The sequence below is a fragment of the Acanthopagrus latus genome, chromosome 19 (assembly GCF_904848185.1).
Source record: "Acanthopagrus latus isolate v.2019 chromosome 19, fAcaLat1.1, whole genome shotgun sequence".
In the NCBI taxonomy this organism is placed as follows: domain Eukaryota; kingdom Metazoa; phylum Chordata; class Actinopteri; order Spariformes; family Sparidae; genus Acanthopagrus; species Acanthopagrus latus.
The window spans coordinates 12,852,630-12,995,777 of NC_051057.1; the positions used below are offsets into that span (position 1 = coordinate 12,852,630).

Here is a 143,148-nt window from a genome sequence, read left to right on the forward strand (position 1 = left end):
ATACGGGTGTGGAGGGTTTTGCTCTGGGACCTGAAACTCAGGCTGAGCAGGTACCTGTCATCTGAGCTGTCTCTGACCAGGAAGGAGCCGTCGGCCAAGTTGACCAGTTTTTCCTCTGCCTCCCAACGTGTGATTGGCCCCCAGTACCAGCCCTGCCTCGCAAGCTTCTTCAGCTCCTCTGTCAGACTGGTGACGACCATGGGCCCACTGGTCTGGACCGAGTCGTACACCCGACTAACCCCAGGAGCTGTATTTGGGTCAAAGTTGAGGTGGTGTCTTACCCTCTCAGCAACCTGGCTATCTGAAGAGCTGAACCCTGAAAAAGTCCTGGGAAGATGTCCGTTAGTTGTTATGGGCGGCAGAAGCGGAGAGAGGGGAGGTGGGACCTCTACTCTAGAACTTTGGAGCATCACACCAGCAGATCCGATGAGAAGACTGTTAACTGAGGTTTCCATGAAGAGATCAGGAGGCATCCCACAAACTAGTTCATGTTCCTCCTGTCCCTGGTCTGTGTGGAGGGACCTACTGTCCGCTTCAGTCACCACCTCCATAGGAGAGGAGCTGTCCAAGCAGAAGGAGTGGGACCCTTCTGGGTACATTCCCTCATCTAAAGGCATTGTGTACTGGATGTAGTCCTGGGGAGTCAACCCCAGCACCACAGGCACGTCATTTTCATCAATGTTTAGATGCAGCTCACCATTTTGTGGCTGCTGAAGATTCTTTAAGGATTCTGCTTGGTCCTGAAAGAGCCCTTCCATCTGGAAATCGTGAAATTCTTTCCGGACACCATTCAAGTTGGGACTCGGGCTGGGAGAGTGAACCATGGCTTTAACTTTTACCTCCATCTTGATGCACGCATCATCAGAGTTGACTGAACGCAGAGGCCACGGTGAGGGGCTATAATGATGACTCCGTAGGGATGAAGATCTAAGTGGTCTCTGGGCTTTCACCTCATTGAAGCTTATGGGCACAGACGAGGACGAGAAAGTGTCATCGTCATCCACTGAGCCGATGGCAGAAGAGCTTCCTTTCACTTTCGCCTTCTGCTTGGCAGACAGCCTCCTTTTTAGTGATCCCATCAGGCCTTCACTCTTTGAGCGGCCCTTATTCTGGCCCCCTTTGTCCTCCTCACCACCAAGGTCACAGCCAGAAAGCTCTTTGGTGTAGCAGCCCCCAAAAAGTGACTCTTCCTTCGAAAACTCTGTAGTCACCGAGGGCTGCTGGAGCATGACAAAGTCACCCTCCTCTTTGCCCTTTATGCTGAGGGACTTGCGGATGGTCTTAAGGCTTATCTTCTTCATTCTGACAGGCCCTCCAAAGTGGGGGCATGGGATGGCTCTCCTGGTATCCTGATGAAAGTACTATCCACAGCGTCCTCCCATCAGGCCACACGAAACAAGTCATGCATACAGTGGAGCTATCAAACCCTGCAGGAAGAAAAACAAAAAACGACAAAAGACGAAAGACAAGATTATAGACATCCTATGTTTCGTCTTCCAGTACTTCAGAAAGTAACACACACATAACAGTAAAACGACTTAATTTAATAAAGCTGTTCATCTATATTGGGGGAGTAGCGTGGCAGCTGTGGACATTTTTAAACATGGTTCATGGTCATCCTAAACTCAGAACCACCAAAACCATAAGACAAAAAAGCATCTTTTGGAATAACTGTAAAGGACTTGCAAACAAACACTATAAAAGAATGATTTTATTTGTATTAGTATAATTGGTCAGATAAAAATGATCTTAACAACAGCACAGAATATCACAGCCATTTAGTGCAGTCCCCTGGTATTAAAACAGTGAATATTTGTTGATGTATTAATCCCATTAACGATACAACTTAAGGCCAGGCAATATATTCACATTTTATCATTATCGTGATTTGAGAGTATATATTTTCTTCAATTTTATCTGCCTATGGTTATATCGTAACACAGCACAAGTGCTGTCGTTTCCTGTTTTAAAGGGGACAATAAGTCAAATGGTGTAATTTCTCAGTAAATCATGTGAACTATAAAATGCAAGAAACGTTAAAGCCAATTATAATTTCCTAAGGCTCACTGCCATGTTATTAAATGTCTCGGCTTCTGACACAGCCCAACAGTGAAAGACATTCAGTTTATGATCACAGAAGATGAATAAAAACAGCAAATCCTAACAGCAGACAGAAACTAGAACTTCAAAATGTTTGGCAAGTTTGCTTGAAAACACTATTAAGTAGATTAATCAATTATTAAAATAAATGACTTAATGCAGACTGAGTTATAGCTTCGGCTCTAAACTGTGTACCGCCAGCACAAATGGTTTGAAATGAAACAACAATTATGGAGGTCAGGGTCACTGTAATTGGCTCTTACATCCATGCTGTGTACAAATTGTGGTCCTTCTAGAAACGTTGTCCCCTGTGAAGCAGGGAATTGTAGTCTGACAACATACATATAACAAAAATCACTGTGTTTAATATCTAACTGCAAGTCCGTTCAACGGTTACACTAACTGCATGAAGTCTATGATCCGCAGACATCAACAGATGCTGTGTATTTCCCCTCAGCTGCTGCTGTTCTCCATGATTCTCTTTAAACTCCTCGGTCGTTCTGGCTGTGTGTTCAGTATCACTTCCCTGCTGCACTGGTTTACTACAGACCACATATGAAACGGCCCACAGTACTCACACTGCTTCCCCAATTTAGATGTGAACATCATCAAAAACAGCCTCATGATTGAGATCTAGCACAGCCATGATTTCACTGGAAATGCAAAGTGAACAATTGGAAAATGTGTCACTCTACAAACATTCACTGACCACACCATGTTAAGGCCATTTAATTAAATGAATAACAATCACTGCCTGACCATCTGTTTAAAAATACATGTAAATACTGCCATGACAGCTCTGGCAACCCAAGAATCAAACAGTATCTAGAGACATGTACCACCTACAGCTCCTAAATGAAGCTGCTTTCTAATCAAGACAGCTGCAATGTGATTACTCACCATTATGTGCAGGAAAATGGTGACTCAGTTGGATGGGTCAAGTTCCACTTCCACCACCTTTCATTTGATGCTGTGAAAAACAATAGCCAGCTCAAAATTAAAAGTTTGACATTGACCTTTTTACATATTTATTTTATAACGACACATTACATGCAGCTATACGGTACACCAAGCACTGTGTATGAATTAAGACCACGGTAGCATGGTATGTCCTGACCTGGCAGGGCCTACGGACACAGCAGCATGCCTTTAGCTTAGCTACTTTGAGCTTGTTTGTGTCTTTAATGGCAGTATTCTTAAACTGTGTATTCAAACTACGATTCGGTGGGTGGCACTTTAAATAGTGCGAGCACAAGAAAGAAGCATGACTTTGTGCGACATAAACTGCCAATTAACTCAACAGAGGCTGGTTTGCTTGTATGCTAACATCAACTAGCTAGCAGCCAGTTAGTTTGTACTTTCAAAGTAAGCCTAGTAGAATACACACAAAAAATAAAATAAATAAAATATACACATTATATTGTCTCTTACCCGGTCACTTCTGCTTGTCTTACCAGGCGAAATAACCCAGAGTTGCTGGCACTTGTCGTTCATGAAAGATTCGCCCCTTTAACGACAGATGGCTAATGCTAGCCTGGCTAACGTTAGCTCACCACCTAAGCCAATCAGCTAGCTTTGTTAGCGTTTGCTGCCGAAAACATTACCATTAGCTTCCCTTCGGTCGCCTCCTGCGCCCGGGACGTAAAAGTACAAAGTTGTTTTTAAATGGCCGGATTTAGTTCCTCTCTAAATGTGCGGGTTGGCGTTGCCGACTGGCGTGACACAATAAGGTGACATCTCTGTGGCTGGGTTAGCTAACACTTTGTAGCTTCACGGCCCTCTTCCTTTCTTCCTTTGTGTTGCCTGTTGAATTGTGGGAGCAGATCGAGATGCAGCGAATCAGACGCACACAGCGGCCACGGCAAGTTTTCACATCCCGGAGGCAAAAACACAAACACTGAGGAGGGATGTGCATCATGACACAAATGAAAACTGTAATGATATTTATATATATAAAAAAAGAAAAAATCTAGTACATATATGTATAATTTGGAGACATGATTCATAAGAAATATTTCAATATTTGTTTTTTTAATCGACAAATTAGGGTTACAAAAAGAGGTTTTGATCATCTAAACGCCTAAAACACAAGATAAGGGCAGTGAAATATGTGTCAATAACCCAGTATTTCACTATTGCCACCCAACAGAAGCTGCCCACTTGCCAAAAGGAGAAGGATGTGGTTGAGCTGGGCAGCACCCACTTATGGAGCAAGGCATTGTGAAAAAAAACAAACTAACATGCATTCTGTGTGAACTTCTGCTAAAAACTGTGTGAACTAAATAGGGCGGCGCAATGTGGCAAAAGAAAAAAAAAAGCAGATATTGCCATTTTATTTAAAGGGGCTCTGTGTAGTTTTAAAGGGGAAATTCAGACTCGGAATATTAATATTTATATTAATGAGGTGCTAATACAAACACAGACATATGTATTTTTTCCATAACTGAATAAACAAGTTGTTCTCAGAGGAAAATAAGGTCTCCTGAACACTGTTTGAAGCTAGAAAGGTGGCAGGGTCCGCCACATATCCTTTAAGGTCAGTTTGTTTATTCAGTCATGAAAACAAAGAGTGTTTGTTTGTATACTTTGTTTAGGCATAATAAGAAGAATCAGTCAAAGTAGATCTTTCTCTTCAGGGTCTATGATTTCTTCCCCAAAAACTAGACAGTGTACCTTTAATTAACTTTGTTCATCTTCTCTGAGAAAAAAAAGTTTATTAATCTTGATGATGTGACATTTGATGACAACTAAATGAGGAAGTGTTGAAAAAATATGTTCTCTCACATCTGCAGAGCGAGATGTGTACGGCAAGGTGTCGCTACACTTCACGTTCTTCCATTATAACGCTGCTTTTGTCAGTTTATCATTATCAAATAAAAACTGCAGCTTCGTGTGGTTTGGACATTGCACTCCTCGGGCATGATGCGATTTGATTATATTGCGATTAATCATGCAGCCCTAGAACTCAAGAAATCGATATGAAGGCAACTTGTGTAAGTCACTGGCCGACATGGGTGTAAAAAAAAAAAATGTCTCTCTGAATGCCGTGACATGAAAATTCAACATGCTGGACTGAGACTGAGCAAGAAAAACAGAGAAAACTTGCTAAAGGGAGCTGTTGCCTGTTGAATTCACTCACCGCAGAGGCATTAATCATCTTCCCTGTGCCACATGAAACTGTTAGATATGCAGTCCCTGAAATAATATTAATAACCACAGAGTGTTTTGTTTTGTTTTTTTTTTTAAATGTGAGAGCCAAGTTATTTGGACTTTTTTTTTTTTGCCAAAAGGAGTGATTTTGTTTTCTTAATTGCCTGAATCACTGAGATGTAATACTCTCTTCTTCTTTGTGCGGAAACGTGACGGCGAAATCCCAGATATCAGATATTCTGTTTGTTAGTTCTGTGTAGCAGTCTTTGATTGAATACAGCAGCTGCTTATGAAGATAAACATTTCAAACTAATTAATGACTGAAACTTTTTAAAAAAAATAAATAAATAAAAATATTTATGGCTCTGGGTTATAGCAAAGAACAAATTTTTCTAAAAACAGTTTTCTGGCTGTTTTCATGCCGTGCCGTTTAAGACACAGTGTACAACTTCCCCTCAGTGGAATAATCAGGAGTCCATTTTTCACCACAGCTATCAGATAACTGTAGAAATATTAACCAGTGCACTTTTTCTTCCCACCCTGAAGCCTACAGCGCATAGCCTTTCCGCGGGGAGGGTCTTTTCTAATTTGTATTCCCGGGAAACATCAAGTCGGCTTCTCCGAGTATTCTCGTGTATCTGATGCAGCAGGTCTGAAACTCTGAACTCTGAAATGATACATTGGTTGCCTAATTAGTGTCAGTATTGTTTTAAAGTAGATTGTGTTTACCACTGCCAGGCTAATTTGGTCCATATACCGAACATTACGTTGTTTTGTTTTTTTCCACACTGTCAAGTGTATGGCAGTCCTTCGCCGACCTGCTTAGGGGGCAGCTGTGTGCAGACAGGCTCTATGCAAAGACTCTAATTACCGGGCCCTATTAGGGTTGATCAGGCTGCCTTTCGCTTGATGTGTTGGCACAGGAGAGGGGGGGTGGGAGGCTGGTTGGAGGGGGGAAGGAGGATGAAGAGGAGGAGGAGGGGTGGCAGCTCTTAGACATAGCACCAAGGACACTGGGAAGCAAGGATGCAATGTTTTTTTTGTTTTTTGTTTTTTTTTACAAGCAAAATTAGACCTGACAAACAAACTTTAGTCTTGTTGATATCGCCCGACAGTACAAACAAGTGAGCGTTCAAGTTTGTCATGTAGCCTGTTTTGTCACGCCGGGGTAAACAGCTCAAATAGTTACTAATGGCAGGCTGCGTGGATTTTAAATAAAGTCATGCCCTGATGGTTTCATAGGAATGGATTGTGTGCATGGTGTTGCCGAAACACCACAGAGCAAGACGTATTTGTGGGGGGGCGTCTGGCGCATCCTCTTAAGATCAATATCCCCCCCACACAACTCAAAAAGCGCTGAACCTCGAGTCAGGGTGGAATGTTGTACGCGGGGAGAGGGCCAAAGTGCTTAACGAGACGCCCCGGCTCCATCTTAATTTCAACCCGCAGCGGCTGTAAATTATTTGCACAATATGTCTCGCTTCAGTTTGACTCAGTCCTCCGACTTGACTCCTTCACCGATGGGGGGGGGGGGGGGAGGATTGTCGGGGGGGGAGGATTGTCGGGGGGCCCCCTCTGTGCCCACCCTCATATCCTCAACACTTGCAGCGGAGCGGAAGACGGGTACAGCAGGCATGTCAAGCAGTGACAGGGCCGATGGGACCACTTGGGTTTTTTTCTTTTTTGTTTTCAGGGATGACTGTGGAATAACACAGCCTCAAAATACAGTCTGAGCATCTATTGTATTGAGAATGATGGCCACACCTCTGCCTCATTGTTCTTGTGTCTCACTGTGATTTTTTTTTTTTCTCGTTTTTATGGGGGTTTTTTGGTTGCATTATTTAAAGGGGCACTAAGTAGTTTTGGAGAAGAAAATTTAATATCTAAAACATTAATGAGGTAATAATACAAACAGAAATATATTTTTTGTTTCCATAATTGAATAAACAAGCCGCTCTCAGAGGAAAATAAGTTCACAGCACTATGACCAAAACACGCGGAATCACAACACCCAAATGCGGGAGAAAAGGTGGCAGGGTCCGCCACATATCAACAAAGTCAAACAATATGAAATCATGTTTGTCCTTTAAGGTCAGTTATGTTTATTCAGTTTTAACAGTCATGAAAACAAAAAGAGTTTGTTCATTTAGTCTGTTTATACATACAAAAATCCAGTCAATGACTTTTTTTTTCCCTCTCATCTGATTAAAATATATAAATATGGCACTTTTAAAAAATCCATTTAATGCCCCACGGCTGAATCGGTCCGTCATATCCCCTTTTTCCCTCTTCGAAGATGGTGCATTAATTACTGTTACACCAGCTGCATCCACATACAATGTAATGACTCAGCTATAGGAACCTGAGCTCGGTCCAAACAGCCGCCTGCTTCAAAACAATGAATTAATCGTCTAATCCTGCTTATGTTCTCTGGCTCCGTCACAGCCCTTGATATCAGTTTATTAATTCTTCAAGCCACTTCTTAAATTTCGTTACCATATGGGGTGCTGATTTCTGGACAATTACGGTAACGATATGATTAATTAGCTGATTTGACCTTGTTTTATGGGTTAAGGGCAACAACAGATCCCTTTTTGCCCAGCGGCCATTCTGAAACACTTGGCGATAGACATGACTCAGCCTTTACACTTTTTCTATTTAAAGTCACTTTTTTTAAGGCTTTAAATGTCAGTACATTCTTTTAAAGACTTTGAAAAGGACTATGAGGGGAAGATGAGGTCGGGAAAAGAAGAGGGTAATAGTGTTTTTTTATTTTTTGCCCAAGGTAAGTCTTTCGGAGTGCACATGCAGGAGGGTCTTTTAATTTTTCACTCAGTCCAAACATATATTTTGGCCTTGCTCGTGAGAAGACACAAGGTGATTACATTTTTTCCCTCCACAGTCATCTAAAAAATAGGGCAAACATATCCGTCTTTAGAAACATGCTTCTTCAAGCAAATAATAGTGATAAAATATTATAAGTGTGATTCTCCTGGAGATTAAATGTGAGTCCTCTTCTCTCCACATTGATCTGCTGTTTTTTGTTGAACAGTGTAATTTATTTCTATATTGTTCAACCCTGTGTAGGATATTGACTGCAACTTGTATAACAAGAAACAGTTAGGAACATAGTTGCAATATGTAAGAGTTGAATTCATACCCCAAACCAATAGGGGGCAGCATATCAACATGAGTAACCATTCATTTCTAAGTGTTCTTGCCACTGCCTAGTTGGCTCAGTTAGCCGTGCAGCTAGTCACCTGGACAAGGAGGAGCAGTGGGGGAATGTTGCGGTTTACACAGCTAGCTCAGGAGCTTTGGGCCGTTTAGCATGCTAACCTCGGCAGAAATCTTTCCAGCAAAAAATAACAAGTTCAAACCACTAGCTGCACGGCTACCTAAGCTAACTAGCAAACAGAAGCTTCAGGTACTAACTGTAAGCAGCTACTATGCTGCCCCCTTAGAAAATAGAAATAATTCTGCACAGGGACTTGTGAAGTGATATATAAGGTTACCTTCACCCTAATAACTTTCAGACAGTGCCTAATTTGTAATGATTTTAACCCAGAAAGCAGGTACTCACCGCTTGTTTAGAGTGTGATTTTGACATATGGCCATTTTTTACATATTGCACCTTTAATAATCAGACACATTTTACCACTTGTGATGATATATGCATATAATATATGCATGTACACTTATGCTGTAGCTACATATAGTATGTCTCAACCAGTTATCTGCTAAATGAAATGTATCAGCTGTGTAGCGCTCCCCTTGCCTGCGGCCCAGGTTTGGCCAATATGGTCGGGGGCATGCTGACTCATGATCAGCTTATGTCGAGCATCCAGATACCGGGATGCTTCAAGAGTAAATCTGGCTTCAAAGTATTTACAATTGGCATGATTTCCACTCAGAAATCAGGCTTACGTTCATTACCAGCCTGGGGCCGTTTCTGGCATATGAGTAATTTAGTCTGTTGTAAAAATGACTGCATTTGAGACACACAGGCAATTAGAGGTTGAAAGTACAAAACACAAAATATATCCTCCAACTAAATATGTAGCCTACTTCTGTGAGTAAGGAGGGTGTTTATAATGTATATATGAATGAAGGGATAACTGTAGTTTTTGAGGGGGAAATTGACAGAAACAGCTGATTTGCCATCTGGGAGGGAAGCAAACCTTATGTCTGACGGTCAGAAATACTGGGCTGAATGACATACACCTCGACACATTATTTCATTTATTTAAAGTGGAGTTTTGCTTCCTGTCTGTCGCCGATGGAACACATGATCCAAGACACACAGCGATTGTCAAACAGATGTGATGTGTTGTACTCTTTGGAGTCGACTCAACAGCTATTGAGAGCTCCTGGTCTGACCTAGGGCGATGTGTTTTTCCACTCACAGACTTCCTCAGCTGTTTGGATGTCTCTCACTCTGTATTCTCATTGTATATCTGCAGGATGTCAAAGTCAGTCCTATATATTGTAACCGGGGCAAGGGGGAGAACTGGAATACATTTTTTCATCCTCCTCTGGTCAATGGACCCCGTGGCAGGTCCATCAATATGACTCATGTTGAACTTGTCTGCTGTCTGCTCGGCCCCCGCCGACAAAATATAATTTTGAATTCTGGTCAAGATGCAAACGCACAGGTGTTCGAACGTAACAAACATGTTGCACAAAATGACAGTTAAAATGTGTGTAAAGCAATCATGTTTCCAACAAGTGAGAATGAAAGCAGCATCACTGATTTGAATATTTGGCTCAGTGTGCAGTAAATTTGATATGAAGCCCTGGAAGAAGCTATGTTTGATGTTTGCCTGACGTGACTTGTAAAGAAATGTACCTGAAATATAACAGTAATGGATGATGAAAGCACACATTGTCATTTTTTCCTTTCACCCCCTCTCTTCGAAGGTGACAGTAGACTATAAGCAGCCAAATTAATTATGGGCTTAAATCCCTCTGGAATTCTCAAAAGCTGTGCGATTATATTATTATCATATCAAATTATCATTCCCTAAGTTTGTTAATTATCACCCTGTCTGCTGATCACATCCAGCTCACATCTCAAGTGTGAGATCTCATGCAGGCAGATTAACTTACACGCAGAGAAAAAAAAAAAAAGGAACGTATGTCTGCGCTCGTGTTAAGAGGCGATTCTCGTCGGTGTTTGAGGAGATTAATTTAATGACAGGATAATGTGGCTGCTGTCAAAACTTCATTCAATATTTAAACAATGCATAAAGCCGTCAGTGGTTTTGAAACATGCCTCGGAACAACTGGTGAGGAATATCACTTCAGTGTGTTTGATCAGACGAGAGAGACGTCCCGTGAATGGGAACATTGCACCTGTGATGTCACAAACCCACAGAGAGCCTCATCCACAGACGTTATCTGATCTCAGTTCTGATCTTACTCTGAAGTGCTCGCCATGAAAAGGTTAAGGGCTGCCAGTGTCACCACTGGTGGCATAAAGGAATAAAAATAACAAACTAATACAAATAATACACCTCCAGTTCTGCTCTGTGGCAGGAGGTACACAAGTATGAAATGCAGGACCTCCGGACTGAGCAACAGTTTTTATCCCTGAGCCATCAGACAGATCAACAGATCGAACCAACTGCCCCTGCCTCAACATGCAGGACACCTTTCTTTCTGTACTTTTTGATATTCTTAATTTTTATAGCGATAAGTGATTCATTGTAAATCTGCACTCCGAGTACAAAGGCAAAGCATTCTAGTGGTTCATTGTAAAGGGAAATGTGTGCCTTTGACAATAAATGCTTTGAATATTGGCTCTTGATGCTGTATACGTGGTGTTTCTTCTGACTTTTAGTACTGCATGTTGATTTTTTAAAGTTCTTATTAGCAGATTTTCTGTAAAATAAATGCTTCACTTTTATTAATATGATGAATTATTAGTTTTTTCCTTTAGGTGCTCACATTATTGTATTTGCACTGTGTGAATGTTTTGTGGAAGTGCATCATTAAAGGGGCACTAGTTTTGGAGAAGAAATTCAAACAGAATTTTAATGTTCAACAATATCATAGAAGTAATAATACAAACTCAGAAATATTTAGTTTTCTTTAGCTGAATAAACAAGCAGTTCTCAGATGAAGAAAAGGTCTGTCTGAAGCTAGAAAGATGAACAAAGTAAGTAAATTGTGTTTGTTTATTCAGTCATGAAAATGAAGACGGCTGGTTTCTTTAGGTTGTTTAAGCATAAAAACATAGGGATCAATGGGGAACAATAGGGATCGTTGTAATTCGTCCCAAAAATACATAATGCACCTTTAACCTTCTAGAGTCTAAGTTTATCCGACGCACTTGCACCCCGTGAACGCACCCTGGTCCTCCGCAGGAAGTGGAGTGACGCTGGCGCGGTCGTTGAAAACAAACCCGGGGCAGACGCTGTTGACATGACACTGACAGCCGCTCACTCAACTGACAAGCCTCGACCGTTGATGAAGCCTTTTAGCCTGTTTTTTATGACGAGCGACGCAACACATTGAACATGGAGTTATCTCCGCTCATAAAGAAAATAGGTAAGCTAACTTTTTAGCTCAGCAGATGTGGTGCGGGAAGCTGACTTCACCTGAACCAAACAAAACTCTGCAACTTGCCTTGTATTAGCCGCTTGGATGCTAACATTAGCTAACAATAGAAACCATCTCTAGTCGGACTTCAGCAGGTGTAACGGTACTCTGCCTTTGTGACGCAGAGGTGGAATTAATGTCAGCGCTAATGTTAGCTAGGTTAACTCAGCAAAACTTGTGCAAACTTCCATCTGACGTTAGCTAACTAAGCTAGCTGCTGACTGGCTAAAAACAAACAAAACATCTCTAACTTTGCTGTATCTTTCCTCAGCTTAACACTGTCTTTTTTTGTGAACACAAACCCTCAGGCCACTCTTTGGTGGAGATAAGAGTTCGTGCTTTGAAGAGCATCATATGCAAGCTGGACCATTCCCTGATTTCCGTCTCTGACATTGTTCAAGAAAAGATGCTGTTTGTGCATCTCCTGGAGTGGTTCAATTTCCCCGAGGTGCCGATGCAGGAAGAGGTCCTCGGGTTGCTCTCAACTTTGTCAAAGGTAGATACTTAACGAGATTGTAGGTGCATTGCTTGGCAAGTCCTCTGGATTACAGTGGCTGAAGAGAACATGTCAGAAGTATAATCTTGGAATGTTTTTCACCTCCAGTCTTTAATAAGGTTTACCACAATTTAACCAGTAAATTGAAGTAGGATTAATATTTGCCTTCGCCAGTATATGGTGTATTAAAGTTTGATGAGGCAGTCTTCAGTTTCTTTCACCTCACATTAACTTTGTTTGGATTTACTTTTACAGTGCTACACCCAACATCACACACTGAACTTGAGATTATTCATTTCGTGACGATTTATCTTGTCATCCAAGCACCCGAGTGCAGCCCAGATGCTAAGAGACGTTGGGGCGGTGGACTTCCTCACCCAACTGTCTCCTAATGTGGAACCCAGACTGCGAGCTGTCATCGATGGAACCCTGGACCAGCTGTTCCAGCTACCTGAGCTACTCCCTAGTCATGCGCTGGTCTACCCGCATGTTCAGCGCACTACAGCTCCAACAGGTGTTGCAAGCTAAAGCCAAATAATTGTTTGTTTGGAGTCTGTCTTGTGCAAACTGCTGAATGTTCGTAACGTTGTGCAGGAGGGAGGCTGGAGAGGGTTATGCTTTGTTTGATTGAATTCTTACTGTATGCAAAGTTACATTTTAACAAATGTGCTGTTTGTGCCGTAGCACCTGCAGTTGTTCCACCTGAAGAGCATTTTCCCAATGTGGGCTATTTCCACAAAAGCATGCCAAGCCATAGAGACACACCTCCTCAGAAGATAGCAGGTAGCAGTATTTATGAATACCTGATGTTCATATTTTTTTCTGCAAATGACTTGTTTCACATCTTTATCCCTTTTGTGTTGTGCAGTGCATGAGTCTGTGAGATGTCTGAAGTTTTCCGTGTTTCCATGGCTGACTTTGACAAACACAGACAGACACATACTTTCTTCCAATGAGAGGTGAGAGACAACATCTGACAGCTAATAAATGCCTAATTGAAGTGCTGCGTAAAATAAACAATAGATATTTAATATACAAGTTAACCTGGAATACAGTGATTACTTGGTAACAAATACATCTGCTTTAATTCTAACCAGTTCTCTCAGAAGCAGCAACCCCAACTTGGTGCGGACCACGTGTGAACTTCTGTGTGATGTCATTATGCAAGACTTTCCTGCTGAGATCTTCCTGCAAAGGCCCAGTATTGTAAAGGTATCATTATATAATCAAACCATAATCCTATTTCAGAAATAATAACTGTCATTTCTAAGCATATTCAGGAAAGCCATGATTTCATTCTAAAGGGTTTAGCTTCAACCACAAAGGCCCTGACACACCAGGGTGATGGTCAGCTGTCGGGATTGTTAGTGAGCAGCTGTGGTCCTAGGAATGTAAAAAGGAAGGAAGGAAAACCATTGAGCCTGTCACTGTTGCATCTGTGATTATATCCATTTCTTCTCATTTTCACCTCTGCCTCTTCGCTAGTGCCATTTGCAACTTTTTATCAGACATATAGCAATTTTAGTGTCTGAAAAGTGGTCTGGATAATCAAACACTGCTTTATCACAACAACAGTTTTTATATCCGCAGTCCTGAGTCCTTTGGTTTGCTGTTCTGAGTGACGATTACAGAATCCTGAATCATCTTGTAGTATGTGTTTGTTTTCTCTCATGCATGTGCAGAATGTACGAGCTAGCCGGTGGTCGACTGTAGTTTTTGTGGTGTGTTCAAGGTTTTCCCATCTCTAATTCTTAGATGACGGTTTGGTACTTCTGGGCCCTGAGAGTAAACTGATCACCCATATGTCAGTAACAACAAGAGCCTATAGTACGCTTTATACGTTATTTCCACACCATTGAAAATGACTGTCAATGACATGATATTTACATTTCAGACTCAATGTTCAATACAAGAGCCTGCATTCGATGAAACATTTTCACATTCTTGACTTAAAAATGGCGACTTGACCCTAAAATATCTCTTGATTCAGTATGTGTGTCCTAAGAGACTGAATAAAAGATGTCATTGAAGAGCTTCGGGGCTTGTTTCTTTTCTGCTGGTTCTCTGCCAACTGCCGTTCATAATATTTAGTATTCTTGTTTGTTCACGTCAGTTAGATGACATGAATTGTTTTGAGAGGCTAGTGTGACCAACTCATAATGGAATTTATGTGATGGTCACTCCAGCTACTGTCAAAATAATAACCTGTCAAATAGTGTCCTTGAACAAAACAGCAATTTATAAATCAGTGTCCCTGATCTTGGAGGAGGCCTCTGGAGGCTTACTTTGCTTGAGCAGGCACTAGATTGCTGTGAGGATGTAGTTCGGTCGTGTTGTACAGCTTGCAGGGATCGAAAGTCTTCTGTGGAGTGTTTTTTCACTTTTCCTCTGTGATTCTCAGAGATTCTGTAAAATTGGTCCAAGTTTTGCAAAAGTGGACTGCACCTTCTGACGCATCTCCACCCGTATCATGTCTGCAATAAAATGCATCTGTTATCTGAGCTTTATTTCATCGGCATAAACAGACAGTGTTGGAAGAGACATTATTCTGCCCTGATGAGCCCCTGTGACTGAACATTGCTATGTTGTTAATAAAGTGCTGCGTTACATTGCATTGGTCTCAGGGCAGTATTAGCATTCTGTCACCCAGCATCTGTCTCATCATCCAAAAGGAATCATAATGGCAAAGTACTTTTGTTCTTGTGGCTTTGCTCGGCCCTCATTTGAGTCACTAAAGCTATTAAGCTTAATTAAAAGACTTGGTTTTAAAGACATGACATCATTAGCTGCAGAGGGCAGGGAATCTGAACTTGGAACGAATTGCTGCTTCAATAATTCGATTCCACTTGCCATTTTTATTTAGTATTACAACTTTTTCAGTCACTGCGTGTAGGTCCTGTTTTTACACAGTCTTTCTGCTCCGTTTTGTCTGTTTCCAAACAGAGCAGCGATCAATATATTTGCCCAATTACAATAATATCCTAATTGGATATTGCTGGTTGTTGCTTATGTCTTTTAGAAAACAGCTCCATATCTCAGCTTCACAGAAACAACACTGCTCTCACATCCCCTCATGTTTTCAGAGCCTCCTGTCCCTGTTGAGGCTGGGTTCGGGTAAAGGTGAAGGGAGCTACCTCCACTTGCAGGCTCTCTCCTGCCTGCGGCAGCTTTGCGTGGGGCTGAGAAGGAGACTGCGCTTTCATCAAGATCCAAGCTTCTACTCTACAAAGCAAGGTAGCACACCTTATGGGTTATGCTGATGTGCAGATCTTTTTACAGGTGTTGTTGAGTGCCTATAGAAGGGATTTCAGTTGATGATTAATAGCTTCTGCATGCTTATTCTATTTGTATAGATGTGTTGCTTCATTCTGAAGTACATTTTGAAATAAATGTGGTTATTATTTGATGGAAATTAGGTAATTTGAAGTAAATACCTCACAGGACCTTTCCTTAAGCATACCACATACATATAATCTTGTTCTGCATGTTGTATGAAGACCTTATGGCTGGACAACATGGACCAAAAATTTATATCTTGGTCATAAAGGATGCATTTGTCACATTGTTTTACAAAATGGGCTAAATGTCATGTTGCAAGTCAAAGCCAGATTTTAGATGTCACAAGCATTTTTATTTAAACAGACAAAAGCCAAAAATCTTAGTTTTGTAGTTTGTATGTAGTAGGAACACAGGGAAAGAGAGAGCGACTTTGTCACTGTGCGGAAATTTTATCAACACATCTGTTGCCTGCATCCAGGCACTGTCTCACTTTCACACTATAGACTACCAAGAAGTCTAGCAATGCACTATTGATTCAGCTCACGCACAAACAAGCTCACAAACCCTCACCTCACACAAACAGATGGCTCAAAGGTCTCTACTGCGGTAATTTCATTCATTGAACAGACCAATTCTGGCATAGCACTTGCAACATACAGGCCTATGTCACTCTGTAGGCTAATAAACAGTCTGATTACAATAGAATAGTGCCTGTGATCTCCCTCAGTATTGCAGGAGAACTTGTGAATGAGCGAGTGAGGGGTAGAAGAAACATCTTACATTGTGCAGCAGCAAACTGTATCAATATAAGCAGTATTGTCTCAACCTGTATCTCTTTTAAATGTTTACCAAAACCAAATATTAGTAAAGACCTTATACCGCCCAGTTTGAATGGACCTAAAAACAATCTCAGCTATTTTAAAGTGTAGTTTTAAAGGAAACCTACACGTTTAAAATGTTTTCAAATTCTAATCATCGTGATTAATATCTTACCACCAACTTAATGTACTCTTTGCTGTATCATAAAGGCTCTGTGTGCAACTAATGTGCAAGTGTGGTTTTTTTTTTTTCTTTTTTTTTTGTGGTTGTGCAGATCCAGTTTCCCAGAACTCGTCCTTCTCTCACTCTCAGGAGGTGCGGACCCAGCGCTCCCAGGCCTCATCCCCGGGTGGAGAGTGCTCTCCTCGGCCCTCTGTGATTGGGCGCACGGGCCAGAGAGCCCAGGGAGACGGCCAAGACGGAGACGCAGCTTCCAACAGGTGTGTGCATTCTTGTGTAACTGTGCATTTTAAACAAAGGCTGAATGAGATCATAGATAAAAGAAACTGCGTCTTTTTATCACTTCTGGCTGTCTGTGGTCTTCTTTTGCATATGAGAGCAGATCTTCACTCAGTTCGGCTTCTGTTACACTTCTGAGACTTAAATGCTGCTGTGTTAGTGTTGATGGTCTATATTGGTTGAGGTTGAGCATTATTGTCAATTCTGTTCATCAGACCTCACGTGTAGCAAGAGAGTCTTACTCTTTTTAAGAAGTGTATGCACAGTAAGATTTTTTTGTGGCTTTGCTGATAACAAAATTGCAAGTGACGCCGGCAACCCGAACATGAGGATAGAACGATGTGAGAAAGACTGGAGGATTTTTCTACTTATGAATTGCAGCAGGAGCCCTCTAGCGGCTGGTCTGCAATCAGTTTGTGATTCCCGTGATATTTTTGGGATGCTTCCCTATACAGCTCACACGTCACTCCCCATATTTGAGAGGTCCATGCACAGATCATGAATTTACAGTTGCCTTCCTCTCTTTGTCTGATCCGTGCAGTGGCAGCTCGCGCAGTGGTGGAGCAGCAGTCCATGCCCCAAGGCAGACGCCCCAATCGCCCGCGGATGTGACCCATTTGGCACTTCCTGACGTGGGTTTAGAAGATGTCCTGGAGCTGCAGTTACAACAGCTCACTTTGGCTCAGTTCACTGTTGCCACCATGGACCATGCCATACCACTGCTTAAGACAGGTAGGAGTGACTGTAGTCTCGTTTAGGGAAGGGAAGTGGGAGAAAAGATATTTTAAAATTATGTTAATTGAGTGCCACCATCTGTTTTTTGCTCGAGTGAAGATCAGAGATTTCAAACATCTCCTCACCTGTTTCGCTACTTTGACTGTATTCTATCATTTGATCTCGTCAAAAATAATCTCCCCTCGCGCTCGTGCTGCTCTCCTCTTCCTCTCCTCTTTCTCAGAGAGTTCGCACGTGTTCCATCGCGTTCTGGAGCTGCTGTGCGATGCCGTCCTCCTGCTCGGGGACAGCATTTGTGAGCTGGTCTGGGACGATCGCAGCCTGGTGGGGATGGAGCTGGCAAGTCAGAACACAACTCATGACAGCCTCTTATGTAGATGAATGGATACACTTCACTGAGAAACGGGGGGAACTGAGTTGGCCACCAGACAATTTGCCACAGACACACAGGCATACGGTACTCAACTGTCAAGGAGAACTGTAGGCTTGTGATTGAGCTGAATGAAATGTGTAAGGTTACAGAGGCTTTCTGCTGCTTACAAAGAGCCTCTCACACATACGTGCACACCGCTCGTCTGCACCCCTGGGTTTACCCAAGCACAGAATTGTTGTGTGAGTGAATGTCTTAATTTATTATGTGTACTGAGTTAAGCCAGTGTGTTTTTTACCACGCAGAATCATTTGTTATCCTCCTGACTGTTTAAAGGGTATGTTGCTATGTAGGGGGACTTATACACTTGTCAAGCCGAGGCCCCAGTGGCCCTCTGCTGTTTAATACATGCCCAGAGCCTTGCAGCCTGAGAACTGTTTTGTCATCTTTATGTGGAGAGCAGCTTTTGTGTGCCAGACCTCTAGGTTTTTCCTTTGGGAACGGGCCGAACTGTTCATGCCAGCCACGGCAATGCACAGGGCATCTACTGCCCCCTGCTGGTGTACGTCTCCTATTGTTCAATTTCCACTCCCAGAACAAAGTGGCTGAGAATAGATTGTTCCAATTTATTCATACTGAGATAGGGTGGATCTGTATCTCGTCCCAAAATAACCCTGAAATCTGATTACATTCAATTCCTAACCCCTGGAACGAACAATTTTTCTCTTGGCTCCCAGCCAGTAGCTGTGCATCTGTGTGCGTGTGTGTGTGTGCATGCACTTGCCTTACTGTGTTTGTGTGGCATGTGTGCTTTTGTCTATATTTGTGTCTGTGTGTATTTTAGAAGGAGAAGCTGCAAGGCTGCATGGAACAACTGGGGGATATCCTGAGCTACCATGAGAGCTGTTCAGCAGACATTCCCCGCAGCTCTCATGTTCATCACAGAATGGCTTACACAGGCTCTGCCATATTCACTATTAAACTCCTACAGGCCATCCTCCCTCCTGAGAAGGTGTGTGTGTACTTTCTTAACAGTGTTCTGCGATTGTTTCAAATAAAAAAATAGTTGAAAGTGAAGCCTTCCTTACCTCACACAGGCCAGTGACAATCTCCCAGAAAGTACAGCAACAGCTATTTTCCACCTGTGCTTGGACACGTCATTTGGAGGTTTATTACCCAGCATGCAAGAGACAGCAGTGGCCTACTTGGAGCAAGTGAACTCAGACAGCCATGATCTCTACAGGAGGGTGACTCGCGCTGTCCTCTGGACGGAATCCACTTGCAACTTCCTCAAGGAAGCACATGCTGAGGTATAAGCTGCATGTCACATAAATACAGGGAATGGTAACTCTGCTGTCTATACTGAGAGGGCAGTATTTTTACAAACATATACAGATATATGTCTATCTTCAGTTAGTGATTTTAATGACTGAAAAAATGAATAAACAGACTGTCTTTACAGGACAACACTGATTTGCTGTTTATATGTGGCAGACCCTGCCACCTTTCTAGCTTCAAACAGTGTGCTGGGGACCGTATTGTCCTCTGAGAACGGCTTGTTTGTTCACTTATGGAAAAGTGATGTAATTTCTGATAAATATTTCTGAGTATGTATTAATACCTCATTATTAACTCATCTGAATTTGAATTAATTCTTCCAAAATGCATAGTGCGCCTTTAACTGAATTGTTATAAAGTCATTCAACCATGTGTTACACTCATCATCATTGAATAAGTACAGATCACACAAACACAAACTTAAATGCGACCTTCTTTCACATGGAACATACTCCTTTTTGAAAACTGCTTTGAAACCTTTTAAATCTGCTTTACAGCTACCTACTCTATGATAATATTATTTCAGCGCCTGTGTAATCTGGCAGACTAATGGAAAAATAATGTGTCACGCCAGATAAACATGTTAAATGTTATCTAATTTGTTGATAAGCCAATAGCAGTCAGCAAAGTGAATATATGCTGATACTGATGTTTTCTGATATATCCATGTCTCTCTACATCATTTCTTTAGTTTATTCATTGATGTATTTCTTCATCAAGGGAGAAAAGAACTGGTTGGATCTACTGGAGTTGGCGGACCAAGCAATAGACGGCCTCCCATTTCACCATCACTTACCCATTGTCAAGGAATGTGTTAACATGTCTTCCTACCTGTAAGCTGAATTCACAGTTTATCTCAATGCATTTAAAAATGTAAGTATTTTGATGCTAGTTTAAGTCCCTTTTCGGTTTACCAGGTGGAAGTTTGATCAGCCCAGCCCCCTCCTCCAAACAGAGAGCCAGAAACTCCTCCTTAAGCTGCTGTCCCATCCCTTGCTGCCTGTCAGGATGGAAACATATGAACACTCTTTAAACCTGGTCAAGGTCAGAGCGAGCTACCTTCTAGATGCTCTGTGTTTAAATTAGAATGTGTGGGTAAAATTATGGCTGCTGAAGCCATAACGTGGCTGTGTTTGGTGGGGCACTCATATGTAAATAAGTAGGTTGAAGATGGATGAATCAAGGATCTTTGACAGGTTGCTGTTAAAAACCCACTTGACATTTGAAATCAGTCTCCCTCTTCATTTTTTACTAACCACCATCTAGAGTACATGGCTACATTTAAAGTGAATTGGAGCTCTTGTATGCGAGCACAAGTGAGAGGATAGCGATAATTTATGATGTGCTTCGGTGTGATTACATACACCCCTAGGACTGCCTTGGCATCCAGAATGTGTCACGACTGGAACCAGGAGCCTGCAGTGGAGTCAACTTCCTTCTCCACCGCAGGGTGCTCTATGAAATCAGCGCTTTTGGACTCCAGGATTCTGCAGAAAAGGTAGGCCAACATGCCTCTGGTATTCATATTAGAATAGAGCTGCAACGATTACATGATTAATCAGTCTATCAATGGAAATAAACTGGCTAATATTTAAATGATAAATAATTTTTGTCATTGTTTTTAAGCAAAAACATGTCAATGTCAAGATTTTCTGCCTTTCTTTGTCAGTTATGAGGATAAATGAAAAGTCTTTTGGCCTTGGGCTTCTGGTTGGACAAAAGAGCAATGTGAAGACATTTTTTATAAACTTTAAAGTATTGTGGAAAACCCCCCAGCATATTAACTGCTAATGAATGTAACTGTTCCAGTGCTCTATAAGAATCAATTTAAAGATTTGGAGTAGGGCTGCACCTATGATAATTGTGATTGTCGATTTATCTGTGCATTGTTTTCTAGATAGATCAATTAGTTATTTGATCTATAAAATGTCAGTAAATAGTGAAAAATGACAATTAGTGTTAACTAAAGCTCAAGCTGACATCCTCAAATATTTTTTTTGTCAGCAATTCTTTTCATAGTTGACAACAAATCAGTTAATTGATTTGTTGATTTTGTTGATTTGTTGATTTGTTGATTTAGTTGACAACAAATCAGTTAATTGATTTGTTGTCAACTATGAAATACGAATTGATGAATTGAATCGATTAATCGTTGGCGCTCTACTCTGCTGCAAGGTCACTCTGGCCACTTTTTTATTTAGTTAGTTTAAGTCTGGATTGGAAGAAATAATTCTAATTAATACACAAAGTAAAGGATTCTTGTTTATTTTGTGTGTTTGTAACACTGTTGTACATTACTTTAAGCTAGGGCTGCAATGGTTAGAAAAAGGATAATCATTTAATCCAGCTTTTAAAGGCACAATATGTAAGAACTGACCACTGACCACTTCAAATTCATACTAAAAGCAAATTGGGACAGTATATCACTAGATTAACCGCTAACTGTTGCTAACTGTAGTTATTTAGTAATAAGTAAAATCTTACGTATTGCACCTTTCATTTTAAGGACTTGCTACTTTTTTTTTGTCATTTATGATATCAAAGGAACAGTCTGGATTTTTGGACTGTTGACTGGCTTGAAAAATTACAAATTGACGTCACTTTGGGTTCTGGGAAAATGTGATGACCCTTTTTCACAATTTTTGGACTGTTGTAGGCTAAACATTTAATTGTGAAAATAATCTGCAGATTAACTGATAATTAATATAGTCGTCAGTTGCAGCCGTCATGCTGAAATGCCAGTGTTCTCACGTGTCATGTGATTTATACGTTAAAAAGTCTGTCACTCACGGTACTTGCTTGTAAATGTTTTATCAGCGGTGCCTTTGTGAACTCAGCAGTTTACCTGTGATCTATAGGTGAACGTCGCTGCCAAGGATATTCTGCTGTTTCTGCTCAAGGGACGATTGATGATGACAGCATCAACCTGGGACAGATTCAATGAGGCACTTTACCCGGTCATGCCCATATTACAGGTGGTGTGCTCTCTGTGTGGAAAAGCTGAGTTGTATTTGTACTGCAGAGCTCATGAAGCCACATCACGTTTCGAACTTATTACATTATATTTATGGAGCGGAGGGAAGTGGTCTATGTTCTCCGCAATCAAAACAACTATGATCAAAAGTGCAATTTTAGCAGCTTTGGACCACAAAAGACTGCATATTGAGCTGCCAGAGAGAAAAATTTAGTTATTCTCTCATTTACATATTCTGTGCTATATTGTTTCCTTTTTGTGGAGGAAAAAAAACCCACAAGCTTTATTAATTGTTCAGTTTCAGGCAACAGAAAGCCTCGAAATTCTTCATGAATATACATGAGATTTTGACTAGGCTGTCAAGTGTGATTTAATTCAAGGAGGCCATTCAGAGATGGGCCCGCCGTGTCAACAAGAGATGAAATGAAACCACCCGTAATCAAAGCGATGCATATTTTATTTACTGTTGTTGTTGCTTAGCTGGAATTCCCCATTGTTCGCTCCATTGTCTGCCAAGGCAGTCTGAGAATTGTGTGTGTGTTTATGCCTCTGTGTGTGTGGCAGGGTTACACCAGCACTGAGGAGTCACTGGGAAACTGCGTCCTGCTGATAAGTGATGTGTCGGACGTGGCAAGAGACGATGTTTTTCCAAGCACCGCCAAGCTCAAAGCAGCGCTCCGACTCCTTTTCACCAAACAGCCCACGTGAGTCTCTTTGTCTTTCTTTTGTCAGTGTTTGTATTCGTGCCTCGTTTGGTTGTTTTCTGCTTGCCCAGATGTGTGCGTGTAACAGAGATGTGCGTTTGTGTGTTTGTCAGCGATGCTATGTGTCTTCTGTGTGAAGCTGTTTGACGTCAGGTCTCAGAGTTTTTTTGTCAACTCCTGAGAGTTTTGAACATATCCTGCTCTTCAACACTTGATGTGACAGACATATTACCACTGTCGGTTACTTTTAGCTGAAGTGCTCATCAAGTCATCTAAATGCTCTGTGAGGCCTGTGTAAAACAGCCTTGAAGTCCCAGTCTATGAATATTAATAGAGATGGAAATTAACACCAGACACTGGCCAGGAAGCAAGCCCTGGTCAATTTTGGCAACAGCTAATTGATTTGTCTGCCATGCCAGCCTTTTTTTTCCACTGACCAGTCACCAATTGGATGTCATGTTTGAAAAAAAAAAAGAAGTAGACAAAAAGGCTTGCTTTAGCATCTGAATAGATCTTTTGCATATAGTTTTTAATCTGTGATTAAAACTGTGATTATGAATTAAATATCGAAACTTCAGTTTGTATAATTCCTGCTTATTAACAGTGTGAGAATAGCAGCAGTGCAACAAATCCTGCCCCACCTAACCAGCAATGATGATGCCGCCACAGCCAGATCAACCCTGGATCAACAAGTGATCTCCTCCCTCCCTAATCTCTACTGTGTCAGAAACCCTTTAGACATCATGCTGGACACCAGCAACAAGTCTGTCCTTAAGGTATATATCCACATATTCTTTAACAAACACTTAAATCCACTTACTGGATGAATTAGCACTTATTTAATGTGTGTTTAATGATGGCTAGGTGGAGTCTGTGGAGAAGCTGTTTTGCATCCTGTCTTCGGACAATGTTGACATCTCCCTGAGGAGGTCGGCAGCAGAGCAGCTTTCAGTAGTGCTGCAAGGTGAGCTATCTGTTAAAGATGCTAACATTGATATACAGACTTTTCTGAAGAAAAAAAAAATCAACTGTATTGTTTTAATCCACTTTCATGCTGAATCTCGGCATGCACATTCTACTACTTTAAAACCAACCTTTAAGCCTGCTTCTATGTTCTATGGGCTATTAGATAAGGAATAATCCATGATGTGGTGTCTGTTTTCATGAATTAATGGATGATGTGGAGGCCAGTGGGCATTTATTACCTGGTCATCATGCCAAAGAAAGAAAAATGAAGATAATTAATTTCTTCTCGTTAATTAACAATTCAAACTTTGATTACTATTCCAGTAAACAGGAAGAACATTAAATGCACCTCAGCCATGGGGGATAAACTACTCCTGTCAGCTCATTGAACACTTTGGATCATTTATTAGCCTGAAAGCTAACACAATGCGAGCAAGATTCAAAGTCAATAAAACTGCTTACGATTGATGAACAGTAAACATAATTGAAAAGGATGTTGTACAAGAAGACTGTCTAGCTATCTAGCCATGTCATCGTCTAAGGAAGTTAACTGTTGGCTGTCGACCTGAATAGCGAATGAGACGTGAGATGATGGGACAGTGCCATCCTGTTATGTTTGAAGGATGACACACTGAAGGACACTATATTCTTTTTTTTTTTTTCCATAAAATGTATGTCTAACCCCAATGTATCTGCAGCCAGCTGATGCCACTACCACTCTTAAGACTTTAGTATATTAATATACATAGAACAGTGACCAGACAGTTTGACTGCTTCTGTAGTTTCATGATGTCAGTAAATTAGGAGTTAATTGACAAATTGCAGCCAATCAGAGGTGTGTGTTCACCCAGGCTATGGTATAATCACCTTTCAGATCAAAATGCACATTTTGAGGCATGTTTTGATAGAATAGAGTTGAAAGTTTGTATTGTCTTTGTACAAGTACAACAAAATTAAGTTTGCAGCCTCCACACTCTCTAATGCTATAAAAAAAACAGTCAAACTCTAATTTTCATTGTTCCCGGCAAGAAATTGCGTATCAGCAGAATGCACTCGCTAACAGTTCACATCCCTCATATATTTGTTTTGAGAATGACATTGAGTTTAATCTTCCACAACAAAGTGCCTGAATAATAAACCGCATAAAAAGCAGGTTGAAAGTCCAAAACGGAGTTTGAGATGAACATTTCTGCAGTTAATAAAAAATGAAAAAAAAAGAAGAGCTTAAAAACTTTGTGTGATAAGTGAGCGCTCTCCCCTTGTGCAAACTACAATTTGAATTGAGTGCAGCAGAGTTGGTGCCTTCCCACCACCATATGTTTTAGGCAAGCACAGAAAAGCAAATATTTGAGGATTATGCAAATGTTTATTGTAAGTATATTGAATTGTTCTCCCACTTCCCTGCAGACACAACAATGCACCCAGTGCTGAAGAATCTCGGAATAACTGACAAAGTCATTTCTTTCATTATGGAGAGTGTAAACGGCAACAAGGTAAAAACAAACCTGCTTTGGCAGAGTGATGAATAAATGTGTGCTCAAGGAATTGCTGTTGAAAGCCAAATAAAGCAAACTCTGCATCTCATAAATGCGGCTCCATGTGCTCCCATTTGTCTAACTGTCCTCGTTTAAATGTGCTCATGTGAGTGCATGTGTTGCCAGCGGATGTGGAGGGAACCCGCTGAGGCGTGCGTGATGGAAGGATGAAATGGCCTGTATTAATAGTGTCGGACAGGCCCTGGTCAGCAGTGAATTTTGCCCTCTGGTTATTGCAGTCTGCTGATCATTTCCAGGCCTTGAATCAGAGGCTGCTAACAGGGGTAATCGTCCAGCATGTCTGGCTACTTGGCGGTGGAGGAACACGGCCACAGAGAACAACTTGTCTCAGTTAACAAGTGTGTTTAAAGGGAAAGCCTTCAGGTAGCGTTTGTTCTATGACTTCTATGCAGTCATAGCATTTGGGTTTACTTCATGTGACGAGACAGTTAAGAGACAGTGTGCATTTGTGTATGAGAGATGTCTTGGCAGGAGGAGAAAGAAAGCGAATATGTGTGTTTGTTTGTGTTTTCCCTGCAATTAAACACTGACTGCGTATGTTGCTGTTCTCCCCAGAGATTAGATTGCCTGCTGGAGCCTTGTGTATGTATCCTGAGGAAGCTGGTGTATGCAGATCCGTCTCTGAGGCACAGCCTGGCACAGCGCAACCTCCTGCTCCTCATACTGCTCAGGGGTACGTTCACAAGACAACTCATTAAGTAACAGCTATACGCGTTGTGTTGTGTGGCCTGGGGGCGCGTTCTCAAAAAAGAGATGACAAGTCATCCGTCGTTGCATAGCTTTCAACCATGTTGTCACACTGCAGTAAGTGGCACATTAGTATGATGCAACTTGTTGCTTTGGAGCTCAGCTCAACATCAGTGCATTGTTCAGGGCTTTGTATGCAGTGGTTTTACATTTTTGTTGCATAATTTGTAGCTTAATTGTCTGTCACCCATTGTAAATTAGCAGGAAGTTGATTTAGGTTTTAACATCATGATTGTGATTACTGTATGTTCATAAATTTAATTGACTTTAAGTAGTATAGTTTAGTAGTTTAGTTTATAGTTTGGGGCATTATCAAGTGGTTTTATAGACTACAAATGTGATGTTTGTCCAGCTCAGTTTTAATCAAATTGCAGAGTTATTATAATATCATAATGTAATCAAAGTCTGATGTGGGCTGGCAGGCTCGTTGGAGGTTTCCAAACTTTGATTTTGAAATGAGCCTTTAAGTGTTTGTCGCTCTAATGGAATTTAAAATGCTTATGAATGTATTCATGAGGTTGAGTGCAGGGTGTGGTTCTTATGCAATTTGCTCATGTCGTGTCTTCATTATAGCATCCTTGATACTGTGGGAGAGCAAAAGCAGTGGAAGTGAGATTGCCATCCTGATGAGTTTACTGCTCTTCGATGAGATTGCCAGCATTGAAATATGGTGAGCTTATTTGTCCTCTCTCTGAGCTCTCCATGCATCTTGAATAAATATTCAGTATGTTTTTGTACTACCTGTTTGTTTGTGTCACATCAGGTCGGACAAAACCAGTGCAGATGTGACCCTCGCACCGTTCTCGCTGCCTCTGTCGGTAATACGCAGGTAAACTGATCTGTAACCAGTAAACATTTGTATTTCTTTTCTCTGATCAACAGCACTTCACAAACAATTTTCCACCAATTTTCCCTCTAGCGTTGCAGTGATATATCAGTTTTAAGGTATACGCGGTATGAAGAATAGCATTTATCATACCTTGTGCATTTGTTTATCTATGGTATTGAATTCTACTGTATTAGTGTAATTAAAAACATATATATTTTGTATACATTATATTTTGTTTGACCCAAAGAAACAATGTTTTCATTCCTTTACCTGTCACTATAACTCATAATATTAATGATAATGTTAATAATTATCTAATACCCTAAACCATGATCCCATGACATTGTGATATTATTGGAGACGGTTATTTTACTGTGATAATGTCATACCGTTGCAACCCTAGGTACAACATCCCATTCCAGGCAGCGACCCATCACGCTGTCAGCCCATACTGCTGTGTCCTGCCGTCGTCCTCCGACCTCCTGACCCTGGCACCTGCTCGCCGAGCCCTGCAGGTGGCCTGGAACACTGCGTGGCATTCTGGGATAGACAACCTCCTGGAAGAGCTGCATGGCGCCTGTACCGAAGATACTGAGTAAGAAAGCAGCGGGGTTTAAGCGTCTTCTTAGATCATTACTAGAGTCTCATTTTTATCATTTAATGTAAGATTTGAGAACAAGGTTTCTTTCTTTCGACGCTTCACTGTAGAAGAACAGACTAACAATTTGTAGTTATTTGTTCATATATAATATGTTAGAGGTCTGAATACTCAATTTTGTGGCTGCAATATCGATATGAGGGAGTTAAAACTTTGAGAGTGCAATTGGCTGATATTCTTTGATGTTACAGAATATAACTAGATCAGCACAATATGGTGTTAAGGAATGAAATGCGAGAGAAACTGTCCAGAAAAGATTTTTTCCAAAGTTTAAAGAAGCATCCTGCTACATATCACTCCCATTCAGTGTTCTCTCAAGTGGAGAATTGCAGTAAAGAATTAGTTTCTGAGGCTTGCCATCTTGTGTTTCATCCGTCTTCATTTACCTCTAATGTGACCTAATTCAAACAGATGAGATTGTCTCTCACACAGCTTAAACCAGCTTGATTACAGCAAAGAAGTTTAAAGCACACCATAGATGGATCAATCCACCTTGAAACTACATTTCATACAGCGCTATGATTGGGAGAAGGGTGCTTGTTCAAGATGGATTAGTCAGTGACGTTTGAGTGGTATCATAATCAAACTTTGCAACTTCTGATCTGATGATATTGTTGTTGTTTTTTTTTTTATATAAGTTTAAAATCTTTTTTCGCTGCACTGTTATGACATAATTTTGACAACTTTCTCGAATATTGCTGGTACGTTGCTTTCCTGCTGCTTGAGTCAGTCCCGAGCAGATCTCAGAAAATATCTCTTCAGATGACTCATAAATGTCTCGTCCCTCCAGATTGGTGATCAAATATGTTTGTTAATGCAGTCATTAGTATGCCTCTGAAGATGCTACTTATGCAACACTCTTGTCAGCACATCAATAGTCATGCAATCTGATTTCGAATACATTTCTCTTAACCATTTGCATTTTTGCTCCCCGCAGATTTCATCCCGACTTAAAGCTGTCAGAAGCACAGGTTCTGATGCTGCGGGCGGCGCATCTTCCCACCGCACTGCCGGACTGCATCCGGGCAATTGCCACGGCGGCAGGACACAGCTCGGTGACCTCTGCCCTCTCCGGGCTCGGCCTCTATTTACTGATTGACAGACTGGCCTTCCCTCACATCCCCACACACAGCTGCAGAGACACCCTCTCCTCCCTCAGTTGGCAGGCAGCATTGACCAGGTACAGATTCACGCACACATGGTAATAACCGAGTGAGTAGATATGTCTCGCTAAGTTTTATGAATTAAGCAAATTACAGAAGGATTTAATGACATTAGTATGACTGCTGCTGTTGAACAAAACAGTACTCACTGTGAACCAAAAAGCTCAGCGAGCACAATATGGCTTTTTTCTTTTGGTCATAGTAGGAAGAATTTACGTGAATTGAACAGTGTTGGAAGCCTTTTCTGCCTTCCCTCAGAAAGTATGATGCCCTTTTGATATCTTTGACAAAAAGTTTGAGTGAGTTACTTTTGTTTTTCTGCTTGGCATCAATTGTCCTTATGTAAGTTTTTATTTGCTTGAAGGACAATTTTTTTTTTTTAATCTCTGTTATTATCCTTAAAAATGTCTTTGTTTGGCTTTGCTTGCTAATCTTATCCTAAGCTTGGCCTTTAAACATTTAAATGATTCAAATGTGATGTTTCAGTCGTGATGGAAAAAGAAAGAGCAAGCATTATGCACATTCAAGTACATTCAGGTGTGTCAGTTAATTCAGTTAATTTAATCAGTTTATCACCACCTGTATTCTACTGCGGCAGCATATGTCTGACACCTTTCCTTGGTGTGTACATTGACATCTTTCCTGTTCAATCATCCCTGTACCTGCAAGAAAAATAATGAGTATTGAGCACTTTCCTTTGAAGCACATTTTCTTCCTCCTCTTCCTCTGTCTCTGCCTCCCTGCAGGTTTCTCCAGGTGTGTCCAGCCTCTGTGGAGGACGAGAGGTTGCTAGTGGGCATTGTTGCATTTTTGAATGCCTACTTCAAACAGATACGCACCGGGTCTGCATCTGACCCCGAGGACAAGGACCTGCGCTGGATACTGGAGCTCCTTCTCAACCAGGTACAAATAATTTACACTGTCTTGACAAGCACCAAAGTAAAATTTCACTACAGTGGTTCTTTAAGGTTTTGGCTTCAAGGGATAGTTGAGTACTTTTTGAGTATCGGTTTAAGTTACAGCGTGGACTACTGTGTACTACTGTATTTTGCTCTGTGGCGAGCGTACGCGTTTGTAAAATATGTGTGCGTGTGCACCTCTGTTAGCTAGTAATCTAGTTAGGCTCTCTCGTCTCCAGCACAGAAAGTTATATACCTGTAATCAAAGCTTGAATAAATCGCACACCGTCAGACAAGTCAAACATATTGCTCTCTCATAACGACAGAAAAATAGTATCATAGGGTTCCACCTCAGACCTGCGGCACAGATTATTTCCTGAGCTCTCAACACAGAATTGGAGTGATATTTTCGCCTGAGGAAAAGAATAACCGCACTGTTTTAGCGGGGAGAGCTACTTTTAGGATTTAATCAGTCTCACCTTGGCTTTCTCATTAATGCGTGTGTAAACAATAAGCCCTCCCCTGGCAGCTAAAGCAGACTCAGATTGAATGCCTGGTAGGGGTGAGGAGCTCTGCTCTGCGCCGACTTTTCTGTAATTACTGAGCTGTTTCGAGAACATCTGTCGCTCTCTACACTCACATAAACTATCTACTCCATGTGTACCGCTCACTAAGAAATTCTGCATGTTAGGCAGTCTTAGATCTGAGTTTTTTCAGGGAAAGGTGGGCGGTGTTGAGAAGGAGGTGCTTGCGAATTCACATGTTGGCTTCCTCTACATCTTCCCTCCATGGGTCAGTTTAATTGAATTTAGAAAAGTGGGCAGATAAGTATTGGTTTATGGTTAATACTCATTAATCCACATCAGTTAAAGGAGCACCTTGTAGTTTTGGGGAAGAAACTTTAATCAGAGGATAAAGATCTTCACCAGCTGATTTTTTTTAATGCCCAAACAAACTAAATAAACAAACTCTTTGTTTTGTTTTGTGGACCCTGCCACCTTCCTAGCCTCAAACTGAGAACGGCTTGTTTATTCAGTTAAATAATATTTCTGAGTTTCTATTATTACCTCATTAACAGTGTAAATATTAAAATAGTGCTCCTTTTAATAATCCATCTGAACAAGGGGATGTACTATTAAATCATGTATATGGACAGTACAATCAAAAGAAGACAAAGCTGGTGAAGACGTTCATAAGGTGTCAAAACAAACAAGGAAAATTGAGTAAGAAGAGACAAGCTAATGTCCATTATCACATTTAACAGGCCCTATGTAACAATTTGCAGCAATTCACATGTATTAATCACTTTATATTGGCCACCTGTGATTATGGCGTGAAAAATGATCTGCCTCGTCTTTCTTAGTCTCTGTCACCTAAACAAGCCTGTAGATGAAGAAGTTCCTGTTAAAATGCGAAACATCCAAAAGAACTACTTAAAATTTAAAAAGCAACTCATCTGTCAATCATCCAGGAGACAGAGTCCCTCCTTAATTTGCTGCTCGGTGTGGAGACCCAGACCTCAACTCAGAGCCCGGGGGAGTCAGAGGAACTGAAGAGCCACGTCAGCCAGAGGCTCCAGAGAGAACTCACCAGCTTCTTTAACCTCCTGCTCCAGCGGCTGGCGTGCACCACCGACAGGTTGGATGATTTCACACAAAAACACTGCAAAAAGACAGGTGATAGGTGCATCATTTTGAAAGATAATTTCATTACCTGCAGTATGATACTAGAACAGGTAGGAATTTACTTATCAAACATACAGTGAGGAGCTCAATTCTGCATTGACTGCAGGAGTAGCTCAGGGCCACAGAAGCACAGTTGACCTTCCAAGACCATATTTCTGCCGGTGTTGTTCCACATTATTTCCTCATGACTTCTTCTTTAAAAATGAATTAAAGAATTTCAGGTCTTACTCTGTTAGTGTATTGGAAAGTGAGTACATGTTTATGTAATTCTATTCAGACTTCCTTTAGGGTTAAAAAATTGATTAATGTCATCAGGAGGAAAAAAGATACTGAAGTGGTCTTCCCCCTCTATAAGGAATATGTAGCTCATTTCTGAGGGAAATCCAGCTAGCTGAGTCATTTGGAACAAGAAAAAATGAGTGTCAAACATATAAATGCTAAAACATATGGTATGCTAATTGTCAACATTGTGTTTTCCTTTTTCCTTTCTTTCCTGCCCTCCTGTCTGTCTGGTTCTTCACTCTTTTTCACTCTGTCCTTCCCTGTCTGTCCAGGCTATGTCTGGCATTAGCAGGCCCCTTCAAGAGCCAGCTGGCAGTCCGCTTGCTTCAGAGCCTGCGGGTGTCTGACGCCCCGCGCTTCTATGGCCTTCCCAGCCTGGAGAGGACACTGCAGGGCATGGTCAGCCTGACTGCCCAGCCTGGCTGGAGCTCCCACTGCCCTGACCTGGAGCCAGCCTCCCTCTGCTCCAAGTATCTCAGCGGGCTATTAGAGGTGTGTGCGCACGGTGTGTGTGTGTGTGTGTGTGTGTGTGTGTGTGTGTGTGTGTGCGTGCGTGTGGGTGTGTGTGTGAAGTTCTGTGTGCATATGTTCATGTGTTGCGTGAGCATACGCAAGGCTCAGAGCTGATACTGCCGACAGAAATGAATAAAAGGAAAAGCACAGTACTTTCTGAGGAATTAATTAAAATTAGGCAGAATGTGGTTACGGGACATGAATTGCAATAGGTAAAAAAATCTCATTGATTAGATATGCCACACTGTGAAGATGCTGATGAGATTAATCAACCTTGCCTATTCCATCTGTTCAGCTGTTCAACAGTCCATAAAAACAATAGCGTTAACACGGTGCGGACCAGCTTGTGCAGCAGTCCTCAGCACAGAGGTGTCCAAACTTTTATTTTTGATTAGGGATGAATGACCCTGGTGGAATACACTATCCTGTTTACACAAGAATCGAATATTCTTGTTCATTTAGTTTGGTTTAATGTGGACATGAATTAAGATTAGATGAGGACTGAAGGTTAATTCCTTTTTTCATTCGAGATCTCTAGTGGCTGCTTCCGTCTCACTGAGTCCCATCCAAGTCTTTCACCCCCGTCTCCTCAACCCCTCTGACCCACCTCTCACCTGATACTCCTGGCACTGTAGGGCCCTAAAGCTCAGCAGGCCTTGGGCTGCTCTCTCTTCACCTGCTCTTCAGTGCAGTCCCACATCCTGATGGCACATCAAAGCAAAATAATTAGTCTCAGCTGTATTTAGCTTCAGAAGCAGTGAGTTGCATGACAAGCATACAGTAATCACCATCTCAGAAGCAAGCAGTCTTTGTTCAGCTTTCTTTTGCTTTGGTGTTAAAATAACAACAAACAGAAAACCTGCAGCAACATGTGGCAACACCATCTACTTAAAGTAGTATGTAGCTTTGGAGAATACATTTGAAAACCTTTTAAAACTTTTAATATTTACAGTATTATTGAGGTAATATTAGAAACTCAGAAATCATTATTTTTTTCCATAGCTGAATAAACAAGCTGTTCTCAGAGGAAAATAAGGTCAACAGAACACTAACGCTTGAAGGTGGCAGAGTCCACCAAATATAAGTAAAACAGTATGAAATTGTGATGCCTTCTAAGATATTTTGTGTATTTATTGAATCTGTTAATTCAAATCAAGATCTTTCTCCTTTTGATTACATTTCTTTTCCAAAACTGTGTCAGCTGTGTCTTTGCAGGATGAAAAACTCTGGATTGGAAACGCTGCAGTGCTCTTTAATTCCAAATATAATCTGTGTCCTCTACACAGGTGATCTCCTCATTCTATGTCGAGTGGGGAGGCAACTCTTTGTCTTTCATGGGGAAAGGTGTGACCAAGAATGCTGTCATCTCCCTGCTTCACCTGTCCCACGAGATGATGGCAGAGAACAAGGACGAGGCAAGTGTCAACTCTGTTTCATACTGCTATGAGGATGCTGTGGTGAAATATTTTGGGAATGCAACCAAAAGCATGTTTTTCTTTCCATTTTGTCTGCATCAGGACTTCATCTCCCAGTGGTCTCTGGGGAATGAGGCAGCTGCAGAGGAGGCTAGCACATCTCAGCTTGGTTTAGCCTGGCTCATCCCACTCTGGGTCGACAGAGATCAGGAGGTATGACTGCTGAACTTGTTCTAATTTAAACATACATTCCAGCATATTCAAACTATATAGTGTGTGCACTCCATGCTTCAATATTTAGCTGTTTGCTGTTCATTCTTCAGCTTACACATCTGTACAACAACTGCTGTCATAACATGAAGTTTCTGGAAGCTTGACTTCTGGGACAAACCTGTAAGAGTTGCGTAACAACTCACAGACAAAAAGAAGCACATGACAGCCAGTCGCACCAAATTCTGTCTGTCTCCAAAAATAAGCTCCCATACACATCAGTCTATGAGTCTCCCTTGACAAGGTAGACTGTTTTCACTATCATCCACGTTACTCGGCACAGCCCAATTTCATTCTAAACATGAGCGGCCTCACAGTTTTTAGAGATTACATAATTTGTGGATATTTAAAACACCTGCAACACTTTTCTTTTTTCCCCAAATCTGTGTTGCCCCTCTCATGTCAGGTGAGGTGTGCCAGTTTGGGCTTAGGTGCAGCTCTGTCCTCGGTGCCCAGTGGGTGCCAGGCTCTGTGCGGCAGCTGTCAGAACATCAGCGGTGGGCTGTGGGGCACCTTGCTCAACATCCTCCTCGATCAGCAGGAGAGCAGTATGGTCCGCAGAGAGGTACGATGTTCCAACTGCAACTCTGCTCTGTTGTCTGCAACCACCCAGAAATGTTCTTTCTTTATTGCTACACTGGAAACAAATGACATCCTCTGAGGAGTCCTGTTTCAAAATATATGTTGTTTTGTTCTGAAATTGTAAGCAAACGGCATATGTTACTTTTATTTCATGTGTTGTCAAAAGATGGAACTGGACTTTAATGTACTACCAGCCAAAGACAGGCAGATGGCACTGTTGCTGATGCAGTCTTAACTTGACCCAGCACGTCTCCTTTTTTGGTTTGTGTGTCCAGGCTGCATTTATCCTGCAGAACTTGCTGGTGATGCCCATGCCTGCCAACGCAGAGGAGGCCAAGGACTCCCACTGGCAGGTCAGCAGCTCTGCCAGCCAGTTAAAATGCTTTTATGGACCATGAACTGTTTTCTCTCTCTCTCTCTCCCTCTCTTTTAGTTTTCTCTTTGTTTCTATCCCCTCTCCATTCCTCCCTCACATCCCTCAGCTCTCTCCTCTCTCCTCTCGTTCAGCCCTGCAGGGTTCAGGCCATGGGTGTAGCTAGAATTCAAGCTCTACTGGGGCGCATGCCTGCAGCACTCGCATCCAAAAATAATTACGTTTAGGTCTCTGTCAAAACACCAACAGCATCTTAATTTGGTGTGTCATGACTTGTGAAGGGAGCTGTATGTCAGAGGTGAAAAAGATAGATGTGATTTATTCTTATCTTTTTAAAAGCATGGCATGCTGCTTGTTAAATCTGATCTAGTTTAATTGCCAGAAAAAAAAAGTTTATCAGCCTGTCAGAAATGTTGAAATAAACCGGATTAACAGGCATGTCATGAACTACTCTTGTTGGAGCATATATTGTCACAGAAATATTTGCTTTAAACAATACTATTGTCATTTGAAAACCATTGCATGCTGCTGATATAATAACACTCTTTCAAAGAAGACATTTGATTATTAAGAAAGGTAATACAATAAGCCACATAACCAAAACAGTAAATTAAACAGACTCATGTTAATATCAATATTCAGAGCCATGGGGGGAAATTGCCTCAACATCTGTTTTTATGAAAAGATGAATATGATAAGCACAACATTATCTAAGTTTATTTACATCTAGAGGAGGTGGGGGCTATGTGGCCACAACAGTATCAATACTGCAAAAAGCCAGTGTTGAAATTGTTTATATATTTTTCATCATTTTCATTATTATTTTGGAACTAGATGTGATGTGACTAAACTTGGCAACATAGTTTTCAGTTTAATATTAAAGGTATATTATCTATAAAAAAAGAATTTTATGCATCTTGGCACTTTTGCCCTGTTCTCATCAGTAAATATGCACTCATCTCTGCACCCTTCCCCCAAGTAACTCTCTCTTCTTCCAGCACCCATGTGTCCACGATGAGGTGTCTGGTGTGTCTCTGGTGGGTCTCCCAGCTCTCCAGGCTCTGCTCTACCACTGTCAGTACTTCCAGCATGTGGCTCTCTCGGCCTCCAGCTGTTACCAAGGCAGGTACACGTTCCACCTGCAACCTCGTGCTGACGCCACCAGCGCACCTCAGGAGAGCAATTCACTGGGTAGGTTTCATTTTTCGTGCGAGTCTGAAGTGATTCTTGCATTCTAGTAGTGTTTTTTCCAGTCCAGGTTTATGTTACTAAGTCTATGTGCTTGGCTAGATTCTGAGAACTCTCTGTGGTTTTGGAGAGGCGACCTGCTGGCACCCACCATCAACTCCAGCAGACCTTCCAGCTCCCTCTCCACGTCCAGCACTGTGGTCAGCAATGCTCTCGCACCCTCAGACATGCAAACACAAACAAATGTTGGAAAGACATTTGTCACATATATGTCATCTATTTCAGATAAGAGGTTCAGGATTACACACCCCGAAGGGACCCTCCCCAGTGAACATCACAGAAGATACCCCTGCCAGCAGACTGATGGCTCAAGGTACTGCAGAGAGAAACAGAGTGTCTGTGTGTGCACACGTGCATTCAGAGTAATAGCAACACTTCTTCATACCATATAAACCTTCACATTATTTTCCTTCAGAGCCTCATTGCGGTCAATGATGGTTATAAACTAAAAATCATTCCCCACATTTGTCTATTTATATTTCTATCTTGCATCCACAGTTTAATAAGTACAACTTTGTTCTCTGGTATTTAACCTCAGTTTGATGTTTTCGATCATGCAGTCACAGCATTTCTAGTCTCTGACAGACGTGATTCAAACAGTGTGTGAACCGTCTCTATTAGCCGCCTATTGATGTGTCTCACAGGCCAGAGCGACACGGACACCAGTGACTCGGTTGCCTCCCAAGACTCCCGACAGGGCGAGCCCTCGGCAGCAGAACCTGTTGTCATGGTAACACCCGACCTCATGGCGGCCCACTGCGGCCTGCTGACCAACCTGCTGGCCATCCTGCCAGATTTCACCCTCACCGCCCTCCGCCACAACCAGCTCCTCCAGGGACTGGCCGGGTAAGAGGTCACGTGCTGTGTGATCACACTACAGCTGGGCAATATAAAGATATTACATCATATCGTGATATGAAACTATATACCATCTTAGATCTTGGATATCGTTAAATGGTGGTATAGCATAAATGTTTTTTTTCCCAGGTTTTTAAGGCTGCATTTCACTAAAGTCAGTCATTTTCGGAACTTACCAGACTGTTGTACTCGTTCTGATACTTGACTTTACTCACTTAGTCACTATGTCCACATTACTGGTGATTATTTATTTATTTTGCTAAACTGTTTTGTTTGTAGTTGAATAAAGGAAGAGCTGAATGATGGAGAAGTAATTCTTTATTTTGATGACTGATTTATTGCTTCAAATGTCAGTAGAAGTATCAGACATTTTCTGGTTGCAGGGAGGTTTTGCTGTATAAATGAAAGTCATAAAATCAACATTTTTTAAGAATTTTTCTATCATGATTAAAGATTATCTAAATAAATATATTTATTTTTTACTCAGTAAGGAATTCATGTTAATTGTAGCCCTAATCCCCTCTGGCTCGTTTCTTTGCAAAAACACACATCTCTCATCATCTTTCTTTTCTTCCTCCTCAGTCTGGTGAATATCGGGCCCATCGAGAAATGTCTGACTGAGCTTAAAACACCCAACGTCCTGCCAGGAGAGAGGGAAGACATCAAGGGCCAGGTGAGGAACACTGTGATCGACAGTTCTGAAGAGTTTTTCAACTTTTTTCTGGTTATTATGACTTACCACACACACACACGCACAAAAAAAAACGTGGGTTGGTGGAGCACAGTGCCAGCTTCAGTGCAGCGCTAGGTTGTCTAAGGGCTCCTCCGGATTTTTCGGTGTGGGTGGAATACTCAACAAGCTTCAACTCCAAGCACACCATTGTTTTTGCAGCTCGGGAAATTAGCTTCTTTTTTTTAAAAAAAAAAAACTGATAACTTTTCAATATACATCCATTTCCATCTTTTCTCTAACCTTACCTGCTCAATAAACTTGTGCAACCTGTGTGCATGTATATGTGGTGCATCTGACTTTATGTGTGCATATGCATGCTTGGCTCTAGGTCGTCATCCTACTTCAGTTCCTGTCCAGCTTCTCCAAACTGCTGCTGTCGTGTGTCACGGTGAGCCAGGAGCTGATTGGCCAGATGGACTTCCTGAAACAGCTGTTGACTTCGCTGGTGGTGGTGCTCACGCTGGATACCAAAGGATTAGGTCAGAACTTGATGTTAAATTCAAATAAAAGCAATCATTTTTTAGTTGGTTATGATGATCCTAAGAAAATGTCTAAATGTTTTCCATATGCCATATATACTGTCATGTATGTCAGCCACCAACAACGCTCCAAATGCAAGTCCTGTTCCTACATTTATCCTGCAGTGTGTGCTACAGTGTGATCTGTGTGTGGCTTTGCGGCTGTCTTGTGTCATAAAATTTGTGACTCACTCTTTCCCTCCTCAGATGCAGGTACCCGGGATGTGGTTTGTGTGTGCTGGGCAGACGTGTTTATGCTCCTGGCTACTCTGGTGAGGAGGGACAGCTCAGCGGCGTACCCATCTGTCTCTGCTGCGCTGGGGAGACGCTGGCGGACATTTGCAGGTACACAGATACTGTGTTCTGTTCTGTGTATGTGCTTGTGTGCTTGTGCAAGTGTGTGTGTGAGTGTTGAAGTGAGTAAAAGTAATTATTAATTGTTGTGGTTGAGGCTGCAGAATACCCTCTGTAATCATTTATTATGGATCTTTTCTCACAATTTATAAAAGATAATCGTCTTTTTCAGAAACATTTAGTGTTCCATTTTAAATTGGTCCCCTGAAACGGTGGTTTAAAAATAGCCAAGTACTTGAAACATGAAGAAATTTAAATGCCTGAAGAGAAATGCTTCTGACAGCTGCCATTGGCCTGCAGGCCTCCCTTCAGAACCCCCGCACTAACTAACTAGGATTAGTGTTTTAGGTGCAATAGTGCAGCTTTAATTCTGGTCCAAAGAAAGAAATTCTATCATATTAACATGTTCATTGTATCATTACTGAGTGCACTACGCTCCCTGAACAGATGCTAGGATAGGATAATTGCATCCTGTCCTTACACTACCTCTACTCCTCCTACTCATCTTCCTTTGTGATTAATGGCACAGCAGGGAAATCTGATGAGTCCAGTAAAAGATGAATGCCGAGCGTTTGTGTGTGTATTTATGTATGTGTGTATGTTTATGGTATCTAGGTGTCTGCATATACATTTAAATGATAAGTGTGTCCTCCCCCGGTGCATACTTCCTCAGTCAGGGACAAATATCTTGCTGTCAAGGATTTGCCTTTTTGTCTCACCATGATTCAGAGATTATTGCTGCATCATTTTTTAAAAGAAAGCTGCTCTAACTCTTCTTATGTTCCCACTTTGTCTGCAGGGACGTTATCAGTGTGTGTGAATGAGAGGTTTGCAGACCCTCATCTTCACACCGTGGCTCTGCAGTTTCTACGTACGGTTTTCACAGAGGAGACAAAGAGTCAGGGTGTAGAGGTCACCACCTCACACTCTGCACATGCTTCTACTTTGTCTGACATTGTGATTGGTCCGTCAGCCAGCCAGCTGTGTGAATTATTACTGCAGGTACATGGAAGTTGTTGACAGTGTAGATCATGGATGGACAGATTTTTTTCCTTTGGGGGGCCAAAACGAGAACTTAACAGCAGGTTCTGCCATATATCTATCTATCTTTTTCAATGCAAAATGAAACCAGAATCCCAGCTGACTTCTAATTGCCACTCTGCCTGCCGATTATGAAAGTTGCAAATTAGTTAGGGAACCTTTATATTTCAATGTGCAATATGCAAGATGTCTAAGTATTTAAATCTTACTCAAACCAATATGGGGCAGCATAATACCAGAGCATCTGCTTACTGCTCCTAACTGTAGCTGACAGTCAGCCTGTTAGCCATGTAGCCAGCGGTCTACACTGAGAGCTTGGGGACCAGGGTTAGCATTTACTCTGCAAGCACAGGAGCTTTTGGCCGAGGAGGGACAGAGCTACCAGACTAGCATGCTAACTTAAGTAGATATCTCTTCAAAGCAATACATATATACTTCATAATGTCAAACTGTTTTTTTTCTTCCAGTTCTGTGATCATTTTGCTAATTGTCTAACCAATAAATATGTCTTTCATAATGTGTTTCTGTTGTGATTTCTGATGCCAGAGTTTTGAGACGAGGACCCTTCAGGACCCTTTAAAGAAGCTCACAGCCAGAGCTCTGATGACGCTGCTAGCCTGCAGCCCCACAGCTCAAAACCATGCAGCCAAAGGTAATTCCCCAAACCTCAGGCTGTGGTCAGAGTCAGTCACCTTTTAGGTACTCTTTGAAAAAAAAAAATCCCTCACTTGTTGTCTGGTGGTTCCCCATAAGACACATGGGACGACTTCTACACATTAACCTAAAAAAATGTATAACTTCATTCTTATCTGGAAAGATCTACAGGAGTTCATGCTCAGTTTCACTTACGGTGAATATCATTTTAGAACTTGTCATATAATGTGAAGTTAACAACTTGATGTCCCGTTCTGAACTCTTTTTATTTCCAGCTGGTCTGATTGACAGCTGTGTAGAGCAACTGAAGCAAACTCACTCCCAGCTCCACCTGGAGTCAGTCCGACCCGGCAAGGCTTCTCACCGCAAAAAGGTGAGCAGACACTGGCTGGAAATTTCCAGTCTTGGCGTTTCTTTGCCACTTTTCTGTGTTTTTTTTCCATTGAATAAAATAACAGTCTGAAGTCAGTTTTTGGATAAATATTATGAATATCAGTGCAGTAAAAGAGGAGTTTTCAATTTGAACATTTTGGTGTTTTTATTTATTTTTTTTATCTTTCTATATTACCAGGAAGAAGGCCATTTAAAGGAAGTCAAGCTGAATATGGAGATCCTGCGGAGTGCTCTTTACCGCAACGATGAATGCAAAGTGAGCCTCTGCGTCTGCCTTTTAATTCCCCACTGCTAATTGGTTTTTAATGGAACCTCGGTGTACCGATGCTGTGCCTGTAAACGAGATTCAGCTAAATGCGTACGGTCCTGCTAACATCTCAGCAAGTTTAGCTTCTTACACACTGTAATGGCATAACTTATAGAGGATATTAGCTGGTTTTCATTTGCTAAGTGGCCTTTCTGTCACTGGTGGTTACCTTGGACTAAATAGGAGGATGATAAGAGGAGGCTGTGCTGCAGTGTTTACTCTCCTCCCGGTGCCTCTCCTGCACGTTTAGGAAAAAAAACCTGAAGCATTTTGTGTTGATTACTGCCATCTGTGTTGTTGCTGTTGTATAAATCATGTGCATGCCTGTATGTGGGCCTTTTCTTATGCGTGTGTGTGTATGTGTAGATGGTGGCCACAGATGCTCGCCTAACACAGTCACTCTACGCTCTTTGGCCTTGGCTCCTATTGGACGACCCCACCATGGAGGCGGCACTGGAGCTTCTGTGCGTTTATACGGCCAACTGCACCACAGGTCTGTTTGTGTGTACGCGCCTGTCTGTGTGTCTTATGTGTTTGTGCAGGCACTGTGCCTGGCCCGTGCCTGCCCATCGCCTCTGTCTGCGGTTACCAATCTGACTGAGTCACACACACTTTGCACTGAGGAGCCCATTGTCTTCTCCAGTGACCACTGAACAACATTGTGTCTCACTGTATAAGAGCAACGCCTGCTTGCCTGCCAGCCACAATGGGCACAGTGTCAGGACGCGGGGATCAGGCTGCGTGGCTGCCCCACTGTATGTATGGCAACTGGTTTCAGACCAGGAGGAGACGATGTGGGGAAGGACAGAGCATCTCTCTGTGTTAGTATTCAGTCATGCAAATGTAAGAATCGTGTATGTGGGAATCAGAACAGCATAAGCTTTTTAAGTAGTGGAAAGGAAAAATTCACGGGGAGGAAACAGTGGAGAAATTTTACTTTGATAAACGGCTTGTGGGTCCTTTGATGTGTTTGTGTGTGTGTGTATGCACGTGTTGTGCAATAGAAATCAGTTTCATCGAAGAAGGGAAGGAAGTTTCATGTGCAACAGTTATGAGCATTTCTGTGTGCGTCTCTCTGTTTGATTGGCACCCGTTCCTCAGTGGGTGCCCGTGCTCTGATCTAAACTCACTCGCTTTAGACCCCTCATATGCTCAAGCTGTGAAAGCACTAGAAATCAGTGAAGTCGGGCACACTATTTCCCTAAAGGTTAACTGAACAGCAGGTTGTGTTCAGGCTGCATGCAGCCAGGCTTAGTATTACACCATCCACCCTCAGGCTACCACTTTGTCTCCTGAGACTGCCACATTTCTCCTGAATGTTTCATCTCCAGTCTTCTTCCTTCATCCAAGGCTTTGTTTGCACTGCTAGTTCAAGTCAGATTGTTGTATTCATCTGTGCCACACAGATTTCCACAGATATTTTTTGTAGCAGCCTCTGAAACTTGCTTCTGCAGACAGACAGAAAGTAACACACACACATTTCTATGGAATGATCAATCCTATATGGAAAAAAAAAATTATTGAGATTAGCAGCAGCAGTGGGAACGCCTGACTCACATCAGTGAAGTAGATCCATTATAAAGCAGAGCTCCCTTGTCAATTCTGTGATGGAGCAGCTTTCTTGACAGGTATTGAGATCACCTCAGGCTAACATCAGCATACGCCTGTTGCTGTATGTTACCATCCCTGGATTAGTATAACCAACAAGCTGTCATGTTCTCCAATAAGTAACATCAGTCACTGTCAGACTATGTCTCGTCAGTGCTTTCCGTCTTGAGCTTGTTCATTTCTGTGCTTTGTATGTAATCTGCAGCTGTAGCAATTAGTCATGACAGCTATGCTGATGTGAGTGTGGTGCAAAAAGCGAGAGGTTCTTTTTGTGAGTTATTTGTATGTCATCTATTTGTGTTTACATTTCTGCAAGGCCTTGTAGTAGAATAAATTGTAGCCATAGCCTGAGGCTGAATCATTTTCCTCCCTCACAGAGTCAGAAGATGGTGCTTTTCATCATCAGTCAGAGAGCTTTCATGGTGAATAAAGATTAAAAGCCAGTTAAAATAGATTTTAAAAAAAAGAAACTTTCAGTGATGTCTTGAGTTCTACATGTGCGACCTAGTTCTTTCAGAACTCTGTATTCATTGTGAACACTGTTTTTTTAAGATGACAAATGTCTTCATTGAGTGTCTTCACAGGTTGTGCATGCAGCCGTGCACCAATGTTTTGGTACAGTGTGCAGACAGCCGTGCAGTCAGGCAGGCCAGTCTTTATTTTTGCGGCTACTGGTTGCTGCTGGCTGGACAGCTAGCTGGATTAAAGATAAACAGAAAAAAGCAACCAGTGCCAAGAAGAGGAAGAAGAAGAGCATTTTGTTGACTGTTACTGTGTTTGTATTGGACTTTTCCAAGTGATAAAAGTGGATAAAAGTAACCCACAGTCCAATACAGAGCTTTTATAAGAATGTGGGCATAGGGACTATTTAAAATATGGGTGGGACATCAAAGTTTTTCAAGTTCAGCACAAGAAAACAGGGTAGATGTCATTTTCTGTATTGGTGGATAGAGGTTTTTTATCTGGATTATCTAGCATGAGCAATATTAGTGTGACATTTCTAATTTCTTCCAGACACATACTTGAAGATATTAACAGGCTATAAGTGTAGAAATATATTTGATGACTAATTTATAATAGCTTTGTGGCACAGACTCTCAATAAAGACTTTGTGGCTAAAAATCTATTTTTTAACATCTCCAATAGCAAAAAACTTCAAATTAAAACACAGAACCAAATGGCACATTTTGTTGCCGTACTACTTTCCTCTAGCCTGTCGTGTTTCCCTTCTTTTTATCTCATCTTATACTGTGATCTGTGGTCAAAGCCTTTGTGGTGACAGTGTTTGACACACCTTAACTCAGCCGCCTGGCATTTAGGGATCGATGACTAGTTCATCTGAGTGACGCATTCGTGTGTGTGTGCTCTGGAGCTGCTGAGTGTTCTTGTGTGTGTGCAATATGTCGATCTGCCTGGGTACAAGGTAGCAGTGAAAATATGGAAGGGAAATTGAAATTTCTTTTGGTAGTTTGTAATTGCAACCAAAGGCTTGGCATAATAGTTTTCCAGGGAGAGACATTTGCTAGATACAAAGATTAAAATGGTATATTATTAGGTCGGAAGTCAATACTAGCTGCTCACACAATATGGAAGCATGTCAATCAGCGCTACCGCTGATTGGCTGCCTCAGGGACAGGGAGAAAGCTTGTGGGCTCTCCGTCAGGCATAGATTATTGCTCTTACCATTAAAGACACAGGGTTAAGGCTGGAAAGGATGATCAGAATAGAACCTTGATTTTTGGTGCTTTAATTACTGTACTCCAGTACACTCACGTCACCGTGTATGTCCTGTGTAGGTGATTAAATGACTCGGTGACTGCAATATTTGTGAAACCTGTCTTGATATTTTTTATCTGATCAAGTTAATCTGAAAAGTACCTGTGGTTGTTTTGCTTTTTTCCTTTCTCAGCATGTAGTTGTCTTTGTGGCGGAGGCCTTGCCGTTGCACCAGGATCTAAATGCACTGTTAGCAACTCCCTGATGCACTCTGTCATGAAGCTGGCCTCAGGGGTTGCCCCAGACAACGGCCCTATCCAGAAGCTCGCCTTCTCTCTCTTGGCTAACCTCGCCATGTCCCGCGAGGGCAGAGGCCTCCTGCAAAAGGTACAAGCCTGGTACACGGTGTACTTGGCACCGTGGACAACAAACACTTGAAGACATTAATGTGCAACTCAGTGATGATCTGTTTAATCAAAATTAGAAATGAAGAATTTTATTTGGAGTCATGTTTTTCCCTGAATAAGAATGTTTTAAAATAAACAGATGAGCCAGTTCAACACTTTTGTTGAGTTCACTTTAATTGGCTGTGAAAAATAAATTTACAAGTTAAATACATGTAACTTTGTAAGATATGCAGTGTTACAGTGTAAAAAAAAACCCTCAATCGTAGCTCTGGCTATAAATGACATACTTCTCTCGCACTTAACATGTCCAAAATCTCACCCTCACACTTACACCTCGCTGCTAAACTGGGGAGCAGCTCTTAATGATCTCTTCATGTGACTGTAAAAAGTTTTGGAATAAAACTCTCTCATCTGCTTCCTTCTCAGAATAATTTCCTGCAAGCCTTCCCGTCAGTGCCGATGCCCAAAGCGGGTGGTGTTAAGGCCGCGTCTGCAGGTAGCGGGAGTCTTTTGGGCCTGTGGCTGAGGCTGCTGGTCAATCTGTCGTTCGCGGAGGACGGCCAGCAGAGTATCCTTCGGGTGGCCGGAGCTCTGGAGCTGCTGGCAGACTTGGCACAGCACCGGCGCCACGCTCTGCTCACCCTCCACAACCTCTGCTTCTGCCCAGCCAACAAGCCGCACGTCATTGCCAACGGTATGAAAGGAAAAACTGGAGAAGTTAAAGGTGCACCGTGCAACTTTATGACTATAGGTTATGATCTATGATCTTCTTGTTCCCACTCCACCAAATTTTGATGCACACTTTTTTATTTTGCTTCTGTAAAAAAAAAAACAAACAGAGTAGCTTTGTGGCTGTGGCTTTGTTAAAGACATTAGCAGCAACTCAAATTGCTTAAATAGAGCGTAGTATACTATAGTATGTAGAAATATAGATATATATAATGCATTTTATATTAAAGGAATAGTACAGTAATAGTTGTGAAATGCATTTGCGTTCTTGCTGTCAGTTATAAAAGAAGAATATGGAGCTGGGGCCAGGAGTTTATTGGTTAGCTTAGCATAAAGATTTGAGGCAGGCTAGGCTGTGTCTCCTTGCTTCTAGTCCCCATGCTAAGCTAACAGGTCAACCTCTTTCTTCAGCTGCAAACTTAACGCCCAGATGTGAGAGTGGTATCAATCTTTCTGTTTTGTAACGTGCCAGTAAATAAGAGTATTTTTTGAAATGCTGACCTGTTCCTTTAACTTAAAGGGTTGCCAGTACTGCCTGGCCAGCAGAAAATCCTTCCATATTAGACTGTAGCCTTTTCTGGCTTACAAACTCAGACAAGCCGACTGTACTCTGTCTGTGTCTGCTGAGCATGAAACAGCAGAGGGAGGCGAGTAAAAATAAAATGCTTGTTGAACAAAGTCATCTGGGAAGCTGAGAGTCCCAGATACGTTTTGTCAGGAGCTCTAAACTTGAGACAAACAAGGAGTGAGTATTGGACTAAAATTCACCCGGTGGCCAGAAAAAAACACATGCAGTTGGATGCCTGTGTTGTTCTGGCAAATCACAAGAGGAACTCTTAACTATAGCTGCGGTTAGCTAGTAAGCTCAGTTAGCTGTGCATCTAGTGGTCCAGACTGGGTGAATTGTCACCAGAGGGAGTGTTGTTGTTTACACCAGGACATATTTCACCTTTAAGTTTAGTCTCTGCTATGCTGTAGAGAAAGTTACATTTGAAACTTAGTAAGGTAGGAAAGAATGCAGCAGGCATACAGAAATTTATAGCTCTAAGACACGGAGAGGAAGTCACAGACGACCCCTCAGCCACCCAAGCGAGGCTGTAGGTGGGAGTTGCAGGACCAGGTGGGTGAAATCTACCTCTTGACAGTACTTTTGTTTCCTGTGGAAAGATCAAGTTTCCTGTGCGTCTTGCATGCAGTGCGATCTCAGTCGGTGATTGTGAGCTACGTGATTGCGTTGCCGCCGTCTCCATTCTGCGAGAATGGGTGAATATGCAAAACAGACGTTGCTGTGTGATATCTGGAAATGACCCAGATATTCACACTGTGGTAAAACACTGCCAGACATGTTTTTTTCTGGGTTCAGTACAGCGGTTGTTTGCACCAGAAAATATCAATGTGTTGTGTTTATTCAGGTTTTTTTTTCTATGCTTATATATTATCTGTGTTTCCATAACTAGAATCCCTCTTGTCATTTTGAATAAAAAAAAAAAAAATATCCGATTGCTTTTTTTTGCTTTTTTTTTACAGTTTACGAAACATCTCTGATGATTATCTGCACATCTTTCCTCCAGGTAATGCCATGAAGGTGTTGCTGTGCTGTCTGGACAGTAAAGATACGGAGACTCGGTGTATGGGAGCCTCTGCACTTTGGGCTTTGCTCCATAACAACCAAAGGGTACAAACACACGCACACATGCATCCACGCACTAAAACTTTATTTCAGCGACAGTAAATTCAGGCTAGTGTTTGAATTCATTGGCGATAAATGTCAAATAAAATCCGAGGGTGTCTTCACTCTGTCTCGTATAAGTCTGTTTGAAAGCTTCATTGTCGTCTCACACACAGAGGAGACGATCTGCCTTTTTATCTCCTAAATGAATTAGGAAAAAAAGAAAAGAAAACCTTCCTGGTTTCTGACTAATCTGTCTTTCTCATTTCCCCTCAAAGGCCAAGACTACTTTGAAGTGTCCCTCTGTTCGATTGAAAATTGAGGAGGCACATACCATCTCTAAGAAGGGTATGCATTTATTCACTTTGATGACGAGCATGCATCAGCACCTGTCACGGCGCCGAACATCTGATCATTAGGTTTTTCATGTCCTGTTGTTTACGATCGTGCCTTTTTTTTTTCTTCACATAAACCACAGACGCAGAAAAGAAACAGGAGCCTAAGAGCGCCTACCTGTTGAAGTGCCTCGAGAACCTCTCCCAGCTGCTAAAAAACTGATTGTATTTATTTTGTTTGTTTTGTATCATGTTTTATACTTGAAGTTATTTTGATATTAAAGTGCCAAGTCGCAAATTTAGCTCGGCCTCGTGTTGTCTGACTTTACCCCAAACTAAAATCAAACCAAATCTACCCATGCTTTCCTTTTCTGTTTTAAACAGCGTCATTTCTTTGCTGGGGGGGAACAGCTGTGGCTTCAAACACCGCTAGTGTGGTTGTGGTTGTGAGAAGTGCCTGTTCCACCCAACACCCCCGTGGGTTACCTGGTGATAGCCAACACAGCTGGCTCACAGATACTGTAAACCTAGTGTTTCCAGGAAACAAGAAGTTGTGTCAAATGTATGCCATATACACGAGGACGGCCTTCTTCACCTTGTCGCATTTGCTTGCTTTTCTGGCTATTCTGACCCACAATCCTCAGCTCATTAAAGCTGCCTTCTCAAGCACAAAAAGTCTAGAATCATGCTAGCAGCTACATGAGGCTTTAATTAAAGTAGCATCAGACAACTTTCCCCCCCTTAGCATGTCCAAGTGTTATTATTGTTGGCTTCCCTATTGCAAAGACATCTGGATCTTTTATATTTTTTTCCTCAGAGTCACAAATAACAACACCTCCGGACAAAACATGAGTTTATTCAATCACTTTGTCTATAATAGAGATAGATGGCTGGTTAATCTTCCATTTCCTGGGTGAGTGAGTGCCCTGTGGCTAAAGAAATGGAGTAGTGATAGTGAGGTTTTATAGGGAGCCAATGCAAACTCTGGTTTTATTATTCTATATCCATCCATATCCACTTCATGTGTGTACGCTGAAGCAGAAAACTTTGATTACTGCCCATTTGAGCACTGAGCTACTTAAATCTTCTGGCTAACATCGGCATACTAACGCGCCCAGCTAAAGCTAGCATGTTGATACATTGCAGGTGTAATGTTACCCATGTTCAGCATCCTAGTTTATCCAGGGGTGGTCATGTTAACATGTGGACTCAAAAGTGTTCCCTCTTGGATGCCACTGTGGTTGATAAAACATGATCAGGTACCTTCTGGGGTTCCCTTTCAGAGCCTTTTTTTACACATTAGTGCTCCATCGCACACAGCTGGTGCCCGGTCATTTTTTCCCCGCCCTTGTCCCTCAAACATCCAGAATCCGCCACTGCTAGTTAACCCCAAAACCCACATTTACAACTGATAATGGTTCTAGAGAGATGAAAGTTCAAAGTTAGTAGGATTCATCCCCTGCGTAACATAAATATCTGCATCACATCTTCATGGAAACCACCCAGAAGTTAGTTATTTGCATCCTCCAATCTCAAATTTGTATTTTTCAAAATGGCAAAAAAAAACAGCCCTCTAAAGCTCTAACTGAAGTTTTAAAATGCTTGTATACTGGATTAAAAACCGTTCATGACAGCTGAGGGCAGCGTCGGCACAGTTTGGAAAACTTCACTATGGCTCCCAGCATGCAGCATCGTGCCGTAAGCTTGTCTCCCGTTCCCAGCACCCGGCGATAAAGTGCCCCTCTGTGTGGAATGAGCTAACAGTGGGTTTACCATGAAGTGTGGCCCCAGTAGCTCAAGTGCATCTGCAGCCAGAGAGCTAGCAGGAAGTGCAGCTCGGGTGCCTCTCCACTCGTCTCATCAATGCAGCTTTCATTCTCCCTCGGTGGGGCAAGATGGAAGCTGTACAAAAGGACCACTGGTACTTCGTGGTACTCATCTTTCTTCCTTTTCTTAAAGGTATGGGCTTGAGACTTATTTCTAAAGTTCTTTTTTAGAAGAGTAATTTGTCATGAATGGAAGTGTCAAATAATGGTACTTACATAGTCTGTTCAAAGTTGAATCCTCTGTTGTCTGTGTTTTTTTTTTTTTTTTTTTTTGTTAAAGCTTCATCAGTTTATAATCTTAAAGTCATTTCTCAGTTTTCTTCACTTTTGGCTAAATTGGTTGGTAACAAAAATAAATAAATAAAAAAAAGGTAGAAAAACTTGTTATTGTGAGTTTTGCAAGACATTATTATTCTAAACCTGCCAGAGCTCTCCCAGGGGCATCACCGGACTTGAAATCAGTTGTCATTCAGCTCAGATAAAAGGCTTTGAAAACTTGGAAGCTTGATCACCAACTATTGTCAGCTGTGTTTTTGTGTACTGGCTCAAATTAGCCTAATTACCATTACCCGAGGGATGGCCTCGAAGCTGTGAATAGCTGAGGTAATCTTCAAGTGGAGAAGATTAAGGGGGGAAACGTTGCCTTTTTCTTCCTCTCTGCATAGGTGTGAATGTTATTTCTTGTAAGTTTATGATTCTATTCAAACAACTGATTACTCTTGCGTCTTATTTACATTCTTTTTTTTTTATTATTTGTTTGGCCAAAATTCTGATTTAAAAAGTTGCACTTTGTCCAGTTGCTGTCCCGCAGAAAGATGCTGTCACGGTGCGTCTGGAGGAAGGAATGGTGCTTGAGTGTTTGTGCCCCTGGGACGGCAACCTCAGCATGGTGTCCTGGACCAAAATACCAGACAAGGACCCGATAGCTGTTTTCCATCCAGAGTACGGCGTGGCCTTTTCGCACCATTACCGGGAGAGGATAGAGTTCCTCAAGAACACGCCTATGGATGGGAGTATTTCCATGAGGAACGTCACTCACCAGGATATCGGGCTCTACCACTGCTCTGTTCAGACCTTCCCTCAAGGCCCCTGGACGAGGAACATTCAGGTGGAAGATTTAGGTAAAAGCTATGTGAAGGGGAAAGTTTAAGCTATTACACTGCTGCGCCCCTGCTGAATGACTAAGTGTGATGTTAGTGTTAGAAATGAAACTTGCATGTGATTTACTGTACCAGCCTTTAATTTCCACCACGCATTAAGATTTCTTTCTTTCTCTAACGAGACATTTCCTGTGTTTGCAGACGAGCCCCCAGAAGAAGACAACGGCACAGAGCCCCCCACCCTGGAGCCGATCACGCCGGACATGGAGCTGGTAGCCGAGGAGGACAACAACCTCACCATCAGCTGTAACCACGAGCACAACGGCACCGTGTACCAGGTCATTTTGGAGAAGATGCCGCACGGCCACCCCTGGGGCATCATCGGAGTGTGCAAGAAGGTGGAAGGGGGCCTGCTGGCTGAGGACTACAGCGACAGGGGCAGGGTCAGTTGCACGGACAGCCTGGATGTCAGCCTGCACCTGACAGGTGTGGTGCAGGAAGACGGAGGCTTCTACCGCTGCACCTTCAGCACAGACGCAGGGGTGCAGACCACCACAGTGCTGCTCACCGTGCCCCCTCCAGGTACACATACACACAGCACGCAGTGTGGAACATACACATGTATCCAGCACATATGACAAGATGATGAATTGTGTCTCATTCTAAAAATGATTTATGAATCTTAACATGTCTGAGCGACGCGGTGATTGATGAAAACTAATGAATGCAATGAAACAATGCTGTATCCGTTAATGTCAAACAATTCAGCAGGCATCTGCTGAGGCGACCACATCCTGCAGCAGCCCTCTCTTTACTGTTACTGGGAAGCTGTGTGTGTAGGTGTGCGTGTGTAGGTGTGTGTGTGTGTCTCTGCACACCACAAGTACTTAAACGTGTGTTGGACCTGTGAGTCGTGAACTGAAAGATATTCTGAATTGTGTCACTCACCGCAAACACAATACAACCACAATGGTGTTTTGTTTTTTTTTCTGCTGAAGTGAAAACCATTTTCTTTCCAGCGGTTTCAGTTCATTTTATAATCTCATTATTTTCTCTGAATTTATATCCAGGTGGGTTCAGCCTGTCCACGTACATGATGTATATCTACATCGGGGCTGGTGCTGCCGGGCTCGTTCTGCTTGTAGCCATCATCGTACTAGCAGTGATTCACAGGTGAGATCGCCATCATAATTTAGCACGCAGTATAAATGACGTGGCTATCAGTCAAATTCATGCCCAGAACAAACGGGGGCAACATATCACCTGCTAACTGCCATTGGCTAGTTAGCTCGGGTGATTTTACATTTAGTGGCCCGGACTGGGAGCTCATAGAATCCCAGGAGTGTTGGTGTTTACACCACTAGCATGGGGATGTTGGACCGGGACACGCCGGGGCTAGTTGCTTAGCAACTACGCTAACTTCGATAGATACTTCTGCACCACGAAACATAGGTGTCATTATGTGAAACTGTTTAATGTTTTCAGCTAGGATTCCTTCACAGCAAACACTAAGTACAAGTGAGGCTGATTGGAATGTCTTTAACTTTGGAGGTGGTTTGTTTCAGTTTTTGATTGATTAAAAAGTTGACCTGATGGTGGGGCTAGAAGAAAGGTCAGATCACCAGAGTCATTACTTTTCCATGGTGCGGCAGCAGGACACTCCATCAATATCTGCAACATTTTGCGACAATCTGTGAGGGAAATTCTGAGATATTCCAGCGGAAAAGGGGAAGAGTTGACCTGCGGGTGGCGCTAGATGAAAAGTGAGGGCGTCATTGGAGTCGTTGGGATGTGTGTACCAACTGTGGTGGCAAACCTACATTTCTTTTGTTGTTTTATTCTTTCGTCCTGTAATCCCCACAGGAAGAAGACCAAGAGAGAGGAGTACAGAGTCAAACTGCACCCATCTCAGAGACAGGTGAGCCTCGCGTCACTCATCATATCTACTCTTGTCTTTACACTTGACACTTTTACGGCACTCCCTTACCTTCTCTTCAGACAGGCACTTCATTATAAACCCGTTACACTTTACTCTTAATCTTGTTTGGTACAGCTCATCTCTCACCATGTACCCTGACACTTTGTATGTATACCTGCTGACTTCACTAATGCCGCTTCACGAGCACTGACAGCGTCACGGCTTTTGGATCATGTACAAGAGCAGCTTGTCGAAATGACAACAGATTGGTGGAGAACACTTTTTATCTCATGAATTTTAAAGGAGGCTTATTATGTTTTTTCTATTGAGTGTTTTTAGAAAAGGTCAAAGCACTGACAGAAGCTCCTTTTTCCCAGAGAAAACATTGCTCCTGAATGTCTCCTCAGCAGTCTCGCTTCAAGTTCTGTGACTGAGCGCCTAAAGTAGATAGTTTGGCAGCAAGAATTGATTTGGCACAGCAGCTTAGTTTTTGTTAGCTGTGCTGGCTCAGGCATGTGCACGCTGACCAATCAGAGCAGTCTGAATATTCAAGGAGGGAGGGGCCTTAAAGAGATGGGACCTAAAACAGAATGTTTCGAAGTAAAGTTATGAAACTGAACTAAACCTGAGCATGAAATGTCTCCTTTAAGAATTTTACTTAATATAACTTTATTGAAAACAATATAACACCCATTTTGCTGTGATATCGGCTGTGTCATGTAAAGATATAATTTTATATCACAAAAAAACTTCACATTCAGCCTGTTCAGAGGGACATTTGAACACTTTTTGCCAAGCTACTCCTCGCTATCATCCTTCCATTATCGTCTGTCACTTCTTGTCTAACGCCTCATTTACTAACATAATCTGCCGCACGTTCACAGCCAAACTTCTACGAGAACATCTCCTTACATCCCAGGAAGAAACCCAGGCCGATAAGAAACTGCCCGGTCTATGCCAACCTGCAGAGCGTACAGTCGCACAAAGCCCGTCATCAGCCTCATTGCAAATGAGCGGCGGTAAATAAGATGTACTGCTTGATGTGAGTCTTCAGTCTGTCACAGCCGTCTATCCGCTTGCCCTCAGCATTTCTCTGATTAGTGTACATACGAGCAAAAAAAAATGATGATCATTTATCCGAGCAGGGATCACAGTGACGCCGATTAATATTCACACTGTGTTTGGCGCTCACGCGAGTCTCAGGACGCCGTTCAGAGTCAAGCGCCGCTCCCGCTAATTAAATGTAGTATGTTTCTTCATAATTACTGTAGAGGAAATATTTGTTTTGGGCAAAACAATATTTGACAGTAGCCGTCATGCACGGAGAGCAGACAAAGGGCTGTATAATCGCTCTTTTCACTCCCCTAACCCCCGAGTAAAACGACTGACAAAAGCCTGTGTAATTGCTCTCCTTTTACTTTCATCCCTCCTGGTTTCCATTCAAAGCCTGACAATGGTGTCTAATCATCTAACAGAAAAGAAAAGCAGTCAGTCAGAACTGTACCATCACTTGAGACTCTCGCTCCCCCCCGACGGGCTCTCTATCTAGGATGGCTACGTTCTAGTTACAGCACGCTCTTGTTATGAAAGCTAAACTCTAATTAGCTAATCCTGTGCTTTAGCTCCTTATACGTCATCTTTCTACTGTTTCCTGTGTCCTGTTTTTTTCTTTCTTTCATTTCCAAGCTTGTTTAAGTGCTTCAATCAATTTTTGAGGTTTGTGTGTTGTTTATATGTAATCTGATTCATCTCTCCATAGAAATGGAGGCAGTGGCTGAGGCCGTAACGGATATGCAGGCTATTCTGCTAAGAAACCAGACAAATGTGGACAAGCTAAGAAATGTGGAACGTTAAAAAAAAAAGGGACAATATATAGTTTGGAATCACACAAGTTTTTGGGGTGTTTTTTGCCTTCATTCTCTCATCAAGCTGTTGCCGGTGAAACTGTAGAAGCTGCAACTTGTACATTTGACTGTGATACTGTGTGGGTGACCGGTGGTACTGAAACTGATGTGTGTGAGCTGCAAAAAGTGGTATAAATAAAAAATGTGTCATAACCACCACTACCTCGTTGATTTCCTGTGATGTGAGAGTGCAATAACAGGGAAAGAGAAAGACAATCGCTGGCCAAAAACGTTTTCTAGTAAACGGATTGTTTGCTGCAAAATGAAAACACCGCACATCATCGAGTGCATGCTCAGAATTTTTAAGGGAGTGCTTTGACAGTGAGTCTGTGCGCTAAATATCGCAGTTATTGCTAGCTTGATAAACTTTACACTGAGACTTGAAGAAGAGAACTGAAGGTAACACCACTGAGGCTCACTTGTTTATACGTCTTAAGTGTGAAAATGACTATTTGTGGTTTGACAGTGGTTTTCGCCAGGTTGTTCGTGCTAATGGCAGTAACTTCCTGAAACCATGAGAAAGTCACGCTACAAGTAGTCTGGCCAGTATCTCCACGTAACACTGACATTTTTACACGTCTAAAAATAACATGGACAACTTGTTTTTGTTTTTTGGGGGGTTTTTTGCAGGTGATTCTCAAGGTGTTGGTAGGCTGGTTATGTTACTGGATCGGCTTCACATCCTTTAAGTCTTATTACTCGGCAGCCATCTTTAAAAAAAAAAAAAAAAGAAAAACCAGAAGAAAAAAAATGTCGAACAACTCCTTTAACATTAACCTTCTTACCCTCCGTCCGGCGTTCCTGTCGGCAGCAAAACAATGCTGGTACATGATCGAACATTCAATTTTATTACCTTTTTTTATCATCAAAAACATTACATATGTACATTTAGTGAAAACTGTAGTCCTACACTCAATGTATTCAAAGTGCTATCAACATATAATCTGACAGTAACGGAACACGAAACATGGCGGATACAAACACAGTCAACAACAGAGGAAATCATGACGACACGTCGTACCTTCAACAAGTGAGCTGCTACGGCGAACGACAAAAAAAACTGTAAATGGTAAACACAGTCAACTATAACGTCCTCGGGGCTCCACAGCATGGCTCCAGAACAGTCCAGATGCAGCAGATTTATTATATGTATATATATATATTGAACACACTTGAGCTAAGACTCAAGATGAGTACGGCAGAAATGTGGCCAAACATCAACAACTGTCTTATATTTCTACAAACCGTTACCTTGAGCTCCGTGTGCAGAGCCACTGGCAGATGGGCACTTGTTGTTTGATGCTCAAATTAATATAAAATGTGAGTTCTTTAAATACAAATAAAAGTGACTGACTATTAAACTTCAACACAAAATCAGTGCTTGTAACTTGATGTCTGGACAAAACGGGTGCTTTGCCCGCCTTAAACTGATTGTCGTGAGTGCTGGAATATCTGTATGTAAGAGAATCATGTCTTTTTCCAAAACGTGTAACAAGCAGATTACGACAAAAATGTAAATGGATGATAAGTGTCTGCTAACGCCCACCTACCAACAGGTAATGTGTGTTATTCTTAGTTGGCTCTGCTTCAGTTAGTTGTGAGTATTTTAACGTGGCATAGCCTTTCACAGCTGGGTCTGCAGTATATAAGAGAGAAAACGTTAGACTATATATATATATATATATATATATATATATATATATATATATATATATATATATATATATATATATATATTATTATTTTTTTTTTATTTTTTTTTTTTTTCAAGCGGTACAGAGCTAAATTCTATCCACAAAGGTAAACTCAAAGCCCGAAGATGGCGCCCTGGTGAGGTCTCACACTCTGCAGTCTGTGTCAGAAAGGCACTTCTTACTCAAGGAGGACGTTATCGCCACAGTTGTCATGTACTGAGGGACAAACAAATTCAAAACTCACATGCTACAGAAGGGGTTTACTAAAATGGTCTTCTGGTGATCGAGAATGGCCTCGAACATGATTTCTTTCTCGTTCACACAGTTGCTAATGAGGCTAATGAATGGAAAACAACACAGCATTCAACTGACACTGAAAATAAGGTCGTTTTCAGGCTACTGGATCAGAAAGTGTGTTTTATCGTAATTCTGTTGGAACTGTTGAAACACCTTCTAGTTTCTTGACAGGGTTAGATAAGAATATTGATACTGTCATGTCTGTATGAGATATATATATATATATCTCTATCTATATCTATGCACAGACATGAAACTAGTATCAGTCTGCTCTCCGACTCTTGGCAAGAAAGAAAATAAGTGGATTTCCCCAAATGTCTCTTTCTGGTTCATACTGTTGCTAATAAACAGAAAAAAAGGCTTGGAAATCGGCAGTAATAAGGTAGCAGCCAGGCTACTGGGTCAAATTATGTGTTTTCAATTGCAATACTTTCTTTTTGGTTAGAGTTAAATGAGAAGATTGATACCACTCTTGATGATAGTATGATAAATATGAAGCTACTACTAAACAGCTGGTTAGCTTAATTAGCTGAGCTCAAACACTGGAAAATAGGGAAACAAGCTAAGCTAACCTAGCACCTACAAAGCTCACTAATTAAATAAATGTAATAAGATGAATCTAATTTGTTTATTCTGTAAGAAAACTTAAGTGTGCAAGCAACAAGTTGTGGTTTCACATAGACATGAAAGTGGTATTAATCTTCTCATGTAAGCTGTTGTCCGTTTCCTAAATACAAAGCTGTAACACCAAAGGCTGGTTAGCTTAATTAGCTAAGCACAAACACTGGAAAAAGGGAACACTACTGTGGCTGGCTAAGCTAGCTCTGCTTACCAGCCCCTGTACAGCACTCCAATTAACAAGATATATCTCATTTGTTTATTCTGTATGAAAACTGAAGTGTAAAAGCAGCAAGCTGTGGCTCGCCAGGCGCAGGCAGGCCAATTTTTTCAGCTTTGGACGGAGCCCTGCTAGCTGTTGATCCTGTTTCCAGGTCTTGGGATAAATGGCCATTTTTGTACAGCAATGAGAGCCGCATCAATCCTCTCATCTAACTGTCAGCAAATAATTGGACTTCCCAAAACTCTGTTGTTGCTAATAAGATGAAAACAAGACAGCACTGGGGACTGACAGTAAGTTAGCTGTCGGACTGCTGGGTCAGAAATTAAGAATTTTGCGCCTTTTGCTAAACAGATTTTTACACTGAAGCTGTTTTCCTCCCAAATTTCAATATTAAAAGCGGACATAGCACTTTACTTCTGCCTTGCACAGCTCGCACCATCAGGTCACCAGCATCTCACCTCTTTCCCTCTGCTAATGAGCCAGCTATCACACACTGTGCAGTATATGAGTCTGGAGAAGAGCTGGCGAGCCATTAGAACCAAATTGCTCTGCTTTAGTGTAATGTGGGTTTGGCAGTCTGAAGAAGAGGCTGCGAGAAGGTTGCATTCCATCATTTCTGACACGGCAGTCCACTCCTATATCCTTGAAGCACATTTCTGAATGACTCTTCCCCCCCCCCTTTTTATGCTGGGTGTAACCGATTAAGGGCTTTAGCTGATTCATCACTGCCGTCAAAGTGAAGCGTTTTTTTGTTTTTTGTTTTTTTTCTTTGTGTAAGGCATTGATCAATTTCACATTCTTTGAGAAGGGAGCAAAGTGGAGCGAGCACGGGGAGGATTGCATGTCAAAGATGGTGGAGTTTCTCTGGAACATGGTTGCTGAGGCGGCACATTGTTGGAATGAGACCCAGTATGATTTCATCAATTTCAGAAGGAAATACTGTTTTACAGTGTTAGTACCTTTAACTTCTAGTACTATGTAGTGCAGAGGTTTGGGTGGGAAGGGGGGGGGGGGTCCTGCTGGCTTTGAGGGGATAATGACAACTTAAAAACTACATTTAAACATGATTTTTGGTGCAATCTCGCTGCTGTCACACAGCACACACAAGAATCACCCCTTCTCGGGATCCTTTTCTAGTCCCACTCGCCCTACAGTTGACACTATTGTTCACCAGGAAATGATATATTACACATGTCCCTATACATATTTCTACAACCTTTCTACAGCGGAGGGTAAAGTGTCCAGTCGTGGGAGAGCAATTCTCTGTCATTGAAGGGCTCTCAGGCTGCAACTGGATTCGCAGCCACTAGAGGGCGATGGCGCCTCTTCCTGGCGCTGGCTCTCCTCCTCCTCCCGCTCCGGCTCGTCAGACAGAAAGCTGGGGAACGTCTGTGCTCGAGGGATGAAAGTCATTGTCAGGCCGCTTCCTGCGGAGAGAAAAAGTGGAGAGGGGGGAAATCAATGGAGCACTTCTTTGTTCAGCCGAACGGAAATAAGCGTATCTGTTTCGCCGATACCTGACATCAGAAAACAACACGTCCCGTTTTTTTTCAGACAGTATGTTCATGGTACAACTGTTGCTTAGCTACTGTCCACGCTGATGTATTTATGTGCAAATCAAGACCACAAGAATAACTGTTAAAGCCCTCTGATGTAGGTGGCTCACGTAATACAATATACAATCCTTAAGTTGTGATGGGAAACCAACCTTTCGTCTCAAATAAGCATCTTCATTGCAGAGTGATCTAACCTGTCTCATCTGTTTGGACTGTCTGCTCTCTTTCCCTCTCCACCTTAATTTAAATTAATTGGACCAATTTGTTCTGCAGTTCATATTGGTTAACTGCACCGTGAGGGAGTAATGGATCCTTGTGGGTGGAGGGGGCCGCTCCGTGCGACTGCGAGACCATTAATAATATATTAGAATGCTGTTTGGAGACGTGCGCGGTGAGGTGGGCCGAGGATAAAGTGGCCGGCATCATGCTGATCGTGCAGCGAACAAGGAGGAAGTGGCCGCCTATGAATGTTTCAGGAGGTGCTACACTGTGATCAACTCTAACCTATAGCGCCCGATAGTACGGGCGGCCGCACGTCAATACAGTTATTACAATTCAAATTGATTTTACCTCCGGAGGTTAATTGAAATTTGATTAACAAATTAAAAAACAGGATTTGTTTTCTGTGAAAACTTACATGCAAAATCGACAGAGAGAGCATTTATTTTTTTCTGCTGTTGGTGCTAACTGAATTTAAATGAGGCTTAGTCTTCCCCTTTTGGGTTCATAATTTTATCATGGGTTGTGACAAGAATAGGTTTACATGCTTACAGTAAATGCTCAAAAAAACAACATATACTGCAGCTCTGTCTGATACGCTTTGTTTTAGCTCCTGTCTCTTTAAGGCCCCCCGGATACCCAGTCTCCTCTGACTGGTCAGCTCACACACGCCTGAGCCAGCACCGCTAACAACAACAGAGCAGCTGTGCTAAATCAATTCTTATGCAACAAACTAGCTGCTAGGCATATATTGCGAAAATGTGTGACATGGTGAGATAGTGTGATGTCACAAAGTCACAGAGTTAAAGGTGCACCATGTAGAGGAAGCCCAAACAAACTAAATAAACAAACTCTTTGTTTTCATAATTGAATAAACTAAATAAACAAACTGACCTTAAAGGTCAACACAGTTTGATAATGTTTTACTTTGTTTATATGTAGCGGACCCCTTTCCTAGTTTCAAACAGTGTTCTGTGTACCTTGTTTTGTAAATATTAAAATTCTCCAAAACAACATAGTAACCCTGTAAAGGTGGAACTACTGTCGAGGTGTTTCAGGAGCAGTGTTAATAATCTATATACATCACTGAAGGAAAGGGAAAAAAAACTGAAAAAGCATAATATAGATCACCTTTAAATTTCATTCATAATATAGCAAACACCATGCACAAACACACTAGCAAGCAGCTGCCACCAAACGGAATCGAGCTCACACCGCAACATGGGCTGCCAACTCACCACGACACAGGATATAAAACATGACCCAGTCAGCCTAGTAATCAATGTCAAGTGGCTGCATGTGTGTGTGTGCGTGTGCATGTCAGAGCCACAGAAAAGGCGAGACAGACGAGTCTTGTTGAAAACTGAAATGTGCGTGAAGTGAAATGAAGCAGGAGTAAAGAAGGACAACGAGAAGGAAGAACACGAGAAAAAGCACTTTCCCCTGCGCGAGTGGAAGGAACAGCTTGCAGGAGGAAGCGCAGAGGAGCTGGTGTGGGTGTGAGGAGGAGACCAAAACAGTACCAGCCATAACAGGTGAGTCATTCACACACACATGCATACACACCTCTGTCCGCCAGTCTTTCCCTTCCACCACTCCCTGAAATAAAAAAAAAAAAAATGAGACAAAGCTCAGGGTTAATGTTTTAAATGCAGCTCGGGCTGTGTTGTAGAAGGAAAAAAAAACACTGCAGGTTAAAAAAAGGAGGGACGCTCTCTCTCTTTCCCCTCGCCGTTGTGCTTAATAGATTGCTGAAACAAGTGGTGCGCAACCAGGCATATCCTCTTCACATCTTTGCCAAGACAATCCCTCCCCTCAAACCAAGGCCAATTTGGGCTGGAAAAAAAAAAAGAGAGAGCGAGAGAGAGAGGCAGGGAGCCCAGAGCAGACAGTGAGGGCGAAGCAGATCTCATCATCTCCTCGGTCATAAACAGTGGAGTTTGTTGTCTGATGCCCGACCCCTGACGAGAGCCACACGTTTGGACACAGCACACAGACACAAAAAAGGAACAAAAATAGTTGTAAAAACACTGAGGGAAGATGGAGTCAGCATCCCTCCTCCTCCTCCTCCTCAGACAGTGATTTGTCAGTGCCTTTTCATTACTAGGGAAGGTCATGTCATCCTATCTGGCCCGGGGTGGCAGCTGCTGGGCCGGAGCAGACAGGACAGGCAGGGAGGGCACCGTACATGCTGACAGATACAATGGCGGACCTGGACACACAAGCACCTATTCATGCATGTATGTAGACACACAAACACACACACCTGTCTGCACCTTCCTTACCTCGCGGTGCCATCACCCAGATGGCATCCCTAGAAACAGCTGTAACCGGAGAATACGAGGCTGCGCGGACCACAAAAAAAATCGGGATTATGCGAGGCTGCTGACATCCAGCTTTGTGTCTTTTGTGAGGTGAAGCAGCCACAGGTGCAACAACACCCTCGAATATGGGATCGAGCCAACGCGGCCCTCAAGACTGACTCAATTTATGTCAGTTTGGATTCAGATAACCCGCGTTGACGACTGAGATTAAAGGAGCACCATGTAGAGCCGAAAAAATAAATTCAGAAACTTGGAATATTTACAAATAATACAAACAGAGAATACATAACTGAATAAACAAGCTGCTCTGGGAGGAAAATAAGGCCCCCAGAACAATGTTTAGATCTGGAAAGGCGGCAGGGTCCGCCACATATAAACAAAGTAAAACAGCATGAAACTGTGTTGTCCTTCATGGTAAGTTTGCAAACTCAGTTTATTCAGTTTAAGTCTAAGTTAGGTTAGCATTAAAATCTTCTGATTTAAACATGCCTTCCCCAAAACGACATAATGCTCCTTTAAATTCCTCCCAAGCCTCCACCAGGAGACCAATACAGTTGGACCCAGTTTTACCTGGCCGTGATGAATTTTTCATGCGATTCCGTTTTTTTCCCCCCTCTTTGCATCTACATCTACTCTATTCCTCGTCGCCTGTTGCAGATAAGATAGTGTTATCGTCCTGCTCTCCTATCATCTTGTCCCCGTGCCTTTGATACTTGCTCCCTCTCTGTAAAATCCCCTCGTATCACTCCCAGCCGATCAAACTAAGAACAGCGCTCCGTCCCCATTAGAATTGCTAATGCTTCAGCACTAAACTGTAGAGCACAATGAAATGCAGCGAGAGAGAGAGCTCTGTGTATGAAATGGCAAAAAGAAAAAAAAATTGCATAAAAATGGCCCCACGAAGAAAATACACGCATTCCTGTTCCCTCTTTTTTCCCATTCCACTATTAGAGCTGGTAATTGAACCATTTCCGACAGGCATGGCGCCTTGCTTTCTCAACTCGAAAAAACTTTAAAGTGCACTTATTTGTATGCATCAGCAAACTCGGAACAGAGCAGTTTCACTGAAATGCAAAAGAGTGAATAACATTAGGAGAGTGGAGGTGGAACGCAGCGGAGAGGAGATACATTGTCTTCGAGTATCATTTGTGGAGATTAAAACGTCTACACTGGGTTTTGCTTTAAAAAAAGGTCAGCACGTCAGGGGCTGCGAGTCCCTCAATTTCTTTCAAACAAAACACGTTTGACAATGATTACTTTCAATTATGGCAAACAAGCCGTTTGGGATGTGTTTCTTTTCTTTTTTGTTTTTTTTTTGTTTTGTTTTTTTTTAGAGGGGTTTCCAGCTACATTTAAAAAAGGCAGATGTGAAATCCATTAAAATAATCCACTTACTGTACTTCTCTGCCAGCTCCCCCCCACGTTAACTGAGGCAAAGAAATAAACAAATAGGTGGGCAAACCTCGACGGGACAGGAGAACGGCGTTCCTTAATTATTCCCCCGGACCCGCAGGGTATTTGAAAGCAGCCCGAGCATGACTCAGCAAATTGACTGTGCTGATTGGATATTCATCGTGCGGGCAGTGATTCGGTCAAGGAGTGATCGCAGCCGGCCCATCGTGGTCCAAATCCCAGATTTCTTACCTCAATTTTGCACCCAAATAGTTTTTTGCTAATATTATCACTACTGCAGAGAGACACATCTATACAGTGGAAACATTATATTTTACACCAGATGATCATTGAAGGCACATTTCCTTACGAGATCTGCTACAACTGTACTACATTTGTAAAATAAATATGTACATGTATTTAAAGACTAAGGGTGTAATGCAGAGCTAGTATCCCCATCTGTTTATTATACAAAATCTGTTTTATGTATTATGGGTGAATTTGTGGAGAAAGTTGTTGTCAGGTCACTATGAACTCTGCTTTTACTTTAAAAAAGGCGGTTTTGTATATAACATTTCAAGATAGTCGGCTTACAATCCCAAATCCCAAAAGACAGTCCCTAACGTCAGGCTGTCAGGTTGTGTTTATCTGTTTGGGCTAAATGACAACAAAAGTAAAAGTGACATGTGCCTAACAGGGCCGTTTCCAGACTTTTGGGACTGGGGGACCCTATCGGGGCACTGACACAAGCAGGGGAGGCATGAAGTGAGTGAGGGGCATCAAGTGACCACTTCTTACACACTTAAACAACATTACAGTGTCTCGCACTTTCTCACACTCCTGTGTTTACATTTTTTTTTTTTCACATTACATTCATTAAATGGCACTTTTATCCAAAGCAACATACAGTAATTGCATTAAAAAACCTACAAACATAGACTTTATTAAACTGGGCAGATAGAAAATCATACTTTAGGGGTGGCACTTAGGATGACCGATCAGAATTCAGATTCTGGGGAAAACAGATGAGGATGAATGTCATGAAAGGCCTGAATATTAAACCTGAAACTGTAAACAGCTCAGTGTTTTTCCCCTCCGGCTATTTATTTATCATGAACTTCACACTGCTCTGTCTACTTCCTGTTTACACCTGTACAGACATCAATCATCCAGGTTACTGATATATTATCGAAGAAAATGTCTGGATCTGAAGTCCCTTCACATCGTATTTAACTAAATTTATGGACATTGATAGCTTATGGACTCCATGAATCTTGATATGACTGTAAAGAGTGAGTTAACAGCGCGTGTCTGATGTCTGGGTGTTGTGATGCGACGGCGTTATGACTCTGGGAGACAAATATGAGCAGAAAAGAACAGTTTATACCCGTAATAAAGGTGCAAACACACGAGGTCATGATGGGAGTTTCCGCGTTGCAGCACAGACAGCAGAGGATGTAAAAGAGCTCCGGGGAGGTGGAGACCTTCTGCCAATGAGGACTCAATGCAATTACTGTGCGTGCGCTCCCTCATCCGAGATAGCTCGCAGCCATGTCAAAAGCAACGGCAGCTCCTGACGTGTGCGAGCTTCTCCCTACACACCTTCCTCACTCCAAACATCCCGTGTCACACCGGCGGGTTAAACTCCTGTCACTCCGCCGCGATCACCTTGCAGTCCTCCTTGTCTGACAAGACCTCTTTTTTTTTTTTTCTTTTTCTCGACGTGTCCTCAAACACACCGATGCATTCGATATTAGTCGCGGGGGAGAGGAGGGGGAGATGACGGTCGCGCGCTTCGAGCAGGAGAAGGTGGAGGCTGGTTCTGAGTCGGACGGACACGCGGAGGAAAAGTGTGGGAGGACCGGCAGAGGTGCCAGGGTGATGGATGAGAGAGGAGCTCCTGTGCTCACCAGAGTTCGGAGAGGAAGAGTTTCGAAAGGGGGAGTTTACGGAGAACGGGTCCATAAATAATGACCCCCAAGGTGGAGGCCTCTAGGTTTAATGTATGTGAGTAAAGGAAAAAAAGAAAAAAAACATGTTGGTGTTTGGGAGGCTCATAATTTGCTTTTGAGCTTATCAAGACACAATTAAATGATAATGAAAATGGAAAAAAAAAAAAAAAGAAAACAACATCCAGCCTTTTTCAAAAGAAAACCATGATGTCAGAGCGACTTTCATCTTCTTTCAGCCCGGCTCTCTGTTGTGCTCTATCAGCGAGAGCCAAAAGGCCCGTAATCCTCTGATAAGTCTACTAATCAACTAATACCATAGACAGAGCGTAATCTCATCGGCTCACTAATCACCTCTCTGCCTCTGGTCTTCATCTCGATATTAATGCACACACACACACACACTCTTTCTTATGTATGCATTTAAGTGCACACAGCAGGGGATATACAGCGTTGAGCTGGGATGCTACAGAGCACCTGCTGCAATATTAATGTATTTAGGGTGACATTTATCTTTCTCTCCCTCACACACGCACACACATACATTTAGTTTCCTGGAACACAATAATATATATATTTTTTTTATCTCTCTCACGACAGACGGAAAAAAGCAACTCAACTCAACTCCATCTCAAGTCAAAATGATTTCTAAATGGCTGAGAAGACTTCAGAGATAAATCCGTAATTCAGACGTTTCCATGCTACGCTTCTATGAATGATGGTTTGAAAGCTTATTTTGCAGCTGTGTAGTTCAAAATTTCAAGACATTTTATTAGCTGTTTAATAATTGCTTGACTGAGATGGTCAGAATCGTTTGAATTATCGGGAAAAAGCGACAAAGTCAACATACCAGTTCCGTCGTGTTTCCTTTCAAATACTAGAAACGGCGGTCAACGCATTGTTTAAACGCTCTGAGTTTAAATGCCGAACGAATTCTTTCTGGTGTCCACATTGCGACACGATGCACAAGGACACATCAAAGTCACAGTGGGACAACAACAGACTGAACACTGCAGTCTGTGACAACCGATCGGAAGGGAAATCAAATCACAAACACGTGGAGCAGTCACAACATCAATAAGAGATTATAAGCATCCTTAAGATAAAAATTAAATATTGAGATAGAAAAAGTTAAAGAAGGAAGAATGGAAAAGATTTTATCAACAAAAGGAGTTCACATGAGGTAGAAGTGGAGCCCGGACAAAACAATTCATCCAAGTCTCGTATCAATTATCAAGATTTTGCCTCTGTTTTGATTGCTTGCTGCTGCCCGCGGCTCTAGAATTAAGATGTTGTTCCAAATTGTGAATCAGATGCCCGATGAAGGTCGGGGATTCAAAGACTCGAGGATTCGAGGGATTTGTTAAATGCACAATATGTGGAGTGAAATGCAATGTGGCGTGCCTTGTGGCATATGTCTGGGAAAAGGAAAAATGAAATGCAATACAAACATGTTTAAGTATATGTTAAAAAAAAGTTAAATGTACACTTGTTTTGAGGGTTAAATATGCACTGTAGAAGAGGAAAAGCTAAGATACAAGAAATAAACACTTAATTTGAGGAGAAAATGTCTTCATGGTGGTGAAATTATCCGTCCGTGCAGCAAGATCATTTTACTTTGCAAGACATCTTGAAAATAAATTGGTTCCAGTTTAGAAAATAAGTAGGTGCTGATAGTGTTCAAAGGTTTGAAAGTAAATAGAAAATGCTGTGTTTGAGTTCAAATTTCCCTGAGACCTGCCTTTATACCGCACAGTAATAAGTGGAATTCACTCAGTATTATAATTTCTTTTATTTGCTTAGTTCTTTTTCCCACAGTGAAAAACTAATAAAGGAACAAGAAAAATGGCGAGTATGCAGCTTGTTTTACCAGCACATCACTCCAGGTTCAGAATCCCTGACCAAATGTGGCATAAAAGAAAAACGCCCAACTTAAAGATACACTGTGAAATTCAAAGGCAGAAACTAAGAAAATAACTTTGAAGACAAGCTACTTTATCTCATTTGCACATTTTAAATCCCGGCATGGGCAGAACTTTGTGCTGTGCGAGTCACATTCATCAGTGACTGCGAGAGACCTTTTCTATCGCCGGGTGATGGAAAAGTTGTTGTTTGTTGTAAAGTCAGTTTAATATGAACTCAAAGTCATTGTTCTTTATAGGAAATAAGTTCCTGACATTGAACTCATATTTGAGTTCTTTTGGTTGAGTAATGGGTGACAGATGCTAGTGAAAGTGATTTATTCTCAGTTACGTCCTGTATTTATGCCTGTGTATATAATATTATATTCAGGAATTAAAACAAAATTCTAATAAATTCAGATAAACACGTTCACACGTATGGGTGTAGTTTCCCCTCTTCCTTCGCCTTCCCGTTTCTCCAGCTGTCTTGTTTGACGCTGCCACAGGCAGGTGAAGAAATGGCAGCAGACGCACGTGTGATAATTAGTAACTTCGTGCCCGTACCTTGGTAACTGTAGAGATCTCCCACGCTGTTCTGACGCGTGATGTGCTGCCAGTAGGCGCTGCGTGGCAGGGAGATGGACTTGGTGAGCGTCTCTCTGGAGTGGATCTGAAATGAGACAAAAGAAAGCTCACAGTGTCTCTCACTTTCTGTCGCTCCTCAGTCGCTCACTCACAGTGGGGGGAAATTGCTCAGGGTTTGTCAGTAAACAAAGACGGCGCGTAGTGCGTCGCGCTGCCGCTTGAACGGCGTGTTTCCGCTCTGAACGGTGTGTTTGGCGGGCGAGAAAGGGGAGATATGGGATTGTGGCGTCGTCGTGCCACTGGCTGATATGTTTGTTGTTTTTTTAAGATTTGTTTTTGCGGCGTGAAAACTGAAAGCTTCGTCTCAACCGTGTGACATACTTCAATACTCATGTTAATCCACCCATTCTGCCAATGCAAGTGGTCAGTTCTGGTTCGCGGTCCGTGTGATTTATAGAGCCGAGGGTAAGTGCTGCATTTGGAAACGTTCCCAAATGGTGGGGTCCAAGCGCACGGCCATATGGTCAAGGCTCATCAAACACTAGGCAGGCCTACATAAATAAAGAATACAGAAGATAGCGGGGAGGAAGGAGGGAGGGAGGAAGGCAGGAAGGAAGGAAGGAAGGGGATGGACTGGTGTTGTGATAGAAGGAGGGAGCGGAGGCCAAGACGGTGGGGCATCGGTAGACTCCCGGCCCAGGGCAGCACTTTGGGGAGTGATCAGGCAGCAATACCTAGAGAGAAATGTGTGTGTGTGTGTGTGTGTGTGTGTAAATATTTTCTGTGAAACCATCACCATTTATTGCTTTTGCGGTCCCTGGGTTCTAAAAATAATGCTGTCAGCAGCCTTGATTGATCAGTCTAAATCAAACAGACAGTGAAATAAGAGGCGGACAGGGAATTATTTTTATTTATTTTTTGAAGTTTTGGGGAAGAAATTTTAATCAGAAGAGAAAGATCTTTTAACTTTTCCATGCCTCAACAATCTAAATCAACAAACTATCGTTGTTTTCGTGATAACACGCGAAACAACACAACACAATTCCACACTGATTTACTTCTGTTTATATGTGGCGGACCCAGCCACCCTTCAAGCTTCAAACTGTTCTGGGGACCCTATTTTTGTCTGAGAACAGCTCGCTTCATTGAGTTACGGAAAAAAGTTTGTATTATTGCCTCATTAATACTGTAAATATAAACATTCTGAGTTAGAATCTCAAACTACAAACTACAGAGCGCCCCTTTAAACATAAAACAGATGCATGTAGAGACGATGCTTCTAGCAGTAGGTGCAACAGGATATATTATCGAGTGTGTGACGGTGACGCATGCTTTCAATAAGTATTCCTGACACTTGCACTCATTATAAGCTGTTTGTAATGTTGGCAGTGCTAGAATAAAAAAAAATGTTGGCGTCAGTGTGAGCCCGCTGTAGATATCAGATAAATGTAAAAAAAGAAAAAAACATACCTGCGAGCTCTTCTCCATCTCCTCCATCATCCTCTCGTGCTGCTGGGCGATGGCCAGCGTGGCCGAGTGGACCCGCTGGTAGATCATCTCCCCCTCCCGCGTCTGGAACGTGAACAAACCCTCTCCTGTGTCACACATCCTGCGCCAGGAACACACACACAGAGACAGAGAGAAGTGCGCGCACTTTGATCGCGCTTGCTCTTGGATTTGCTGATTTACAAAATATGCATGCTTGAATGTGCACTTACAGAGAGGCGCATTGATGTAACGGCCCACTGAAGTCAAACACACACACGTGTGCGAGACGATACAGTACGGAAACAAAGACACACATTCACAGAGGCACCTGTCACATCAATGCCTGAAGGGCTCTGCAGCAAATGTTGATATCCCAGGATGTTTTTGGATATCCAAAGTTGCTTTGTTGAAGTTTTTATGACACTTCCAAAAGTTTTTTTTTTTTTTTTTTTCCTTCCTTCCCAAACCCGCCAACATTTCAGTCGTACGCACAAGACAACACAGGCACTCATCTCCAATCCACTCACACACACACCTTCCCGACTCAAAAGTGAACCAGGTGGAGTCTCGTCCGTATCGGCGCAGTGAGCTGAGAGGCCACATGACGAGTTTGAGGCGAGCGTTGTGGATGTCCCACAGGTAGATGTTTTCGTGGGTGATCTGCATGGTGCACTCCCCGTAGATGTCCAGGTTGGGGGTGGGCATCAGGTACACGTTGAAACGTTCTGGACAGATTGACAATAAGCTCATTTAAAAAGGGTACAAATGCACAAACGACACTTGTAAACAGAATTAAATTCATTAATACATTAGAAAGCTTCAAAAATTATATTTTTACAGGACTTAAAAGTAGTTTAAAATGAAATCAGAGCAGAGCCTGTGCTAGCTACAGAACGTGCATTCAATAGCTGAAGTAGCATCAGTCAACGGCAAGTTAGCTTAGCTTCACACAGAGACTGGAAACAGTTGTCTGTCCCTATCATGAATCTCATTTGTGGCACTCACATCTGAAAGATTCTAAATCTTTATCCAGGAATATTTTTTGTTTCAGTACTCTGTAGTTTTGATGAATTATAGCAGAGCCTGGGCTAGCTACAGCATGTACACTTATCTGTGGCCAATGCTAAATATGTAGCTCTAACCGACAGCGAATTAGCTTAGCCTTGCACAGAGGCTGGAAACAGCTAGCCTGGCTCTTTCCAAAGCTACATGAAGCCACATCATATCTCATCTTGTTTAACTGGAGTTGCTGGTAGGCAGCTAAAGCCATGCCAACGGTTTCCCCCCACTAGCAGTCTTTGTGCTAACCTAACCATCTGCTGGTAGTGGCCTCATATTTATTGTAAAAACATGAAAATGGTGTCAAACTTCCCATTTTTCTCCAAGCAAGAAAACACAAGTGGATTTCTCAAAATGTCAAACTACTCTTTGGCTTAAATAGACAGAATTTCGGCTGTGAGGGTGTCCAAATATCGACCGCTAGCAGGACAAAACCCATAGCAATTATCTGTCCTTAACAATTCATTATTGTAGGTGTAATATATCAGATGTCATCCGCTACTGTTTCCGGGGGCAAAGATTCTCACAAATTCAGCTGTATTTGTAAAAAGACGGATTAAGATTAACCTTAATTGAATAGTTTGGGATGTAGCTTTGTTCAGATCAGCAGAGCCTGATCAAGATAAAGGATCAGTTCTTATCAAGTGATGGATTATTCTTCAGTCCTCGCTAAGATACAGAGCATGAGAGGGATAGGAAGCCTTGTATTTAACACATTTAAAACATTGCCACCACATTACATCTCTGCAATGCAATCATCCAATCAGTATAGAATATAATTACGGAGAATAGTATACACTAAACTGACTGACTCACTTCTTTTTTTGTATCCATTTGGCAAAATGAAGAGTTAAACAACCCTTAAAAATTTTTTTTTTTAGACAGCACTCTGCCTACAGTGGGTCTAACTAGCCGTCCAGCAAGCAGCACCGGGATCAAGCAGCCAAATCTGCCCGTTCACATTAAACCAACTCTCTAAGGCAGACAGGGAGGGAGAGAGATCTCCATAATCTAAATTAGTTCTCACTAATTACGCTTAATGATTCAAAATAAGCCATGTGTCTGCGGCGGATATAAAACGGCAGTGTCATAGAACAGCATATTTTTAGGGACAGTGAAAATGAACTCTGATCTAATTATCTGCGCTCGCTGTTTGGGGGAGGGGTACTAATTGAAACATGGTTGCAGAACCCCCCGGCCTCCTGGTTTTTTTTTTTTTTTCATGCGCTCCCAGTGTACAGGCAACGGAGCAACAAGGCAGACTTTCTTTTTTTGGGGGGGGCAATCGCCAAACAGCAGAGGGATTGTGTTGTTATACTTCAACCGGTTCACCCTAACCCAGTAAAAAAAACAAAAAAAACAAAAAAAAAAGTGCATCTTTAATAAACGGGCCCAAGCTACATTGAAGAAGAAGATTTCGCTTTACGGCTGTGGTGAAATGAAATGGTCTGAAGTGACAGCGAATTCTTTTCAATTACTCGCCTTTTTACAACTTTAAAATGCTCCTCTTTGCCCGTTGCCTTTTTCGATTTCCCTCCGTGAGTTTACAAATTACACAGGGAATGAGCTCCACTGTGAGAGCAGCGCCCCTGTTGTCTCCTCTCCTTTCCCGTTTTCCATTTCCTGTGAGTGGGATATGCGGGGAAGCACATTTATTTCACGTGGCTTTAGGAGCCATAATCTCATCCATCTCTGTGACAAGCTTCATTATGAGGGAAGCCAGTGATGCACAGCACTTCTCATTAGGCCTGGAACAGAGCCCTTACCACAGCCTGTGACCTGTGCTCTTACTCTCACACACAGGTTTCCTTCAACACACACACACACACCCCCAAACATACCTCTGAAGTTGAACCAAAGTGTGCTAATGTAACTAAAGACTGCAACGGGGGACTTCGGATCAGGTATTGACAAAAAAAAAATGGCCCTTATTAGCCGGGCCTAATTGGACAGTGGCTGTTCAGCTCCCCTAACCCTCCGAGGTGCTCGGCTGCATTAACACACACACAGGCCCGGACTGCAAACCGTAACTGCTCAGTGGCGGGTGCGGAGTGAGAGAGATTGACCCCGAATGGCTGTCTGTGTTAGCGGGGACTAATTGGGCACTCACCGTTCTGCTCCCGCTGCACCCCCGCTGCTAACAGGTCCGGCTCTCCCAGGCTGATGTCGTTGAGACGGCTGCCCAGGCACTCCACGCACAGCAGCTTGCACCATTCCTCTGCATCCAGCTCTGCACACACAGCGACGCAGTGTTAGAGCACGTCCACCATCAAACACACACACACACACACACACACACACACACACACACACACACACACACACACACCTCCTGCATATACAACACATAATAAAACATACTGTCCAGATTATACTACCACTGCCTTTAAGTGCGTAAACACATACACATCCCCATAAATCAGGGGAGGGTTGTCTGAATAAAAACCCTGCATGTACAGGACATGAGCGCAGCCAGCGGTAACCAGGGGGGAGGAAAATCTATGCCATCGATTCGGGGGAGATTAAAAGAGGAGGCAACGCCAGATGAATGCTAGATTTTCTCCTCCCCTCCTTTGCCAATACTCACTTCCAAGCCTGTACAATATAAGTAGCTCTGCTAGAACAACATGGCCACAGTCACAGCTGGAACGGGTGATCATCTATTCAGTCAATCAATAAGTTATTTTCTAAATTGAAGGAGGGTGAAAAAAGCTCTAGCTTGTTAATTGGAACAGAAAAATAAAGGATGTTTCAACAGAAAGAGATGGTTGAAGGAATAAGTACACTTGTGTGCTTCCTTGTTGAAAGTGTGATGAGAGAATTGAAACTGCTCTCGTGTCTGTAGTGTTACATATGGAGCTAGAGCCAAGAGCCATTAGCTTAGCTCAGCATGACATAGAACTGTATATCTTGAGAATTAGAGAGCTTCAGATTGGCTGGTAGGCAGATTTTTGTTACCAAGGCAGGGCTAGCTGTTTGCCCCTTTCCAATGTGTGTGCTAAGTTAATTAATCTAACCAGCTGTTGGCGGTAATCAGCAGCAGCACATTAATTAACACATTATATATTGTTTGTTTAATCAATTCTAAAACCAAAGCTAAAAGGACTGGGGGTTTTCATAAGCTAACCGGCTCTTGTTCTTAGCTAGCTACATGTTTAGTCTACACACAAGAATCGTTTCAATCTTCTGAATCAAACTCTGCAAGAAAGTAAATAAAGGAATGTGGAATTAAACCTTCAACCTGTGAAGGTAGCTCCAAGATATAACTAGATTAGCGGACAACTACTGCTCACTATATTGTTTGCTAGCTATCTTTGGCTGTAGTTAGCTCAGTTAGCCTTGTAGCTAGTGGCCCAATCTGCTGCGTGGAGTTTGCCTGGACTTCAGCTCAAACCAGAGGGGATTGTGGGAAACATAAACCAAAACTGTTATGGTTTACAGTGAGTTAGTAAGGTGATAAAGCTCGTCTTTATTCTGTAAAGGGGAGAAACAGAAGATGACCAGTAGTTTTTTTTTCTGTTTAGTGAGGAAAAACTCAAAAAATACTTTCTTCTTTGACGCACGAGGAGTAAATGTTGTTTCCTTATTAGCTGGTTAGCATGCTAACTTAACTGGAGCTCTCTGCAACGCAATGCACAGACGTCATTTACACAACGTCAAAACTGCATTATTTGTTGATAACGTTCCTCTATTTCCTGAATGTTTCAAACTCAAATTCTGGCCGTGTCTTACACATCTCCCCTTAAAGGGTTCGCTGTGATAGTAATCAATCAGGAGCGTTATGATCATCGGCTCTGTAGAGCAGCAGACTTGGTTTTAGAGGCTGAGCTCTGTGTGGGGAGTTGTATCTACAACATGTGACAGCTGGCACTTAAAGGGGGGAGGGCATTCATTGTATGACTGAATTTTTTTAATTGGAGGCTAAGTGGAGACAAATGATTTCACAAATCAAATCTGGAGGTCTGCGTGGCAGTCTGTTGTTTGCAAATACCAATCTTCCTTCCTGTTAGGTCGGGGAGGGAAAAAAAGCACTGTTTACAATGCAGAAGATTTCCAATTGTCTTATGTGAGCTTTTGGTGAGAGTTACTGAGGTATGAAATGAGGCGAATGCCAGAGTTGGTTATCGCTCGGAAGGTTCTTAAATCCAAGCCCTGTGGAATTCTGGGATATGTAACAATGGCAGAGACTCGTGTAGGAAGCGGGGGGGTTAACTTCACGATGGCTTCTGTGTCTAATGATCAGAAGTCAACCCATGCCTGCGTAATATGCGTTTGTGGACGTAATTTCACTACATCCACTTCAAACTAGCTCGCATAATGCCTGACAGCCTGTTTGTCAGATCAACTCCGGTGTCCAATGGCACAGATCAACACAACTTTGCAGGGTGAAGGAAAGGTCTGCCGCTGCCTGGAGCACTTCATTTTCACACAACAGAAAGCAAAAAAATACAGATGCACAGACTCACTCACACACACACACACACACACACACACACACTTACAGGCAGCAGCTCTGCACTTTAGCTCATGCCTCCCCGGATTTTAACTTTCTCCATTCAGAGTTACTATGGCCTTTAAGTGCCTCTAAACTCCCACACTTTTGAGGGCACTGGGTGGAAAATCGGCTAAACAAACACTTCATCAGCACAGAGGCAGCTGAGCCTCGCTAGCCTATGCGCCATGCATGGAGAAAATGTGGTAGGAGGATGTCGGCGCACGTGTGGAGGGGTGGGCACGTGATGCAATAGGATGTAGAGGTGAAGAGCATGTGGGGATGTTGTGCGTCAGGGTGCTTTGTCTTTTCGGATTTCAACAGTGGGCTAATGTGTAATAGCTGCGTTAGTCCACAAAACTGACTTCATTTATTAGAGTGAAAGCTTTAACCATCTATCATATATTTCCTGTCGAGGGTGTCATTAAAGAAAACCGTAACAGAGGAAACAGATCATCAGTGGGACAGTCCAGGGTGTACGCTGAAACAAAACAAACTGAAACGGGTACTTAACTATGAAATGCCATTTTAGTCAATATTAAGTAAATAAATACATACATACAAAATCTACACAAATCAAAGAAAATGACCCAATCCTGCAAGCTACATCCATAGCAACCACCATAGCAACAACATAAAATATCACACTCTAACATTTTTTCCTCAATTTTTCCACATATAACAGTGACAAATATCAAATATCATCCACCATTCCTTTTTGTGTCACAGACAGAAAGCTGACCTCAGGACAGTGTAGTGTGTGTATGGTCACTGTTTGCAGTTTTGTTTCGCTTTGTCGTCTCTGCTGTCTTGATGTCGAGGTGTCCACTGCGTATTGCGAAAACCGACTGAAAATCTTACACAAAATATAAAATGAATCCTTTTTGCCACGTGGACCAGTGTCGCTATTGTAGAACACAAGAGATAATACTGTGTGCTCTGCTTCTTTTGGCCTGATTTCCCTGTGGAACATAGTTGACAGATTATCCAGTCTGCGGGTCACACTGTCTTTATCTCTTCGTGACGCGCGTTTGACAGATGCACTCAAAGCACACGACTGTCAAAACATGCGAGCTCTTTTCTCAGTCTTGGTTTCAGCTCCGTGTTTTCACTGACAGCACACAAAGCAGCGTGACACCGCTCGGGTTTGTGGCATCAAAAGGTTATTTTCTTAAAATAAAATATCAGGCAATCATCACGAGGCCTAATCACTCCTTTCCTCCCCTTTTACAAAACTCTTCAAAATGATTTGGATTGCTTTGGACGGTGGCCCCTAAAATAAGTTTGACGCTAGCTTTTTTCCGACTGCCAGCTTCAGTTTTTTGTTGGGTTTTTTTCAGATACAAACTCCCATTGACATCACGCTGTAGTGGAAATGCCGTGTGCCAAATTAGCATCGGATGTAGCTAACCTGGCCCAGCTGGACTTGGCAAATTTCAAACTCAAGAAATATCTCAAAGCCTGCTTAAAAAAGCAGAATAAATACACCTTTTTACAACTAGAAGTGATAGACATCTCCATCCTGGAATAAATTTAAATCATCATTAATGCGAGCGAAGGGTTTAAATATAAAAGGGGGGTTTCCAGGAAGTGAAGGACTATGCAAGGTCAGTGGACACACAGTGATAGAGACGTCCACCTGGTGGTATTATGTGGTGTGGGGGGGTGGTGAGGAGGCTCTGGGCATGGAAATGATACAGATGGGAGAGAGAGCGGGGGGATGATGGGAAACAGAGTACAGGCAAGAGAAAATTCACCGCTCTGAGTTCACTAATATCCCCCCCCCCCCGGGGTTTACTGCTGCTCTACATCAACAGGTATTTGATCATGCGCACACACATGCACGAGGCCAGCGTTAAGATTGAGTTTAGCACATTAAGGCGCATCCACCTTATCTCGTCCCCCCCGCGGCTTCCTCCTCATCCACCTCCGCTTATTTGCAACTTAAGAGCAGGCCAACCGTGCGCAGATCACAAGCTTCTTTTGGCTTTCTGTCCACGTACTGGAGGCAATCTCTATTGTTACAGTCCATAATTGGGTTGAAACACACTGCAAACGATGCCCAATATCGTTTTTTCATACCTTCAGTATGAAAATCAATATTTCGGAACAGATCCTCCCACTTCTTAATATAGCGGCAAATGAGCATCCCTTGGCTCGACACCAGTTCTCCGCCACTTCTTCCGCCTCTCTCTTTCTCTTTCTGCCCCTCACTTCTGATTTCTTTCCTCCGCTTCCTGACAAACTTTATTTTTTCCGCAAACCCAACTCTCAAACTTCTCCGACATCTTAGCGACACACGTCAAAACACACAACTAGTGAATCCAGATGCTCCCCTACAGCTGAAAAAAGTCTCATTTAAAGGGTAATTCCACGATTTTACACATTAAAGAGTGTTTACATTGTGTTTATATTATCCGATGATGTCACACAGTGGCTAAGATGCACCGTGGGTAATGTAGGCACCAGGTTCTAAAAAGCAGTCCGCTGATCCAGCATTGCACTCCCGTAACGCTGTTGGACCCATGACGGACAGTTTAAAAACAAATGATCAAAACTGCTCCTGTTTTTTATTCCACACATTTGTCTTCCTTTTTCAAAACCTGGCGCCTACATTACCCACAATGCAACTTAGCCAATTAGTGATTACATGCAGCCACAAAAGGTTTTATACCACTTTTCTGACACACGCAGTGGAACTCCCCAAGATCTGTTAACATATGTAATGTGTAAAATTGTTGGAGTTATCCATTAAGGGGAGACATTATAGTGGAATCATTATGAAACTTACCAAGCTGACTACCTATATTAAGACAATTCACTTATCAATTCATCAGTGCTACTGAGGTGGCGATTTCTGGTGTACGAAAATAAAAATAATTTTGAGAAATCAGCTGTTAAAGGTGCACTATGTAAGAGTTTGCCTCCTGTCGAATCATAATCAAAACAAATAGGGGGTGAAGCACTTGACCAGAGTGGCCGTTGCCGTTAACCGTGGATGCCTTTAGCTATTTAGCTCAGTTAGCAGTGCAGCTAGCGGTCCGGACTGTGAGCTCAGAGCACCAGTGGAGTGTTGGTGATAGTCCTCCAACACAACACATGAAGCAGCCGTCATGATGTCACGGGTGTTTTAATGTTTTCAACTAAAAATTCTTTCCTATTGCATAAAATTCCACACGTTTTGACTAGTTTTCTGATGGACAATGTTTAAACATGCAAATTGAGCTATCTAATTAAAGATGTGCTAATTTGCATACACCTGAGAAAATAAATGCCTCATTGATTGTTTTGATACATCTTCACGACATGTTGTGGAAGCAAAAGAGCCTGAAAATCTCAAAATCTACCAGTGCGTGAAAAATATGGCGTAGTCACCTTAAATGCCTCCCCCTTTTAATTATGAATGGAGGGCAGAGGCACTTACCCGATTCACAGGAAAATGTCTTGGATGTGTCGTCACAGAAGATGATGGCCACGGCGTGCTTTTTCGTCTCCCGCGGCATCCGGGTAATGTTCTTGATGTTATGGAGCTCAGTGATCTAAAGAGAAAGGGGGGAGAGAGTGGCAGCAGCACATTACCTTGAATGAACATAGCCAGCAGCAGCAGCAGCAGCAAGGCTTAATTGCCATCTTGCACTGCTTCGCTGAGAGTGCAATAGTATTTAGAGGCTTAGCACATAAAGGATGGCAAACTAAAACAGAAATGTGTGTGATCTTGAGGGATAAATAAATAATCGGCATTTTCCTGCTGATTACAAAAAGCTCTTTTAAAAAAGGTGGGAAATCATCAGCGGTGGCAACGCGCCGGCTCCCGTATTGTAGTGACTAAGCCTGTGATGCATTGCTATTTATTTTAAAAAGCACTTTATGAATAAATGCGACCTGATGCTCTACCTGGGCATCCACCGTTTTCGAGTGCCTCTCCTTGAAATCGCTTTACCAGTCAATAGCGAGGAGAGCGATCAAAAGCATCTAAATCACTTTACCAGGAGATTGATCGTGAATGGGGGCGGGGGGGGGGGGGGGGGGGGAGAAGATTACATTTAATTGAATATCACCCGCGTTTTGTTCAACGGTCGTCCGTGTGTTCGCTCTGCCTGGGAGATAAGGCCCATTACATTATTGTAGTCCATTGTGTGCTAACTGTGGGCCCTCTGCCAGACTGTTGGGAATGAATTAGCTGGGCTCGCTGCCCGAATAGTAAAGCTTGACTGTTTAAGATTAAAAGAGCAGACCTAATAACGCGCACAACATATGTGGACGACAGATTTCCTCGCCAGATAACGCTGCATATAATAAATTCCTCCCTTGACCGCGATCATCCTCGTGTTCGGCGGCCGAGTTAAACACCTCAAAAGGACCTCGGCAACAAAGCAAGGAAATACAACAGACAGGAGGCCGTGGACACTGAAAGAAAGCAGATATTTTTCCATTCCTTACTTCTTATCCTATTCGAAGATAGCATCTAAATATTTTATACGAGATGAGGTGAAGATACAGTATGTATTTGTCCCCGGGCGGGCGATTCATACACATAAGTGCCACAAAGCAGGCATCAGAAGGGGGAATTTCTCAGCCGTGAATTCCACCAGCCTCTCATCTCTCTCTGTTTGTGTTCAATGTGTAAGTGCGCATGTGTTAAGTCTCCCTTTGAGTGTGTGTGTGTGTGTGTGTGTGTGTGTGTGTGTGTGTGTGTGTGTGTGTGTGTGTGTGTGTGTGTGTGTGTGTGTGTGTGTGTGTGTGTGTGTGTGTGTGTGTGTGTGTGTGTGTGTGTGTGTGTAGCTGCGTTTCTAAGGGAGAGGTTTGGGTGCATTCCCAGCCTAGGGCGCAAGAGAGTCCGAGCAAAGTGAATCACTTGTGATGGGACCCATTCCTCATCTCCTCTCCTCGTCTTCCTTTCTTTCTTTGAGTTTATTCAAAGGCGAGAGTTAAATCTCATGTAAAAGGAAGACTTAGCGTCCACAGCCACGCTGGCGGGTGCACTTACGAGTTAAAGAGATGCTCGTGATGACGGCGCTGACGTGCTGATGTTTACCAAGCTCCCTCTCTCTCTCTTGGTTTACATGTTAGCGGGCTAATGGTTGCTAATTAGCGTAAATCACAATGTACAAGTGAGGCAGATGATAAAGTTTAGCTTGTATTTAGTAGCAAACCTTAGTTGAGGGATCAAGTAGAGTTGTATGTTTAAGTGTATGTAACGCTGTGATCTCCCACTCTCATTGAAGTCACACAGTGCAGAAACAAGTCAAGTTGCCATCAGATTCTCAGATTCTCAATCGCAGACACACAATATGCCTTGTTTTCCTCCTGTACACAATTTCTACAACTAGCATGAATGCAGTTGTAAGAATATGAGTCAGAAACAGACTCCGCCAAGGGCCGAATGTGGGTACATTTTTTTTTTCGAGTTGGCCTAAATCCCGTAAGACTATCCACCACACTGCCAGGTAAAAAAAAAGTTTGCACCAAAAATAGTCATGTAACAAAAAAAAAACAAACAATGCTGCCACATTTGGTGTCATTTGCAGGCGAGCTGTTTCGCTCCTTATCTGCGCTTCTGTCAGATTTTGACACACACAGAGGGACTTCGTGGTGCATTCAGGTGCACCTCGTAAACTCAGAAAATGGCTGGAAAAGTTTTTTAAAACAGGAAAGTTTGGATTTTTTTTTTAAACTTGTTTTCCTTTGCTGGAACACATAGCTACATCTGTCATTACCTTCCCGTACTTTCACAACAAAACATTTCATTTAAATACACTATGTAATGACAACATCCCATTTATTCTCTATATGCAGATTTATAAATTCGGCTAAATCTAATTCAACCATATTATTGTACAACAAGTCAACTATTTTCATAGTTCTTCCACGAAGTCACTGTGATTAATTGATTTAATGTTATTTTGTTAAATTCCCAACCTGACAAGAGTAAAAGCAAGATACAGACTTTTAAGTAATACATTAGAGAACCACTGCTCTTGATCAAAAAGGGGAATCAACTGGTCGATGGTGTTAGTTGGGCTAAAAAACAATGACCCCCGTTGCCTTTACTGGTTATTTTTCAGCTTCTTATGCAAATGCTGTATCTATCCATTTAAATACAGCTCAATTTTTCCAACTCAGGCTGCCTTTGTCAGGAGCTCAGGAGAGTTCGAGAAATGTAGCACACAGGAAAACAACTTTTTTCACAGGGGCTGAAAAGATTGCTAAAAATATTCAGGGACTGTTTTACTGTGTGGACCAGCGCTTTCTCCGACAGAGAAAAAGGCACAGGGGAGGAGAGAGAGAGAGAGAGAGAGAGAGAGAGAGAGAGAGAGAAAAAAGTAGGGAAAAGCCAATCCTCTTTGTGTTGATTCTGTAAATCAGCCACCAGTGCAGCCTATTTCCTCCCAAAGCACTGCAGCGTTGAATGAAGCCCTCAGACGGGACCTTTCTTGATCTTTGTGGCGATGCATTACCAGGTGCACTGGTGCATGCGCGCACTCATCGCTCACTCCAGCGCCGGGTGTATGAGACGCCTCTGGGAGGAGGAGGAGGGGGGGGTGGAGGCGGCTGCAGCCACACAGGATGCCCCCGTGACAGTATGATGCAGTGGGCTGAGAGCCGCCTCATTCACAATACACGGGCTGATAGTGTAGCAGCGAGGGGATGCTAACAAAGTGGATCAAAAACACCTAAGATGCTCGCGCCCGGATGCTTTCCGGAAAAAAACGTGGAAAACATTAAGTTTTTTTTTCCCGCAGAGAAATCCCCCAATTTGATTTATAATTACATGGCAGCAGACAGCCGGCTGCAGACGACTAAATCAGCCCTCAGACTGCAGCCATGTAGAAAAATCCAGTGTCAAAGTCCCCTATCATCTGCTGTTATCTCCTCTCATTACTCTAAAACACTGTTCACGGTGCTACTCCTTTAACATCATCTTCCCTCCACCGTGATAATGAGCCATAATTGGAGTATTTCAAAGGGCTTAAGAGGTGGGGAGAGAGATATTATACTCTGGATTATTACTTTCAAAAGGGAGGGAAAGAGGCCCAGAGGAGGAGATAAAGTTGCAAAAATGTGTCTTAATGGATACTTAACTCCATCATCTGTGGCCAGTGGACAGAACTCTTTTTATACGGAGATGAACACAAGGCAGGAGTGTGTAGAACAGCTGAGTTTAATACGCTCTTGTTTCTTAATACAATATAAAAACACCTACGCTGCGTATCTTTATCTTTTACAGTCAAATAAAAACATTCTCTCTGCTCCATTTGAGACAACACATCTTCTGCCCGGCTCCTCGTTTTTTGTTTTTTTTGTTTTTTTTTGGGTGGGCAACCGCTGGCGTCAGATTTTATCAGCTAGAGCTAATTAATTCAACCAGTTGGCCAAATCGCAAAATGAAACCCTTGGCTGTCGTCTGACGAATGTGCCGTGCATGCTGATGTAGCTGTAGCATTTAGACTCGGCCAGAGACTGTTCCCGAGGGAGTGACACACCAGGTTTAATCTGCTTTCGGAATTCAAAAAGTCAAAGATGCACTTAACTGTTAACGATCCGCGCGGGACTGTGAACGTCTACAAGATCAGACTTCAGCGATGTCAAACGGGAAAAAGGCTGGCTGGAAAAAGTCAGGGTGTTATTTAGAATAATACCTCAGACATTACGATTGATTCTTATTTCTGGCCAATTGAATAATCTCAAAGAATTGATTGGAAATTAAAATCTTACTTTTTTACCAAGAGGTGGACGGGACTGACGGTGGTGAGGTTACAGTGGATAAGGCCACTTACCACAGCAGTTCAACATTTGAAAGCTTGACACCACTGGGTGTTACTAAGGAGACATCTTTACCTAACCCTGACCTGAGTAGGTTTTGTGCCTAAACCTAACCAGAACATCAGTAGAACAACATAAAATTGATAATTGAACCAAAGAAACATAAAATTGCATCATAAAAACATGTAAAGTTTATAATCTGGTGATTGGGTTGGATGAGATACGTCTTTGAAAATATATGTTTAAAGATATTTTTGAGAGCTTTTATTTATTGCATAAATAACAGTTCTGAAGTTATTATGTCTGTATACTGTACCGCACAGTTATCTATTGAAGTTAGCATGCTAACCTGCTAGCCACAGCACATCTAAGCCCAAAGCTCCAGTGCTAGCAATGCAAACACCAACACTGCCTCCTGTTTTGTTTTAATTATGAATTTGACATGTGGCCAATTGTTATATACAGTACTTCACTCTCAAGATGTCCCCATGATTCTGGGAAAAAGTGACCTGCGCATCTTACTATTTTCAGAGGTTTTATAGAAAATAAGTGGGATGATTATTGTTATTGAATGGCAAAATGTTGACATATCCTTTTTGCTGTACAGTATTCCATTTAAAAAGTTAACAACAACAAACTGAATGAGAGTCCCATTGATCATATTGCAAAAAACTGTGTTTCAGTTGTGTGTTTACCTTGTGGAAGCTCCTGAAGTACGCTGCCTTCTCGTCTGGGTACTTCTCTAACCGTCGGGGTCCTTTACTGGAGGCTTTCTTGAACACCAGCCAACACCTCCGGAAAATCTGACAACAGAGAAGGATGGCAGCCCCCCGTTACTAAAACACAACTGTCCCGGAGCAAGGAGATACATTAAGGTACCAGGAGATACAGACAACGGCAAAACACAAACTGACTGTCCAGTCAGACAGGTCGATACCCACACAACCACAAAACAATAGACCAGGAGAAGTCGACCTGGCATCATATTAACAGGGCAGGAAAATCAACTCCTGCTACACCAGAGCAGAAGGCAGAGAAATCAATAGATAGATACCGACTTAGAATTCAAGCTTTAACCATCAAAATCTGGCAATTTCATATGGCAGTGAATTTTTTCTCACTGATCGAAATATAGCTTAGCCCTACGGTTCATGTATGTCATTTAGCAAGTACATACAACTGAATCTGTTCATGTACTTTAGCAGGACGAGGTCAGAATTTTAATTTTGTTCAACTATTTTTAGAAGAAGAAATGTGGCTTAAAGAGTAAAATATTTATTTAATTTATTCACTTTTTTTGTTAATAATTAATATCCTAAATTCTGGATATTTAATTGATTCTGTGATTAATTTATTCATCTATTTCTGAGTGAAGTGACTGGTTTATTTTTCAGCCATAAGGCACATACGGGGGCTGCAACTGCAGGCATTAAACCGCATTTCAAAATACGGGTGTACACAAACAAATATTGTTCCAGAGTTTAAATCAGAGCAAGCGCTGAACTTCTTTTTTTTTTAAATTCACCAAATAACTTGTGTTCCCGAGAGCTTTGAACAAACTGCACTCAGCTCTGCAGGCTTAACAACTTTGTAACTTAGTTTCAACTTAGAGTTATGCACTTCCATTTATGAGAGGGCTGCAGATCACACACTCCGCTTCTGGTTCTCGCTACACAAAGTGCACGCCCACTCACACACACATACAATGTTCTCTCTCTCTGGTGCACACGACTACTGAACACTGTATTGATTGGTGGATCACAGTAGGGCCCATCCACCAGCTGAATCCAGGGTGCTCTGTATCAGACTACTTCAAGGTCAAATCATGAAAAGGGACACATACTCCGAAAAATACTAAAATGTAATAAGAAATCGTTGACTGTTTAAATATTACAGATATTCTGGTGCCATTTTGCCTTCCTTATTAACACCCATTAACAGGCATTTTCTGTGTCTTTTTCAGTTGCTTAGGAGAATGCTGCAACACTAGAGATCCAGAAATGAGCAAAACTACAACTAACTTTGCATCAGCATGGGGGTGAGTAGATCATGACTGGATTGTCATTTTTGGGTGAAATTATCCTTTAAGAAACAAGATAAATTTCTCAACCTAGAAAAGCAACACTCCTTTCTTTCCAAATTTGGAGATCTCTTTGGACAAAACTCAGTAAAAATCTGTTATTTCTATTCTATCTGATCCAGCAAATCACCTTGCAATAATATATAACAACATGTGTAAACCGTAGGCAAACACTTCCTCTTCACAATACCAGTGTCAAGGTGTAAAAACCCATTACAGACAGAACAGTGCAGCTGAGCAGCAGAGTAAAGTGTGATGGTCAATAGCTTATGAGTCCTATGTGGTTGCCTATCTTTAATAGTGGGACCCCTCTATTTCCTGGTGGAGACAGCCGCTATCACTCTGCCTGATGTATGATTGCCCTGGGCCACATGGTCGCGTTGGGGAACCGTGGATGTACGATTAATTTGTTTACTCAGCTGGTGTACTTCATAAAAGGCCCACTGAGTTGAACGTGAGTTGAACTCGGCACTTTGCAGTAATTGACTAGAGTGGATCCCTAGGTCCTTATCGGTCTGCCTTGATGGGCCTCCATTCTAGTTAAGTGTTGCCCAGGCCCATTATAAACAGCAAACAACACAAAATAGTGCACTAGACACTCGCTAATGCACTGCGCATCACTCTCCACACCCGCCATAAAAATGCTTTAAAGAACAAAAGTGCAATAAAATCTTACTCAAAATTGAACATACTGTATTTATTTCCATAATAATGCCTGTTAAAATAAAACAAAACTGCAGCTTTAACAGAAACACGAGCATGAATGTGAATCCCTTTTGACAATGGCCATTATCACATTTGCGACTTTAAAACAGCAGAATTAAAAGGGCCTCAATTCCCCTTTGGGAGCTTGAATCAAAGCAATGCAGCCTGCTTGCCGCACACAAAGTAATTCACCCTAGGAGTGCTCAGATTAAGTAATTATACCAGCACAAAAGCAAGCTCAGTGAGATAGCTTGTGCATAATAAGAACTAGGGGGTATGAATGGAGAGGGTTTAATTTTGCCTGTTCCACAGTTGTCAATGCTTTGTCAAGGCAGTCCTATTCTTGAGCTGCTGGTGGTTCTTATTCAGCGACACTCTTACACTGATTGTAATTATACAGACATGAAAGAGACTCTCAGCTGGTTTGGTGCAAGTCATTTAATGCCAGAACAGTGCGGGATACACTGTTTGGCACTAAAAAAAGAAACCAAGAGGACCGTTCTGGTGACAATAAAATATTGAGTTTTTGCTTTGATATGTCCTGTGATTACTACTGCGTAAAAGAAGTTCCTCCTCTGCCCAACTTGGGTCTTATACCTTTGGTCACCTCACAAAGCAGGCAAAGCTTTTAATACACAGGTTTTGGAAAAGAAGGAACGCATCCATCAAGTAAACTACAGACAAAATTGAATTTGGCATGCATACACAGGCAAAACCGCAGGCTAATGACCGAAAAGCAACTCTTGTCTTCAGCTTTGATTGCTGCTGTGTATGGAGGTCGGACAGCTGACCTTGTTTCAACAACTTGTACAATTCCGATTGCCCCTGCAACTCAAGTTTTAATGCCTTTGAGCCTTAAAGCTTTGATTTACTTCCATTTCGTTAGTACTGCTTCTTGTGTGTTTGTTTCTTGCTCTTAGAAGTCACGTACTTTAACAATTACTCTCAAGAACGCAGATAAATAAAGAGACTTTGGCGGTGACTCAGTCAATTACATTGACATTTAGAAGTAGAACCCTGTAAATAGCATCCAAGAACAGCCTGGGGAACTGTAGACTGGGCATTGACATTGGTGGTGGTCGTAAAAAGGGTGAAGTGGCAAAACAACAAAACAGAACGTGGTCCCAATGGAATAACTGGATGCTTACTGAGAGGTGTAGATGGGAGAAAAAATTGTTAAACTTTTTTATTTTCATTAGTGACGTACTGCACGAGTCTTGAGGGTTTCGTTCCTAGTACAAGATGAAACTATGGTATTGGAAGTCTCATGGATAGTTCCTCTCTCTAAATCTTCCAAGCGTGAGCATGAGTTTGTCCTGTATTATCAAAAGACACTGCCAAATGAAGTGCTGTGTCATCAGCGTAAGATGGTTTGTTTCCTGTTGACTCCCCCAGAGGGTACATCTGTAGATTCAAAAGTTCTTGTTGTCAAAATAGATTCTTGAGGAACACAAAAGCTGGCCCATGGACCATCTTGATGGAGCACACGATGTCCTCAAATAAAAAGAAAAAAGATCCGCAAGAAATCAATGAAAGGCAGCATTATGTTATTGAGGGGAAAGACTGCAATGAATCTGCTTCCACAGGACTGTGCTATTGGCTTCAAGTTGACCCTTGCTCAGTCATCACAAGTGAGAAGCATTGGTGATTGCGAAGAGAGAGACCTCAGTGGGCAAGAATGCCACAGAAAAGAGAGTTGACTCTAGTGTCACAATTTTAACCAACAGGAGGCATAAAAACAGGCTATTTTGCCTAATATGTCATATCAAAAATGAAATGAAAATGTCGGTCTGTCTGTTTGCACATTTAGTCTCAACAGTGATCCATCTAAACACTTAGTATGTACTCTGACGTCTGCAGCATTCCCATAGGCCAGACTTGCAGTCTCAAAGTGTGGTTAATGTGTGAAAGGCTTGTCATTAAAACTTAGTCGGAGAGGCCGTCTCATCTGCAGACATACACCTCGCTGAACACGTACCTGCTTAGAAACACTCACATAATTACCACCTTCTCAGTGCTTCTCCACAATGGCTGTCGAAATAAAGCCTCGATAGCAGGTCTCTGAAAAAGAATAATTCATTCGATCCACTGGTGCTTTCAGTGAACAGCAAAATTCAGCAGGTCAGAAGGATCACGAAAAAATGAGCCGCCTTACATGGAGATTTAAAGAAGTTGTATTATTGTGTGTACTCATTTAAATTCTGGGAGGTGGGATGAACCCACAGGGCCACTGGAATCCAAACGAGATTGGGTCATTAAAATTTAACACTTCATTAACAGAAAGTTAGAATGATTTATTAAAGAAAATTATTTTTTCAACACAAGTTGCTAACCATGATTGTGGGTGGTGTGTGTGTGTGTGTGCGCGCGTCTGTGTCTCTGTCCTCTTCATTAATAAGTAAACAGACCAAAAACAGAAATGAATGTGAGGAAAAAAAATAAAAGATCCTTTGCCTGCTCTAAAAAAAACAGCTTCTATGTAAATTAATGCACCAATGCATTTTGAGATTTATCATCACATCTGCACCACCTTATTCCAACTTTCAATGACCAGTGTATCAAATTGACCTTGATGCTTTTAATGTGTATTTATTAATTGAAATTCCTCAATCTATTGTTGCTGCAGTGGGCAAAGTTGGGCATATAAATGATTCCTGTAGCAAAATATTCTGATGTCAGATGAAACAAAGGCTTCAGTTCTCACGCAGTACTCCGAATCTGGAAAAGAGGGAGCTAATCTCATAATCCATGTACGCTCTCTTCCATGAAGAGCAGCGGTGGTGACATCATTTGCGGAAACTGGAGGACGTAGAAGGATCCAGGAAAGAGCTGAATGCAAACTGTTGATGAGAACCTGCGTCGAGATCTGTGACTGTGGCGACGACCAGTCAACACTGAAAGTTGCCGACTGAGTGGCCCAGCCGATGCCAAAATCTGAATGCCACTAAAAATATGTTCAAAGAAATTGCTTTCAAATTGGGTTCTCACCGGCACAACCCACCCAATTTGCCTGACATGGAGCAAATGTGTGAATCTGAATGGGAAGAATACCAAAACCTCCGAGAGCATGTTTTCATTTTGTAGCCACGTTGTATTTTTGTGAAGACTCTTAAAGCTGTAAAAATGTGAGAAATGCATTTTTTTTTTTTTTTTATTATTCCTACCTGCAACACTAAGAAACAGAGACAAGTCAGCGGGGCTGAATACATTGTGCTAGATACGAAAAAGATACTTCTTCGGCTCTGAAATGCATCTCTGTAAAAAAAGAAAAAGAAAAAAAACCAAAAACAACGAGTGCCTCACCACCACACATAGCAAGGCGCTGTGTAAAACAGGCAGCAGCGAAGGCAACGAGCTGGAGAGAACATTTCAAGGGCAATCCCTCCACTTTTTAGGGAGGTCTGTGTGTGGCAAGGAAAACACTTCAGGAGGCACTTGGCAAGGTACAGCGAGTTCATCAACACCAGCTCCACTACGACAACCACACTGAGACTGCTGTTGGAGGGGGCCGGAAAGAAGGATTAGAGCCAAAGTATGATCCCAGACAGACAGATGGAGGCTGACTGTCTGATGTGCTTTTGTACTCAAAAGGAAACAGAGAACACATCTGTACATAGGGATGGGGGGGGAGATGGATTATTAGATGGGCAACAATTCTCTTTTGAAAGATCTAGGGGTTGTTCTGACACCAAAACTCACAACTGGGAAATGTCTCCAATACTGCCTGCGTTGCTGGAATCATTATTGGATTGAAGGCCAACTAGACACGTCTGTCTACACAGGAACTTTAATATCGGTTATCAAAGGCAATTCTGTAGTATTGCTTTTATTGCTGCAAAAGAAAAAAAAGGTATACTGCTGTCAGCACTGTCTCAGTAGAGGGCAGAGCTGTCGAGTTATATCCCATATGTGTGTGTGTATATATATATGACAAAATATGGACATGGTACGTGAGCAGAAGGGAATCCCACACACTGATGAGTGAGTCTGGGCTACTTCATAGCAGCGACCTGTACACGCTTGCAATCGCAGCACATCTTTTACTGGACCAGTAACCAAGATATCGGTAATGCTGATAAAGGCAGATGAAACATGACAAAGTAAAAATGAGCGTCACTGCGTCACATTAAGATTTTTTATATCTGTTACACTTTGGCAATTGGACTATGAAGTGTAACAGACATAAACGTGCATTGTTTTTACATTCCAAGCCAGGCTACTTCTTGAGTATTGGCGAGGATGCAAGTAAGATAATGCAGGTAACTTCGTCCAATAATTTTAAGTGAGGAACATTGCAAATATGCAACATTAGAAGTAGCCAGCAGTGTTACGGTGACAAAAAATTTGTATGCATCAAGGTTCATCGATGCATCGATATTTGTATTACGGTCACAGCGTAGCCCTCTGAATTGGAGTTTAATCCAATTGTGAGGTGCTTAGAGGTATCTGTGTGCATGTAAAGTAACCTTGCATCACAGTGTAGTGACATTAAATGCAACAATAAATGCCTCAAAGGTTTATCTCAGGCTCCAGACACGTACTACTGCCAGACAAAAGAGAGAGCGACACCGTGACTGAGAGGTCTGGTAGAAAATGTTGGAAGTCAGACCTCAGTAATGAGCCATCTTTGAAGCCTTAGTCATTTTCTGTAAGTGGCCTCCAACACAAAGTCCATTCCCTTCACAGAGCATTATCAAACTTCTGCCATTATTAAAGAACTGTCTCGCCTCTCAATAAAATATGAGCCCTATTTCCCCCCACAGGCAAAATCACTTGTCATTTGGATGAACTGAGGAACTGTCTAAAGACGTGAAAATGATTTCCAATGACAGCCTGCTTCAGGTAAATGACTAATCACACGGCGGAATAAAAATAGCCGCCTGTTAGATTCTCAGCAGCTCCGGTGAATATTGAGGCACAATCGTAATACCTCGGAGGCGCAGATGCATTTATTATTCCTGAGATATTTCATAAAAAAAGGGACAAATGTGGGATGGGTTTGTACCCTCTGGATGATTCATGCATCCTACAAACTATGATTCAAAGATGATTACTGGTGCACTTACTGGCAATACAAGACATGAGAGCACTTCAATCAAGGTAGCCCTGCAACACTCAGACATGATGATAACAGACCGGATTTCGCTGGTACTTAGCATGTCGAATACTCAGCCATGTTGTTACAGGATTCTGTAGAAAATGAATGAATTTTAACCTTTAAATCATAAGAAAAACAATCATCTGATGTGTTTGTGTGATTTTCTGTCAAAGTCCTCGCGGCGGTGCGGATGAAGTCTTCCACCTCATTCAGCTCTGCATAAGGTTTAGTGTTCCCCCGGTGATAATGACGCCTGATGGACTATGACAGAGCAGGCCCGGCAATATCAGCTCCTGGTGCCGGCAATCAATTTCAGACGGCAGCGGGGCCTGTGCCACGGTGTCCATCTTTATAATTTGATTTGTTATCAGGTCGGACAGTTGTTACAGCAATCATTGCGGCGATCACTCCGCCAGCCCCGACCCTGGCCTCCCCTCCCCAAGTCCTCCAACGACTGCTCCAGCATTTCAACAATTCCCTGCCAAATGCGTCGACTACAAGAAGTTTGTGTTAATTGCACCGCTGCTCCCTCTGTCACTCAATTCCCTGCCCGCCGGCTGTCACCTTTTGACTTGATACATAATTCTCATCCCACCCCAACCTTCTCCCTCCCCATGTACTGAGATATATTTCCCACCGCATATAAAATGTTAGGACATCCCATAATTTCATAATTCGCCCCTGACTACAGCTGTTGGCAGGGTGGCGAGCCAGCCGCGCCCCAGTTAATCATAGATTACTTTATCTGGGCCATTCCAAATCCTCATGTGTAATGCAGTGCTACCTCAGCAGCAAGTAATCACTGCCCCCACCCCATCCCAAACACACACACACACACACACACACACACACACACACACACACACACACACTCCCCCTCCTGACTTTCTCTACAAGGCTGATTCGTCTCCGTCTCTCCTCGTGCCCTTCTGTCATTCACCCTCGCCTTCTAAATTTCTCCCTCTCCCATTCCTCATCTCTTTCTTGTGTCTATGCTTGATTGGACATTCTCATCAAACATTCATGAGCCAAACTGGTCCCGAAATGTAATATCATAGTATTAGTAACCCTTGTTTTCTCTTGTTAAGGCCCCGGCTGTGACTGGGGTGGCATCACACAGGCAGTATTCATAGCTGGAAACTGGATCCCGGTCACAATATGGCATGAAATAAGAAGGACAACAGGTTCCAGCCAATTCCTGTCCCCCACAAAAGCAATGAGTCTGTCTACCCAATGCGACAGACTGCAAGGGCAGGTGGAAATAAAATGACCATGTAACAGACAGAAATAAGAGAGGGCCAGCAATTGAGAGGAAGCCAGGAGGACTGAGGACTGACTATATATATGTCCCGAATACCATTTTTGGGCCTTCGAGGCTCCACAGAGAAAGTGCAAATATCTGAACTGTCAACATTTTGGAGGGGAAGGGGCTCTTTATTGCAGTATTATTATTACAAATGAGAACAGGAAGGGCGACAGTAGCCAGTGTCCCTCCTCGAAAGTCAACTTAATGGGCGAGCAATTGAGCGTTATGCAATTGTGAGCATGGAGGTTCGAGTTTGCCCTGGTCACAGGGGATATAGTATGGAGGCGATTTACAACAGCTCTGACCAGGACTATGACTCAGTGGGCAGCCGTGGGTGAAATTGGCTTGGTAAGCCAGAATATTTTTACATCTTACTTGATGCAAACTACTACTGATCAAATTACAGCTGATTGTGTGAAGACAACCCAAGACTGTTTTGGTAAGGTTTATTTTGTTTATGTCGAGTTTGAATGAAGTGTGTCCCAATCTCTCGTTCTCCCTGCTTTTACATCATGTAGCTGAAACTATGACAAAGCCGCAAAGTTGTATTACAAAGCAGGAGCTGGCTGGTTAGCATGATGACTTCAGCTGACATCTCTGCAACACATGGACATCTTTGACACTACATCAATACTGTTTCAAACTGATTTTTGGGACATTTTCCTGAATATTTTAATGTAGAATTCCTGTCATATCTTCCAACTTGCTCTATTAAAAGAAGGGCTGGAGAAGTGGAACTGTTCATGAGGTGGTGAGACCAGCTGTTAAAAGTTTCAGAAGTCGCAATGATATATTATGCTTTTAAGTAGGACTTGTGGTCAGGACATTGAGAACAGATCTACCTTACCTACTTTTTGCTATATTATTCATAAGAATCCCTCTTCCCCTTATCCTAACAGCATAAACACGGCTGTTTCTCAAACCTTGAAAAGCTACAAGCAGAGTCTCTTTGTGCCATCCCTGCTTTCAAATCTCATGCAAATAACATTGCTGAGAGCTGGGACAAGTTTTCCTACTGTTGTGTCTTATTACTGTGGGGGAGACAAGGGAGATGTTTGACCCACGCTGGGCGGCGCAGCCTTGTGCAGGGAAACATTAGTTTAAATGTCACATCGGATCAGACCACCATTTCTTCTGTAGATGAGCAGGTTTTTTTGAGCATGGCACAAAAATAGCAGCCATATTATTCTGAAGGAGATGTAGGTCAATATTAAAGTTTTTCTCTCTCAGGTGTGAGGGAGGGAAAAGGAGAGATTTGTTTTTCATGGTGTAAACTGGATGACATATTGCTTGTGTCATCTTAGACTATGGCTTCACCAGCATCCACGCTGTTGTACTGGGCATGGAGTCAAACTGGCAAAGAGGAGGAGAAGAGAGGACAAAGGATTACACCGCAATCATAATCCCATAATCTACCCAAAAAAATGCAAAATGTTGCCTACTAGACCACGGTGAAAGTTATTCCGTCGTATATTTTAACCGCTATTGATTCCGGTGACACTGAGGTTGGCGAGGACTCGGCGTGCACGTGTAAAACATTTTTACGAGGGGGCAATTTTTTTCTTCACGACGTCATTATGACAACTGCCTGCTCTTTAAACCATCCGTCATCCAAACCTCTTTATGTACTCCGGCTTTAGTCAGCAATCCTCTGCAAACACACACACAAACACACGCGAACGGAGCAATTTCCATTTAATCCATGTACAAGGCTGAAGCGTTCACAGACAATAACCACGCAGACAAAGAAGGATTTGACGATGGCAGAATACCCTCACTGACAAGCAATACTGAGGCCACCGCAGACAGGAAGCAACAATACAGAGCAGTGTTGTTCTTTATAAGACTGGAATGAGTCGTCCAGTCAGGCTGAATGCTAAACTGAAGCAAATCCATAAATGAAGAGGAATGTAGCCCGAAAAACACAAGACTCCATTCAGCGAAGCCTTATTTTTCACTGTTTTTGTGCGTGCTGACACCGCTGGCTTCCAGCGAAATTAGCATCTAGGCCAACAGGTGAGGGGGGCTGTCACATAGAAACCAAATCCAGCCGTCTCAGAAGTGACCGACCAGCCTCTGTGGGAAAAGAATATAAAGTGCGAGGATGAAAGGGGCTCTGATGCAACTCCATCAATCGACTAGCTTAATTACCATTTGCCGACCACTTGATTATCATATCAACAAAGGCTGTGAAATCGAACGAGGCGCAGACCACCGCACGGCGCTCTGGCAAATGTTTTGCAATGTTTAGCAGGGATATTATGAAACGCAGAGAGTTTTCCAGGACACTTTGTGCAAGCACTTGTTATTTGAATTTCATCAGAAGCCCTAAAAGCAGTAATCCTCATACATTGGTGCCCCCCCCCCCTTCTCACACAGCCCAAGGATTAATTCTGAAGAGGTACACGCTCACTGATGTTTGGGCTGCTCCTCTGATACGGTTAGCTGGGAAAGCGGCGGGCTCTGTGTCTGCGACGGCTCTCCCCCCCCTCGCAACCAGAGAGCGAGAGATTTTCGGGCTCGCTGGAACTAACTTGACTCAGGCACATGTTGGGTCTGCGAATCAAAGAGGACGCCGGGGGAATGTGCTGCACTTCTACGCCAGAGATCCGATGGAGTTGGTCATATTGTCTTTGTCTCATTTCCTCCAAAAGAACACACTCCCTTGGAATAAGTGGGCTGTGATTCTGTGTCACCGTGTGTGTCTCAGCATGAAATCATTGAGGAATGCAATTATCACTTTCGCCCGACAGACATTTCTCTGAAATGTGAGAGAATAACTGGGAACATAAGAGGGGAGCGAGGGGGAGGAGTGGAGTGTTAACCCTACTGTGTGCTCTCGACTCCAAACTTCTTTTTGTTAAATAAGATAAACTGCCGGCATGCTCAAGATTCATGACGGGTCAAAAGTTTACCATATTAATTCCTCTTTCTTCAATTATGTATCTCACTCCAGCACTGTGTCCAATAACCTCATGTTTTCAATTGTTTTATGACTCTTAAGAGCCATTATTTCCTCCATGATGACCTTTAAATGATCCGCTCAAAGTGCCACTGCCAAGGCTACTATTGTGCGTGCTCCATTTCCCTTGGCAGGCCTTATCCAAAATTCATTCCCTGAACAATAATTCTCAGGGAAATATTAAAAGCTGTTTAATAGGAAAGGGAATCGGATTGCCTTGGCCCACACTTGAGGTCACTTCGGCTCATTAGAACGGATTTTCAAAAGGCGGGCGGCTCCTTGCATGCAACTGGAGCGAGTCAGCCGCAGCGAGCCGGGCAGGTACCAAACTGTCAACCCGGTGTTCAGTCAGAGGTAAACTGTCACCTCCTTACTATTAAAAGAACTCCCCCGAGAGGAAAAGCGGGAGGGGGGAGGAGAGCGGAGTGCACAAACTCATCTCCAAACAACAAAGAAACAAACACAGACGAGTGACTGCTTTTTTTTTTTTTCTCTCCACTCACACACAACGCCAAGGTCAAGGTTTTTTAAGCACCACATTAATAAAACAGGGCCTAACAATTAAACAGCCTTGTTTAGCCGACAGCTCGGGCAAATTTACATTATTCAACAAGGCTATTTGCTTGCATTTAAAGCAGATCAGGTGTATTATTATATTATTTTTTTCCCGGCAAGGCTGTAATAATGTTTACCCATGCGCCGCTTTGAGTGAATTAAGAACACAGACACAAAGACAAGCCCCTTAACACACATAGACACACAGCTGAGGCTATCTTTGGCTGCATACTGTACTCAATGTGCTTGGCAAGCAGGCTGATGAAAGGTAACAGCGGGAGAGGAACTCATTATAGTTTGTGATTCAAATATAAAAAGGTGGGCGGGAATTTTTATTTTCCAAGGCTAACTTCATCTAGTTCCCTTTCTGAAGCAGGGGTTTTCAATTCAGAATGATCCCGTAATGACTCAATTGAATTTGGGAACAGTTTGAGAGGGACGACTTTTATAATAAGACCGTACATGCTGATAGCGACATCGGAGGGAATCTCTGATGGATCCTTTAGTCCCAAATTTAATGGATACCCCCCACACCCACCCCACACCACACCCACCCCACACACACTCACACACACATGCACACACACAGACACATAGAGTGAAAGTGAGCTTAGCTGCAGAGTAGAGCCCCGAGGGCTGGTCTGCTGATTAATGAGGGGAGGAAGGTGAAGAGAGGAGGATGATGCAGAAGTGTTAATGGAGTTCTGATAGATTCCTCCAGGCCTGGTGTTTTATAGGTGAGTCTCCAGTGTATCTGCACAATGTAGCACTACAGTAGCACAAGTACCACAGAGGACTCAAGCCTGAGCCCTGCGTGGGAGGTGAAATATGCGGATCAGATGTACGAGTACGGTGAAAAATATGCTCAACTTCTGACATTATACTGGCCGGGAGAAGAAGTTCATTAGTTCATCTCCAAAGATAAGAGTTCTGAATCACCTTACAATAACAACCATTACAGGATAAAGAACCAGTTCCTTTCGCTAACTTTTTAAAATAACTTTATCTCACCAATACAGTAAAGATTCTCTCGTGAAACACTACTTAGAGACGGGGATAACACTTCGTGTCAACAGTGATGGCAATCGCACAAGAACATCCAATTTGTTCATGACTGTCACGTCACCAAAATGTTACATTTAACCGCGTGAATAAATACTCAACTGTCTGTCATCAGTTCATTGTGCGAGAAGCAGGTGGAGGACAATATCGGTAAAGACTGAATTGAAAAAGTCTTAAACAGAAACAGTCTCAGGCATTTCTAAATTACTACTCACTGACATAAAAGAATGTAAACACAAGACTAAAAAGTTTTCATTTTTAGTTAGTTTGGGCTGAAATAGAAAATGTATACTTTATTTGACAACCAGACATTGGTGCCCCCTGATATGATTGTTGGCAACGCCCCATCCAAGAGGTGACCTGGTGTCTGACTTTTCTTTTAGCTCTACTTTTGTTCTCCACCACCTCTTGAAGGACATGTTTTGCTCTTTATCTGTTCAATACTATAACTAAATACATTTATAACAACATAACTTTGCCTGTCTGTTAAATATGGCTAGGTGGGTAGTGCTAGAGGAGCGCAAAACATTAAAGTTGAAAGTTGTAAAACCAGTACAATGAGCCAAGAGTCTCAAAGCTCCACAGAGCAGAGAGGAACTACAGATATCGGTTCATAATTCTGTCATAACCAACAGGGTTTTCTGGTACCATGCTCTCTCTATATTAATACAAATGTTATTTCAGTTGGAAAAAATCCCCAAATACGACCGACACTGTGTCAAAGGAGGAAGTGTAAAGCTCGGAAGCAGGTTTTACTCATGGATAGCCAGACTAAAATGAAGAAACTAAAGGAATATCAGCACGGTATTGGACTTTACAAAATAAAAATGAATAACTGTCATTGGGGGCATTAATAACAAGCAGTAGAGGGCAGCATTACACTGTTGCATTTAGTCTGCCTGAACCAAAGAAGAAGATATGTTGTTGTTGTTGTTACAACAATGTTTGCATACCGTAATATTTCCCCATAACTAGTATGCCATTCACATACTGGTGGTTTCATGCTTTGGACACTAAAATATCTCGCACAGCATTTTAGTGTTCTAGAGATCATGGTGGTGAGGACATTAGGATGCAACCAGTTGCTGGGTTTGGGCTAATGCTAGCAATAATGATAAGACGAGTCATCCAAAACGGTGAAAAATAAACTCACGTAGGTGGCTTCGAACACTGTGCATGCTTTGGCTTTTAGATATATTTCACGTTTGGCCAGCTGTTTCCTCAGGTTAGACGTGTTCTCCTGGTCACCTCTGTATTTAACATGGAAAGATACTCAGCGGTACCAATGTAGTTCAGTCGGAACCCATAAAAGAAGACATTGTGTCACAAAGAAATCATCTTGTGGTCATTCATGATTAGAAAAAGTGTCGATAAAAGGTGCTTTGAATTATGTGTTCCGATATCTCCTTTCCACAAATTTACAAAATAGAATGACTAAAAGCTGCAAAAATGCAGCAAAAAGGAACAAAAATGAAAATGCAGTTGGTCATATGGTTGTTCTTTCCACTTTCGCTTAAACTCGTGGTGTTGAATCACATCTGTTGTCAGGGTGCATGGTCTGGGGGGATTGGAAAGATTAAATAGCCATGAACAGAGTCCTCTTCTACTGAGCTGTGACTTCTCCCCCAATGGGATTAGAGAACTTTGCACTTTACAAAGCATCTCATCAGAAAACATCGGGGACACAAAGCTGTTATGGACAGTGCGAGCTCGGTGTAACATGTGTTTGCGGACAGATTTTCGGGCAGAGAGACAGAGGCAATAGAGAAAAAGGCAGCGGGCTCTGAAAGGAGAATCCCTTCTGGTATTTTGGGAAGCGTGACTCTGAGCGAGAGCTGGAAAAGAGTGTTGATGTAACGGACCATTATAAGCGACCAGTCTTTTTATGGCTCACTACCTAATCAATTTAGTTTTCAGGGATTACCAAGTACTAATAACAACATTCGTCCCTGTTCACAACAAGAAGCTTTTTGGATAATTAGGAACAACGGGAATCAATGATGTGAAATGTTCAAGTGGAGTCCGGGCAGAGATTTATTTATGAAAGCGACTATATAATAGAGGCGCATTTTTCACCGTGAATAACGACTGTTGGGCTGTTGTTCCCATATCCTGCTGGAGATGCAATTCATCAGGGCCAATAAGAGCTGGTAATTTGTCTTCGGGTCTTTGTCTGATGGAGGAAGCTGATGAAAAACCGGAGGAAATGACCACACAACGTATAGCCTTGCATATCTGTGAATTAATGCGCCGAGTCCGAAAGCATCTATCACAAGGAGGGCTGAAAGTAGGCTACATGCAGCCACAAGGCACAAATACAAGCATAAACAATACTAGGCATATTAGAACTCCTCTATCTGCTGCAGTTTTCAATTTGGCGATCACGAAGATGGAGTGGAGAACACGGGCTAATTCTGGCCACTGGATGTAAGGATCTAATGAGTCGCTAATTGATATAATCTGATTTCTTTGCTCGAGCCCGCTCACATTTATCCATGTTGTTTTGAAAGTCTCAATTGCTATGAGTCTACCATAGCTGGCTGTGTCTTTTTCTACGCTCCACTGACGAGTACAGTTCCTGGGGTGGAAAAAATCTCCTGACATCCAGCATTCTGGACGGCCTGTCATTGTTAATAGTGAGTGCATGGAAGTGGCAAGATCCTATCTTAAATGGCTGTGCCATCTTGGACAATAGACACATTGTTCTCTGCTTCTTTGCCTCGGCTTTGGTGGGTGCTTGTGCGCCAACAAGGGGAGGGGGGGAATACCCACACACCATTACAATACACTCTGTCCACGTAAAGGCCACTGGTTGCTGAACACAAACGGCCACTTGTAGGTCAGAAACAGCTGAGTGAGACAAAAGAGGGGGGGTAAAAAACAATTAATAACCGTTTTTATCTGCAGACAGAAATGGGAGGCGAGCACCACCGGGTCCAGAAAAGTACTTTATGAGCAATAACTCTTGATTTTGTCCTCATGTTTAATGGTATTAAAGATGTCCGAGGTTTATCTCTTTTATTCTTTCTTTCCCAAGATAAAAATAAATAAATAAATAGTTAAATAGTTGGAGTCCGAGTTGAGGCACCCTTACTGAAAAGTTCATATGTGAAATACTGGCTTTTGTTCAGTGGAAGACTCACTTTGAAAAGAATGAGAAGTCTTGAAAGTTGTTTGCTATTGCTGCCTGAAAAAAGGACTGCAACTAACAATCACTACAGCCACCAACGAGGTCATGTTTTATCCATTTGTTGATTAGTTGGTTGGTTGGTTTGTCAGCAGTATTACAAAAGAAAAACAACTACTGAATGGATTTCCACAAAACTTGAATAATGGATGGACACCATTAACTTTTGGTACTGATCCAGGAATCTTTTCTCCCTTTTCTTCATAACTCCCTATTAAGTGGAAGGCAGAGTGTTATTTTGGTGTTTCCGCTAAAAAAAAAAAAAAAAAAAAAAAGACAGACAGTGAGGAGCTTGTAAGGATATAGATTGAAATTAATAGCAACAGCAGAATGCATTAACAACTACATGTCAAAGTAGCCTACTCCCCTCCTTTTCATCCGAGGCAGTTCAGAGACGGTGCCTGTTCTTGAACCAGTTCGTTTTGAGAGCCAAAAAACTGTCAGGAACAATCAGGAAAACTGGTTCCTTGTGACCATTGTGACCAAGGTCCAACTAAAACCGCCTATGACTGCCATTTTAAAACCAGAGCTAGTGTGGCACATTCTGATCCACAGGGGGATGAACAAAAGATTTTGTCGTTTTAAGTCGTGGCAACCAGGGGCCCAACGTCAGTCAGCTGATCGGACTGTTATAATGTTGAACAGCAGCTTTACTCCACAAACTACTTCGGAACTGGATCCCTGGTCATAAAACTGCCCACAGTTGGTCTTAGAATTTGTGTTTGGTCCAGACACAGGCCGTGTTCACTTGGAACCCAGTGCGGTTTACTGCAGTTAGAGGTTAACTTAGCAACAAGTAAAGCCCACTTTGCCCCAGCGGCATCTTTATGACATGAAAACTGTACCACTCGGTCACTGCTTGAAGTTGAAGATTGATTTAAAGGTGTATGACATGGTGTAATTGGCTGGTTAAGGCTTACGTAACACGTGACATTTTGTTGAACAGGAGGAAGACATGACTGGATTTTGACAGAAAAACATTTCAGCATGACTTTTACATTGTTTTTCTTTTTATCAAACTGTCATATTTTTAACAACACAACGGAGACTATGAGTCATTCTGCATAGTTCTGAAGTTAGTGGCAGCTCTGATAGTTATCCTAGAGTTTGGCTGTATCAGATCTGGTGATCTCGAATGAGTGAATACACTCAATTGACTTGTTCTTCAGCTGTAGTAGTAAAGTACTTTGTTTCATCCCAAATGCGGCACTGACAGAAAGTCACATGAATTTCACATTTATCTCATGAGTAAACAGTCATAATTGGTGCCTAACCACAGAGCCAGTGTAGCTGTTAGGATTGTTACACCATGTAATTATATGTGTTCAGTCATAATAAATTACCAGTATTCTTTATAGTCAGTGTCTGCTGTCGATTAAACCTTTCTGATTCACATTAAATTTCCCTCAAATCTTCCAATGAGACACGATGTGGAAAGAATTCAATAAGTACTGAGTTACAGTGGTTGTCACTTGTTTGTTTCAGTCCTTAAATTACAGCTGGGATATTTGCCCCAAAACAAACTGTATGCATGCCCGAGACCGTGAAATGCTTCACTCGTAAAAAAGTAATTTACAAACCCCAAATCACTTCTGTAAATCTATAAACAGGAGTAACCCATCTTTTTTGCAAATGATATACTTGTGTTTGGATGATGAATAACTTAAACTCTCTCTCTGCAGCCGCGATTATTGGTTTTACTGATTATTTGTTTACATCCTCACTTTCGGCTGATTGTATTTTCAATCCTCCTCATTCTGGACCAGACGTAATGCATTTTTAATGTGTTTTCTGCTTTGACATTTTCTGGTTGACCAAGGATCTCTTATACAGTAACTGCTCTTGGATAGCAGCGGAGTAAAACTTTGTCCCTCTCAATGGTGTTTACAATGAATTTCATTAGCAGCTTATCATGTATGATGTGTCTATTTTCGAGATCTAAGTTGGCTTGTTGGTTATAATTTTATTTGACCGTGACTTTAAAGTAGATTGGGCAAAAGTTAGAGCAGCACACCACCTCAGAATCTCAAAAATGTTTCTTTTTTAAAAATCAACACAGCTCACAGTGAAGTTTCAAAATATCAACGTTGAGCTGGAAGGGGAATTTGGGGATTTGGTCTACTGTTGAACACCAAAACACCCTGGGAGTTTGCACGGTACTGTAAGCTAGCAGAAAGACCACCGTCATGTATTCAAAGCAGCTATAACCAACATCTTTATAATGATGTTTGAGCAAATGACTTTGTGTGATGTGAACGGGGCCGTGTGGAATTCTCACCTAACAATGCTGTTGCTGTATGCAAGCTGGCCAAACAGTGGACAATATTGTCAACAAGCTAACGGATCAGTTAGCGGCAAAGTGGCCAAATATTTCACTGAGTGCATAGTTAGCTGGCTCCAAATGAGCACTTACGTTCATCTGTATCAGCTGTGTGTATCAAAAGGCAGCTGTATGCTAACATGTTAGCATCTCAGCAACATTAGCATTCTAGAGTTGTGTTTGTAAGTCCAGCATTTCTCACCAATACATATTTTTTCCTCTAACCTGTTGCGCTATTGCGCTCGTCTTGGTGTGAGAGACTGGCTGTCGAAACACATTTTTAAAACTCAACAGACACGTCTCTTTCCAAACATCTAGAGCCATTATATTTGAGAGGAACAGACATTTCTATGGCTGATATCTCCAAAACTCCCACCAAGAAATTATTATTAACAATTCAAGTAAGAGTAAAAACATATGCTATTGATTTTGTGGCAAACGCTCCCTTTAAGCTCCAATTATGGTCTCTACCAACTGCTTAGTGGCTAAATCTTTCATTTTCATCACCATCTAAATGCTGTTGCCGTCTCCCTGCTGTTGGGTGCAAAGGTGTTTTGTTTTTTGTTATTTTTACAGCTTTTTCCGTAACCAGCTGCCTGCTGCGTCTGAAAACAACACTATGAGAGCAGCGAGAGCGAACCAAAATAGTCAAATTAAAGCATGAACGACCATAACAATAAGACTGCGGTGATAAATCTTTGTTTGTCACCATATGTGGGCCCCGCATCTGTGTACTCATGCTATGGATTAAACAATGCTAATTAGAGCGCCCTTTAAATATCTGATGATCTCTCATTTGTGTGTGTGCGAGACAAGTTAATGTAGAGTTAATTGCAGGTTCTCCGGGGGTGAAAATATTGTGCCGCAACTCGGGGGAACAGGGAAATAAAAAAATAAAAAAAATCTTATCTAAGTGTGAAAGCCTACGTGCGAAGTGCTCTGTGTTCTCTTAAAAATATTACACATCTACCTCTGGGCCAACATCTCATCTACAGCTCCTTTTGAAGTGTCAAAACATGTTTGTGAATGGAGAGGCTGAATGGCAGGCCGAGCTCACCCGCAGCACACTTAAATTGACCTTTTTTATTTTTTTGGTAAGGCTAGGAGAGAAGTCGGACAGACGGTGGAGGGAGGGAGGGAGGGAGGGATTGGAAATATTCAACGGCTGACCTTTTTCTGTTTGCCACAGCGATCTTTAACCCAGGAAACATGCACCTGGGCTGAGACCCGACGGCGGATTGCTCAAAGGTCGCGCTGTTCAGCTCGTCAGAAGGAGTCCATCGCGCTGATGCCGTCATTGAGAGGGGGGGAAGGAAACGACTACAGTCCCCCCCCGCTGTTTCTTAGACACTTGCGAGAGTTTATGTTTTTTCTCAAGTCTCTTGTTTTTTTGGCCCCTTTGGCTCGTCTTCATATCGCAAAAAAAAAAAAATTACTGTATGGTACAAAGCCACAGGATTAAAATTAATTGAGAATCCACACACTGTTCTCTGGCAGCCGATTGTTTACTTGTTTGTCGGGTGCATGTGTGTGCCAGTGCTTCGATTGTTGAACCAAGCCGAGTTTGTGTGTCTGAGTGTGTGCCTTTTGCGCTGTATTGGGGATGGGTGGGTGGGGGGGGGTAGCCTGTTGGAGGTTATGGAGGGTGCAGCGCTGGGGTGATGAATAGGATGCTTTTGTGCTCAGTCTCTCAGCTGTCCGCGAACCCGGCGAAGGTGAGAAAAGGTGAGAGAGAAGGGGGCATGAGGTGAGGGAGATAGCCAGATAAAGGGGGAAGAAAAGATAAAATAGGGGAGGAGAGATGAGAGAGACACACTGCAAAGCAGGGGGAGCACAGGTGAGACGCTGGGGGGAGGGGAGGGGACGGGAGAACGTGAGGTGAGAGAACGGGTAGAGAGGTGAGGAAGAGTAGGGGAATGTGAGAAAACGAAAGGGGAGACTGCTTGTGCATTCAAGAACACTGCACCGTTGTCCCCGCGGCCAACAAGGAGACAAAGAAGTTGGCTAATGTAGGAAATCATTGCCATTCATGTCGGCGGAGGAGGAAAACAAATGTCCTGGGAAACAAAAAAAAAGAAAAGAAAAGAAAAAGAAAAACAGAAGACAAAGTGCTCCGGTTTGGTAATTTTGATCGCTCGGCAGAACGCGGACCTGACCTCTGTGGCCTAAACCTTCACACATGACGGGGTTTGGAAATGAGCCAATCACCGCTGACGGATGCTGATGAGCTGAGCAACGGCCCGTTGGCGTTGTCGGCGTCGGTGTGGCCGCTTTAATCGCACCAAAAGAGGGCCATTACGACTGTACGGCCTTCTAATGAAAAATAATGCCGAGCACATTTTTAAAAAGGCACCGGCGTTACAACGGAGACCGAGGCGGGAGCGCTAGAAGGTCAACTGTGATGCAAAGTCTTGATATGTGATATTTGAGAGACCTTTAAAGCACCACAGAAAAAAAATACATTAAAAAGTCATCACATGAGGAGGGAAACAGCCAGGACCTTTCTGGCCAACAAAAGTCCGGATGAGACGGCACATCCAGCTGCTCTGACAGGCACGTCCAGCCTCAGACATTAGCACTTATAACGTGTCTGTAGGACTGAATATCTGAAAAGCTGGCATTTAAAGCCGAAACAATTTAGCCACTTAACGAAAAACCAGTAATTATTCTACTCGGTTTCTAAGATAGGGATTTTTTTGCTCATTCTCCTGTCGCAGCGAACGGAATATCTCGGGTTATTATACCACTCATGCTCAAAACAACTGGTCACACTGGGCTTTAGAAAGCTGTGAACGGCGGGAAAAAAAAAAACGTGATTCCTCGCTGTTTTCGGTCATTTTTACCAAGCAAACAACGAATCAATCATCAAGAGAATCTGAAGAATCACGGGGAAATGAGAGGGAATCGTTATTTGCGGCTCCATTGGCATCAAATGTTTGGACAGATTTGTGATCTTGTTTACGCGCCGCCTCCCCCCAGAGGAGATGGTTTCTTGTTTTGAATCGAAAAACACATTTTGCCAGTTTCAGACAGCTTTTTATGGAGGCTGCCCGGGTTTTACACTGGTTGCGGGGCCGAACGGATTAGCAAGCACGTTGATTTGTGGTTTGATGGTAAATTATCAATTAGAAATTCTGGTGATCGGTTGGCGGTTTCAAAAAACGCAAAGTAAATGCCTAAAAAGCGAAGATTCCAGCTTGTCAGATTCGCCTGGTACGAGATGAATGTTTCATGTAGTCGGAGACATCGCTCTCTTCGGATGCGGGGAGGACTCTTTAATTCATCTGTCACATATCCGAGCAGCTGCGATGACGGGCATGGCGCCGGCGAATCAACGTATTCTCAAAGACTGGAAGATACCGACTAGTTTCAGTTATGCACGCGTTGAAGCTGCGAGTTCGCATTTATATATGGATCTGCTCTTTTCTTTTCTAGGCTCTGTGATTGATAGTTGTATCTGACAACTACATGTGGATGACGTGCACAAGCAGGAGTTTATATATATACTTCAGATGAGCATCACGTTGGTTATTCAGATTCCACCTGCATGTGTCTGCGTAGGAGGTCATGTGGGAAGCAGAGTATGTTTAAATTGTGCTTGTGCTGTGTGGTTTATATGTTATCTTCAAAATTAATGTTTTACTATTCTTGGAATATTGCAATGCTTTTGGGGGGGATAAAACAGAGAATTTGAAGATGTCAGACTCGCTTTGGGTGAACATTTTGTAGATTAAACATTTAAATGATTAATTTAAAAAAGCTAATCAAAAGATTGATATTGATTAAACTGGAAAAAAGGGAACGAGGAATCAGTAGAAAAATGTTGTCTGTCTTTTTCCGTATCCAAGGGTGTTGAAACCCGAGCTGCAAAGACTGGTCGAGTGAAAGAAAATTAACTGTCAACTACTTTGATAAGCGAGAATTAGACAAATATTTGTCCGGTCCATCTTTTTCATATGTAAGGACTTGCTCCTGGACAAAAGAGGAAATTTGAAGATACAATGTTAAAATATTTTTGACAAACCATTGACAGTTAAACTACAAAAACTGATTCATCGTGAAAATAATCAGCAGATCAGTCGCTGATGGAACTAATCATCAGTTGTAGCCCTGACTGAAGAGCCCCAGAGACAGGCTGGACTACAGCATGGAGGTGTTTTCTTGCCCTTCTGGCCCCATTATGGCGACGAAGACTGCTGAGAATCAAAGAAACCGGCGCATCTCTCTGTCCACGTTCCCTAAATCTGCATCTAATCCAAATCTAATCTGCGTGTTTCCAGAACCCTTCTGCTCACCCTCTCTTTAAAGCACATCAGGGTAATGATGCCTCAAGTCTCTGTCTCTCAAGCCTCTGTTGAGTCATCGTGACTGTCAGAAATTAGACAAAAATAAAATGAGATGCGAAATCGTGCACTTCTTCTGGATTTCAGCCAACTCTGAATATCATCCACCTTCACCCAGATGTGTGTCTTTTTACGGTCCGGCCTACTCGTGTGCGCACATCTGTCGTACTTTTTTCGTACACAGAACACTTGCAGTGATGCCGTTTAGCACTGATGGGGTCTCTCTCCCCACACGGGGAAAAGATCACTGAAGAGATCAGTGCCTGTTGATTCAGGCGTACGGATCCCTACTCCTGCTCCATTTCGCTCTTGTTTTTGTCCTCTCTTAACTGATTCAGAGCGAGAATCGGCCTGGAATAACTAACCCCGGCGCGGACGGATAAATACTTTCTATCTGCCCACACCGGGGTCCTCCGGGGCCATCGCAGCATGGCTTCTCCTATGATGAAACAAGCAGTGAGCGGGTGGAGGGGCCGAGGGAGTGGGTGTTCAGGACGCCAACTGTTTTTTTTCTCCACAAACAGCAGGACGAGATGTGGAGCCAGCAGAGATATGGCAACCATACCACGAGCACAGCCAACACAGCGTGCGTCCTCGCTCGCTCCGCACAAATGTAATCTCTCCCTTTTTTTTTTTCTTTTTTTTTCTGAACGCATCTCACCAACAGCACTTGGAGGAAGTAAATAAACTGAGCCCTGACTGTATGTGAGCAAGCTTATTTGCATGTTAACAACAACTGTCTTGCACTTCCATTTGTTGTGTCTCTCTCGCTCGCTCGCTCTCAGAGAGTGATCAGAGATAGCCTCGACGGCGGGGTGAAAAACAACGGCAGGAAAACGGCGCTGTTGATGAAGCCAGGTGATGATGTGAGGAGGCAGACATCATTAGCCCCCATCATCACACTTCATCAGGGGGAGAGGGAGTGTGCCCGCCCCGGTCGGCGTAATGAGCTGGAAGTATGAACAAAAGCAGATGGCTTTATGAGTCAGACAATAAGGCGCTCGTAATTGAATGTATATCATTCATTTCCATTTAAGCAGTCAAGCCATTTTTTTTCCCTTCCTTTCTCCTTACTCAGTTCGAAATCCATTATTATTATCAAGCCGCTGAAGAGCCGGTGCATCTGCACCGAATCAGCTGGATTTCAATGAGACTTTTTTTTTTTCAATTCATCACGTCGGCTGAAGTGCTGATAATAGGCTGACGACAATTTTGTGCGGTGATGAACGACATTCCCAGGATTCCTATTATGCTGCCCATGCTAGAAACCCCATAAAACACGCTGTTAATTTGCACCATGCATTATTATAGAAACTCACTCAGCCTGTGGTGCTCAATTATGAGTGACCTTATTAGACCCATTACAGTATGTGATGGCAGTTTTTTTTTTTTTTTTTCATGTCTTTAAGGGCTTTTTTTTTTTTTTTTTGTCCACTCAGACAACTGACAGGTCTGGGTTGAAGACAAGCGCCCAACTTTTATGAATGAACCTGCAAGCAAAAAGAGGGTGGGAGTTGATCTCCTGCTACATCCACATGACACCACCTGTCAATCACACACACTTATCCCAACATCTCATCCATGCACAAGTATTTTTTTTTTTTTTTTTTTTTTCTTGCACAAAGCACTCACAGAGAGAAATTTGGCCACTGTTCTGTGCTGCTCTAATCTGTTTTTCCTCTTGAAGAGCTCACAGCAGGACGGCTGCCTATGGAGCAATTAAAGCCTCTTTCTTAATCCAACCCTGAAAACAACTGGAACTCCTCTTCCTCCTCCTCCTCCTCCTCACCAAGCACCACCACTACCGCCACCTCCTTCTCCCTCCACCGCGCCACACACAGCAAGTGCAACAGTACTCACCCCCAGCTTCTTACTCCGTATCCTCACGTATCCCTGTTTGACTATGTCGTTGAAGTTGGAAGCCATGGTGAAAGGGGGGGGTGAGGGGGGAGGGAGCGGGGCAGCTTCCAGCCCGAGGCGAGGCGGGGTGGGGGGGGAGAGAGAGAGAGAAAATTCAATAAAGTAACCTCTTCTCGTGAGGGGTTGGCGGGAGCTTTTTTCTTTACTCGCGGCTCGGTCTCCGTGACATCCAGCAGCGGCGGCGGCGGCGGCAGCAGGAGGAGAGCGAGCGGTGGGCAACCTGCTCCTGTGTCAGCGCTCAGGCTGCCCGGCTTCAGCGGAGCGATCCATCCGGGGAGAGAGGAGGGAGATACCATTCGTCAGCTGATTCACCGGAGCCGGAGAGGAGAGAGGAGAGAGGAGAGGAGAGGCGCGCTTCCTGGACCACACCATCCCCGAGACAGCGAGGGGGGGCGGTGTGAGCGGGGAGTGTTCATTCAAGGAGGTGGCTGAAGGTTTTTGTTTTTTCACCACCTCTCTTGAAAATGCTACGCTCACTGGGAAGTTTCTTTTTCGTCACTGTTGCTAGCACTGTAAAAGTGTCACCGGCTGAAGCCGAGGTGATCAATTTTCCCCGGAGAACAAGTGGAAAGCTCCAATTAGGGTGTCACGTCTCGGTTGAAGTACAGTACTCACAGGCATGCCATGCCCTTCTTCTTTGTCTTATAGAAAGTCGAGTTTCTGGCACAAAAAACAACCAAAAAAAAAAACATGTTGTTGCTCAGTTTATTGAGGAAATATCTAAATTTCTTTCCAGACAATCAAGAAAGTCGCTGAACAGATTATCAACAGATGGTGATGAAATAACAGAGATGACCTTATGCTAACTAGCAAGTAATAGCAAGGACGTTTTATTAAATCTCGACATGGTGTAAGATGTGGAGCCCTATTCATTCCCAAGAGAGCTGCTCAGTGGCGTTGTGAAGCCAAAAAAGCTCGACTTCCTGGGTATGAAATTATCCGGATCCTCTGCGTTGTGGAGCTCATGGAGCGTGCGCACTAGAAACGTCCGCCAAGTTGGCTAACTTCTGGTTTAGCACAAATGGGGATAAAATAATTATATCTTGTGGATAAACTTTATTGGTCCAAATGGCTTAAAATTCCAACAGTGAAATGAATTGAGTGATTTCTTTTGCAATGTAAGCTAACAGGAAAATGTGTTTTGGGGCCACAGTGCATCGTGGGATGTATAATTATGGGGTTTGGTCGCTACATAAACTGGCTACGAAGCCCTGCGCTCTTCCTGGGGCCTGACAAACTCTTTAAAAGCGTTCCAAAGCTCCTGTGCTAGCGCTTTAAGCAACGACACTCCCCTGTTAGTCCAGCTAGACGCATGGCTGACTAAGCTAGCTGCTGTCATAGATTTATTAAGTTTAGTAGTTAGCAACACTTAGCTGTTACACGGGTGATGTGCTGACCCTGTTTCTTGGGGCATGAATCCATCCGGTGGCCAGTTCTTACATACTGCACCTTTAATAAGCTATGAGGCTTTGATGTTCAGCCATATGTTTGGTCTGATTTTATCAGTTGCTTATGGCAACTAATGCAACCTACAGTGGGCTAATTTCGGCAATATTTAGATATATATTGACAGTGGTGGGAGAACTGTAACAATTAGGCATTCTTAAGTTTTGTGTATATTTTTAATCATATATTAGTTACCAGAAAATGAGAATGTTGATGACTCATCCTGCACTCCCAGATGTTTACTCATTTTGTGCCCAATAAAAATGCTTTCTAGAACTAATATGCCCCCCATAACTATACATTGTAATAGTGCAGAAATAATGCAGAACAACCACCACCTGGCTTGCCACTGTTGGTCATCAGTGTGTTTTTGGTTGTGCTGATTCCCACTGTCTTTTGTCCTATCCTCCTAGACCTTGGTTAAAGAGAAAACGGCTGGAGGCCTTCGATAACTACTGATACCACACTGCGAAAATATTCCACTACAAGTAAAAGTCCTGCATTCGTAACCTTACAATCAAGGCCTCTCTGAACATAGCAATGTTTTAGACTTTGATTTCAACTAATCCAACATGTCTTAATGTAGGTGTGTTGTGGAATAAAAGAATTAAGTTGCATGAAGCTGAAAAACTTGAGTATGGTACAATTACTTACATACAGCACTTGAGTAAACATGTAAAGTTACATTCTACATATAGATATTGATATAATATGAGTAGGATTGTTGACGTTGTGACTTAGAAATAATGGTGGCTGCAGAAAAAGGAAAGGTTCCCTTTAGAAAGTGCAACATTTTTAAAATTATCTTTTACCTGACTGCATTCATCTGAGTGACTGAAATGCAGATTTAATACAGAAGTGACGCAAGATTTTTACATTTTAGACAAGTTACTGGAGAAATTCTCAAAAATCATTTGTGGACTACTGTTACTACTGAGCGGCTGGTTGACCGGGAGAGAATTACAGACATGATCATCTGTTAAAGCGACAATACTATTGTAACACTTAATTCTTCAAACAATTAGTCAATTTGTAGATTAATCAAGCATTGCTTTGTGGCATTTTTGGTCAGTCATCTTTCTGATCAATAATCTTCCGTAAGCAGGTGCTCAAGGTCAAAATCAATGTGTTCCCATGTGATGATTTATAGCACTCAGGGTGTTTATTAAGACCACTTTAAGTGAATTTCGATGTAACTTTTCAAACCATTCAGATTCGGGCCACGGTGTGTTCAAAGACAGTATGCAAATGTACAACAGAGCCTACTGTTCAGACTGATTTGCAATACACTTTGTCCCTTGCCTTTTGGTTATTACCTGCATGAATATCATTTCCATATTTTCCACCACACAGCCTGCTAATAAGGAAATGCAATTTGAGATTGCCAGTGTGCGAGCACCATGTTTTGTCATTATTAGGTGGGCCTTGAATTGATGTTGTTTGATGTGGCGAATAATAAAACCAGATTGTCCAGTTGCCTTTTGAAGGATCAAATAAACTGTAAGCGAACCAGACTGCACAACGCACATAACCAGCGCCTGCAGCCTGTATAGTCCACATACAATGCCGCAGATTGGCAACCCAAAACGCTCTGAAAATAAAAGCACAGAAACAAAATGTGATCCCTGCCAAAGCTGTAATCCTGATCGGGACGTAGTGAGAGGCATTGTGCAATCGCAGAGAGTGAAATCCTTGGTATTAAGGAGCAGATGGCTCAGGTATATTGATATGAGGGGCTGCCATTACTTACGTTGATTAAAATGTGGGGAAGAGAAATGGCTTATGTAACGGAGTTATATAAACAACTACATGATTAGGCGAAGATCAGTCTTTCACTTCCAGACGTTCCCTCTTTTATTTTTGCACTCTTCAATCCATCCTTGAAAAAGAACCACAGATTAATGTGGCGGTATCAGAGAACAGATAAATGAGGACACAAATGTTCCAGCACAGCCAGCTCCACACAATTATCCTATTGCTCAGGCTAATTTATTTATTTGTTGTGTTGCACTGAAAGAAAATGTCCTCCGCTGACAAGAGAGGGGCGAGCGCGGGGGGTGGGGGTGGGGGGGGGCTTTGTTGAGTGCGCGTAGATGGCTGCCACTTTGAGAAGTGCTTTTCTGTCAAGTGTCAGCTTTCCAGTCCAGAGGTAAAACTCAATATCTGTATTTTTTTGCTCCCATCACATCCGCAAGGGCGCAAAAAACAGCGAGTTGCCACCCTTTCCAACAAACAGCTTAACTTTGATAGTCTTCATGTCTCCCTGGAAGTGTCCTCAAATTTCAGACTTGTCAAAGTTGTTTTGTCTTTATAATCCTCTTTGTACAACATGGCGCCGCTCCATTCCCACTGCCTCGTCATCCCCGCTCCGAGAAAACAATGCTGACAGCAACAATGTCTTTTCATTGCACTAAATATTGTGCTCTGGTGACTGTTATTACCAGGAACTGTCCCAGTTTTGGGGGAGTAATTGCCTGCCGTGATACAAGACCGACAACCAGTTTGGACTCAGCTGGTCGCAGGTAGAGAGGCTGAGCGTGCACAGCATGCAGGCCGCCACACTAATCAACATATGGCACTGACATACACTGGTCCGAGTGCTTACAACACACTATTAAACATAGAAATGTTGCTCCTCCTTGGATAAAAAACAAGTAAAAACATGTCCTTGGTTATTTTAAAGGTGCAATATGTGATCATTTTTTGTTTAACACATTTAAAATTAAATTCCATAAAATCAGCAACAGAATGTGAAGAAATAATGGTGCTGACGTTTTGTCAGAGATGCTGATGGACCCTGTTGCAGAGATATACTGAAGTTAGCATGCTAACCAGCTAGACCCAAGCCTGAAAACCTTTTATCTCCAAGTGGTCAAAGCTCCTGTGCTAGCACTGTAAAGGTCAACACTCCCCCGCTAGTCCAGGTAGCTGCACTGCTAACTGAGCTAACAAGCTAACAGTAGCTGTAGTCATGGATAAATAGATAGAATATAGTTAGCAACAGCTAGCAGTTATTCTGGCAATGCACACACTCTCCCTTTAAATCCAACAGGTGGCCCAGTCTTACACATAGCACCTTTAATACCCTCCAAGGTTTTCATGTAAGTTGTATATTTGGCCTGGCATTGTGACCAGTTGCTCTCGATGGCTAATGTTAGCTAGGCTACTTCCAGTCATGTTTAATTAGATATCGACAGGCCGCCACACAAGCCAAACATATGGCCCTGACATACATGAGCGGCTGCCAACAGGGTCACATGTGTTCGGAGTCGCTCGAGAGATGCAAGACCTTCATCAAGGTCGTCGTGGCAGAACAGCCACGGAAAACAACTCTTGTCCGATATGGCAGTTTATCAGGTATTGACCTCCAAATCATCACCATTTTTCATAGAGGTTCCGCATCACTTATCCGAGTCCCTCCACGTCTACGATGATTAATACCGCAATGGCTCTCAGAGAAACCGTGCAATCCATTAAAGCACTTAAGCAGCCCCTAAAAAAAAAAAAATAATAACCCTGAATTGTTTATTTAGCCCCAGCCCAGGCGAAAAGCAAACTTTCTGGTGAAATATTAAAACAGCCTTTGCATTAGATGCTTAGTTTGTCTTGCCGCTATTTGGCGAACATCCACAAGCACAAACAGCTAAATAATTAACACATTCTAAAAAGATAAGCAGGGGTGAATGAGTGGAGGGGGGGGTGAGAGCGAGAGTGAGAGAGAAACGCGTCTCCATGCGTAGTTGTTTGCCAGGTAAGCATTTTTACATGTGGGCGGAGGAGAGAAAATAGAGATCACACAGGCAGAGTTATGGTAATGTTCTGCTCCGGGTTCCTGTGCTCCAGCTTTTTACAGCAACAACCCCGTATCAGCCTGATATGTTAATAGGCACAATGGGATTTGGGTTTGATTAAATGTCAATGCCTGGAGGGGGAAAAAAAAAAAGCGCGAGTGTGTGGAAAGAGGTAAAAAAAAAAAGAAAGAAAGAAAGAAAGAAATTCTCAGGATAAGAGATGTGGGATGCTGTTCTCAGCTCAGTGGGTGCAAGGCCGACATTGGTTAGTCACATAATATAGGACAGCTAAGGTTGTGTGTGGTCCCGGAGGATCCGGCCATGACATGTTTGTGATTTACTCCATAACAGTTAGAAGCAGAAGTGGTTGGAGGGCCTCTCCGTCCTTCTCTGGAAGGTGAGTCGAGAGAGTGGGCGATTTCGAGAGGGTCCTCGGCTTCAATCACAGACGAGTGTATGAGTAGAGCGTGTAAGCCTGTTACGAGGGTTCCTCGCATTACTGAATTAACCCCAAAAAATATGATCAGAAGAGCCGAGGATAAGATTTAATTTGCGTATCTGCTCGAGCAAATTTAAAAAATTTTCCGAAGCTATCTCGCAGATACACCTTTTGGACGACTGTCCGCTCTGTATTCCAGACATCTGAAATGAGATAAAGGCATTTGCATTAAGGGGAGATTTATAATTGTAAATGAGCGCATGAGTGAGAAAAATAACTTTAGAAGTTAACTATGTAGGTACACTAATGATCATTATGGTAATGGAAGGAGGATGAATGGCGAGGGAGGTGGTGGAGGGGGAGGTGGGAGGAAAGAGATGCAGACAGATGAGGGTGAAGCAGAGGGGAAAATACAGAGAGGGGAAGGACAGAGGAAGCGTGGTCTCATTGTGCGAATAGAAAAGGAGTGGATCATTCTCGGGGACAGGCTACACCTCCTGCTGGTCTGACCCAGTCTTTGTGTCCTAAATTGGGGTCCATCTTGTGTCACGGTGAGGCTGAACCCTGGGCTGGGTCTCTGGAGACGGAGCTGTTCTGCTGCTGCAGCGTTTCTCTCTGAGTCCACAGTTCATCACATTCAGCCCCTCGTGGAAGAAAGAGGAGGGAAATGGGTGCCTCCCTCCGCTTGCGGAAGAGTGATGAGACGCCTGTTTCTTCTTCTTCTTTTTTATTATGCCACGCAGCTCATTCGGAGACCGGAGGCAGAATTCATCAACTTTCAGAGTGAAGGACTGGCTGGTCTTGGATCACTGACCAGGTCCTTCATGTGACCATCTCATTAGATTTAATCGTCTTTTTGTACGGAGAGACATTTGATGAATTTGATCCTTTGTTTCAGGGGATTTATTCATCTCATGTCTGTCATTATTATTCTGATCAGTCTTTGTTCTTTCATTGTTTAATTCAATTTTACATTAAAGGGTCACTATGGAGTTTCAGATAAGAAATTCAAAATGATTTGAATAAAATATTAATGAGGTAAAAATACAAACTTAATACATACATATTTACTCACATTTACATATTTATTTTTTCCGTAACTGAATAAACAAGCTGCCCTCCGAGAGAAATAAGGTCCCCAGAACACTGTTCGGAGCTAGAAAGGTGGCAGGGTCCATCACACATAAACCAAGTAAAACAGTATGAAACTGTGTGTTGTCCTTTAAGATCAGTTTGTTTATTCAGTCATGTAAACAAAGAGGGTTTGTTCATTTCGTTTGTTAAGGCGTAAACAAATCAGTCATTCTCCCCCAAAACTACATATTGCACCTTTAATAAAACATTGCATTTGCTGTCGACACATCAGTTACAAGTTATGTGATTGGCATCACGTTGTAGACGACCTTAGTCACCTTTTCATTTTATGTTAATATCGACACTCTCTGTCTTTATTAAGGTCAAAAGTCAGGGTCGACCACAGCAGGCTGGACGTGCAGCTGCTTTCGTGCTAAAGGACAGCCCAGCAAGGCACAAGCTAAATGTCAGTCCAGGGTCTTGAAGGCCATGGCCCTCCCTGTGCCCATCGTGATCCTCACGCCCTCCGAAGACTGTAATAACACATGCATCAGCACATGTGGAGCCGTGTCTCTTTAACTCATCTGAGCCGGGGGTGGAGGCAGGCAGACCAGCGTGACTAATTTGTCTGCCCTGTAGAGGGCAATATTGTCTGCTGCGTCAGGAGGAGCACTTCCACAAGGCTGTTTAAAAGTCTTCATGTTTCTGCTGTATGATAATGAGATGTCTATACTGTACCACGTCTGTAGCAGGAGGTACACCTTGATGCACAAAGACGCAAATCCACACAAGTACGAACCAAACGGCATGCGGTTTGTTGTTGCTTGAAATACAGAGGAAGACGTCTTTATCACTTTGCATCCTGTTCAGCTGTGTGTGTGCACGAGTAGATTCAAAAGGTGTCTGTCCTGTCCCTCAGCTCGGTGCGCAAACAGCTTGATCATAGGGTCAAGTTTGGCTGAAACGCCACATCGAGGGCTGCAGGTTATTGCCTTTCCTTATTTAATCCGACAGGTTTAATATAAAACAGGTGATGCTTGTGCTTGTCTCAATGGCCCGGGCTTGTGGGCCCTTCTTCGGGATTGGCAGAAGCGCATGACTCCAGCGCTCACCGTCCAGGTAGGGACAAAGCTACTCTTTTACCTCCTGGGCTCCGCTTCACAACGGCTCATGTGTGAGCATGGAAAAAGAGTGGAAATCATACCTCCTCTGTAAATACACCAAAGGTCAGCGATGACGTCAGAATCCGGGGATGGCCTCCTCCGTGATTCTGCGGCCCGTCGCCGGCGCCTGATTCGTCGCGGCTCTTTATATTTTGCACTCTGTGCTCCCTGACCATGATCCCAATACAAATACGTCCGCACACTCCTGTCATAGAATTGTGTTTGGTGTTCTGCCCGCTGCCCATGAGTCCGTCTACTGTAGCATGTGTTGCACGCAGCTACAAAAGGAATAATTTTTTGCTGACTCGCGCAGAAACTTGAAAACAAACTTATTCTGGGATTCCTTTTGATGTAGTTTACTATGAACTGTAGTTTTTTTTCTCTCTCTTCATGCTGTGCTCTTCTTCCATTACCCCTGGCCCTCCAGGCCTTGGCGCAAAACTCTCCCACTTCCTTTTTCTTGTATTATGACTGACTGCAAAGGAGTGTGTGTGCCCGTCTGCCATGCATGGCCTTATTGTTTGACCCTCGACTACACTGTATGTTGCCTCTCAGTCTGCTCCTTGTTGTCTTGCCAGGCATCTTATACTCTGCTCCAGTTCTCGCGCAGCATTTATTTTCCTTTCCATTGCAAACAAGTATTTGTATTACACACAAGTCTTGTGATTGTGCTCTGGATAAGCAGGGTTCTTTGAAACTCGATCCGTTTCCTCTATTATCATGCTTTGGTGTGATTGGTGCCACATTTCTGAGATGTAGTTTTGTTATTATTTTTTTTGTCATTAATGCAATCTGAACTGACCCACATGTGGAGGATAAACAGGAAATATCTGACCAATTAGACAGCTCACTTATACGTACCGAGATTGTTTTGGTGAGTTTTATTTAGTTTTCCGTCTTGTTTCAACAAATTGTGCTTTACAATGAGTTAAGGAAATTAAGCTAGTCTTTGATCGGCAAGTGGGAGAAACTTGAATTCAGAATTGCTCCGTTTTATAAGAAAAATTTAATTTCTTTACGTTTTAGGTTTTTTTGTGTGTGTCTTTATTGGGCTGAAAAAAGTTATGAAACTTTGCAAATGCAGCACATGCATTCATATATCATATATCATTCTTGAGTACCAAAGTGGTATCACGAAACAGGACGGGCCTGGACTACAACTACAGCAGAAATCTTTCCAGCACAATACATAGACGTCTTTGACAGAAATGTCAAAACTGATATTTCTTCACATTTCGCTGATGATTTTCAACTATGTTTTGTAAAGGTGCAATCTGTAAGAATATGTTCAGAACTGACTAAAATTATAAACAGAATGTGAAGGAATAACACTTTAGACATTATGACTTCTGTGTATTGTATGGAAATGTATCTACTGAAGTTAGCATGCTAACCAGCTAACCCTTACAAGTCATCTGTGGTAGCATTTAAAATACCTACAATCCCCAAATGCTCTGAGCCTCCAGTCTGTGCTGCTAGTTGCACCAGTAACTGAGCTGACCAGCTAATGGCAGCTACAGTTTGCAGCAGTTATTGTGAAGGGGAAGTGTTGGTTTTTACACCACTAGCACAGGAGCTCTGGACTAGCAGGGGCCGGGATGAGCGGGTTAGCGTGCTTACTTCAATAGATATTGCCACAACTTGATGCATAATATACTTTCTGTGATAGCTCTAGTGAATTTTTGAAAGATTAAATAAAATTTGTATATAATACATATTGCCCCTTAAATTAAATCCTTGTGTAGATGTTACATATTGCACCTTTAAAATTTGATCCAGGAAATAAAAACCTACAGATGTGAATTGGTCTGTGAAAGTGTCCAGATGATGTAGACTTGTCATTATTTATTCTGAGGGGTAGCTCTAACAGCAGTGCAGTCTGGGAGGCAGCCAGCTCCTCCTGGAGAGGTACGGTAGGCACAACTTTCCGTGTTTTTCGTGCTTGTTTTAGGAAAGGCTTTTTACATGTGGTCCCCATCTGCATCAAGGGCATTAAGCTGCTTCCCTGACACCCATTCACACAGCGTTAGCGTCTTATGTGTGCAAATTGTTGACGATAAATCAGCTGCGGTGCTGTCGTTTTCCTCGGTAATAAAAGCATTTAAAATATGGCTTTAGCCCCACCTGTCATGGCTGAAGTAAGATGAATGAACCTCCACTGTTGTGTGCATACAGAGATGTCTGTGTACAAGAGGGGGGAAGACAATAAGAGACAGTCAACATGTAAATATGTAGCTCCACATTATAGTGTTTTGCATTATCTTTGCCAGATGTTCTCAACTAGGTTTTTTCTACTCACCTGAGCGAACACACAGGCACAAAATAACCCCACAAGTCCAAAAAAACTCACGTTTCTTAATCCTCTAACCAAACAAAGGAACCCTTTCTGTTGGAAAGCCTCATTTATTTGTGTTGGACTGAAAAAAGAGAGAGTATTTGATCTGTTAAAGCCTCGCGCAATTAACCTGGTACAACACCAAGTGTTGGCCAAGTCTGAGCTGTTGACATTGTGTCTCTCCAACGGCACTGTGTTGTTCCAGGATTCAGTGTGTGCCACTGAGGCTCACATTACAGATTATACCAGCAGACCAAAAGCATTCACATGAAGGTAACCGCTGGTTTGACAGTATTAGGTCACAGTGCTCACACCTCACTAACGCAGTCCAATAACGGAACCATGAGATATATTTCTTTGTATTTTAAGAGGTCTGGAGAGAAATGTAAAGAGGAGCTTGCAGGCGTCCACTGTTGGACCCTGATTGGCACATGTAAAGTGTCAATTTAAATATATAGCATTACAGCAGAATTCAGCACCAATTTCAATGCATGAATTCAGTCAAGCAGTTGGGTGGGTTGGTCACATGAGAGCCAGTTAGTAATGAATGGTTATTATAAATCAAATGTGTCTAAGATTTGTCGGAGGGTTGTTTTAAAAGCACGGAGGCCTAAAATAACTCAATAATTATATGAGTCACCTTGCCACTCAGGAAAAGCTTATTTTTTTCTCCACCAACGTGCTCACTCCATCTTTGCGAAAACACACTCACTAGTGTGGCCATGCGCATGTAATATTTTTGGATCACGAGGGGAAAAAAAAAAAGCCCCACTCCCTGTCAAATTTTATGTTTTGTTCATCCGCCAAAGTAAAGGCTTGACAAGAAGGAACACAGTCATTACCACTGGCAAACCATAACTTTTCACCTCGGCGCTGACGGCTTCCCTGACTGCATCACTGTTATCTGACTCCCATCCAACCGTGGTGGGACAGACGTGGCGCATAAACAGGTGAGTAAGTGAAAAAATACAATTAAATGCACGCACACATACAGTGTATATACCGCACAAACAAATCTGCCCGCCCTCCCCCCTCTCCTCAGGTGCATATAGTCTCTTTGACACAGTCTGCCAGTCTGCTGCCATGCAGCGCCACATTTAGCTCTGCAAGACGCGCCAGACTGCAGCTGAGCAGAGCACAGTGAGGAGGTTATTAATGGCCTTCCTTATTTTAAACGACAGTCTGAAAACACTGGTGGCACCATGCAGACCCCTGCTAGCAGCAAGCTTGTCTTTCATCCCATCTGTCTTTACGGCACTCAGTCTCCTTGGTCCTAATGGGCCCGTGGCTGTCGCTCTGTCAGTTTGCTCCTAATGCACCCTTGTCTGTCTGGCGGGTCACATTTGAATAAGCACACAACAATCTATCACCATCAGCGGATGTGTTGTAGCTCTCCCTTTAATTATTTGAAGCCGTGCGGCATTTGTTTTTTTTGAGCCGACAGTGACGGGCTTCGTTATAAAACAGCTCCTGGAAAAACTTTATTTCCTCTGTTTCTTGCCTCTTCGTATGAACTCCAAAAGTTTCCGGAGAGATGAGAAATTCAGCAGTTGTCACGCTCTTGAAGGTGTCAGCGAATCAACACCTCATGCTGTTCTTTCTAGCCGTCAGGTTATCTCTTTGCCCTTACCCCTGTCCCACACTTTCTCCCCTTTTTTCTCCTCGCTTTCATTCTTCCCCCCCTGAACGCCACCTACCACCACACCCCGCTGTGAGTTTTGACACCTGTCTGATGTATGCCCCTCTCTTCTCTTCTCTCGCAGGACGTGGGCGCACAGGGACGGCCTATCAATCACTCCGTGGCTCCTTCTGGCGCTGAGCTCAGCCAATCAGAAGTGCCTGGGTTTATTTAAACGTGATGAGTCATGTAAGCGTGTATATTTTTTTTTAAGCTTGTTTTTCTAGCGTGTGTTTTAGGGCGACTGTACAGTCTAAATGAGGCACAGTTATAAACCTCCTGCAGACACACACGGTTATCTCCCCTTTCTCCATGTTTCAAGACCAAAGAGTGGTTTTCCACATGTTGTGAGGGTCAGCATGCATGTAGCCTGTGCTCTCCCACATGTACACCCGTAAATTAATTTAAAGGGGCAGTGTGCTGAAATTCTAACGGAGAATCATATTATTTACAATATGAATGAGGTATAAACTCAGTGATATTCATTTTTTCCATGACTGAATAAACAAAGTTTTCTCCTTCAACAAGACCGCATGTGCACCGTGTCGCACTGGTGTCACCGGGCCAGTAGCTGCATGTTCAGCCCATCACGTTAGATTTAGTAGCACATGTCTGGGGAGTAACAAAGACTGGCAGCTTGAGTCACAATGTATCGCAGCCCTCCACACATCATAACACAGTCAGACACGGATATGGTGGAACCCATTACGGGCCGGTCATTTCGCCCCATTGCCGCTCGGAAGCAAATGAGGAGTGACGACTCCGCTCCCTGGCGACGAACTATAGGAGGCAAGCTGGGACATTTAGAAATCAAACGCTTCCGCTCTCTGAATGTTTGAATGAATAACCGGTTTGGATGTTGGGAAGAGGGGTGCCACATCCTGAGAGACTTTTTTTTTTTTTCTCAAATGCAGCAATGGATATGTAAGTCTGGGGGATTGGGTTCAGTCTTCATCCAAGCCACAAAACCTACCACTTCAGCGGCTCCCCGAGGTACTTTGATCTTCGGTGTTTGGGCTCTGCATGCTTATCCGCTGGGTTAAAGCAAATGTGAAACGACTCATTGCTCGACGAGGTTTCAGAGCAGATTGTCGGCTTTTTACATGAGGGTATTACGAGGCGTATTAGAAGAACTGTTCAAGGACCATGACAGCCGTCTGCGACACGTCTCCCAGCCTTCAGACTGCCAACATTTGATCGTTTCAACAGACGGTTTTCATTTGTGCTCTATTCTGTCTGCAACGTCTGCATCATCAAAACGCTCGTCCATGATTTATCTTTGACTACGCTCGAGGTGGAATGAATCTGAGGCAGGGATTTGCTTGAGGCTGGGATAAATCAGCACAAGTAAACATGCATCTGAGTTATGATCATGTTACTTCAGTGGAAGACTCGGGGTGTTTGAGGGGCAGGGGCGAAAGAAAAAATTAGAAGGGCACCACATGAATGGTCAGGAAGACAGTCATTATATATTTATACTGACTTCACCATGTTTTGCACACTGGAAGGGCACTTGAATGTCTGGAGGGGATAACGTAACATTTCAAAATATTTATTGTAATGCAGCACCACTAAGGTTTTTTACCTTTAAAGATGCAATATGTATGGATTGTTAAATCAGAGTGATCAGATCAGAGTGACTGCTGCTATCTGTAGCTGCCGTTAGCTAGTTTGCTCAGTTAGCAGTGCAGTTAGCGTTAATATTAGCTGACCCTGTCTGGACCGGGATCTCGTAGCGCCTCTTGAGGGACACAGTGGTAATCAGTTTCATCTAACATTCTGACCTATTGCACCTTTAAAGATAGGATGATAATTTAAAAAAACCCAACAATACTATAATGAGCTTTACGCAGTCTAACAGGTCCACGGTAATGAACATAGTGACATCTAGCGGTGTGGTTGCAGATAACAACCAAGTGAACACCCCTCGTGTCACACTCACCTACGCTGACTGCTAAAATGTGAAAATGCTTCTCTAGAATCAGCGTTTTGTTTGGGTGTTCTGGACTACTGTAGAAACATGGCGGACTGATTTTACTCAAATGTTAATTAGATGATTCATTAGATTAATTGGATTAGATTAATTATGAATAATATATTTAAATTTTGCCAATAGGTCCCCATAAATCTTTGGTGTGTATACAGATTAAATGTGCAAAGTGCTTTTGCGAAAGCATAGAAGAGCATCACATTAACGCTGAGTGCACAAGAACTGTGGTGGTTGTAATATTTTATTGCAAAATGGACTTTTCCTAACAACGTGAGGTAGGAAAATACATATGATGCACAGAGAAACAGTGACAAAATACATTTAAATGTCCATTATATTGATTGCAGCTCGAGAGAAAGCTGAGAGCTGGTAAAATATGAACAAAGAAACCTCCATTCCTCTACACACCGTGTGAAATAAAACTGTTGCGTAGGATAACTCGTGTTTATCAGTGTCTAAGGAAGATGGATAGATATGACTTGAAAACATCTTTGGGGTGCACGATGAGGGTTTTGTTTAGGAGCATGACAACTTTGAGGGATGAGTGTACTGCCCGACCTGCAGGGAGCTTTAACTAAACCACATTATCTGGAAAAAATAACCAAACAAACGAAACTCGTCACACTGGCAATCACAATAACAATACAAAAAACAAACATATAGCAGCATCCTTTATAAATCATATTGATATAAAGCATAATCATACAAAAATAAATGCATAATTTTGTTCCCCAGTCATTACAAAAGTACAAAATATGACAAGAAACCTCTGCAGAGCACCAGTAAAAATGTGCCAGACTTATTACAATTAAGTGCCATTATAATGTTTTATCATTCTGTTACAGGTAATAGGTGGTGGCACGAAGACATATTAACAGTTATGTACAACAACATATATTTACAGTTCATAACATTTCTTGCAAGAGATGGTAGAATGAAAACTCCAATGCGAGTGAGCGCTGACAGTTTCTCTTTGTGTTTGTGTGTCAAGTTTTTTGGTTGCTGGGGCTTTCGCTGTCATGGAGACGACCTCTACCCTCTGAAGTGTAGCAAAGCCAGAAACATTTCAGTCATTGAGTTTGACAACAGGGCTTGATTACCGCCTATTCACCAGCCCAAGTGCGCTTTTTCTTGTTTGGCGAAGCCGCCCTCTGGGGCACTCAAATCACAGCAAACACCCGGAACGCCTTCCCTCCAGGAGGGTTTTGAAGGCTGCGGGGAAGAGAGAGAAAACAAGAGGTGGTGGGGGGGAGGAGAGGAGGCATGTGTCAGAAACAGATCATGTCCCGGCCTTTTTTGCAGAAAGAGACGCGGATGACATACACACACAAACAGATTGACTTCGAAATGTCCACGTCGGCGTGTTGTCTGACACTCCGATGACAGATAGGACGCACACAGATAGAGGTAGACGCTCCGCGAGAAAACAGATAAACCAGCCATTTTCACGCAAACACGGGGGACTTCACGTGTTAATCCAGCAGAGACAGACGTGTTGTGAAGTTAAAGGAGACAGATGAATGATGGGCAGATACTAACAGACGTCAGGCATCTCAGTGGAGTGACTAAGATAAATGTGGCGAAGAGAGACAAGGGAGGGGAGGACTGTAGAATAAAATCACAGAGTGCGTTTGTTTGTGTGTGTGTGTGTCCTCCACACAGGTCATGTTTACAGCAGCAGTAGGTGCAATTTAACATCTCTTAAAAAAAAAAAAAACTTGACCAGACCCAACAGTATGTGGGTCACTTGAGCTTTAAAACAGAGGCTGGTACGGACCTGTAACCTTAATGCTGCTGTAAAGTGGTACGGCATGGATTCAACACATGCTCTCGCTCTCTTCGCATCAGCAAAGTCCTTATCCCCGGCAATCCTTCCTTTGTTGGCGGGTGTGCGTGATTCATTTTCAGTCACCGAGGAGTCATTATATAGAAAGATGGTGACAAAATCTACCTGACAGTGAGAGTAATGGGACGCCAAAGTTGTCACTAAAATCTTGGCTCATAATTTTTGATTCCGCGCCGCCAGAAACAATTCACTCAGAGCCGAGGATTATTATATCATTCAGTATCAGAGAGAGGCGCTGAACATTATTAATATGTCTCCTAATTCAAAAAGTCACACTTTCTCAGTCTTGTTAACGCCTTGAGAGGTACATTTTTACACTCTTTAAGGATCTGAATTGTGCAGGTATTTTATTGCCTAGCTTAAGCTTCTTAACATTCCAACAGCAGCAGTACAAACCAATGATGTCTCCTGTTTCCTGCTCAGTCTAAGCATGTGGCACCGAACAGGGTTGTCTCCTCTCACTTCTCCTCCTCTTTCACCTCTCAGCCCCTCTCGGCCAGGCCAGTAAATGTAAACTTCTACGCTGACGATGCAGCGCTCTGTTTGCAAACGTTCTGTTTCCTAATTGAGGCTCGTTATTTTATCCTTTCCAAACCTCACAGAGCTTAGACATTCCATTTCTGGCTTATTGTGATCCTTCTTGTCTAACATGTCTCTCAGTCTCGCTGTCTGGGAAACTAATGACGAGCTTGTCTGGAGTAGTGGTCGAGGGAGCAGCTGTAGATAATGTTCTTCCCCGAGGTAATATCAGAGAATCACTGCTAACAAAGCTTGCTAATTCCATGATAAAGACGTTTCATTTCCTGTAAATTCTGCACAATAAAAGTCCCCTGTTATTTAGTTATTCATCTACGAAACAGCAAATCAGCAAATGTTGGGTTTTCATCGCCACGAACTTGTCACCATTCCCAAAACAGCTGAAAGCGAATGTGATGAAAGAGCAAAATAAAGCTGAGGATATCTTGAGTTACTAACGGGGGTGAAACATCTGAGAGCTGAACACTGAGGCTTTTAAAAACGCCTTGCTCTCTGGTGTGCTGCACAGATATGAATCTTGCAACTCCGATCTTTAATACAACCAATTAAGCAAATGCAAACTTCTACCTAAGCCTAGCTTAACAATCTATAATGTCCCTGCATGACCTTACTAGCACTTCTGTGTATTCTCCACCATGTTTTGGTTCGGCATTCGAGGGAGACTGATTTGAAATGCATTTAGTTTTCAGGAGGTCTTACACAGAATCCATTCCTTCCCCACATGCGCTTTCGACGACTTGATCCAGCTTAAGTTTATATGCCATATTGGTTGGACTGAGCTAAACCTGTCCTCTCTCCTTCGCTCTCTTGCCTGTTTTCTGGCTTCTTTGTTTGATTCATCTAAGCCGCTGTATCAAACTTTGGACCCTCGTCCGCTCACCGCCCTTTTTTGACTTACCACCTAAAAACAAACCCCTCTCAGAACTCCATTAAGATGCACTCATCTTCTCTACACTAATTGCCAGGCAATTAATTATTTCAAACCAGATGCATGCTAATCACCCTGCTATGCACACCGCATGAGAGATGTAATGGACTGCCTGCATCTTGAAAAGATTGGGTCCACATGGGAGAGTCGAGTGGATAAATATCCCTCTACCTGAGAGCCATTGATTTCTCATCCGTCCACTCCGAGCCACAGCAAATTAACCCGTTCACCTTCCAAGACAGGCTGCGGACTGGGACCAGTAAATCAAACTGTTAATTACATGACAATGTGCTGGAAACTTTTTATTGTCCATGTATGCTTTTAATGTGGTATCAATTATAGAATATTGACTGTCCGAATATTGAAGTTTTTGTTGCACAAATATAAAACATCTACCGGTTTGCATCAACGATCAGCCCCCGGCACAACACACAAGTTTTACAGAGTATCCTTAAAACCTAATAATATTTTAGTAAATTTTCCCTAAAAATTGCACATGGCACACCACCAGTACGCACACACTAGCATTGTATCGCAGTTTGGCCACGTACCTCTCTGAGAAAATGCCGTTTTGGTATGAAGCAATGTAGTGTCTCCGCTTGTCCACGGGCATCACATCGATGTAACCACCCACGCCATTCTTGATTACTCCCGCGTGGACGGCGGATCGGCATATGCTGGACTTCTGCAGAGGTGTGCAAGCAGAAAAGGTAATGTAAGAGATGTTGATTCGTTTGAGTCTTTGTTGATCCTGGTGGTGAATCGTCAGACTTACATCAGAGTATGTTCCGGTACCTATTACCCTGGAGATGTGAGGATTCTCTTCTAAGCAGCTTCTCGGGCAGTATAACCTAAAAAAGGAAGGGGTGGACATCGTGACTTGAGCTCACATAAGCTAAACGCATGACACAGGCTGACACGGAGGCAGAAACTAAACCAGGTTCACACCTTGGGCAGTGTTTCACAGGCTTTTGGTACGGGCACAGCTGCGCGACGGTGCTCTCACATGTGATGGCTTTGACTGCAAGAAATAATTACAGCCAGCGTCAGCGAGCACAGTTTGGGCACAGCTTATAATGAGCAATTTAACATAAAAATGTGACATATCTTTAATTACAGTGTCACATTATTGTCAGACCAACCTGTGACTCTGGAAACCGTGAAGGAATTAGCGCTCTGGTATTTCCTGTCAAGAGGAAACACATTGTTTATTTTCCCTTGCTGTGAGCACGTTTTACCAGTCTCTCTCACCCAGTCTCGTCAAAAATGGTCAGTGTGAACTCATGGTGGTATTGTTTTCTGATGCTGTTGTCTCACCCTGTGGACTGGACTCCGTTCTTGTTGGATTTGATGAAAAAGTCCTTTCTGCCTTGTCTCGTCACGTCCATCCATCCTCCATCGTTATCGATGACTCCAGCATGTAGACCGGCCCTGCACACACTGGATTGCTGCAAATAGATGCATTTTATTTACATTAAGGGCATTTTTTCTGCCAGGTAGCCCTCCAGTATCTTGCTGAAGGGCACTTGAAGAGATCTCATCAGAAACTTGTGTACTCACCATTTCATAGTACACTGTCCCAACTACTTTTCCTGTAGCGTCCAGGCACCCAGCTGGGCACTCGTATCTATTAGAATAAGAAAAACGAGGTGAAATGTATGCGTATCCTCCATGTTGTGTTGTCGCTTCTATCATATTTCTTCTTAACTGTACCTATTACACGGTGTTCCTTTGCACTGATCTCGCAGCTTCGTGTCACAGGTCACAAGCTGAGCTGAAAAACACAAACACAAAAGGCCTTTCAGCGCTTGCACAGGAACCAACTTGCACGGACCGGCTCCTCCGATGCAGACGACTTGTTTCTTAAAGCCAGAGCTGAGTGAAACCCAGCTAGAGACCATTGTTGTGATGCTACGAGCAGCAGAGAGAAGAATTCCTGCAACAAGGTTCAGGGTGGTCAGCAAAATCTGGAGGAAGCATCTCAGCTTACAAGCCCAGGCCCCTTGCACAGCGGAGAGGAAGCCATTTAAAAACCACAGCGAGCCCCTCTCACCCCTCAACCCCTCTCAGCCGGCCAAAAGCAAACACACACTCTGGGGATCGTGCTTAAATAGACCTCCCCTCCCTCGCTCCTAAGAGTGACTTGCAATATTAAGTACACTTTAGGAACTGTCAAAGTTAATCAGAGAGATGACAGATAAAGGCCACAGAACATCAAGGCAATTTAAGATAAATTGCAAGAAAAATATTTCCGGCCAAGGTCTCTTTTTTTTTTTTTTTTTCGCTCTCGTTATCCGTTATTGCTTGTTCAACACTTTGGCTATTCACAAATTCTCTGACCCAATTTAAACAAAACAAAGTTTCCTTTTTTTCTCTTTTAGATCATGTCCGTGCACCTCCCAATCCTAAAAAAAAAAAAAAAACAGTTCCTACACCCCGCATTTTGAGATGAAACTAGATCCAGAATAAACAGCTAAATGGCAGCTTACACATCTGCTGTGTGTTGACCACTTCATTCTTCTGCAGGTCCTCTGTGGGGGGCTTGGTGGGGGCCGGGGCAGGGAGACTGGGAGACTCAGGCCTGGGGGCCCTGGGCCGGGGCCTCTGCGGAGTGCGGGGGGCCTCCGGCTCAATGAAGTTGTTTTCTTCCGTTTCCTCTTGCGGAGGGTAGGAACTGTCATCTTCGAGTAAAGTCACAAAAGCAGGGCACGGTAAGCATATTTTTTTTCCTCAGGTCTTTATTACTCTGTCGTCTTCTATTTTCTCCACACATACCTTTGTAGCAGAGATTGTCCTTGCAGCCTCCTCCGTAGCTGGGAGGACAGGCAGAGCACGGGGTCCCATGTTTGTAAGGCGAGTGGCCCCACCAGTTTCCCCTGTTCAGGTCATACAACAAGAAAGGCTTACTGAGTTGAACACGTATTACTTTCTATGCAAAATGTATAACTATAACTATGCATAACATGATTTCATACAGCTTGTCTGGGTAAATCCAAGCCTCCTGAAAATTTATGAAAAGATATTTACACCTCTTAGATGGCTGAAATCTTCACCTGAGCTAAAAGCGTTAGCTCGCACTCTGTCTTCCTGTGGGTGCACTAGTTCAACTGTGCATCGAGGGTGTTTCGGTTGTTTTTTTTTACATTTTAAAACCCATCTACTTCAGTTATCGAAGAGAATACTGCAACGAATTCTGGCTGTGAGGCTCCAGAAATGTTTGGTGGACCAACTTTCCATCAGTACAGGGGCGATAAGATAATGGCCGAATTTTCATTTTTGGATGAACTGTTCCTTTAAGATTCTCGTTTCCGCTTTTGGCCAGATTATCAGTCATGCAGCCGTGAAAGAAGATCACAACAAATGTGCTTACTTTGGTGAGTAGTTGCAGACAAGATAGACGGCTTTGGCCCAGATCTGTCCCCACACATTCATGTTGTAACACATATTGATGGCGCAGCCAATCCGGCTGCTGGTGGCCCAAACCAGCTGAAAAAGGACGACAAGAAAGACCGTGAAAAAAACTCACTGTAAAGTAATAAACTCGCAACATGATGAATCATATGATCCAGACGTAGCTGTACCTGTGTATAATGAGTACAAACTGGGCCGGAGCATCTGAAGGGGCAGTAGGGGTTACACTCCTGAGGGTACGGGAAAGAGTAGTCCTTCACTTCGTCATACCAGGCCTGCACATGGAACGTGGGAGGACGAAACCTGGAGAGATGAGTAAGCGCACCTGTGATGACAGTGTTCCAGAAAAACATCTCTATTGTCTTGTGTCTGCGTAGGTGTAGGAGGTGGTGCTGTGCATCAAAACTGTTCTCTGATTCCCGCAAGTCGTCTGTTTTAGAAACCCACACGCACGATATCCGTACAGTAGTTGGCCCCAAAGTGTTAAGACATATTTCAATAGGCATCCTTTTTATCAGTGCAACACAATGCTGCTCTCGTATGGTTCATAAGAGTTTATAAAAATGTTAGGGTGTCGGTAGTAGCAGAGGAGGAATCATTGAAATAAAGCTGGCGAGTCATAACCACAGTAAGGTGAACACATCTGTCGAGACGGCCGTTAAGCTTCGAGCAGGCAATCAAGCATTTGTGCACTCTGAATAAATTGCAGTAACCAAAGACTGACGCTGATTTGGCACCAGGTGTTGCTAGTTAATTTAATCAGAATCAAGCGGACATCTTGACTGTGGAGGGATGTGATTAGATGTGGAACAAGAGCCTCTTATGTAAAGCGGTGCTGTTTTCGGATGCCCTGTGGGGGACAGAGTGAGCAAACGAACACACAGATTAACACATCATAGAGACCGCTGCCACCGACATGTACACTCACTTGAAGTACATCCAGAAGTATGGAGTATGGAGGAGCTAAGCTAAAGCTCACTTATTAACATCTTTATTAAGTGTGTACTCAGAACAACAAGTTGTTACATTATTCAAAGTAATGAGTGGATTTTATGGTGCTACACTGGTTACATGAAGTTAAACAGTGCGCCCCAACAAGCTAGCTAGCAATTTTGCTAAACACAAGCTCAGCAATTAGCGGACTAGTGCGCACACAGAAAGTAAAGTAAATTCAAGTTATGATTTTATGTAGTGTAACAAGTGGATTTAATGCATTTTGTGGTGCTAAATTGGTTATATGATGTAGAACAGTGTAGGCTACTACAACAAGCTAGCATGCAGTTGTGCTAAACTAAAGCCCACTTACTGACATGTCATATAGCTTGTTTAATGCATACATATGCAATATATAGAAAAGGTTTTGGTTTAATTGAGAGTGTAAGGAGTAGGTTTTATAATGCTTAACTGGTTATATAGAGTTAAACAGTGCGCTTGAAGCTAGCCAGCATTTGAAAAAGCTCACTAAAATTGCAAGATGAGTCTGAAGGGTTCAAACATGATTAAAGAGTTCAGGGAAGAAGAAAAACAGACATTCTGCGAAAGAAATATCTGGAAATAAATTTCAAACACGTCTTTGCCTTTTTTGTGAAATATCAGATATCTTCCCCTCTTTGGGCCGGTTATTGAAGTGAAAATCTAACCTGGAGCACTGACATTAAAGACCGAATTAAATATCCTCAACCTTCTGATGAATTAACAGTGCATTATGAAAAAAAACTGCACGCGCTTGTTTACCGTCCCCAGTGCGCTCCCAGATTCTGTCCGATCTGAGGCAGTAAACTGGCAGGACCGTGCTCCCACAGACAGGTTTCTGCCCACTCCTCTGCTGTCCGCTCCAACTCTGTGTCCCACACCTGCACAGGAGAGAGGAAGGAAAAATAGAAAAAAGTTTGGAAGAAGTAGAAATAAACTGACCCACTGCAACACATAATATTGCTACTAATGGGCCATAAAATACAGAAATGTCCGGTCAAAGGACAGATAGTGAGGACCTGGATGTATTGACTGCCTTACAAGGTTTGTTCAGCTGTCAGTGATGTGACGTGAGATGGTATTCACATGCGCACCGAACTGGGATTATGTTATGATAAGTCACAGGCACTGGAAGCTGCTACAGCTAAGTAACTGCACTAATTTCAGCAGAACTACATTTGTGTGCTGCATAAAGAGCTTTTTAGACTTTCTTCTTGCTGCTCAGCTGACTTTCTCCAGATGGGTTTCTCCTGTAGGACTGGGTGTTATTCAAAAAATGCAAAAAAGCTGTTTTTCCTTAAGTAATACCTTCCATATGTCTCTGGTGAGATGTCTGGGTGCAAGCTTTCGTTTCACTTTACCTCTCTCTGAATTGCCCTCTCGGTTAAGTTTGGCTCTGGTTGGATACTAAGGGATCATATTCCCCATTCTGGGGTTTTCTGGGTATGCAAAGAGTGTCCTTCCTCCCTGCTGACCTACATTCTACCATAAAAAAGAAAAAAGTTAGAATAACACCAGCTGTAATTCCTCCGAAGGACACTCTATGTTCCTCTAATTGCACACCTCCGTGTTCCCGTTCAGCGCGGGATATCTAATGTAACAGGTTTTTGATGAGAAAGTCAATTAGTTCACGTGTGCGTGTGCACAGATGTGTGTTTGTGTGTGCGAGCGGGAGGTGTCAGGAGTTTTCACATTTTCACACGTCGGGCCCTGGAAGTCATAGCTTACGCTCAGTGAAATCTCATCCAATAACAGACACTCGTATAACCCACCCCCTCGCTTCCACCATCGTCCGTCACCCACTTTCGGTCCCACCAGAAACAACTGCTGTTCTCTGCATTGCTCCCAAAACACACACACACACACACACACACACACACACACACACACACACACACACACACCTACCTAACAACAGGATGTCTGGCAGCGCTGCAATTTAACTCTCTACTCCGAACAGTTTTTTCAGCTCTTTCTGGGAATCCTGTCGAGTGTTGATGTGTTCAAATCAACACCACCGGAGTAATACTGGCGGACTCCGCCATGATTGCGAAATGCCTTGTCAGATTTCCACACAAAGCTTTCTCGAAAAACGTCACGTAACTGGCATGCAGAACAAATAAACAGCAGGAGGTGTGGAGTATATTTTTCATTCATCTCAACACCTGCAAAGAGGAGAGCGTAGCAGTGCTGCAGTAGTTGCCTGTGGTCTGTCTCGCACAATGAGGCCAAATGATGACTGACAGAGCCGGGGCGAAAACAGGAATGAGGATTTGTTTACCAGAACCTCTGTCTCTGCTCAGAAAATTACCTCAGCTGGCAGTGAGCTGCAAATAAATGTCAGTATTGTCATATCTGTTTTGTTATCCCTGCATATTAGGTCACAATGCTGAAACTGACATACTGAGGAGATTTACAAAGGTAATAGGTTACGTAATTGGTTTACATGCTTCAAAAAATCCGTTTTCTCATATTGTCCAGTGCTACAGCACCATGTTCCCCCTCTGTCTAAAACACTCTTAACTTCTGGCTCTTTAAGGCCTCAACTCCCAAATGCCCACTCTGCTCTGATTGGTCACCTCATGCATGCCTGACCCAGCATCTCTATGTGATGTCATAAAGTCACAGAATTAAAGAAGGGACTACTGATGAGGCGTTTCAGGAGCAGCGTTTTTCTGTGGGAGAGAGGAGCTTCTGTTGGTGCGGACTTTGACCTTTTTAACTTTCAAGATCTTCTACATGCGCAAGAAGATACATACAAAGCAGAAGGAAAGGAAAACAAATGAAAAAGCATAATAGGTCTCCTTTAAGCCGAGTCACCCTCAGTCGTGAAAGAATGAAGAAGGGAGCTGTTCACTTAAAACAGCCGTTTATTTCAATTAAAAAGATTTCTGCGACCTCCTCGCTCGAATAAATGATCAATTTGTGCTCTGATAAACGAAGACGAAAGCCAGCACATTGAGCTGTTTTAACTGCCAAATGATCTGCACACCGCAGCACACAGGACATTCTGTACTCAAGCGGGGTCATCACAAGGTTTCTGAACATTTATGAATGGTTATGGGTCAGAAAACATTCAGCCGTGGCCGCAACTATAGTAGGTTTCAAGCCAAAAGCGACCAAAACTCTGGCTACGACGTCTTGTAGGGAAAAGTGGCTGACGTGATTATGGTCTCCCTGATTTGCGATGCAACTGAAGCACGTCTTATATAATATCAAATACGTGCAGCCGCTTCCAGCTGAGGGGCTCATTCCATCGTCTTCGAACTCGCGAAGAAAGCAGGCTCAGAAAGTGTCGAGCGAGATGCATATTTTTCAGCTGTTGGATCCGGTACAGAGTGCAGCCACCTTGTCAAGCTGCTGTTGTTTGCACTGTTAGCCCAGTAGGGGAGGACTTGTACCCAAGACCCCCTCCACACACACACACACGCACACACACACACACACACACCATGAACACCACCCACTCTGGCCACACTTCTGCTGGGGCCCGTAAAGAAAAACACCTCCCCTGCTAAAGTCTTTCAGCGCTGTGCACACAGCATTGTGTATTTCGCTTCACACTTCATTTGCGGCCAGGTTTTTTTTTTTTTTTTTTTTTTCTCTGTCTCTCTCTTCCTTGGTCATCTGGTTGCATTCCATGGGGTACTTCCTTTGCAAGTTTGGGTTTCCTGTTTAAAATCAATGGTGCATGCAGAGAAATACTAAAAGAAAAAAAAAAAAGGAAGATATGGGAATTGGTTGGGAAAATTTAAGGACTCTGACAGAGCACATGAGTACGTGACTTATTAAGGAGCTTAAAGGTAGGAAAACTGATCGATAGTTAAAAAGGAATAAAACGCTGTCCAGTACATTCAGGAAAACTTTAAGTAATCCCCCTCACTGGTAACGAGTATTCAGTGTCTGATGCAGTCCAGCTCACATCAGCTCACATAAGCTCACATCAGCGGTAATGGGGCTGACCATTGTCTGAATTTTGTCAACCAGCGAATACCATTATCTCCATTTATCATGTTATGACAGGAGCACGGGACAGAAGAGGGCATGCAATTACTGTAGGCTTGACTTGAACAGAAAGCTGTTTCACTTACTGCGTATTGTACTACTATTTTTTTTTTTACCAAAATGAGTGCGTATATGTGGGTAAACCCACGAAAAAAATAGGTAATTGACTCCTTTGTCATTGCTAGCAGTCTCTCTTTCTGCCTCAGTGCTGACTGACGGTGTTTGAAAATGTGTGTACATGTATCGAAGTGTATCTAAGTGCTGATATCCTTAACTTTAATGAGTGTCTCACTGAAAAGGGGCTAACATTGGCATGGCCATCCAGGTGTCATATTTCTATCAATGTCAGCTGGAGCCGAAATACCTGTGATTATTGCTTAGTCGTTTGACCCATTCCCTGTCGTGGTTCTGGGTTTTGGTTTAAGCTTTGCTCTTTTTTATTTTGTAGGTTTTATCCTTGTGTGTCTTCTTCGGATTTACACTTCCTGTATTTGTCTTTTTTCTTTGTGTATTCAGATCATGCGTGTTTGTCTGTTTTTTTTCCTGTGTTCCTGCTTGGTCTTTCAGGTTTTCCTTGGTTGCCCTTTAGATTTCTCTTTATTTTTCAGATTACTCATTTGGATTTTTTCTTTGTTAGACTTGTTTTCACCTGGACTTCACCAGCTCCCTTCAGTTATTTGTGTTGCTCTACCAGTTTTGGTTCCACTGCCAGTAAGTTTATTGTCTGTATACTCGTGTCGTGCTTTTTGCTTTTAGCTAAAGACATAACAATTTCCAATGATGACAAAAGCCAGAAGTTTTTTTGTTTTTTGTTTTTTTTTTCCAATGTGAAAGGGGTATAAGTGAGCCAGACACGTAAATAGTAGGGTTGGCCGGGTGTTTTGATATTGGGCTTTATAATATCTCATGTCACAGTATCAATATTATCATTCATAAACAAAAATACAGGTTATCAGCTACCAAGATCTACAATATAACCTCACCCAGAGTGCAGCTGCACAAAAGCATTCTGGCCACAAGCAATAAGTAGTTGAAGAAGAAGGACTTTCTGAGCCTTTTTGGCACAGGCAACTCCAGAGTCAGCACAGAATCATCGACAGACCAAACGGGCTGCAGCTGCAGTACAGGAATCACAGCAGTGAAAACCCAGGTATGAGAGAGCTTACTGAAAAGGATGACTTTCAAGTGCCCCCAGAGACGTTTTTAGAATAAGTTGGTGGAGGCAAGACCTGCCAACTGGACAGGATGTGGAACTATAAGGATTTGATCCAAAGCAAACAGGGGTATGTCCTTGGCACGCCTTCACTCCTGGAAGGTGTTTTCAAGGAGTGAGGGTAAGACAAGGACAAGCGAGAGGGAAAGTGTCAAGCCTCAGGTTGAAGGGACTGTCCTTAAGGACAGTTTCAATATAAAAAGCATAACTCTTGCTATGTTTACACCTGGTGTACACACTACTGCAGCATTTCACAAAACAGAGATTTAGGAAATGCTACTGACCCCGTTTTAGTGTCGCCTTGAGTTTTTTTCAGATTTATGAGTCACAACATATCCTTCCACCCATATCGTAAGACCATTTTCCAGAAGAAAACACGCTACGTTAGCCTGTATGTATCAATGAGCCTTGACTATCCGTGGGCATTACGTCATGGATAATGAATCACAGTCGTTGCTGGCCTTGCTGTCTATGCCGTCTACTGCCTAGATGGGCAGGAGGGAAAGCCATTACCCAATCATTCTGTGACAGTTCCCATGCTCAGCGTCAGAATGAGCCCTAAAGAGAGAGCCAGTTCTGGGTGAAATCAGGAGGGCTTGTGCATGTCCAGACTGGCCTAGATCAACCTCAGCTTAAAACTACATCCGCATGTGGAAAGATACCTTAACGACGAGGGATGACTCCAGAACACCGGCGATGCATTAGGACTATGCCGACAAGTTGTTTCACTCATTATCTGGCAAGTTCTTAAGGCCATCACCATCTTCATGGGTCCAGACTACGTCAAAACACCGCATACAAATCCAGAAATGAGGGATCTTGGTGTAAACCTCCACCAAACACTTGGCTTGCCAGAACGCTTGGGAGCTACGTACGTTCCCTGAAGTATCCGCGGAAGGTGCTTTTACAAGCTATTCGGCGTTAAGAGCATTTGGAACGAGAGCTCTGTTTACAATCTTTGCATTAAATCAAGCAGGTTCAGTGTGGGCAGTGGACTCCCACAACGGTACGCCTTGTTGCCTCTCCTTCTTGTGTGTTTTGTTATGGACAGGATGCAGCCGGTGCAGGTGAGGCCCAGAGAGTCTGCAGCTCTGTGACATTAGGGTGGCATCTTTTGCTATTTCGGGACACTGTTCTTTTGGCTTCACTGGAGCGTGACCTCGTCTGGAACACTGGGAGCAACAGTAAGTGATTTGGGAGGACCAACGTTTTTCATACTGTGCACTGAGCGGCCGCTCTTTACGTCTAGAGAAGTCCGTGGACTTCCCTTCCCTTGGAGGTTTTCTGGGTGTGACCAGCTGACCAGACCCAGAGGAAAAGCCCAAGACACACTGAAGGGATTCAAAAATCTCCAGGCTGTTCTGTAAGCTGCAGGGAGCGACCGGGATAAAAGACATGTGAATGGTAACTTTTTGCTACTGGAGTTAGTTACTGATAGTGACCTTGAAAATGTATACATCTAATTGCATTAATTTGAGTCACTTCTTCGCATTGACGCTGTAAATACTGCTTCACATGTCCATATTGACAGCCGCATAATCCTATGACGAATCAAAGTGGCTGATGCTCGCAGCACACATGCCGAACCAAAATCTGTCAATACAGCTTTATCTTGAAGCATTAAACACCACCACCACCACCTTCTCACACCTGAGTGCAGCCCAGCAAAGCCAAGTTAAACATCAAGGCAGGTGGGGCCCTTTTCTCCCATGATGCCATCTGTTTGTCTTGCAGAGCTTCAAACGCTGACACGTCTCTGTTTATACCTGTGGGTCAACATTTGAGTGAGAGGCAGAACCGCTGTCGCCCTACTGAAGGCGCATTGAGGCTTTTGTGGATCGCTACGGAGTGTGAATGCATATCCAAGGAATTTTTTTTTTTTTTTTTTTTTGGGAGCCTGTGTGTTGGATAATGACAGAATGGGAACGGAGCCACAGGGATAAGGGAGAGGGGAGGCGGAGAGAGGGAGAGAGGGCAAGAAGAGGAAACAGATGAAGGGGGAGGAAAGAGGGGAGGATTTGAATTGATGTTATCTCTGTGTGTCTGTGATGATTGCCACAGAGGGTCAGCCGGGTTATGGTTAAATACAATGGCAGACTATAACAGAGCTGATGGGCGAATGGCTATGTACGTGTGTGAGCGAGTGTGTGTATGTGTGCACGCGGGAGTGTGTAGGAAAGGCAGGGGAGCATGTCGATGAAGTCTTCCAGTACACTGAAGCTGTGAGGTTTCTGAAAGGTGACAGCGGTTCAACACAGACAGGACAGGAAAGTATGAAAAATGTGGTGCCCTCTTTCAAAATAAAGTGCAGAAAATGACCCGAAATCCACAGCGTCTTTCCAGTAAGATTTCTCTCTTTTCACTTAAAGGTCATATTGATTTTACTTTTATAGACATTTTCATGTCCACAAATCGTTTTGTCTACAGAGCTTGTAGAAATGTGCAGAATGATCTCTTTTCCCTCAAAACATTATCGTGAATGTGAATGATTAATTATAAAATATTTGTCTCGTACAAAATTATTGTATTGTTTATCTCTGTGTCAGACAGTTGGTTCCAGCTTCTGACGAGGTTTGTCCGCCGTTGGTATCACGTTGTGTCTGCATTTCAACAGCACCAAGTCTTTTCAAAAAATGTTTAAATTATTGCCAAGCCCCCAAGAGAGCGCCAGCCTTAAAAGCCTTCTTTCGTAGCTGCCATACTGTGTAGTTACGACGTCATGTAAAGCACTGGAGCCCAAAATGACATTTTTCTTACTTTGTTAAAGAAGTGGCTGTAAAACGCTGGATGATAAATTGAGAGTCACAACCAGAGCAAATTGACTTGTTTCACTGTCATAGATTAAGCCATTCGGTCCAATAAAATCAGGAAAGTCCATAAGTCCATAATTTATTTGTCTTTAAGTGATGGTCTCTACATTGTATACCCAGTAAGTTAGCCATTTTGGCTTCAGACACAAAGGAGCGGCTTCATAAGAATGATTGGCGCTCCACCTCATCACTGTGCCTGGATATAATGTAACGTCCTTGGTAAGCATAAACAACATTAGCACTATTTTGCTAGCGTAAGCAACATTATCTGCATTACCATTAGACACTTCAGGGAGCAGATGATCTGAACAACCACAGTGTGTGATGTGAATACAGTCATCGGGGGGAAATGTAATGCCACATTTGGAGGCTGAATGTTATCAGTAACACCTGTGGTTACATGTGGCACATGTGCCCATCATTCTTTTCTCATTTCCTCCTGCCTCACTTAACCTCCTCACCTTCTTTTCAATTAGTTTTCCTCCTCTTGTGCTGTTTTCTGCCTCCTCTTTCTGTTTGCAAATCTCCCTCATCATTTTAACACCTCTATTTTTATTTACCTACTGTGTTCCTCCTCACTAGCTTTCACTCTCTTTCCCTCACCTCACGCCCTCTTGTTGTGCGCCTCTCCATATTTCACCCCTGGGTGCCCCTGAAGCTAAAATAAAAAAAAAAAAAAAAAAAAAAAAACCCAGTCGACTGTAACAGGAGACAGTAGAAAAAGGAGCTGTGCTCTGCTGGCTCAGCATTTCTCCACTAGAGTGTGCCTCAACCAGGAGCCGGCCAGGCTGAGTGGTGCACACACACACACACACACACACACACACACACACACACACACACACACACACACACACACACACACAGGGTCCTCAAGTCCAACCTCTCAATTATATAATTACACAGTCCAGCAATTGCCCCCAGCAGGAACTGTTTATTTGCCTTTACCACAGAATAATACTCCCTTTTGTTCTGTCGCTCTTTAAGTGGAGATGAAAGGATGATAAAACCTCATTACCTTCTGCACAACGTATTGATTTTTTTCTACCTCCTAAGTGCTGCTGGTGGCAATGCTCCGCAGCGGTCAAGCAGCGCCTACACATGTAGCGTATTTGGAAAAGTTCCAGATCTGCGAAGCTGCACACTTTCTCAATGTGTGGTGTGCCTCTGTGTGTGTGTGTGTGTGTGTGTGTGTGTGTGTGTGTGTGTGTGTGTGTGTGTGTGTGTTTAGTGGGGGGTGGACAGCTGGTAAAACAAGCCCCGGTGCTGTGCTCTGATTCTAATTGCGCTGTGAAAAGTGATCTGGCACTGTACACACACGTGATGGCCAACGGATAAAGTCAAACAAATCTCTTAGCACGAGTAAGAGAACAGAAAAAAAAGAAAAGAAAAGCGCAGTAGTAATGTGATCATTGGCAAAGTTGGTGGAATTCTTTCACTTCTGGCAAAACAATCAAAGTCACATGGGTGCAGACTTGTGTGTGTGTGTGTGTGTGTGTGTGTGTGTGGAGGATGGTGGGGGTGGCTCAAGTGTGAAGGTGCTTAGATGCTGGCATGCTGCTGGTGTGTGAGCCAAGTGGGACGGGTGCCAGCCGGTCTGGTGACTGGGTCAGGTCGCTAAGTTATACGGTCCGCAAGTGCTGAAGACTCTCAGGGAGTTCAGAATGGGGTCACAGCGTTTGAACAAATGTAACCTGTGTGAGGTGTTGGGAGTCCTCCGTCCACCTACCATGTACTCCATGTTGGAGGCGGGTGGGTACACCTGGCCGCGGAGCTTGTTGTGGAGGTCGAGGATGAGTTGAGCGTCACTGTCGGTGATGGCCCTCTTCCCCCTGTGCTTGGCCTCCCACCAGTCCCCGTCCTCGTCCAGATACTTGTCCAGAATCTGCTCCCAGCCCGTGGAGTTTGGGAGCATCACCATGGAGGTGGCCGCGTGGAGCAGCAGGAGGAGGAGGAGGGACACGCCCCTCAGACAGTGCACAGATAGATGCCTCATCATCATCCCGGGTGGAGGTGGAGACAGTGCTGGCGTGATGGTCGGTGTGAACTGGCGAAGGAGCCCAGACAGGAGAGCAAAAACAGGATTATTGGGAGGATTGGAACTGGTGTTCTGTATCAAATTTGCTGAATAACTAGAGTCAATATTGAACTTGGTGAGGACAGTGCGTTGGCTTGCAGACACTCAGTCTGGTGCAAGAAAGGCTCATGAGGTTCACCGGGGGCAAAAAGCTGGCACACCGGTGATGACTAGCGAAAATGTGGATTAAGGAAATCCCTACGAGCGCTCCCCGAAGTTCCTTTTTAACATTTTACAACTTTTTTTTTTCTCTCTTATATCCAGACAGAGGAAGGACAGCTTGGGTGCCGTTCAAAACACACAGTGCATTTCAAATCACATTAAGCACCGGGCCCTACAGCGGCAATAAATGTACTTAAGTGCACAGAATGATGCATTATGGAGCTAAATGCATTCACAATACTTTATGTACACACACAAACTCTCAGCTGAACTTTTATTTGTGTGTAATGCGCGCTGCACTGCTGACAGAGAGGCTGCTTTAAAACGCGCCAAGACCCTAATGGAAAACTGTGAAGACTAATGCACAGTGAAACAGAAATGGAGTGTTGTGATTTAATGTAGACTTTAGAAATAATTTACCTTTAATGAATTGGAATGCGCCCCGCTTTCTTGAGCTCCTGACAGGGATCTGGCTGTGAGGGAAAAAAAAAAATCTTCAGATGCAAGAAGAAGAAGAAGAAGAAGAAGAAAAGTCCGCCTTCAAAGTAAAAGTTGCAGAGCTCAGGTGGAGTGTCGCCGGCTGCCCAGATGACATAAATCAGAGTACGCGCTGCCGTGGTTTCACTCCGTTTTCATCGGTGTGGGAAACGAGCGGGGAGAGAGGGGCTCTTTCTTCTTGCGGGATTCTTGCACCAAAGCCGCTAAAGCATCACTTATCCACATTTTATCCTCAACTTGGCCGCGCTTGGAGAGAGCCGCGCCCCCCCGGCCACGCCTCTCCACGGAGGAGCGGGCCTCCCCGCGCCTCTGTGCCAAGACCTCAGCGCGCGTCCCGGGGTCGTGCGTGTGTACAGTATAACATCACATAAGCAGAATCTTGTTTATGTTTCTTCTTCTCCTTCTTCCGCTCTCTCCCTCTTTCTCTCTCTCTCTCCAACGCTGTGCTCAGCAGGTTGAAAAAAAAGTCATACAAATTCAGTAGCAAAAAAACAAACAACAACAAACAAACAAACAGGCCACTTATATTGTTGACTGGAACTGCTAAAATCAGAGGTAAATAAAGTTATTACCGAGTGGCTCGATATATATAATGTAAACCTTAATGATGACATTTATTTATGTTCACAGGATGAAAAATAATAATCCACGTGTGAGAATCTGCCCAGCACACAGGGACGTGTGTAGTTCACATGCGCAAAATGTAAATTCCACATGTACCGCATTTTATTTTTGACAGGTCAACATTTTAATTCACATGTACGGACAGCCAATCACGTGTTACAGTGTGCTGAAATGAGGAATTCACGCGTGAAGTGAAAAATGTCACGTGATTTCATGTGTCATTTTCATGTAGTACTCAGAGCTGATTGCATATTAAAGCTCACATGAGGTCACCATTGTTATTTAAGTGTTTATTCATTTAAACATTTTTTAAAATATATAGGCTATATATATATATCACACATGCTACTCAGATTCCTTAAGGATGTTGGGACATTTTTGTTCCACTTGATTGTTTGTTCTGTGACATTTTTATTTTGTGTATGTGAATATTGGAAGGAATGTGACACATTTCATCTGACTTTTATTGCACTTGCATATATATGCACCCATCTCCCAACATCTCTGATATTGAGTAGTATTAGTGCTAACTCTAAGCCCCTTTCATAGGTAATAAGTAGGCCTCATGGTATTAGTGGTATTTTAGGGTTCGTATCTTCCTGGAAAATCATACACAAATATTGATGACTCATCCTGCACTCGATGTGTGTTGTTTTTTTTTGTTTTTTTTGTTTTTTTTTGGTGAGCTTCTTTATTTAATGTCACCAGAGAGTTGTTTTGCCAGGGACTGGACCTCACTGATTACAAAACCACAACTTTATTCAATGATTGCTACCAAACTGATACCAAGCAGCTTCTAAATGACCGTAAGTGGAGTTTCCTGGCAAGATTTGTTGCTGTACCGCTGCTGAATGTAGTCACCTTTGCAGACCCGGCCCCCATTTTACCGTGATATTTGTATGTTATGTAGGAATTCCTTTAGTTTTCCTCAGAACAGGAACATTCACTTCAAGGTTGTTGACCGACTGTTGCTGCCCTCTTACCTGGTTACTGGCTCTGGTCAAAAATACATTAATGTGAACCAGATCTGCCTCCTCTGTGGAGCCTGGAAGCAAAAGTGGCCCCATTCTCCCGAGTCTAACTGTTCACAGGTGACTCCTTGGGGGGATTAAAACACAAACCAACTCTCTGTTAATTCCAAACCCTGAACTTGTCGTCACTGTTTCCCCTCCCGGTTGCAACGCAGTGCAAATTCCATAATGGGAACAGGCAGGTTTTGTCTTTTGTCATCTGGTCATTTTCACTGGTAGCCGTGGCACATGTGGAAACAGTAGCTAATCACCAGGCCTCTGTGTGTTTGCCCCCTGTACAGACTTACTTTTCCACAGGGGGAGACACAATCTTGTGTTTTACCCGACAAACATAATAAACCAAACGCTGGCCAAGCCGACCATGTGCCGGCAGTGTCTTTTTCAGTTAATCCCCTTGTTTCCATGACTCCCCGATGTTTTCATGCTTTTATTTTCTCTAGCCCTTAGCCATGAAACATCAGGTGAGTCAGAGACTCAATAGACAAAGAATGGACAGTTGTGAAGCTCGTCTACAGATATGTTTGAGGTCCACGATCTGTGTCAGGTTTTTAGAAGTAGAAGTTCCAGTAGTAAAATGTAAAAATGCATTCAAATCCAAAGAATTTTAGTTAAAACCAGTCAGTGCGTTGTTTTGCAGAGATATCTATGAAAGTTAGCACGCTAACCAGCTGCCCTTAGCCAGTTTGTAGTCTGGGCAGAATCAGCTAATATAACCGCTAGCTGCACAGTTGGCTGAGATTACTAGCAAATGACAGCTCCAGTTAGCAGCAGTTAGCGGCTACCCTGATGATGTGCTGCCCCCTATTTGCTTGGAGAATGAATTTAGCAGGTGGATGATTCTTACATATTGCACGGCTAAATGAAATACTGGATAATTTGACACGTTTTGGCATCAAATGTTGAAGCATGGAATTGCAAACAACAGTCACAAGCCCCAAAAATTATTAGGCTACGTACAATATTACCCTCTGAAATACAACGTATAAACATAGAGTGGAAATACTCCATTACTTAGGTCCAATTTTCCACATTAAAGTGTGTTCACAGTTCTGGAGACGACTACTCACATATGTGAAAAAGAGCAGTATAAAGCCTTTTGGTGGCTACAGAGTAATCTGATAAAATGCCTCCAGTGAAGTCACGTAGTGGCAGAGTTGCATTGTGGGTAATGTAGGCACCAGGTTTTGAAAAGCAGGGGACAGTTTAAAAGCAAATGATCAAACCTGATTCAGCAGAACCAGAGGTATCATCTTTTTCATTCCAAACATACTTCTTCCTTCCAAAACCTGCATTACCCACGATGCAGCTGGGCTATCGGAGGTCATCTATCAGCTTCCTTTAGAGCCACAAAAGATTTTATGCCATGTTTTTTTCCGCATTTCCAGTAGCACTCCCTACGACCTGTACACACAGTTCAATGCGTAAAAATGGAGGCGTTACCCTTTAAGGCTCGCCAGCTCTCTGGACACTACAGATGTATAACTTCCTCATCCGGGGCACCCTCGCCATCTAACCTACTTCTGTATCTGTACAGAATGGGATACAAGAGCTCTCACATCAGGGCGACCCACCGCATACTGAACTTCCATAAAACCGAGGGTTTACTGTCGGCTCCCTGGGTCAGTAGCAGGGGCCTCGGCCACAGCTCCAGCGGCGGCCCTCTCTCTGCGGTCGGACCCGGCGGGCTCCCACCCCCTCGCACACCGCAGCTGAAATAGCAACGCTCTCGCTTTGCC

At 42.8% G+C, this 143,148-nt stretch overlaps 5 protein-coding genes and 1 long non-coding RNA gene across 14 annotated transcripts in view; 3 read left to right on the forward strand and 3 right to left on the reverse strand.

The window, feature by feature from the left end:
* Window positions 1-4,182, reverse strand: part of LOC119008755 (suppressor of cytokine signaling 6) — a 7,918-nt gene extending 3,736 nt beyond the window's left edge. The window contains exons 1-3 of the mRNA XM_037079393.1: window positions 3,532-4,182; window positions 3,001-3,070; window positions 1-1,427 (exon numbers count right to left, since the gene is read on the reverse strand). The exon at window positions 1-1,427 is cut by the window's left edge and continues 3,736 nt beyond it. Coding sequence (XP_036935288.1) covers window positions 1-1,301 — 1,301 coding nt within the window. The 5' untranslated portion in view covers window positions 1,302-1,427; window positions 3,001-3,070; window positions 3,532-4,182. The remainder of the gene's footprint in view (window positions 1,428-3,000; window positions 3,071-3,531) is intronic.
* A 7,458-nt stretch (window positions 4,183-11,640) lies between these two features.
* rttn (rotatin) lies at window positions 11,641-47,837 on the forward strand. Its single transcript, XM_037079410.1, has 49 exons — window positions 11,641-11,802; window positions 12,162-12,349; window positions 12,674-12,863; window positions 13,034-13,132; window positions 13,218-13,308; window positions 13,447-13,561; window positions 15,433-15,583; window positions 16,722-16,887; window positions 17,448-17,638; window positions 17,865-17,980; window positions 18,856-19,023; window positions 19,109-19,321; window positions 20,070-20,182; window positions 20,267-20,393; window positions 20,722-20,847; window positions 22,208-22,324; window positions 22,888-23,027; window positions 23,632-23,803; window positions 23,892-23,991; window positions 25,401-25,486; window positions 26,105-26,222; window positions 26,870-26,966; window positions 27,060-27,125; window positions 27,529-27,720; window positions 28,721-28,963; window positions 29,693-29,849; window positions 31,317-31,483; window positions 32,085-32,304; window positions 33,612-33,740; window positions 33,843-33,953; window positions 34,417-34,575; window positions 34,868-34,945; window positions 35,964-36,156; window positions 36,256-36,353; window positions 36,439-36,526; window positions 36,858-37,059; window positions 37,654-37,744; window positions 38,133-38,283; window positions 38,530-38,667; window positions 39,476-39,678; window positions 40,264-40,369; window positions 40,647-40,744; window positions 40,943-41,020; window positions 41,438-41,564; window positions 44,589-44,782; window positions 45,229-45,496; window positions 47,103-47,206; window positions 47,479-47,548; window positions 47,679-47,837. Exons 1-49 carry the CDS (start codon window positions 11,772-11,774, stop codon window positions 47,756-47,758), a joined length of 6,726 nt encoding a protein of 2,241 aa, XP_036935305.1. The 5' UTR covers window positions 11,641-11,771; the 3' UTR covers window positions 47,759-47,837.
* Window positions 47,838-49,304: 1,467 nt separating this feature from the next.
* cd226 (CD226 molecule) lies at window positions 49,305-54,442 on the forward strand. 5 transcript variants are annotated; one of them, XM_037078336.1, is made up of 7 exons: window positions 49,309-49,494; window positions 50,159-50,482; window positions 50,663-51,043; window positions 51,532-51,634; window positions 52,325-52,379; window positions 53,264-53,421; window positions 54,139-54,442. In XM_037078336.1, exons 1-6 carry the CDS (start codon window positions 49,431-49,433, stop codon window positions 53,390-53,392), a joined length of 1,056 nt encoding a protein of 351 aa, XP_036934231.1. In that variant the 5' UTR covers window positions 49,309-49,430; the 3' UTR covers window positions 53,393-53,421; window positions 54,139-54,442. The 5 variants fall into 5 exon arrangements, with proteins under 5 accessions (XP_036934232.1, XP_036934231.1, XP_036934230.1 ...); XM_037078335.1 differs by having other exon boundaries at window positions 49,431-49,494; window positions 53,264-53,398; XM_037078338.1 differs by lacking the exon at window positions 49,309-49,494 and adding an exon at window positions 49,875-50,044.
* A 531-nt stretch (window positions 54,443-54,973) lies between these two features.
* Window positions 54,974-109,192, reverse strand: dok6 (docking protein 6). Of its 3 annotated transcripts, XR_005071445.1 has the most exons (10): window positions 107,323-109,192; window positions 82,540-82,647; window positions 77,505-77,619; window positions 71,699-71,818; window positions 69,065-69,254; window positions 68,512-68,650; window positions 67,021-67,126; window positions 60,457-60,489; window positions 58,332-58,542; window positions 54,974-54,993 (listed from the first exon to the last, which is right to left on the reverse strand). XR_005071445.1 is itself a non-coding variant. In XM_037078959.1 (9 exons), exons 1-9 carry the CDS (start codon window positions 107,386-107,388, stop codon window positions 58,382-58,384), a joined length of 1,038 nt encoding a protein of 345 aa, XP_036934854.1. In that variant the 5' UTR covers window positions 107,389-108,448; the 3' UTR covers window positions 55,109-58,381. The 3 variants fall into 3 exon arrangements, 2 of the variants coding, with proteins under 2 accessions (XP_036934854.1, XP_036934855.1); XM_037078959.1 differs by lacking the exon at window positions 54,974-54,993 and having other exon boundaries at window positions 55,109-58,542; window positions 107,323-108,448; XM_037078960.1 differs by lacking the exons at window positions 54,974-54,993; window positions 60,457-60,489 and having other exon boundaries at window positions 55,109-58,542; window positions 107,323-108,449.
* On the forward strand, window positions 60,116-109,432 carry LOC119008546. Of its 3 annotated transcripts, none has more exons than XR_005071448.1 (4): window positions 60,116-60,425; window positions 82,528-82,719; window positions 83,808-83,882; window positions 84,226-85,056. It is a non-coding gene; the product is annotated as an uncharacterized LOC119008546 (long non-coding RNA). The 3 variants fall into 3 exon arrangements; XR_005071447.1 differs by lacking the exon at window positions 84,226-85,056 and adding an exon at window positions 102,309-102,598 and having other exon boundaries at window positions 60,117-60,425; XR_005071446.1 differs by lacking the exon at window positions 84,226-85,056 and adding an exon at window positions 109,242-109,432 and having other exon boundaries at window positions 60,118-60,425.
* A 12,094-nt stretch (window positions 109,433-121,526) lies between these two features.
* LOC119008541 (cysteine-rich secretory protein LCCL domain-containing 1-like) lies at window positions 121,527-139,964 on the reverse strand. The gene is made up of 15 exons (XM_037078956.1): window positions 139,680-139,964; window positions 138,750-139,067; window positions 129,755-129,873; window positions 128,191-128,323; window positions 127,980-128,095; window positions 127,385-127,485; window positions 127,099-127,290; window positions 126,323-126,383; window positions 126,170-126,236; window positions 125,927-126,057; window positions 125,752-125,795; window positions 125,558-125,630; window positions 125,385-125,460; window positions 125,161-125,294; window positions 121,527-122,510 (listed from the first exon to the last, which is right to left on the reverse strand). Exons 2-15 carry the CDS (start codon window positions 139,020-139,022, stop codon window positions 122,459-122,461), a joined length of 1,572 nt encoding a protein of 523 aa, XP_036934851.1. The 5' UTR covers window positions 139,023-139,067; window positions 139,680-139,964; the 3' UTR covers window positions 121,527-122,458.
* Between the last annotated feature and the right edge of the window lie 3,184 nt (window positions 139,965-143,148).

What these genes read in the sequence shown, in the direction of transcription:
- rttn (XM_037079410.1), top strand. Translation starts at nt 11,772, where the DNA reads ATGGAGTTATCTCCGCTCATAAAGAAAATAG. An exon ending in TCAAGGAAGCACATGCTGAG is followed by an intron (nt 19,322 to 20,069) that starts GTATAAGCTGCA and finishes TTCTTCATCAAG; the next exon opens with GGAGAAAAGAACTGGTTGGA. An exon ending in AGAGTGTAAACGGCAACAAG is followed by an intron (nt 25,487 to 26,104) that starts GTAAAAACAAAC and finishes TGTTCTCCCCAG; the next exon opens with AGATTAGATTGCCTGCTGGA.
- cd226 (XM_037078336.1), top strand. Translation starts at nt 49,431, where the DNA reads ATGGAAGCTGTACAAAAGGACCACTGGTACTTCGTGGTACTCATCTTT. An exon ending in GTACTAGCAGTGATTCACAG is followed by an intron (nt 51,635 to 52,324) that starts GTGAGATCGCCA and finishes TAATCCCCACAG; the next exon opens with GAAGAAGACCAAGAGAGAGG. An exon ending in TGCACCCATCTCAGAGACAG is followed by an intron (nt 52,380 to 53,263) that starts GTGAGCCTCGCG and finishes GCACGTTCACAG; the next exon opens with CCAAACTTCTACGAGAACAT.
- dok6 (XM_037078959.1), bottom strand. Translation starts at nt 107,388, where the DNA reads ATGGCTTCCAACTTCAACGACATAGTCAAACAGGGATACGTGAGGATA. An exon ending in GACATTTTCCTGTGAATCGG is followed by an intron (nt 71,819 to 77,504) that starts GTAAGTGCCTCT and finishes CTGTGTGTGCAG; the next exon opens with AGCTGGATGCAGAGGAATGG. An exon ending in AGATCTCTACAGTTACCAAG is followed by an intron (nt 60,490 to 67,020) that starts GTACGGGCACGA and finishes TTTTTATTTCAG; the next exon opens with GGAGTGGTGGAAGGGAAAGA.
- LOC119008541 (XM_037078956.1), bottom strand. Translation starts at nt 139,022, where the DNA reads ATGATGATGAGGCATCTATCTGTGCACTGTCTGAGGGGCGTGTCCCTC. An exon ending in TTTGTACTCATTATACACAG is followed by an intron (nt 128,096 to 128,190) that starts GTACAGCTACGT and finishes GTCCTTTTTCAG; the next exon opens with CTGGTTTGGGCCACCAGCAG. An exon ending in AACGGCATTTTCTCAGAGAG is followed by an intron (nt 122,511 to 125,160) that starts GTACGTGGCCAA and finishes TCTTCCCCGCAG; the next exon opens with CCTTCAAAACCCTCCTGGAG.